The 122,438-nt window shown below is 41.7% G+C and overlaps 3 protein-coding genes and 1 long non-coding RNA gene across 4 annotated transcripts; 1 reads left to right on the top strand and 3 right to left on the bottom strand.

Annotated features, from left to right (window-relative positions):
- Positions 1 to 36,509: 36,509 nt before the first annotated feature.
- On the top strand, positions 36,510 to 42,067 carry UTS2 (urotensin 2). The gene is made up of 4 exons (XM_022598587.3): positions 36,510 to 36,807; positions 39,045 to 39,152; positions 40,240 to 40,281; positions 41,726 to 42,067. Exons 1-4 carry the CDS (start codon positions 36,705 to 36,707, stop codon positions 41,845 to 41,847), a joined length of 375 nt encoding a protein of 124 aa, XP_022454295.1. The 5' UTR covers positions 36,510 to 36,704; the 3' UTR covers positions 41,848 to 42,067.
- Positions 38,143 to 104,709, bottom strand: PER3 (period circadian regulator 3). The gene is given in 21 exon segments (XM_089901864.1): positions 38,143 to 45,470; positions 45,798 to 47,216; positions 47,218 to 47,265; positions 48,470 to 48,620; positions 49,197 to 49,380; positions 61,712 to 61,823; positions 63,490 to 64,160; positions 64,498 to 64,740; positions 75,167 to 75,334; positions 75,567 to 75,691; positions 76,458 to 76,590; positions 87,127 to 87,253; positions 87,690 to 87,818; positions 88,756 to 88,861; positions 92,996 to 93,152; positions 93,420 to 93,526; positions 95,812 to 95,890; positions 97,314 to 97,456; positions 100,241 to 100,292; positions 102,521 to 102,606; positions 104,636 to 104,709. Coding segments are annotated over 15 exon segments (2,484 nt in total). The 5' UTR covers positions 93,442 to 93,526; positions 95,812 to 95,890; positions 97,314 to 97,456; positions 100,241 to 100,292; positions 102,521 to 102,606; positions 104,636 to 104,709; the 3' UTR covers positions 38,143 to 45,470; positions 45,798 to 47,108.
- A 26-nt stretch (positions 104,710 to 104,735) lies between these two features.
- Positions 104,736 to 107,724, bottom strand: LOC149750841 (uncharacterized). Its single transcript, XR_016389620.1, has 4 exons — positions 107,654 to 107,724; positions 106,077 to 106,192; positions 105,673 to 105,721; positions 104,736 to 104,837 (listed from the first exon to the last, which is right to left on the bottom strand). It is a non-coding gene; the product is annotated as an uncharacterized LOC149750841 (long non-coding RNA).
- A 4,620-nt stretch (positions 107,725 to 112,344) lies between these two features.
- On the bottom strand, positions 112,345 to 121,232 carry VAMP3 (vesicle associated membrane protein 3). Its single transcript, XM_022598585.3, has 5 exons — positions 121,125 to 121,232; positions 119,249 to 119,330; positions 115,814 to 115,972; positions 114,974 to 115,025; positions 112,345 to 114,150 (listed from the first exon to the last, which is right to left on the bottom strand). Coding segments are annotated over exons 1-5 (315 nt in total). The 5' UTR covers positions 121,127 to 121,232; the 3' UTR covers positions 112,345 to 114,130.
- Between the last annotated feature and the right edge of the window lie 1,206 nt (positions 121,233 to 122,438).

Raw genomic sequence — 122,438 nt, forward strand, 5'->3', positions numbered from 1 at the left:
CAATGTGAAGGATAGCAGGATGGTCATGTTTTCGTGGGTTGTAAGTTAATATAAAAACTTCAATAAAATATACTTCTATCATGGAAGCAACCTAAGTGTTCATTGGCAGATGAGTGGATAAAGAAGATGTGGTACTTATATACAATGGAATATTACTCAACCATAAAAAATGAAATATTGCCATTTGCAGCAATATGGATGGATCTGGAGATTATCATACTAAGTAAAGTAAGTCGAAAGAAAAAGACAAATATTATATGATATCATCACATATATGGAATCTAAAAAATAATACAAATGAATCTATTTATAAAACAGAAACAGACTCACTGCCATAGAAAACAAACTTATGACTACCAAAGGGGAAAGGGATGAGGTGGGGGGATAAATTAGGAGTATGGGATTAACAGATACACACTACTATAAAATAGATAAACAAGGACCTACTGTATAGCACAGGGAACGATATTCAATATCTTGTAATAACTTATAATGGAAAATAATCTGAAAAAATATGTATGTATAACTGAATCAGTTTGCTGTACACCTGAAAATAACACAATACTGTGAATTAACTATACTTCAATAAAAATATATATACTTTTTTTAATTAAAAATTTTTTTTAAGTTTTTAAATTGAAGTGTAGCTGATTTACAATATTGTGTTAATTACTATCATACAGAAAAGTGATTCATATATACACATATATGTAACTGAATATATATATATATGTGTGTGTGTGTGTGTGTATATATATATATATATATATATATATACATTTATACATTATTTAAAAAATATTCTTTTCCATTAAGGTTTATCATAGAATATTGAATATTGTTCTCTGTGCTAGGACCTTACTGTTTATCCATTCTATATATAAAAATTTACATCTAATAACCCCAACTTCCCACTCGATGCCTCCCCCAACCCCCCTCCCTTGGCAACCACCAGTCTGTTCTCTATGTCTGTGATTCTGTTTCATAGATAGGTTTATTTGTGTCATATTTTAGATTCCACATATAAGTGACATCATATGGTATTTGTCTTTCTCTTTCTGACTTACTTCACTTAGTATGATAATCTCTAGTTGCATCCATGTTGCTGAAAATGGCATTACTTCATTCTTTTTTAAGGCTGAGTAATATTCCATTGTATATGTACCACATCTTCATCCATTCATCTGTCAATGATCATTTAGGTTGTTTCCATGTTTTGGCTATTGTGAATAGTGCTGCTATGAACATAGTGGTGCATGCATCTTTTTGAATTATAGTTTTGTCTGGATATATGCCCAGGACTGGGATTGCTGGATCATATGGTAATTCTATTTTTAGTTTTCTGATGAACCTCGGTACTGTTTTCTGCAGTGGCTGCACTTACATTTGGTGCATGGCTGAACTTACATTCCCATCAACAGTGTAGGAGGGTTCTCTTTTCTCCACATCCTCTTCAGCATTTGTTATTTGTAGACTTTTTACTGATGGTCATTCTGACTGGTATGAGGTGGTGCCTCATTATAGTTTTGATTTGCATTTCTCTAATAATTAGCGATGTTGAGCATCTTTTCATGTGGCTATTGCCATCTGTATGTCTTCTTTGGAGAAATGTTTATTTAGGTCTTCTGTCCATTTTTGGCTAAGGTTGTTTGATTTTTTTATTGTTGAGTTTTATAAGCTGTTTGTATATTTTGGAAATTAATCCCTTGTCAGCCGCATCATTTACAAATATTTTCTCCCAGTTTGTAAGTTGTCTTTTCGTTTTGTTTATGATTCCCCTTGCTGTACAAAAGCTTGTAAATTTGATTAGATCTCATTGTTTATTTTTGTTTTTATTTCTATTGCGTTGGGAAACTGACCTAAGAAAACATTGGTATGATTTATGTCAGAGAATGTTTTGCCTATGCTCTCTTCTAGGAGTTTTATGGTGTCACATCTTATGTCTTTAAGCCACTTTGAGTTTATTTTTGTGTATAGTGTGAGGGAGTGTTCTAACTTCATTGATTTACACACGGCTGTCCAGCTTTCCCAACACCACTTGCTGAAGAGACTGTCTTTTCTCCATTGTGTATTCTTGCCTCCTTTGTTGAAGATTAATTGGCCACAGGTCTGTGGGTTTATTTCTGGGCTCTCTATTCTGTTCCAGTGATCCATATGTCTGTTTTTGTGCCAGTACCATGCTGTTTTAATTAGTGTATCTCTCTAGTATTGTCTGAAGTCTAGGAGAGTTATGTCTCCTGCTTTGTTCTTTTTCTTCAGGACTGCTTTGGTGATTCTGGTCTTTTATGGTTTCATATGAATTTCAGGATTATTTGTTCTAGTTCTGTGAAAAATGTCATGGGTAATTTGATAGAGATCATATTAAATCTGTGGATTGCTTTGGGTAGTATGTACTTTTTTTTTTTTTTTTTTGGTCTGGCTTCTTTCACTCAGCAAAATGCTTTGGAGATTCATCTGTGTTGTAGCATGTGTCCATAGACCATTCGTTTTTTTAATGGCCAAATAATATTCTGTTGTGTGGATATACCACTATTTGCCCACTCACCTGTTGATGTACATTTGGGTTTTTCTCCAGCTTTTGGGTTTCACAAATAAACTAACATGAACATTTGCATGCAGATCTTTGTGTGGATATATGCTTTCTCTTTTTAAAATTTTTATTGGAGTGTAGTTGCTTTACAATGTCATGTTAGTTTCTACTGTACAGCAAAGTGAATCAACTGTACATATACATATGTCCCCTCTTTTTTGGATTTCCTTCCCATTTAGGTCACCACAGAGCACTGAGTAGAGTTCCCTGCGCTATGTAGTAGGTTCTCATTAGTTATCTGTTTTATACATAGTATCAATAGTGTATAGATACATGTTTTCTCTTGAATAACTATCTACATGTAGAATGGTCTGATCACATAGTAGGTCTATTGTAACTTTTTGAGGTATACATAATATGATTTTTAAAAAATATATATACATATATATATTATTGAAGTATAGTTGATCTACAATGTTGTGTTAGTTTACGGTGTACAGCAAAAATATTTCAAAAACAGTCTTTACTCAACGATAGGCTGTATCTTTCTATGTCAATATCTAATATACTTCACCATGTGAATGTTGCTAGAAACATCTTTGCAAATACATTGTTGCATACCTTCTGATCATCTCTTTGGGATGTATTCCTTGAAGTGGAATTGTTGCATCATATATGATCTACTTTTTATTTTTTTAAATTAATTAACTTATTTTTTGGCCTCACCACGTAGCATGTGGGATCTTAGTTCCCTGACCAGGGATCGAACCCATGCCCCCTGCAGTGGAAGCGAGGAGTCCTAACCACTGGACTTCCAGGGAAGTCCCTCTGGAGCCTCTTTATAATCAAAAAACCCATTGCCACCACCATCATTATCACACCTAACACTTGTTAAGCACACTTCTGTATTAACACCTTTAATCCCCACGCCAGCCCTAGAGGTGAGCACGGTTCTCATCCCCAATCTGCCAATGAAGGAACAGAGAAGCAGAAGGAAGTAACATGGCCAGAGACAGGGCAGGATTCCCGCCCTGATAGTCTGCCCTGAGCCGCATGGATGAAGCCTCAAAATGTTAGCAAATGGCCCCTCTGTCCCTTCAACCTTCCCACAGCTGTCAACTCAATTATTCCTCAATCCAAGAGGTGGTTTCCAGACACCCAGCCATCATCTGGACCCAGTTCGGTCGGTCAGAAGTTACGCCTAAATCCTACACTTTACACGTGGTCTGATGAGGCAGAAGCCCAGCCCTTTCTCCTCCATCATCTTGCACACCGTGTCTTGAATGAGATGCCAGGGCATTTGCAGTAGCCGGGTCCTCCTTTTGGCTCTGGCAGCAGATGGAAACCTTGGAATAGAGACAGCACTGAAAATGGAGAAGAGTAGAGACTTTTTTTGGGGAAGAGTTACCTCCACCTTGTTATTGAAAGAACAGAAGAGCAGTGACTCACAGATGATGCAGCAAAGATCAAGGCTGGTCGCTGTGGGTGGGGTTGGGGACAGGGAGACAGAGCCTGCCAAAGGGTGCGGAGGAGACAGCAGACGCTGCTGGGTGCTCTCCTGGAATTGCTGTGTTTCAGGGGAAAGCGTCATTTATGTGAAAAAGAACTGTGTGCTAGAAACACATTTTAGGTGAAAAAAGGGATTAAAGAGAAAGCTATGGATCATACGCATAGACGTACGAGCTAAAGATAAACTTTAAGGATAGCCTGACAAAGCAATGAACAAATCCAGGAGTTGGGGCTGTTCTGGTCTATTCATTGGATGGAGAGAAGCAACTGTTTAACATTTGAAGCCCTTAAATGTGCTCATTTCCTCACTGATCCCCTAAATTCCTAAGCCACTTTGCTTAAGCAAGAATTCTTAGCATCTTCTACACACTTTAGGCTGCTTCTGTGGAAGGTCATTTCTGCCTTTGAGCCTACCTGAACGTCAAGCTTACAGAACATCAATCTAAGTGACTTCATTTTTAAAAAAATGATCACCAATGAATACCCCGAGTTCACTTCTAATCTGTCTTAAATTTCAGGTATTTTTAAAATAATGCATTTATTGCTGCAGATAGACTTAATGTTTCAACTTGTTGCTGTGTGTGATCACATTTATTATTAGGAAGAAGAATTTCATCCTTCTGCTTCCTTAATCTCTGCTTTAGCAACCAGATTGTAAGTATGTCCTCAAGCCCAAATGTAATGTAGTAGTCCCTCTGGACACTGACACCCTGCTATGTGACACCCTATGCTATGGAGTGAGACACACTATGGGGTGTTGTTGGCATGTAAGGCCACTGCAGGGCACCCCAAATGGAAAAGGCCACTCCAGCAAATTAATTCCATAATGGAATCTCGTAAGAACTGGAAAAAAACCAGACTGATGATTTTTGTGATACTGTCACGGTCATGGTGACGGAATCCTACCACCTGCTTTTTGGCAGTCAAGAACAGGGACAGCACAGACAGAAAGAAATACAGGTTGACAGCCTGCAAGAGTGGCCAGATTTGAACTTTAAAGCCACAGAAGAGTTACTGTATAATATAATGGCTGTATTGATGTATTGAACTGAAGCCCAAAGTGAGAGAAGGGCAAGAAAAAATATGCTCTAAGGTTAATGCCAAAGTGTTGAAGATGTAATTCAGTCTTTGGTAGCTGAGTAGCTCCTTTGTGAGATGTCCGTTCTTCTGCCACCTGGCAGCACCTGCTCCTAAGTCCATCGTGAAGCCCTGCCTTTTAATGGAAACCTGAAACTCTACAACGACTGCTGATTTCTCCAGATCTTTTTTTTTTTTTTCTATACGCGGGCCTCTCACTGTTGTGGCCTCTCCCGTTGCGGAGCACAGGTTCCGGATGCGCAGGCTCAGCGGTATGGCTCACGGGCCCAGCCGCTCCGCGGCATGTGGGGTCTTCCCGGACCCGGGCACGAACCCGTGTCCCCTGCATCGGCAGGCGGACTCCCAACCACTGCGCCACCAGGGAAGCCCCTCTCCAGATCTTTAAGAAAGTAAATGCTACTGCTTTTCTTTTTTCAAAGGTAGGATGTTCAGTAACTGCTTCTGTACTGTGTTCATGGTGGGACCAGCCCACCATGGCTGCAAGGTGGTTTCCTCAGGGTTCTCACACGTGTGATAATTCTATATGGGCTTTGGGACCCCTGGCGGTGGTTTGTGGGTTTGTTAAAAAATAGGAGAATGAAAAGAAAGTTAAACTGTTCTGGTTAAAAAACATTTCTTTAAACTACTTTTGAATTTAATAAAACTTGAGTATGTCAGCAATATCCATTCCAAGCCTGTTGTGTGAAGGACGCCAACCTAGGTTTTGTGAGATTTCCTCTCTATGGAGTGTAGAAGATAGAGCAGCCACTATGTTAGATGTAGTTATTCTGTAAATATTCAAAGGGACAAAGGAAAGTGCTAAAGGAGCAGATAAAGAGCTGGAGAAAATCCACGGAAAAAGCAACCTCTGGGCAATCACTGGAGGCTGAGTCTGTATGGAATGAAAACTGATCTGTTCTGGTTACTAATGCTGTGTAACAAACAGCCCCAAAATGTAATGGCATAAGATAATCGTTTTAATAAATTCATGATTATGTGGGTGAGGAATTCAGACACAGATGACTTGTCTCTACTCTACAAAGCCTTGACTTTTAGCTGGAGAGATTCCATGGCTGGACGTGACACAACAGCTGGGGCTGGGCTTATCCAGAATCATCTTCACTCACGTGCCTGGCAGTTGATGCTCGTTGTCTGTGGAAACCCAGCTGGGGCTGTCAGTCAGAACACCTACGCATGGCTCTCCATGTGGCCTGGATTCCTTATAACATGGTGGCTTCAGGGTGGTAGCTTCTTACATAGTGACTCAAGTCTCCAAAGTTGAGTGTCCCAGTGAACAATGAAGAAGCTGCATCACCTTATATGATCCAGCCTCAGAAATCACACAGGGTCCCTTCCCCACATTATGTTTGTTGCAAGTCACAGGGTGTAGTGGTTTTAAATTATGCCCACACATTTTTTGATATGCCTCCTTTCCAAGGGTGGAGTCTAGTTCTCCTCCTGTTCAGAATGGCTATACCTGGTGACTCACTTATCATGAATAAAATATTGTTGATGTGATGGTATGTGACCTCCAAGACCAGGCAATATAAAGGCAGTTCTCTCTTTCTCATCACTGAGTCCAGCTGCCATGTCATGAAGACACTCAAACAGCCTACAGAGAGTTCCTCATGGTGAGGAATGGAGGCCTCCTGCCAATAGCCCTGTGACCCAGCCATCTTGGAAATGGGTTACCATAGTCTCTTTGGCCTGCTATAACAAAAATACCATAGACCGGGTGGCTTAAACAACAATATTTATTTCACACTGTTCTAAAGGCTGGGAAGTCCAAGATCAAGGTGCTGGCAGATTTGATGTCTAGTGAGTCCTGTTTCCTTTCCTGGTTCATAAATGGTCATCTCACTGTGTCCTCATATGGAAGAAGGGGGTGAGGGAGATTGCTGGAGTCCTTTTTATAAAGGCACTAATCCTATTCATGATGGCTTCACTCTCACAACCTAATCACCTCCTAAAGGGCCCCACTTCCTAATACCACCACACTGGGGATTAGGTTTCAACATAGGAATTTGGGGCGGGGGAATAGAAACGTTCAGTCTATAGCATGGATGAAGACTTAGGTGGCTACAGCCCCAGCGGACATCCTGAGCAACATGAGATCCTAAGCCAGTTAAGACATTCTCAAATTCCTGATGCCCAGAAACTGAGATAATAAATGTCTGTTGTTTTAAGCTTCTAAATGTTAGGGTAACCTGTTACACAGCCATAGAAGACTGATACAAAGGGTCAGCCCAGATTTAGGAGAAGACAACACACACCCCATCTATTAGTGGGAAAAGTGTAAAAGAATTTGTGGACATGTTTGAAAACTGTCCTAATTCACAAGGAAACAATAAAGACTTATTTGCCCTCCCCCCATCAAAAAAAAGGAACCACTCTCTGGAAGCTTTCTAGCAAAGCCTGTCTCATTATTTGTTCTTCTTAATGTCATACCGGCAACATGTGTTAAGAACCTTGGATCTTGACCTGGTCAAAGAAAAGAGAGTTCCTGAAATTGGCCTTCCACCATTTACTTTATTGAAAATAAGATTCCTTTCTCCAGAAGCTCCTTGCACATATTGTGCTTGCACTGACCGTTGACGATGCTGGTCCTTACCCTCTCTTCCAATTCCCCTTAGTATGGAACTAACTCCTATTCATCCTTTATATCCCAGGCTAGGAATCCACCCTATCAAGGAATACAATCACCAAAAAAAGGCTGGGTGCCCACTGCTGCCTGTAACTTCCAGGCACTCCTGTCTCTTATGGCATTCACTACCCTGCCCTGTTCATGTGTCTGTCTTCCCCATCAGGATGTGCTACAGGGATTGTGTCTTACTCTGCACGTTGGTACCAGAGCACTGCCTGTCCCTAGACAGTGATGATGGTGATTATGTGCACATCTGGAGGACAACACTAAGAGCTGACATTTGCCTGGTGCTCACTACATGGCATACATCATGCTAAGCACTTTTCTACATCATCTCTTTTAATCCTCACAATGACAAGGACGACCACAATGAGAAAACTGTGGAACAGAGAAATTAAGAAATTGTCCACGTTACCCAGTTGGTGAGACTGTTACCGAACTCAGGGCTGGCTGCTTGCTGCTCAAAAATCAATATTTGAGAGGCAAGTGTTGGTAGAAATGGAAAACGTTGGTTTTAATCAGAAAGATGGCAATCTGGAGAAAAAGCAGACTCATGTCCCCAAACCAGCTTCAAAGATTCTGCTCAGCCATAGAAGTTTTTAAGGGAAAAGGGGAAGTAACCTCAGTTAATCTTTGAAATAGGGGATCAGACTGGTTGCCATCTCCCACTGCATGTAGGCTTGCTGTCCAGTTTTCCAAGCACCAATTATTCAGGAGACTGTCTTTTCTCCATTGTATATCCTTGCCTCCTTTGTCCTAGTTTAGTTGACCATAGGTGCGTGGGTTTATCTCTGGGCTTTCTATACTGTTCCATTGATCTATGTTTCTGTTTTTGTGCCAGTACCATACTGTCTTGATTACGGTAGCTTTGTAGTATAGTCCAAAGTCAGGGAGCCTGATTCTCCAGGTCTGTTTTTCTTTCTCAAGATTGCTTTGACTATTCAGGGTCTTTTGTGTTTTCATACACATTGTGAATTTTTTTGTTCTAGTTCTGTGAAAAATGCCATTGGTAGTTTGATAAAGATTGCACTGAATCTGTAGATTGCTTTGGGTAGTATAGTCATTTTCACAATGTTGATTCTTCCAATCCAAGAACATGGTATATCTCTCCATCTGTTTGTATCATCTTTAATTTCTTTCATCAGTGCCTTATAGTTTTCTGCGTACAGGTCTTTTGTCTCCTTAAGTAGGTTTACTCCTAGGTATTTTATTCTTTTTGTTGCAATGGTACACAGGAGTGTTTCCTTAATTTCTCTTTCAGATTTTTCATCTTAGTGTATAGGTATGCAAGAAATTTCTGTGCATTAATTTTGTATCCTGCAACTTTGCCAAATTCATTGATTAGCTCTAGTAGTTTTCTGGTGGCATTTTTAGGATTCTCTATGTATAGTATCATGTCATCTGCAAACAGTGACAGTTTTACTTCTTCTTTTCCAATCTGTATTCCTTTTATTTCTTTTCCTTCTCTGATTGCTGTGGCTAGGACTTCCAAAACTATGTTGAATAATAGTGGTGAGAGTGGACATCCTTGTCTTGTTCCTGATCTTAGAGGAAATGCTTTCAGATTTTCACCATTGAGAATGATGTTTGCTGTGGGTTTGTCATATATGGCCTTTATTATGTTGAGGTAAGTTCCCTCTATGCCCACTTTCTGTAGGGTTTTTATGATAAATACATGTTGAATTTTGTCAAAAGCTTTCTCTGCATCTATTGAGATGATCGTATGGTTTTTATTCTTCCATTTGTAATATGGTGTATCACATTGATTGATTTGCATATATTGAAGGATCCTTGAATCTCTGGGATAAATCCCACTTGATCATGGTGTATGATCCTTTTAATGTGTTGTTGGATTCTGTTTGCTAGTGTTTTGTTGAGGATTTTTGCATACATATTCATCAGTGATATTGGTCTGTAATTTTCTTTTTTTGTAGTATCTTTGTCTGGTTTTGGTATCAGGGTGATGGTGGCCTCATAGAATGAGTTTGGGAGTGTTCCTTCCTCTGCAATTTTTTGGAAGAGTTTGAGAAGGATGGGTGTTAGCTCTTCTCTAAATGTTGGATAGAATTCATCTGTGAAGCCACCTGGTCCTGGACTTTTGTTTGTTGGAAGATTTTTAATCACAGTTTCAAGTTCATTCCTTGTGATTGGTCTGTTCATATTTTCTATTTCTCCCTGGTTCAGTCTTGGAAGGTTATATCTTTCTAAGAATTTGTCCATTTCTTCCAGGTTGTCCATTTTATTGGCATAGAGTTGCTTGTAGTAGTCTCTTAGGATGCTTTGTATTTCTGTGGTGTCTCTTGTAACTTCTCCTTTTTCATTTCTAATTTTATTGATTTGAGTCCTCTCCCTCTTTTTCTTGATGAGTCTGGCTAATGGTTTATCAATTTTGTTTATTTTCTCAAAGAACCAGCTTTTAGTTTTATTGATCTTTGCTATTGTTTTCTGTGTTTCTATTTCATTTATTTCTGCTCTGCTCTTTATGATTTCTTTCCTTCTGCCAACTTTGGGTTTTGTTTGTTCTTCTTTCTCTAGTTCCTTTAGGTGTAAGGTTAGATTGTTTATTTGAGAGTTTTCTTGTTTCTTGAGGTAGGCTTATATAGCTATAAACTTCCCTCTTAGAACTGCTTTTGCTGCATCCCATAGGTTTTGGATCGTCGTGTTTTTGTTGTCATTTGTCTCTAGGTATTTTTTGATTTCCTCTTTGATTTCTTCAGTGATCTCTTGGTTATTTAATGATGTATTGTTTAGCCTCCATGGGTTTGTGTTTTTTACGTTTTTTTCCCTGTAATTGATTCCTAATCTCATAGCGTTGTGATCAGAAAGATGCTTGATATGATTTCAATTTTCTTAAGTTTACGGAGGCTTGATTTGTGACCCAAGATGTGATCTATCCTGGAGAATGTTCCATGCACACTTGAGAAGAAAGTGTAATCTGCTGTTTTTGAATGGAATGTCCTATAAATATTAATTAAATCTATCTGTTCTATTGTGTCATTTAAAGCTTCTGTTTCCTTATTTATTTTCATTTTGGATGATCTGTCCATTGGTGTAAGTGAGATGTTAAAGTCCCCCACTATTATTGTGTTACTGTCGATTTCCTCTTTTATAGCTGTTAGCAGTTGCCTTATGTATTGAGGTGCTCCTATGTTGGGTGTATATATATGTATAATTGATATATCCTCTCCTTGGATTGATCCCTTGATCATTATGTAGTGTCCTTCCTTGTCTCTTGTAAGATTCTTTATTTTTTTTTATTTCTTTATTTTTTTCCGGTACGCGGGCCTCTCACTTCTGTGGCCTCTCCCATTGCTGAGCACAGGCTCCGGACATGCAGGCTCAGTGGCCATGGCTCACAGACCCAGCCGCTCTGCAGCATGTGGGATCTTCCCAGACTGGGGCATGAACCCGTGTCCCCTGCATCAGCCCGTGCATCAGGCAGACTCTCAACCACTGCACCACCAGGGAAGCCCAGATTCTTTATTTTAAAGTCTATTTTATCTGATATAAGTATTGCTATTCCAGCTTTCTTTTGATATCCATTTGCATGGAATATCTTTTTCCGTCCCCTCACTTTCAGTTTGTATGTGTCCCTAGGTCTGAAGTGGGTCTCTTGTAGACAGCATATATATAGGTCTTGTTTTTGTATCCATTCAACGAGCCTGTGTCTTTTGGTTGGAGCATTTAATCCATTCACATTTAAGGTAATTATCTATACATATGTTACTGTGACCATTTTCTTAATTGTTTTGGGTTTGTTTTTGTAGGTCCTTTTCTTCTCCTGTGTTTCCCACTTAGAGAAGTTCCTTTAGCATTTGTTGTAGAGCTGGTTTGGTGGTGCTGAATTCTCTTAGCTTTTGGTTATCTGTAAAGCTTTTGATTTCTCCATCAAATCTGAATGAGATGCTTGCTGTGTAGAGAAACCTTGGTTGTAGGTTCTTCCCTTTCATCACTTTAAGTATATAATGTCACTCCCTTCTGGCTTGTAGAGTTTCTGCTGAGAAATCAGCTGTTAGCCTTATGGGAGTGCCCTTGTATATTATTATTTGTTGTTTTTCCCTTGCTGCTTTCAATAATTTTTCTTTGTCTTTAATTTTTGCCAATTTGATTACTATGTGTGTCAGCTTGTTCCCCCTTGGGTTTATCCTATATGGGACTTGCTGTCCTTCCTGGACTTAGGTGGCTATTTCCTTTCCCATGTTAGGGAAGTTTTCGACTATAATTTTTTGAAATATTTTCTTGGGTCCTTTTTCTCTCTTCTCCTTCTGGGACTCCTATAATGTGAATGTTGTTGAGTTTAATGTTGTCCCAGAGGTCTCTTAGTCTGTCTTCATTTCCTTTCATTCTTTTTTCTTTATTCTGTTCCGCAGCAGTGAATTCCACCATTCTGTCTTCCAGGTCACCATTCTTCTGCCTCAGTTATTTTGCTATTGATTCCTTCTAGTGTAGCTTTCATTTCAGTTATTGTATTGTTCATCTCTGTTTGTTCTTTAATTCTTCTGGGTCTTTGTTAAACATTTCTTGCATCTTCTCGATCTTTGCCTCCATTCTTTTTCCGAGGTCCTGGATCATCTTCACTATCATTATTCTGAATTCTTTTTATGGAAGGTTGCCTATCTCCACTTCATTTAGCTGTTTTTCTGGGGTTTTATCTTGTTCCTTCATCTGGTACATAGCCCTCTGCCTTTTCATCCTGTCTATCTTTCTGTGAATGTGGTTTTTGTCCCACAGGCTGCAGGATTGCAGTTCTTCTTGCTTCTGCTGTCTGCCCTCTGGTGGATGAGGCTATCTAAGAGGCATGTAAGTTTCCTGATGGGAGGGACCAGTGGTGGGTAGAGCTGGCTGTTGCTCTGGTGGGCAGAGCTCAGTAAAACTTTAATCCACTTGACTGCTGATGAGTGGGGCTGGGTTCCCTCCCTGTTGGTTGTTTGGCCTGAGGCAACCCAACACTGGAGCCTACCTGGGCTCTTTGGTGGGGCTAATGGCAGACTCTGGGAGGGCTCACACCAAGGAGTACTTCCCAGAACTTCTGATGCCACTTGCCTTGTCCCCACAGTGAACTACAGCCACTCCCTGCCTCTGCAGGAGACCTTCCAACACTAGCAGGTAGGTCTGGCTTAGTCTCCCCTGAGATCACTGCTCCTTCCCCTGGGTCCCAATGCGCACACAACTTTGTGTGTGCCCTCCAGGATTGGAGTCTCTGTTTCCCCCAGTCCTATCGAAGTCCTGCAATCAAATCTCACCAGGCTTCAAGGTCTGATTTTCTAGGATTTCCTCCTCCTGTTGCCACACCCCCAGGTTTGGAACCCTGATGTGGGGCTCAGAACCTTCACTCCAGTGGGTGGACTTCTGTGGTATAAGTGTTCTCCAGTCTGTGAGTCACCCACTCATCAGTTATGGGATTTGATTTTACTGTGATTGCACCCATCCTACCATCTCATTGTGGCTTCTCCTTTGTCTTTGGATGTGGGGTACCTTTTTTGATGAGTTCCAGTGTCTTCCTGTCGATGATTGTCCGGCAGCTACTTGTGCTTCTGGTGTTCTCACAAGAGGGAGTGAGAGCACGTCCTTCTACTCTGCCATCTTGTTTCCTCCACCTAGGCCTGATTTATTAAAAACTGTTCATGTAAGGAAAGTGTTTCCTTGAGTGCCCCTACTCAGAGGGGCTGAAGCTGGTCTCCAAATTGGACAAAAGAGGTTGAGGTTGTGTGTCGTGTACTCATTTGTGTTTTGAATGCAGATGTTACTCTTTGAGGATTGGCACAAAATGTGACATTGAGACATCTTTGAAAAAAAAAGGGAGGAAAAGCACAATTTTTAGCCTAACAGTGTTCTTATTTAGATAGAGTCTCAACTCCAGTTACTCTTAAGTCCTCTTTAATAAGCAGCCCATCTTGAAGGGAAGAAATCAAAGTACGAGGAGCAACTATTTGAGACCTCTGAAAAGTAAATGATAGGAGATGGACTGGTAGGGAAATCAAACTTGAAGGAGGGGCAGGTGAGTTTCTGGTTGTTTTTCCCCATTTCTTTCCTGGCTTTGTCCTGAGGGAAACCCCAGTCATAGAATAGTGCAGCTCCTTTTTTTTTTGGAGCCAAAGAACCAAGAAAAGGGACCTATACAAACCAGAGTGTGGAAGAATCCCTGATTTGTTTTTCCTTTCTTTTTTAAAAAATTTTTTGGTTGTGGAGCACAGGCTTCTCAGGGTGGTGGCTTCTCTTGTTGTGGAACATGGGCCCTAGGCACATGGGTTTCAGTAGTTGTGGTGCGTGGGCTCAGTAGTTGTGGCTCGAAGGATCTAGAGTGCAGGCTCAGTAGTTGTGGTGTATGGGCTTAGTTGCTCTGTGACATGTGGGATCCTCCCAGACCAGGGTTCGAACCTGTGTCCCCTGCATTGGCAGAGGATTCTTAACCACTGTGCCACCAGGGAAGCCCCTGTTTTTCCTTTCTATATCTCTCTTTTTTTTCTCTCCAGGCCCTGTTCTGAGAGCACCCCCAGTTGCAGACCTACAAGGTGGCAAGGAAACCAACTACAATTTGGAGAGAAATTCTGGATTTCTGGCCAGAGGACTGGGAAGGGGGTCCATGGGAATCATCACATAAAGGAGAGAGCTGGAGAACTGATCTCTTAAGTCTATGTATGAATGGGTGCAAGTCCTCAGCTTGGTCTTTAGCTGTACATGGGCAGGACAAACCCAGAGCAACATAGCAAAGGTTCTGAGAACCACTGCCCACATCCCAGGCTACGCTCTGGATGGTACATGCATGGGACAGACAAAAAAGAACACGGAAAAGATTTTAAAAACTGAAGTAACATTGGAGCCATCACTCACAGAAGGAAAAACAGAACTTGTGGTATGAACTTAACCAGGTGGTTGCCTGCTAAACAACAACAACAATAACAATAGCAACAACAAATCAACATTCTCTAGAGGATTTTAACAGGACACAGAGTCTCACAAGAACATCACTAAAATGTCAAAAATTGTTCAGCCTACAAAGAACCAGGAAAACATGAACAATTCTCAGGGAAAAAGAAAATCAATAGATACTAACCCTGCATTCACCTAGATATTGGCTTTAACAAAGGCTTTAATTTGGCTATTATAACTATGCTCCATGGGGTAAAAGTAATACACTTCAAATGAATGGAAAGAAAAAAGTTCTCAGCAGAAAAAAAGATACTATAAAAAAGAAATGAGAACCAAATGGAAACTTCAGAACTGCAAAATACAACACCTGAAACAAAATAGTAGCATGGACATGACAGAGGAATGAGTCAGTGAACTTGAAGATAAATCAAAGGAAATTATTTAATTTGAAGAACAGAGTGAAATATGATTAAAAAACAATTGAACAGAGCCTCAGGGACTTCTGGAGCAACATCAAAATGTCTAACATTTATGCCATTGGAGTCCCAGGAAGACAAGAGAAAGATTGGTGCAGAAAAATATTTGAAGAAATAGTGACCATAAACTTCCCCAATTTGGTGAAAGATATAAACCCACAGATTTGAGAAATGCAGTGAACCATCAAACAAATAAACTCAAAGAAAATCAGGCCCAGATACACCATAGTAAATGGGTGCAAACCAAAGAAAAAGGAAAGATCTTGAAAAGTGACCCATTGTATATAGAGGAATAATTGGAATGACTGTGAATTTCTCATCAGAAATCATGGAGGACAAAAGACAGTGAAACAACATTCTATATTGTGTTGTCATTGTCACAATAAAGACATTTTCAGATGAAGGAAAGCTAAGAGAATTTGTTGCCAGCACATTTGCTCAAAAAGAAATACTAAATGAAGCTCTGTAGGCTGAAGATAAGTGATACCAGAGAGAAACTTGGTATTTCAGGAATAAAGGAAGAGCAGTAGAAAAGGTATATATCTGACTAAAGATAATAGACTATTTTCTTTAAGTTCTTTAAAGCATATTTACTGCTGAAAGAAAAAATTATAGCATTGTCTGGAGGCACTTTCAGTGAATATAGGTATAATACATAGGATCACAATAATATTATAAAGGAGAGGGTAAAAGAACTTACATGCTTATAAGATTTGTATATTTTACTTGAATTGGTAAAACATTAAACTTAAGTAGACTGTGAAAAGTGAGGTATGTAAATTATAATCTCTAGAGCAACTACTATAAAATAATACTAAGATATGGGCAAAAAAATGGATAGATAAATTAAAATGAAGTACTAAAAACATTCAAGTAACCTAAAAGAGTACGGGAAAGGGGGAACAGAGGATCAAACAATGGTAGGAACAAACAAAAAAAAACAAATTATAAAATGGGAGGCCTACGCATAGCACAGGGAGATCATCTCGGTGCTTTGTGACCGCCTGGAGGGGTGCGATAGGGAGGGTGGGAGGGAGGGAGACGCAAGCGGGAAGAGATATGGGAACATATGTATATGTATAACTGATTCATTTTGTTGTGAAGCTGAAACTAACATACCACTGTAAAGCAATTATACTCCAATAAAGAGGTTAAAATGAAAAAAAAAATGGGAGGCCTAAATCCAACCATATCAATAACTACATTAAATGTAAATGGACTAAACACACAAATTAGAGGGGGAGGGATAAATTAAGAGTTTGGGATTAACATATACACACTCCTGTATATAAAATAGATAAACAAGAAGGTCCTACTGTACAGCACAGGGAACTACACTCAATATTTTGTAATAACTTATAGGGGAAAATAATCTGAAAAAGAATATATATATATTAGAATATATATACATATATATCTGAATCACTTTGCTGTATACTTGAAACTAACACAACATTGTGAATCAACTATACTTCATTTAAAAGTAAATAAATAAATAAATGAATAAATAAACACACAAATTAAAAGAGATTGTCAGATTCGATTAAAAACACAAGCCCCAGGGAACTCCCTAGCTGTCCAGTGGTTAGGACTCAATGCTTTCACTACCATGGCCTGGGTTTGATCCCTGGTCGGGGAACTGAGATCCTGCAAGCTGCATGGCATGGCCAAGAAAACAAAACAAAACAAAAACACAAGACCCAAGTATACATTATATTTAAAGAAACCCACTTTAAATATAATGACAGAGATAGGTTAAAAGCAGAAGGATGAAAATATTAGTTAAAAGAAAATGGAGTGGCATGGAAATATATACAGTACCAAACATAAAATAGATAACTAGTGGGAAGCAGCCGCATGGCACAGGGAGATCAGCTCGGTGCTTTGTGACCACCTAGAGGGGTGGGATAGGGAGGGTGGGAGGGAGAGAGACGCAAGAGGGAAGAGATATGGGAACATATGTGTATGTATAACTGATTCACTTTGTTATAAAGCAGAAACTAACACACCATTGTAAAGCAATTATACTCCAATAAAGATGTTAAAAAAAAAAAGAAAGAAAAGAAAATGGAGTAGTTATATTAACATAGAATAGACTTCAGGACAAGAAATGTAACCAGGGATGAAAAAGGACATTACATAATGATAAAAGCGTCAAATTATCAAGAAGACACACCATTTCTAAGTGAGCATGCATAGCAAAAGAGCTTCAAACTACATGAAGCAAAACATGATAGATGATGAATTGGGAGATTGGGATTGACATATATACACTAATGTGTATAAAATAGATAACTAATGAGAACCTGCTGTATAAAAATTAAATAAAATTCAAAAAACAACATGATAGAATTAAAAAGGCAAATTCATAATTATTCCTGGAGATTGCAACAATTGAAAAATGCAGAAAATCAGCAAAATCTACTTGGCTTGAACACTATAAATCAACTTGGTCTAACTGAGATTTACAAAACATTCCACCCACGAAATAGAATACACATTCTTTTCAAGTGCACATGGAACATTCATCAAAATAGAGCATATTTTGGGTTATTAAACAAACATTAACAAGCTTAAAAGAAAACTATGTGAAGTACATTTTCTGATCATAATGAAATTAAACTAGTAATCAATTCCAGAAAGATATCTGGAAAACATTAAAATATTTTGAAATAAAAATACACTTCTAAAGGCAAATATCATATGATATCACTTATATGTGGAATCTAAAAAAATGATACAAATGAACTTATTTACAAAACAGAAATAGATTCACAGACATAGAAACAAACTTACAATTACCAAAGGGGATAACGGGGCGGAGTGGGGGTAGATAAATTAGGAGTTGGGATTAATTTATACACGCTACCATATATAAAACAGGTAAACAACAAAAACCTGTATAGCACAGGGAGCTTTACTCAATATCTTGTAATAACCTATAATGGAAAAGAATATGAGAAAGAATATATATATATATATTATATATATTATATATATATAGCTGAATCACTTTGCTATACACTTGAAACTAACATAACATTGTACATTAACTATACTTCAATTAAAAAAAAAACACGTATCTACCTGGGGTGGAGGGGGAATACACTTCTAAACCTAAAAGCCAAGAAGTCACAAGGGAAATCAGAAAATATTTTGAACTGAATGAAAAAATATATAACATATCAAAGTTTGTGGATTCTAGCTAAAGCAGTACTTAGAAGGAATCTACAAGATAATTCTAGAACTAATAAGTAAATTTAGCCAGGTCACAGGACATGAAGTAGTATACAAAAATCAAATGTATTTTTATACACTAGCAGTGAACAATTAGAAATAGAAATTACAAGGGAAGGGAAAAATTAGGAATTTGGGATTAACAGATACACACTACTATCTATAAAATAGATAAACAAGGACCCACTGTATAGCAGTGGGAACTGTAGTCAGTGTCTTGTGGTGACCTATGGTGGAAAAGAGACTGAAGAAGAATATATATATATATATATATATATATATACCCACCCACACACACACATATACACACATACACACACATAGCTGAGTCACTTTGCTATACACCTGGAACCAGTACAGCATTGTAAATCAGCTATACTTCAATAAAAAAAAAAAACCCAAAAAACAAGCAAACAAAATAAATAGAAATCACATAGACAGAGCCATTAATAGCACCAAAAATATAATCGTTCTCCCAAGTGAAAAAAAGTTTAGATCGACACAAAATTTGTATGTTGGCATTTATAGCAGTGTTATTCAAAATTGCCAGAGACTGCCCTTCAAATGGTGAATGAATAAACAAAGTGTGCAACACAAGTAAGTGGAATACTACAAAGTAATAAAAAGAGCTGAAATATTGATTCCGATGAATCTCAAATGCTTTACGCTGGATGAAAGAAGCCAGACTCAAAACGTTGTGTACTACGTGATTCCATCTAGATGATATTCACCCAAAGGCAAACTTTAGGGATGGGGAAAGGGATTTCAAGGATATGGGTGGGAGGAAGCATTGACCACAGGGGGTCAGCATGAAGGAATTCTGGAGTGTGGATGGAACTATTCTGTATCTTGATTGTGATGGTGGTTACGCAACTATGAACTTGTCAAAACTCATAGAACTGTTTAGCAAAGAGTGTACACTTCACTGCATGGTAATTTAAAATTAGATAAGTGAGAAACTAACACACCATTGTAAAGCAATTATACCCCAACAAAGATGTTTAAAACAACAACAACAAAAATTAAATTAGATAAGTGAAAATTTTTTAAATAAAGAAATCCACATTCATCTGAGTCCAATCTGAGCTATCAGTCCAGTTTCAGAAGATGGTGGGATTGCAAAGGAAAAGTTCTTAATCAACAAGGACACGAGAGGAAATTCACGTTCGTTGTTGTTTTATTCTGATAAAATAGAATAAAGAAGGGAAATAAATGTGCTGTATCATGTTATTAAAATAACAACATAGCCAACAACTGTCAGTGAATTTTTTTAAATAGGAGGATATTTCCCTTCAGAAGAAACATATTGATGAGGTCCATAAAGTGACATCAGGCTTCCTTATATGACATTTGCATAATCAATTTCTTCCTCCAGAATTTTCTCACCTTTGGATTATTCTCCCTATTTTTTGTTTCTTCCAGGAGGGCTACTGAAATCCCTACCTTCATTCCTTGTGCCTGAAATAAAAATATAAAAAGTAAAATGTAGGTCAAATGCAGAAATAAGATTTCCATATTGTCAGACAACTCCATCTTCAGCAGGCTATGACAGTCACGTCAAAGCATATTTCACTTTTTTTCTTTGAATGCCACGCTGTTGTTAGATTATCATTTGTTTTGGAAACAAATTCGATGTGAATTTGTTCAGAGGAGCGTCATGTACCTAAGGCTTCCCAGCAGGGATGACCATTAATTGGTCTGCAGCTGTGTCCAATTTTGCGTGAAAAAATAAGTCCATCAAATGGCACAGAACATTAAGAACAAATATTTCTCAGGACTTTGTAAATGAAAATACTTGCAAATACTGTTTTTTTTGTTGTTGTTGTTGTTGTTTTTTTGCGGTACGCGGGCCTCTCACTGTTGTGGCCTCTCCCGTTGCGGAGCACAGGCTCCGGACGCGCAGGCTCAGCGGCCATGGCTCACGGGCCCAGCCGCTCCGCGGCATGTGGGATCTTCCCGGACCAGGGCACGAACCCGTGTCCCCTGCATCGGCAGGCGGACTCTCAACCACTGCGCCACCAGGGAAGCCCAATACTGTATATTTTTAAAATTATGTTATAACAGTGCCTTTTACCAAAAAGCAAAACCATAAAATTTTCTTTAGCAATTTCTCAAAAAGAATTTTTATTCCCATGTTGTGACTCAAAAATGTTACTTAGGTGCAAAAATACAACTAAATATCAAGTATAAAAATTCTTTAATAAGGCAAAAATACATCCTTCTGTAATTCTGACTGTGAAATTAATCCATTTTTATTTACCTTCAATTATAGGAGCCATAGAGTACAATTATGACCATACTTAACTTCTATTATAAAATCCAGAAATGGGCTTCAGAATTAACTTTCTAAATAATATTGGTTTAATTCCTTTAAAAACGTTTATTTACGATAAAACTACGGTGTTGGTTAAAATCTGATATAAGGAAGCCCTATTAGAACACATTTCTTTTATTTTGTATATTCCGGTATATGACACGTCATTTCACAGCCCTAAATCTGATCTAGTATTGACTGATCCAGCATGGGTTTGCATCCTATGAATTAACATAGAATGAAAATAATTTTTGTTACATTTATTTAAAATTAACACTAGCTTGAAACCATGTTGAGCATCCCCGTCTGAGTTGGATAGGGCTACCTAGAAATGGTAAAATCTTTCTTTGTTCCAGTTTGATAAATATTAGTCATTTGCGTCACTTGGGGCCAATTGCCATCTGTTTCCTCAGCCTGGGCAGAGATGCGTTTGGAGCGAGCGATCTGGACGGCAGGAAAGGGCAGAGGCCTGAAAGCCTCTGAGGTCCCAGAGACCCGACGTGGGCAAGGAGCACTTCGTGTCAGACCTGCGCGGGGAGAGCGCAGGCCCACAGGGACAGAGACTTACATCTGTGCATCCGGGATACCTTATACCTCGGAACAGGTGCCGTGCCGGTGACTCCTGATGGGCTCGAGAGACTAGATCCCTTGATCTCAGGGTTGGAGCAAGAAACTGGGGCCCATCTAGCCCCACCAGTCAGCGGCTGAGATTCCACCACACCTCCCGGGGCTCTGGCCCCCTGAGCTCCTATCCCAGGTGTCTGGCTCTGCCCACACAGTCCTGGGAGGCCTTGTCCAGCCTTGACTTGGTGCACCTAGCTCCGCCCCACCCACCAAGGCCTTGACCCTAGCCACGCCCCTTTCCCCCGTCCCTGCATTGGCCCGCCTCTTCCACCCGGGCCACGCCCCGATCCTGCAGAGTCTTGGCTCCGCTTCTTCTCTTCCATCTCCTCCCGACCACTCCCGACGCCGCCTGGACTTGGCCGCGCCTCGCCGGGCTCCGACACGCCCACACACATCGACACACCCCCCGGACACGCCCACCCCAGGCCGTGCCCCACCCTGGCCTAAGAGAACCCGCGTCGGGGGCGTGTGATGGATTGGCGGGCGGTGTAGGAGGTGGCGCCCCCTTGCGGACCCCGAGTCTACCCTCCCAGCCCTGCCCCCGAGGTCGCCCTATGCCGGGTCTTCTCCTGCACTTCCAGGGCAGCAGGACCTCGTACTTAACGAGGCCGGAGTGAAGCCCGGTCTCAGACCACCAGGGTCCGCTTCCCAAACCCAACGGCCCAGCCCAGGTGTTAGCCAAGCACCTGACAAAGCAGCACTATGGACACACAGGGACTGCCCAGGACGAGGACACACGGACAAGGAAGAAACAAGAAAGGAGAACTTACCTTTGGGAAACTTTCCAAAGATGTTCACTTTCTGAGTAAGAATGATGTACAAACCCCTAAAAGCTATAAGTAGATGGATGGATGGGTGTGTCAATCTTAAATTAAAAAATATATATTAATAATATTTTATTAATATAAAATTATAAAAGCAGAGTCGAATTTAATTGGGAATAGTGGAGGAATTACAATTCGGGACAAAAAAGCTGTTGGAAAGCCATAGGCCAGTCCGGAGAGGCAAAGGGAAGGTTAGCTTTTATTAGGTTTTAGGAGGGAATAGTGGAGGGTTGCTTTGAACAAAAGTTCACTGGAGAAGAACAAGAGTTGTGACGGTTTCTCATTGGCTGCAATTGGGCAGGGAGGGATCTCCCTTCCTTCTCTTTAACAGGAGATGAAATTCCTATGTGAAACATGTCCTTCCTGGTCAAAATAACTTATCTTCTGTCTTCCTTTTGGTTATGTAGTTTTCCATGAGTGTACTTGCATGAGAGCTCCCCATTCAGGGCTTCCTGACTCCATTTTAAATGAGGTTTCTTTTATTTTCACAGATGGGAGGGGTGCAGATGGATGAATGGATGGTTGACCGTTGGGTGAGTGGATGGATGGGTGCATAGATAGATGGGGGGATGAATGGATGGTGGATGAAGAGAGGGTGGATGGATGGGTGGGTGGAAGATGGATGAAGAATGGATGGGTGAGGGGATGGATGGGTAGCTGGGTGGGTGGATAGATGGATAGGTGGTGGGTGGGTGGATTGATGGATGGGTGGGTAGGTGGGTGGATGGATGGCAGATGGATAGGTGAAGTGTTGGTAAATGGTTGGATGTTTCAATGAGTGGATGGATGATGGATGGTTGGTGGGTGGGCAGATGGAACTACTCGTAACTGTCTTTTGAAGAGTGGCCCCAGGGATCAGGACTTTGGAACATTCCACTAGAAAAAATAAACAGGTGTGTTTGGCCAGGCATGTATTTATCATACAGATATGTTCTTTAACTACTGGGCAACAAGTATTTATCGACCACTTGCTGTGTTCCAGGCAGTGAGGATACAGGAAGGAACAAAATAGACAGCCCTGCCCTTATGGAGCTTACAGACCCCAAATAAACCAGAGGTAAATATCCCCACAGCATGTTGGAGGGCTGTGGAGAAAAGCCATTGCAGGGTGAGGGGCATGGGAGGTGAGGGAGCATTTGATGAAATGAGTTCCTGCTTGTAAATCACAGAGAGAGGAAACGTATTCCATATTTGAGGAAACTAGTACCTGGATGAATGGCAGGAGGAAATGGACAGTGGGGTGGCCTGGGCCTTAGTGTCCTTCTGCTGAACATCTATGATTTCACGGAACACCATCAGACAGGGCATCCTGCGTCCATGCTGGACCAAGACAAAAACAGGAGCACCCCGAGGTCACCTCTGCTCAGACAAAAGCAAGAACATTGTGAGAACCACAAAGGTGATCCAACACCCTGTATCCTGGCTAATATGATAGACGGCTGCTTCTTTTCCAATTACGGGTTTAGCCTCCTGACCTTCCAGATAAGAATTAGTAGGATATCCAAGCATAGACTCATCCCTGCTTCCTGACAGTATCCAATCCAGAGCAAAGCCTTGCTTCCTTGGACACCCACCCGCCCCCCCACCCCCCGTCACCCAACTCAAATCCTTAAAGCCCTTTCCAATCTCTTGTGGTTCTCATGGTGTAGGGTTCTATGAAACGAATCAAAAAATGCAACGTTTTCTGGCTGCAGGTTTAATTTTGGTGGTTGTTAGCAAGAAGATGTTTACAATAAAGAAGTAATCAAATGAAATTATTTGAACTGAAACAATAATTTGATATTCTGTGGTTTTTGAAACTTGAGGAGAGATCTTCTCCCCCTTTCTTTACCCAGGAGGACTCGTGTAAACTAAATTCTGATCTCAGAAAAGGCTAAAGGAGAACTTTGGAAATCAAAGCTTAGTTACTGTTCTGGGGGACAAGAGGGTTTTCTTGCCTGAAAAACCCAGTACTTCTGTGAATCGGGGACTCTGAGGCATGTGCAGAATTTGGTTTTGATGATTAGATTTGAAATGCAATGGAAGGGACTTCCCTGGTGGTCCAGTGGGTAAGACTCTGTGCTCCCAATGCAGGGGTCCCGGGTTCGATCCCCGGTTGGGGAACTAGATCCCGCATGCATGCAGCAACTAAGAGCCCACATGCCGCAGCAAAGATCCCGAGTACCACAGCTAAGACCTGGCACAGCCAAAATAAATAAATAATAAATAAATAATTAATTTTTAAAAATGAAATGCATTGGAAGTATCAAGGGTATAGCCTGCCTTCCATTACATATGAGTTAACGATGGAAAGTAGAAATAATAATCATTAAATGAAGTCACCCAGTTGGTTCAGTTCATCTCAGCACCGATTCTCCTCATCGACCTATCCCCTGTGGATCTTTTCATTTCCACTTAACTTCACACTGAGCTCTCAGTCGCGATTAATATCCTCTAGCTGAAAGTCTCCTCTAATATCAGAAATATGACAAAAATGCTGGCTGAAGACCTTTGGGCATCATTCAGGAGACACTTGAGTCATTCTCTTGAACCTCTCCTAAACAAGCTTCCTGTGTAATTGGATGAATCAAATCAATAAATAGAGTGTATATTTATCCATCACCCTTCCTCTTCCGCCATCACTCGTGGGCCATGACGCATGCCCTAGTGTGTTAAATCCAGACCCAGAGCGTCATTACTTTGGCAGCTCATCCTTCTTTGAGAAGTGGTTTTCTAGGTCACAAGGATGGAGATGGACGTCTTTGCTAGAAAAATGATGCCTGAAAGAGAAGCATCAGCCCATCTGTTGCTGCCCACAAGGTCCCATAGAAATGTGTCATTTTTAAGGCAAACGTATGGACTTGTTTCTCAAAGTGCTTTATAAAAAATCTAGGCCCACTGAATTGTGCTCTGATCTTTGGGAATGTAGCCATTTTCTCATGTGGTCAACCCCATTTCAGGGCAGGAGTGGGCAAGCCACACTGGTCCAATTCCACAAAACCTGTCCCCCTGGCATCCTGCAGTGGAGGGACCCCTGAGTACCCAGGCCTCTCCTCGAAAGGGATTGGCTACATACCCCCCACTTCCAACAATGTCAGGGGTGAGACATTCCAGGGATGTCAAATACAGCAAGATAGCCCAGCCAGATCTGGGTCCCCCTGGCAGTCTCAGTGTTGACCAGCTATGGGAACTTGGGCAGCCTCACTTCCATCATCTGAAAAGCAGGGATGCCACTGTGGCTCTGTACCTCCCTCCCGGACACTTGGGCATGTGCTGTCCACAATGCACAGAGCCTGGGACACCTGCATAAATCTTGCCATCATCATTATTATTTTTCCATTTAGAGAGAAAGTGCCAAGCCTCCCTAGGCTGTCTTCAGAGATGTGAGCTTGTCGACTCTCACTGGGGCAGACAGGTCTGTGGACTTTGCTGGGCTGGATGGGCCCTGGCTGCCACCAGAGCAATGTCCAAACTGCCAGATGTGATGGGGCTGGGCACTCACATGCTTGTCTCAACAGATGTTGGTGGAAGAACTGTAAAATTGCCAACTCTGAGTCTGAAGGGAAATTAGATCTAAAAAGTTCAAGATAATCCTTCTGCAACTGGATGGGGCTTCATCCCTGGGCTTGACAAAACGTGTGCCTTCGAGGGAGAGCCAGCTTCCCATTTGCAGTAAATTAGTTGGGGTGTTAACATAATGACTCTGCTGTTAAAGTAGAGATGGGTACACGTTAGGAGGTGCTTATTCTGGAAGACCCCTTCATTAATAGACCTGCTGGAATGCAGAAGAGCACAAGGAAAACTTTTCCTAGGAGACTTGCTGGAGTTTGTTTCCAGATTGTGGAAGCTATTGTGCTGGGAAGAAGAAAAATTTTGAACAGTTGGGTTATTTTGTGTTAATTTCTCTTCTAAATTTTTTTTCTGGGTCTGATCTAATACATCTTTCCTGTAATCAACAAACATCTACTTGTGTTGAGTTCTTCATATTTTGAGGGTCTCCCCTTTTTTTCTCACAGCAGGAATTGATAATGCATTTTGAACTTCAGCTGATCATTGTTAACAGAGCCCCTGCTCTGTGCCTACCACCGTGGTCAGCCCTGGGAGATGAAGGTGATTTGTGGGATTTGATGGGATGACACATGAACACTCTGGTATGGTGCCTGGCACGGTGCCTGGCATGGTTGGCCAACACCTTCCATACATGTCTAGAATGCCCTGGAGTGGGTTGTTTAAATAACCTACACTTAGTTCTCACAGTTCTGGTGGCTGGAAGTTTAAGATCAGGGTGCCAGCATGGCTGGGTTCTGGTGAGGGCTCTCTTCCTTGTTTGCAGGCAGCCACCTTCTTGCTGTGTCCTTACTTGGTGGAGAGAGATCATCTCTCTCATGTTTCTTTCTTTTTTTTGTTGTTGAATTTTTGAATTTTATTTTATTTATTTTTTTATACAGCAGGTTCTTATTAGTTACCCATTTTATACATATTAGTGTATATATGTCAATCCCAATCTCTCAATTCATCACACCACCAACACCACCCCCTGCCACTTTCCCCCCTTGGTGTACATACATTTGTTCTCTACATCTGTGTCTCAATTTCTGCCCTGCAAACCGGTTCACCTGTACCATTTTTCTAGGTTCCACATATATGCGTTAATATATGATATTTGTTTTTCTCTTTCTGACTTACTTCACTGTGTATGGCAGTCTCTAGATCCACCCACATCTCTACAAATGAGCCAATTTTATTCCTTTTTACGGCTAATATTCCACTGTATATATGTACCACATCTTCTTTATCCATTCATCTGTTGATGGGCATTTAGGTTGCTTCCGTAACCTGGCTATTGTAAATAGTGCTGCAATGAACATTGGGGTGCATCTCATGTTTCTTTTCATAAGGGTGCTAATCACATTCATAAGGGCTCCACCCTCATGACCTAATCACCCCCCTCCCCAAAGACCCCACCTCCCAACACCATCACCTTGAGGGTTGGGGCTTCACCATACGAATTTGGGAGGCACAAACACTCAGTCCATAGCAACGGAGGAGAGAGGTGGGTGCACCACTTGATAAGTCTTCTTCCCATGGGCTCCCCTAGGAGGGGGCAAGCACAGGGTGCCTTCAGGCTAGGTCTTAAGGATGAGGTTGATTTCTACAAGGCAAACAGCATCATGAGCAAAGAAGGAACTGTAGAGTCAGGAGACAGGTATCCAGCCAGAGGCAGTCCTGAGAGCTGGGCCAAAACCAGAGTAGGACAGGGCTGGAGACTCCTTTGGAAGGGAGGGCATGGACTTTCTCCTGAGGGCCCTGCCTCATGAGAATTTGGCTTTCTGATTTTGTTTCGTCGCCCTCTGCCCTCCACGCTGACCTGAAGTCCCTGCAGGGGTGTTGAACAGAAGCACTTCCAAACCAGCCCCAGGTCTGACTTCCTGTCCACTCTGAGCTGAGAAGAGGCTCTGGAAGCAGACGTCTTCTATGTTGTGCAAGTGGACAGTGGCCAGCTTGCTAAGTGGGTAGATTGCAATAGTTCCTCCACCAAGAAATGGGGTTTCTCTCCCCCCTTGTTACGGGCTGAATTGTGTCACCCCCAGATTCATATGTTGAAGTCCTAAACCCGGTACCTTAGCGTGTGACTGTATTTGGAGTCAGGGCCTTTAAAAAGATGGTTAAGGTTAAATGAGCTCAAATGGGTGGGCTCTAATCCAATGGGACTTGTGTCCTTACAAGAAGAGGAGATTAGGACACAGACCCACACAAAGGAAAGACCATGTGAGGACACAGGGAGAAGGTGGCCATCTACATGCCAAGGAGGGAGACCTCAGAAGTAACCAACTCTGCCAACAACTTGCTCTTGAACTTCCAGCCTCCAGGACTGTGAGACAATAATTCTGTTGTTTAAGTACCCCAGAAAACTAATACAGCACCCCTTGAATGTAGGCTGGCATGAGGACTTGCTTTGATGAATGGAATGCAGTAGAAGTGACCTTGAGGGTTTCTGAGCCGGGGTCTCAAGAGCCCTGCAGCTTCCATGCTTGCCCTTGTGCTGCCCTGAGATGCCATGTGAAGGCTCCAGGACCAGTCTCCTGGGGGATGAGTGACCAGGTGGAGAGGGAGGTCTGGCTGCCAGCCAGCAGCAGCCTCCAGCCAGGCAAGTGAGGTCCTCTTAGAAGCCAGGGCCATGTGAATGACCCAAACAACAGCAGCAGACTCTTTACCTCCTATGAACAACCCAGTCCAAATTTCTGACCCACAGAATCAGGAGCCAATAAAATTGTTGTTGTCTTAAGCCACTAGATTTTGGGGTAGTTTCTTACACAGCACTAAATGACTGAGACAATAAGCTTCAGCTGGAAAAAAAATAAACACAGAACTCATGCACCAGGCTAAAAGGATTTCCAAAAATTCATTCATCCAACAAATAGTGTTTGAGACCCACCATGTGCCAGCCACTCTTCAAGGCACTTGGGATACATCAGTGAGCAAAACAGAGTCCCTGCCCTCATAATAACCCCAATAAACATATTAAGTAAATAAAACATGTTAAATGAAAACATTTAAAATAGGCTGCGTAAGGGGGTGGGAAATACAAGGGGGAGGAATGGGCAGCATGTGATTTTTAAATAAGCGTTGGCAGGCAGAGACTCAAAGTTGATGAACAAGTTGGCCATGTAGATATTTGGGGTTAGCATTCCAGGCAGAAGGGGCAACCAGTACAAAGGCCCTGAGGTGGAAGCATGCCTGGAGGGGAGTGAGCAAGGTGGAGAACCGTAAGAGATGAGGTGTGGCCCACTAAGCCATTATAAAGACTTTTCTCAGAATGAAGAGCTTTTTTATAATAAAGCAGTATTTGGTCAATTGGCACCCAGGGGAATCCTGAAGTTCAGAACCTGGTTACCACCAAAAAGATCTGTGAACAGCTGTGCTTGCTGTTGCACGTTCTTCACAATCACAAACCTGCTGGGAGCTGTGCACAACCATGTCCTTGGGTCCACTTGCTTCTACCCCGGCCCCCGGGAAGTGGGCTCCGTGCAGCCAGTGGAGGTGGGACAGGGGAGTGGTTCAGGCACCAGGCACTCAGCTTGGCCACATAGGTCACCACGTGAGGGCGCCACGTGCAAAAGGCAGATGTGGTCGTGCCTACAGCCAGAAGACCACCTGTGACATGGCCCTTCTCTAACCGCCTCTGTCCTGACGCCGGGTCCACAGCTGCCGCTCCCATTTCTCTGCACCCCTTCACAACAAGACTCCCTAAAAGAGTTTTCTGTTCACGGTCTCTACGTCCTTTCTCCCCATTCCCTCTCTTTAAAAAAAAAAAAAAAGTATTTATTTATTTTGGCAACGCCGCGTCTTAGTTGCGGCATGTGGTATCTTTAGTCGTGGCATGAGGGCTTCTTTAGTTGAAGCATGCGGCATGTGAACTCCTAGTTGCGGCATGCATGTGGGATCTAATTCCTTGACCAGGGATCGAACCCGGGCCCCCTGCATTGGGAGCGCGGAGTCTTACCCACTGGGTCACCAGGGAAGTCCCCATTCTGTCTCGAACCCACTCCAATCAGCCTTTCAACTCTCTATGCCACCAGAACTGCTCTGGTCGAAGTTGCGAGACCCTTTGTGTTGCTACCTGGATCCCCCCCCCCCAGTTATTCCTCGTCTGCAACCTTTGACGTGGACCCTCCCTCCCTCCTTCTAGAAACACTGTCTTCATCGGGCCTCTTCCTCGGTTCTTGTCTCCCTCACTGGCCCCCCCGGTGGCTCCTTTGCTGGCTCCTCCATGTCTCTTCATGGGGCTCTTGGGCCCGCACCCTCCTCTCTTCTCTCCACCTTCGCTTCCTTGGTGATTCATGCACCGATGCCTTTAGATACTGTCTGATGATTCCCAAGTTTTGTCTGCAGCCCAGGTCTTCCTCCTGGACCCTGCATGCATCCAGTGGCCCTCTTGACCTCTCCCCTGGGTGTCTAACAGGCACCCCCATACTAACGTGTCCAAACCACTCTGGACATCCCTTGCAGACCTGCTCCTGCACTTTAGTCGCAGGTGACGCTACCCTTCCAGGTTCTCAGGCCAATAACTTTGGGGTCATCCTCGATGTATCTTTCACCTTCAATTCACCAGCAAATTCCGCTGGCTGTTCCTTCAAAATAGTTGCAGAATCTGTCTCTTCTCACCACCTCTAGTTCTCATCTCCAGAGGGTGGTCCCCCTGCTTTTGCCCTGTCCCCCTTGAAGTATCCTCCCCACACAGTGGCCAGAGTGAGCTTTTTAAAACATAATTCACACAGTCATACTAATGCTCCAAATGGGCTTCCTATCCTACTCATTTTAAAGCTGTTTTAAGTCCTTAAAAACCTAGATCTGTCCTTCTACCATCTTTCTGTTCTCAACTTCCAAGTTTTCCCCCTTGATCATTCTGCTTGAGCCACGCTGACCTCCTGGGTGTTGCTCAAACAGGCATAGCCCAATCCTACCCCAGGGCCTTTGCACTTGCTATTCCCACTGCCTGGAATGCTCTTGTTCTCAGATGGCCGTATGGCACCCTCCGCATTTCCTTCTATGCTGATCCCCTATATAGAATAGCCCCTCCATCTTCACCCTCCTAAGCCTACTTAGTTCTTCATGGCACTTGTCACCACCTGCTGCATTGGGAGTAAACTCTGAGGCTTTGTTTATTTTTGTATCCTTAGTATCTCGAACGGTACCTGGCACATGCTAGGTGCTCAATAAATATTGTTGAATGATCAAGTGAATGACATGACTCCCTTGTTGAAAACCCCTCATTGTCTCCTCACGGCTATTAAAGGACGGTCCAAATTTCTTGACTTGGTGATGTGATCGGTCCTGCCAACCCCTCTGGTCTTTGTTAGCTGTGTCCAGCCTTTTGCAAACTTGTGGGACACGCCCTCTAGGCCTTGGTTTAGGCTGTTCCCTCACCTGTCCCTTGCCTGCCTCTCCCGCAAAGCCCTCCTGATTCTGCTGAGAAGCCTTCAAGTCCCACAGTTCATTGCTGTCACGCAACCGACAAGGCAGGCATTCAGTAACCGTTTATACAAAATGGTTACCTGAGATATAATTTAATACAAATTAAGGCTGTAACTAATATAGATGAGGGCAAATTTAGAATTTTAATTAATATACATTAAATCTATATCTGCGAGCCTATAACCTCTGATTTTTACACGAACAGAAATAAGAGTGGACCCCATGCCATCTGAAACAAACTCAACATCAGCTGAACATCTGATTCTGAACTTCCACAGTCCAGGGTCGGCCTAAAAGAATGGCTACTGAAATGCTATTGCAATATTTGAAGGGCACAAGCCCGTTCCTGACGGTTCATCCTGAATTCGGAGAGTTACTCATCACCAAGAATGTACTGAACAGGCTTCAAACACTTGCCAAAGTCACTTCCCATCAATTTCTCCTCAAGGAGCCCTCACAAGCGGGGACAATCAATGTAAATACTATATTCAAAAGTTCTGCCCATGTTATGAAGGGGTAAATATGGCAGCAGAGCAGGTGAACTTAGATTAATTTCAACACAAGGACTAAAAAGAAGTTTGTGACTTTTGTACTTATTATCCAGTAGGTACTGTTGCTCCATGGGCACAAGTCACCCAAAACATGTCCTATTAATGGTTTGCTTCTATGCGACACAAAAAACACCCCTCTGGTTGACAAAGGTAATTTGCGACTAGTGAAAGGAATCCCACCTCTTAAAAAGGTGGTCGCTGTTCATACAGGTTCATGAATGTGAAGTCGTATTGCTCTGCTGGAGGACTGTTAGGATTGAGTGACGTGCTCAGGACATTTCTGGGACAAGGTGACATTGTCCTTGACGGTCTGTTGAAAGAAAGAAGCTAATTTTCTTTTAAGCTGAAGCTTGAGTCGTAACTTAATTAGGCCATGCTGTAAAATCACCACTAATAACTTTCAGGAGTACCCCTGAGTCACCAGAGAATGACAAAGCTTGGCCGACTGCCCCTTCCACAGGGGAGGGAGCAGTCTGGCGTTCGCCCCGCCTCTCTGAACTTCCTCGAGGGGCACCAACAAACTCCCAGTCTCAGCCTGCCTGCTTCCCCACCTCTTGGCAGGACTTTACTTCATGAGTGCTTACACATACACACACATGCATGCATGCATGCACACACACGTAATACATATATGTTATATATGCTACATATACTTTTACATATATATTTTATATGTATGTGCAAAATAGCATTTTAAGAAAAGAAAAAAATCCTTTACCCTCACAGAACTATTTTCAATTTTACATTACATATTATTATATTACATAACAGTTCTTGTCCATAGTCCCCTTTTTCACATAGTGTCAATCATCTTATGTTCTAATTCGTTAACATTATTCTATTGCCCAAGTTCCTATAATCTTTTAGCTACTATGTTAATGATTACTAAAATTACACGTTGATAACCTCTATACTAACTCAATCAATTATGTTGGGCATTTGGGCCAGAATTGGGTGCATGTAGGTTGAGTTATGCTGTGTGGATGTGTTTGCTTTGAAACACATAGTGCTAGCTAAGACTTTCTTGTAGCTGTTGTTTTTTAAAATTTTTAATTAGCTGCCAAGGAAATCATGGATAACCCTTAGATTCAGATTTATAAACTTCAAGCTTGGCAGCTGCAATCCATCCACCTTTGGAGAGAGCATATTTTCTCCACTTTGCTACAGACCCCACTACTCCCTATTGTCATTCTCCAAGCCTGCCTCCCTCATTTACATTATCACCTCTTGATTTCTATATGCACTTGAGTTTGCAACCTTTGATTTAATGTCTTCTCCACTCTAGATAAGGCTTCAGATGATGCCTTCAGGTAATTTTTTGCTTCTGTGGTATTATTAGCTTAAGGTATATTTCTGAAAGCAAGCTTCCTGGGTATAAATATATTTTAGCTCTTGCCATAATGTGTTCCATTTGGGATGTCTGTTGAGGCCACAATCCTCTCCTTTGCAAATAGCTGTCCTAGGTATTCTGCTGCGAGGGGGTTTATCAAAAGCCCAGCTTTTTTTTTTTTTTTTCCAATAGAGCCCCAGTGGGACTCTGGGTACTGCTACTGCACAGTTCTTCAGATCCTGGAAGATATCCCGTGACTTTCCAATACATTTTGTTTTCTTGAGCTGGATCTAAGTGGTTTCTGGTGGCCCCATTCCTCCTATCAGGTTCTTGAGGGCCATCTCTGTCCTCTTGGGACACAACTGTGTCCCCCCCCAACCCGGCAGTGCTGGCACGTGGTAGGTGCTGAGATGTCGGCTGAATGAGGAGATAAGCCTGAAATAAGACTACCACCTTCCACCTCACCAGACAGGTTGTGTGAAATTGCCCTGTTGAAACACCAGTGACCCCCATGCAGCCCGTATCAGGGTCCCGAGCTGGACAGTGTCCCAGCCTGTCAGCAGCATGGCCCCCACTCCCCCACTAGCACTGAGACTCTTCTTTTATTTTTATTTATTTATTTATTTATAAAATTTATTTATTTTTGGGTGTGTTGGGTCTTCGTTTCTGTATGAGGGCTTTCTCAAGTTGCGGCGAGCAGGGGCCACTCTTCATCGCGGTGCGCGGGCCTCTCACTGTCGCGGCCTCTCTTGTTGCGGAGCACAGGCTCCAGACGCGCAGGCTCAGTAGTTGTGGCTCGCGGGCCTAGTTGCTCCGAGGCATGTGGGATCCTCCCAGACCAGGGCTCGAACCTGTATCCCCTGCATTGGCAGGCAGACTCTCAACCACTGCGCCACCAGGGAAGCCTGGGACTCTTCTTTTAGTGCTCCTCCTGCTTCCCTGATCACCCCTCCTCGATTTCCTATGCGGGAGCCTCCGAACTTATCACTCCCGCACTTCATTTGGGCGTCTGTCCCTTCCCAGGGGCCTCCTGGATGCCCCGTATAAAACAACATCTTCCCCGACCACCTGCCCTACAGCTGCATCTCTGTACTAGGTTTTATGCCTCTTCATGGTAATAAAAAATAATCATGGTATCTATCTGTTGTGTTGTCTGTCTCCTCCGGTTAGGAAGGTCATAAGAGTAGAAACTTCTTTTCCTCTTGTTCACTGCTCTTTACCCTCAACAAGGCCTGACCTGTGGTTGGCACCCCATTCACGGATTCGACAAATATGTATTGAGTGCCTACTTTGTATAGTAACTATATAAATATATAATGTGCTGGAGGGGGCTTAGTGCCTTGGAAAAAACAGAGCAAGGCAAGAGTGATGAGGAATGCTGGGGGTGGGTTCATTGCAACTTTTAAATAGCAGGGTTGGGGGATTCCTCACGTAGGAGGTGATGTTCTAGCAAACACTTGAAGGAGGTGAGGAAGAGAGCCGGGCACCACATCTGGGGAAAGAGCAATCCAGGGGAGGGAGAAGCAGCAGTTGCAAATGCCCTGAGGCAGGGGCACGTTCAGGGAGTAGTAAGGAGGAAGCATGGCTGGAGTGGAGTTGTCAGGGGAGGGCGGTATTGGAAGAAGTGAAACTGAAGTCAGGAGACCGTGGTTTTAAATCTTTAAAACCAATCAGCCTTACGTAGGTATCACTTACATACGATAAAACGTGCCCATTTTAAGTATACAGTTTGATGACTTTTTAATTTTATTTTTGGTTGCGTTGGGTCTTCGTTGCTGCACGTGGGCTTTCTCTAGTTGCGGCAAGCGGGGACTACTCTTCGTTGCGGTGCGTGGTTTTCTCATTGCGGTGGCTTCTCTTGTTGCGGAGCACAGGCTGTAGGCACGTGGGCATCAGTAGTTGCAGCACGCAGGCTCTAGGGTGCACGGGCTTCAGTAGTTGTGGCTCGCGGGCTCTGTAGTTGTGGCGCACGGGCTTAGTTGCTCCGCGGCATGTGGTTTCTTCCCGGACCAGGGCTCGAACCCGTGTCCCCTGCATTGGCAGGCGGATTCTTAACCACTGTGCCACCAGGGAAGTCCCAGTTTGATGAGTTTTGACCAAGGAAACCACTGCCTTGATAAGGTTAGAACATTTTCATTACCCCCAAAAGTTCTTTGTCTCCCCACCGTCAACCCTCCATCTCTCACTGAACTGTTTTTTGATGCCACGGATTCATTTTGCCTGTTCTAGAACTTCATTTAAATGGACTCATGCAATATGTACTCTTCTGGGTCTGGCTCATTTCACTCAGCATAAAGTTTTTGAGATTTGTCCATGTTGCGTTTATCAGTAGTTCCTTTGCATTGCTGGGTGGAATTCCACTGTGTGATGTAGCAGAGCTTGTTTATCCAGTCCCCTGCTGATGGACACCTGGGTCCTTTAGTTATTTACAGCTATGAACATTTGTGTACAGGTGTTTGTTGGATGTATGTTTTCATGTCAAACCTTTTGCTCATTCTTTTAATTGGGTTGCTGACTTACTGAGTTGGGATTCTTTATACATATACCGGAGAAGTCTTTAGTCTGGCATTGGTTTTGTGAATATTTTCTCACAGCTGTGGTTGGCATTTTCATTTTCTTAACAGTATCTTTCAAGGAGCAGATGTTTCTAATCTTGATGAAGTCCAGTTTATCCATTCTTTTCTTATATGGTTGGTGTCATGTCTAAGAAATATTTGCCTACCCTCAGGTTGTGAAGGTGTTCATTTATTTATTTATTTTCCTAGAAATTCTTTAGTTTTAACTTTTATGTTCGGGTCCAGTACAGGGTTTTGAGCAAAGAGCCGACATGACCTAACTTAACGTGCTAATAGCATCACTGTGCTGTTTTGAGATGCGACTGGTGGGCAGAGTGCAGCCTTGAGGGCGTTTGCAAGGAGGCTACTGCAACGATCCAGGCTGGGAGCCGCTGGGCAGAGTGGAAGCGGAAGAGCAGTGAAATTTTGGAAATACTTACCGGTCAGGTTTTCAGGCTTGTTTTTCATCCTCCTTAATGAGTAATGTCCAACTTTCAGGAAAGTTATTTCCCTTCTCTGAAGACCCTTATACTCGTAGTTTTACCTGAGGCCTAGTGTATGTACACAACTTGCCTCGAGCCTGAATGTTCGCTATGCATTTAACTTATCTTCACTTTTTAAAAACAAATAACTGGTTTTGAGTTTTATTCCACACATTGTCATTCTTCAAGCATGGCAGCCCCAAAAACAATATGACAATTCATCTATTCATTCACAAAAGATTTAAAAAAAGGAAAGCAACACATTTCTTGCCATGCTCCACAGTACTTCTGCTGGGTAGGACTCATAAATCCATGTCTCTGCCTTGGCCACTCCAACTCATGTCTTATCCTTTCTTTAACTCATGATTTATTGCTCTCAGTTACTCCTTTTGCCAGATTTATAAACGTAACTGTTCTTTATTTAATACCTATTTTGTACACTAGGCAACAAGACAGTAAATTTATTGTCTATGAGTTGCTACTTTGAAAAATTACATCAATGCAAAGTGATTGTCTTTCCACCTTCATAGCCAATAAATTTATTTATTTTTTTTTGTAGGGGATGATATGAGGTCATAGGATAATATATATAATCGCTGATCACAGAATGAGAAGGAACAAGTTGCAGGCAAATGCTCTACCACTGAGCTATATCCCCGAGAAGAAGCAAGTTGAGAGTTCTGACAAACAGAAGCCGAGAAAGAAGACTTCGGTCTCCTGCCAATCATGTATAAGCTGGTCTCCTGCTGTTTGCTTTTCATAGGATGCTTAAATCCTCTCTGGTCTCTTCCTGTCCTTGACTCCAGGGAAGAGCCCCTGCAGCTCTCAGGTAAAATGATTTCTTTCCCTTATGTCAGTCTTGAAAGAGTCTTCAAGGGTCTTAAATGCAATGTTAGAGATAAGAATGAATATTTCTTTCTTAAAGGAGTCTTGTGAAATTAATAGTCCCAGCTATGAAAAGAATTCTGAGGGTCCTTACAACACATCTCAGAGTCAGTAATGGATACGGTTTTTTTTTTCCTTCCTAAAATGTAAAAGTAGAAGGGTAACATTGCTTATTTAATGTCACTTCTATATTTCTAAGTTATTTTGATCAGCTGTTTCTTTTTTTTTTTTCAATTTTGAAAATGGCACTAAATTTAAAACATCATTGCTTTTCGTTTCTATTTTAAATGAACTGGATGAATGCAGAATTGGTTGTTCCAATTATAGGGTAAAATATTTTTATTGTATCTTATTTTAAGCTAAAAAGTAATCATCTGACACGTGTTATATGAAACAAAAATGTTTATTAAAAAATAAGGAAGTGACTAGCTGGGGCTAGGGATGACACAGATTTCCAAGTACATTTACGTTTTCCTTTTGATTCGTGTTTCATTCAGTTCAATTCTAAGTTGAATTCTCTTAAAGTGTATCAGTCAAGCAGATACCGTGCTGTCAGCTCTTAATTTAGTTTAAGAAACGAAAAGGTTGGTGCTTGGGTATTAGGTTCATAAGCATTTTAACTTGTCTTTAATTGTGGTACTTTAGACATTTTTTTTTAATAAAGGAAAACATCTCTTCTAAGCCATTGATTTTATAATTTCTACTCTCTCTAAAGTTTCTCTCAAGCAGCTTTCTGATAATTGTCAAGCTCTAATTCATGCACTATCAGTCAACGTCCACAGTCACTGAACTCATAAGTGCCAGTCATCTTAATGGCTAAATCGGGCATTAACTTTATTGAATCTCTGCTATTTAAAATAAAGAACAGTGAAAAGCATAAGACGAAACCAAGAATGAACATTCAGATATTACTGTCACCTCAAAAAATTACATATCATGATTATGATTTTTCCAAACTTAGATGAGTATAGTATCTCACTTAAATTTTTTTTTTTGCGGTACGCGGGCCTCTCACTGCTGCGGCCTCTCCCGTTGCGGAGCACAGGCTCCGGACGCGCAGGCTCAGCGGCCATGGCTCACGGGCCCAGCCACTCAGCGGCATGTGGGATCTTCCCGGACCGGGGCACGAACCCGTGTCCCCTGCATCGGCAGGCGGACTCTCAACCACTGCGCCACCAGGGAAGCCCCTCACTTAAATTCTTAACAAGTGGCAGCTTACATTAGAGTTTTTACCTGAAATTTTTTCCCACTTATTTGTTTCTCCATAAATGATCCTTCATCACATAAACATTGATGTGTGGCCAAATTTTATAGATTTCTCATTAATATTCTTCAGAAGTACTGTGAATGTGCCCAGAAGCCTTCACAACGGCTTGCTCTTTGTTTTCCAATCAAGGTTGTAGCTGAGGATTTGGAAGGCTTAGTGAAGCAAGTGGATAGTACAGGACTCCCCAGAAGCTCCGATCTCCCCACTGCAGCACCTGGCCAAGATTGCTCTGCCAGGGTCCAGAGTCTGCTCACCAGACCTCACACTCACTTCCCACACACCTTGCACACACTTACCATGCATCTTCTATGCCACTAAGCTGACCAAATTTCACCCTGAAATTGTTGCTATCAACTTCTTTAAAGAGTATTTTAAAGCTGACTCTTTCCTGACAATTGTGCCTAAATCTTGGAGGCCAGGCAGATAAGAGGTGATGCCATCCTATTTGCTTTACAGGAAGAACCTTAACAATCCTGTCTTTTAGAAAACCACTCCTTCATTTTTCCTTTCACTCCAATTTCACCACCCATATGTCTAAAAGCAAAAGGCAAAAGGCAGCAGTAGGTAAATAGAAATGAGGAAGAATCACTTTGTAAGTGGAAGTGCTTTTTCACTGACCCTGTGGCTCAGCCCTACCCTCTTATTCAAGGCAGTGAGCGGCCTGGCAAGGCCACACAGGCAGGAGGAATCAGAATGAGAGTCACACGCCTGATTTCCTGTTCTGCTGGCTTGTGAACTGGACTGTAGCATTTCTACTTCTTGGTTAAAATACTACTGGCGACAAACCCGGAATTTAGTATTTGAAGTTTTTCTAGTGTTATCTCCTTGTCCCTGGTACCCCCGAAAAGGCAATAAGGAGCAGAAGTGATTGAAGAAGCAGCTGAGTTGCTAATATCTATTTCTACTCTGTGTAGCACCTGAAGATGCCGAATCAACTTTGGATGAGCTGGAAAGAGCTTCCCTTCTGCAGATGCCGCCAGAGATGTCAGGTGCAGAGACAGGAGATGGTCTTAGGAAAGCAGGTAAAATGATTCTTGTGTCTACAGCCTGATTTTATTTGATTTTTTTGCGGTACGCGGGCCTCTCACTGCTGTGGCCTCGCCCGTTGCGGAGCGCAGGCTCAGCGGCCATGGCTCACGGGCCCAGCCGCTCCGCAGCATGTGGGATCTTCCCGGACCGGGGCACGAATCCGTGTCCCCTGCATCGGCAGGTGGACTCTCAACCGCTGCGCCACCGGGGAAGCCCCCAGCCTGTCTGATTTTTTTTGCCACTGAATTTACTCCCTGTGCTCATGAATCAGATGAGGTAAAATCCTATTTTGGAATATAAAGATCAGCTATATAAAATGAGTTAGTTACCCAACGCTCTCCCCTCCGGGCATAAAGACTTCCTCTGACATCTTCTGTTTTCTTTTTCTCAGCAACTCCTTCCAAGCATCCTGCTCTGTTTGGCCCCTCAGTATATCTGTTCTCTGTATGGACTTTTATTTTGGGGGGAAGGAGGGCATTATCCCAGTTTTCAATAAGTGAAATTTACAATCCTGGTTTCCCACTTACACAAGTCTTAGGCCAATCACTTAATCTACCTGTACCTCAGTTTCTTAAACCAGTAAACGGAATGATAACAATGCCCATCTCATGGGGTTATTGTGAAGTTCAGTCAATGAGAAAATGCAAGTAAAATGTCCAGCACAGTGGCACACAAAGTGGCACACAAAGTAATCCATGACATGGCAGCTTTCACCACTTTCTCTGTCACTGTATTCCTCCCAGCACTGATAGAAATGCTCAGGACGTTCTGGAAACAAAATGGGGTCTTTTAATAGACCTTGTTTAGTAGAAAGAATTTCACTTGTTATAAAATATTTTTGATAAACTACTGAACTGCTGACTCAGGAAAATGCAGTGCCCTTTGTGAATTCCGGAAGCGAGAAAGAACCAGGTGCCTGACTATCTTCCTTCAGGTAAATATCACTGTGGTGTGAAAAAAAGGAAAATCAGAAACTAGACGTGATTTAGGAATATTCTATTTTGTGCGTTTTAAATAAGACAAGTGTAAAATGGAAATAATAGATCTGATGACGAATGGTTTCAAAATACTGTTTTCCAGATCTCGGTACCAACATTTTTTACCCAAGACGAAGTGTGAGAAAGGTAAGTAGCTCCATCATGAGAATTACGTTACAAAAGTGAGCATGCTATGCTGTGACTTTGGAGGAGCCTCAATTCATGAACCAGTCAAGCATTTTCGGTAGAAATCACACCTTAGAATAACTGGTCAGTCAGTATTACTTCAAAGCATGTTCCAAAGTTTGATCCATGTAAATGTGGATGCAACAAGAACTTATCCAGTGTCCATTTTGGATAACTTATTGTAATGAGTTTAAGATGCCCTCAAGCTTGTCATCCACTTGTGCTGTGTCATTGATCATCTTCACGTGGTCCGAGGGCCAGCAGTATTGGTATCATGTGGAAGCTTGTGAGAAATGCAGACTCTCAGCCCCCGCCCCCCAGCACCTACTGAATCAAAAGCTGCATCTTACCAAGATTCCCCAGGTGATTCTTATGCACATTAAATAAAGTATGACAAGCACTGCCATATGATGTCTAAATAGAAGAAAGACACGGTCAAAACCCTGAGATGTCATATGTGTGATAGAGCAGAATATGAAGGAAATCGTTTTGGGTGCAGAAGACAGACTGTGATTGGGATTGATGAATGATAATATTAAATGGTTAGAAATGGTGCACAGTTAATGGAGGACCTTAAACACTAAAAGAAAAATCTGTATTTCATCATTATCAACCCCTCAAACTCTAAATTAGTGTCTCCTAAAGGGCTTTCCAGGTATACCAGTCCCACGAGCCAGCCTACAGTGATGCCCTGGGTTCTGGCCCCCTCCCGTCCTGGTAATATCTTTATGTACATTATTAGCATGTTAAAGCCTCCAGGAAATGAGATAAGCGTATTTAATTTTAACCAAGCATTTCCCAAATATTTTGACTGGAGACACCTTTTTTTGGTGTAGCACCCATTACCATCCTTATAAAAATATACTCTGGAATCCCTCAATTCTGAAGATACATACATCACCTGAGGCCCCAGGGCAGGTAAACCATCCAGAAGGGGATGGGGATGGCTTCTACATTAAACGTTATCATTCAGATGTTTATATTGTTCCGAATAGAAGGGTTATGATGAAAGACTCTAAAATCATAAAGGTGATTAGCATGTGCTCATGAAATCCCAGAAAAAAAAAAAAGTAAGGGTCCATGCTTAAAGAAGTTAATTTCAAGGCAAATAAAAGGCCTCCTTTACAGAGAAGACAGTAAATGGACAGAACATGTTACTGACAGATTTAAATAGAAATAGGCCAGTGAGGGTTTAGGAAAATTCACGGCCATCACAGGGCTAAACAGACTGGATGGACCACAGGTAGGGCACAAGGAGACCTTCCAGAACCTACACGCTGGGCGATCACCACAATCCTATCCAATAAAACAGCAAGAAAACACTTTTTAAAGGAACTAAGGCTCCTATTAGTGTGTGTAGGACTCAGTTCATTGATAACCTGTTTTTTTATTTGGATTGTTTTAATTTCAGGCTTTCTCAGGACAAGATCCTAACATTTTACTGAGTCACCTTTTAGCCAGAATCAGGAAGCCATACAAGAAACGTGGAACTCCCTCTGAATGCTTCTGGAAATACTGTGTCTGAAGTGACATGAGCACCTACTAGGCAACTCAAAACCAACCATCTTAGAAAAAGTAAATTAAAAACGCTTGATTTGAAAGCAGTATAGATGAAAAACTAGGCAAGCTATACCCTGTTCATTATTATTTGGAAAATAAATCCTCTATGTTTTACAAATATCATGAGTGGTTCTTTTACTTATAAACATATCCTGAAAATCTATCCATCAATTTATCTTTAAAGAATTATCTAAAAGTTTAAAAGTAAACAAATAAATGAAAAGCAAATACTAAGAAGAAAAAATCATAAAAGTAAATTTTAGTTAAAACAGTAAAACTACAAATCATTTAACCTACATTATCTTAGTGATGATGTCCTCTCAACCCTTAAAAATAACGTGAGTTATTACTTAAAAAAAAAAAATCAGTATCTTAGCTTGGAAAAGCGTCCAAAGTGAAGGATGCCTAAAGATGAGGGCTGGGAACAGTCTGAATTCTCCTTTGTTTTTGAAGGAGGGCGTCCACACACTCCGATCCCCTCTCCCTTAGTTAACCTAAGTACTGAACACTTGAAAACTTTAATCTCTTAACACTGAAGCTTGTTTGATGTCAGTTTCTGTGAGCTCAAGGAGCACAGTACTAGAAAAATACCTTCATAATCTGTTTCTTAGAGAAGAAACTTGAGGTGGGATTTAAGATTGTGGAATGGAAATATAGCCTGGTTTGTTAATTTTTAAAAAGCATGTGTGTGTGTGCACATACTAACTTATCCTCTTAATACATCTATACCATCGTAGCTTATCTATGTATAGAGAGTATGGAGCTGAGACCCGCGAGCTCCACGCAGCTCCCAGTACGGCCCATGCCCGCGGGAGAGCACTTCTCATGGGAAACCCAGGCTCCCCTTCTCGGCTCTGTAGCCAATCGCACCCCCAACTCAGGAGGAATGAAGGGTCAGGTCTGCACCAAACAGCCACATAATCGGTATTGATCTTGTCAACAACGATCCAAAATCTCTTTAGAGCGCAGGTCTGATAAATCTTCCGTTTCCTTGTCTAAGACATCAAGAACAAATCTGTAGGCAAGTTGTTTCTAGCTTGAAGGATGGATGCGTCATCTCAGGAACATGCTGACGTGTGGCCGTGAGGATGCTGTGGCATCGCTCGCTGCTGAAATTCAACTGAATCCAGTTCCCTAACACAGGACTCTGGCCGCACGAGTGCCGGTACGTTTATGACACCAGCAAGAGCTTAGGGTGGATTCCATCGCCGTAGAATCCCAAATCCCCCCCGTTTTGTAAGACTAGGCAGCTGCTCTTACAGCCGGGGCTCTGGCGTCAAGTCATTGCTCCCACCCAGCTGTGAGCCCCCAGCCAGGCCATCCAGCTCTCTCCACCCCCGTGTCCTTCTCTGTAAAATGAGGGCAGCGACGCTGCTTATTTCGTGGTTGTATTAAATGAGATCATTCATGGGAAGCACCGGAACGGTCCCTGTGGGAGGAGTACACGTCCCGTCTACACTGAGCTCTCTTCCCTTGGGTTGCTGTTGTTTTAAACGACAGGAGGTGCAGGTGGTTTGAAAGGTGTAACATTTGGCAAGTCCTGTTGGCTTCAGGATCCTGATTCATATTTTAATTCCAAGATTCTGTTGCTGCCAGTTCCACAGTCAGACTTTGTGAAACACAGGTTCACTCTACAGAATCTGAAAGAGTAATCTTGATAACTAAATTTTGTAAATGAGGCATTAAAATTAGTATTAAAGGGACTTCCCTTGTGGCGCAGTGGTTAAGAATCCACCTGCCAACGCAGGGGACATGGGTTCGAGCCCTGGTCCGGGAAGATCCCACATGCCGCGGAGCAACTAAGCCCATGCGCCACAACTACTGAGCCTGCGCTCTAGAGCCCGCAAGCCACAACTACCGAGCCTGTGCTCTAGAGCCCGCGAGCCACAACTACTGAAGCTGCATGCCCAGAGCCCACACTCCGCTACAAGAGAAGCCACTGCAATGAGAAGCCTGTGCACCGCAACGAAGAGTAGCCCCCACTCACCGCAACTAGAGAAACAAAGACTCAACACAGCCAAAAATAAAAAAATTGGTAGTAAAAAACATGTACATTTGCTCAGAACCCAATAAGCTCCTCCCAGTGCTTAAGTGAGGACTAAATGCTGTGTTGTCACCGAGCAGGACCTTGGACGCAGAGATGACAGAGACGCAGACACAGAGTGACCCTAACCGTGAGCACCCTGCAGTGTCTCTCAATGTCAGTAGATGTTCCTCAATGATATAAAATACACATTCAGGGCAAACGTCTGTTGATGTACTGCAAGAAATTTCTCAAGTTTTACATGTATACCGTTTATTGTTTTTGCTTAACAAAGATACCCGATTAAAATATTAATAACCATTAAAAACAAGTAAATTCACAGTTAATTATAAACTCAGTTAAAAGAAAATTTCTATTTGGATTAAATTTACCTTGTGAGTTATGATGAAGTTGCACTTAATTGTAAAACGATTCCGTTCCCACAGCATTCTGCTGTTCATAAATCCTGACCTCTCAGCCAAGAAACTACAGCTTTTTGGTAACATTTCTGTAAACACTGAAGCCTATAGTATACATTTTTATTACCAATTTCTATAGTTATCGAGACAAAAAGTTAATAAACTTGAACTGTTTAAACTTGGGGGGAGCCCCCCTGGGGGGCGGCAGCCGCACTGCTGAACCTCGTCTGCGCATCCTCAGTAGAAGCATCATGGTCCAAACTCCAAACATGATAATTCGGCGACTTATCAAAGTATCAAAACTACAAATGGTTTTATAGATCTGCTTACAACAAGCACCAATTTTAAATTGCCCCTAAACGTGTAGTAAGGCAAAGAAATAAGCAAATGTCGATAAAACAAACGTCCAGAAAGAATCGAAAAGAGGGCTTATATTAGAGAAGGTCAGGTTTAAAAAACATGTTCACAAACGCAGAACAGTCCTCTGATTGCTCCATGTCATTTTTGATTTCAACAAATTAAAAAGGTTATCACTACAGAAGGTCACAGCGATTCTACTGATGGACAATATCCAGGCTGGTTCATTTTTTAAAATTTGATTTTTCACCAAGGGCAAAAACACCACACAACTGGACCAACACAGCAAGGGCTTCAGAGATCATTTAACAATCGAGATGGAGCACAATAGGAGAGTTCTCTATTCACGAGACAGGAATATGGGCACGGAACAGCTTAAAGTGAGAAAATTCCAGGAAGTGTCATGGGCATCATTTGAAAATGGTTCTGACACCTGAAGAAAGATTTACCTTCTAGGAAGCTAGAGTTGGCCCCCCGTATTCCTGGTGGGGAGAATCGGGGAGGGGTGTAGAATCCTGGGTGTGGATCCGTGGGTACAGAGGGCTGACTGTACCACCGTGTTATAGAAGTGGCTTGAGCATCCATGGAGTTTAGCATCTGCGAGGGGGTCCTGGAACCAATCCCCTGCAGATTCGAGAGCTGTCTGTTCCACTTTAGAAAGTAAATCTAAGCTACGAGGCTTGAAAATCAGAGTCCAGCAGCATTGCAGATAGAAAGGGTGATTCTCATAATTGTGATCAGGATGCATTTTATAAAAAACTATAAAACTTGAAAGGAAGAAGTGTTTTCCTAAAACAAAAAAAACACAACAACAAAAGAAAAGTAAGTTAGTTTGTTGCATGTTATATAAAAGAGAAAAGGTTATTCCAGCCTTCATTTTCTTCTATTCCTGTTTCTGATCTACATGGGTGTGAACTGCACATCATTCCAAGTTTGAGAAGGAAACATCACTTCTCTAAGAAGAGGGGGCTCCCTTATCATGTAAACAACTCACTCACTTCTTAAAAGACACAACTTCAGCAGGCCCAGGAAGCCCTCATTTGTGGCAGATTCTGCAACCCTCTTGGCTAGGGACCTCCCATAGGCCCCTTACCCCTATTTAAGGTCAACACTTACCCCTATTTAAGGACAAAAAGAAGGCAGTGCCAATCAGACCTCTGGCAGGGATTGAGAGACATTCTTTTGCGTAAATTGGTTGGAAAGAAAGAGTTAACTGTTAGTTTTGATAAGACAACATTTAAACACATATGCATAGAAGAACAACATTAACTCTTACATGACTTTAAAAACTTTTTGCAACCATTATTTAAAAATTTCAAAGAGTCAGAAGCTGGTTGAGCTAGAAGCTCTTTTGTTTTAACATTACACATGCAAAAGCTAATTTAAACCCTGCAAAGAATAAGCTCATTGTTAAGCTGATCCATTTTTAACTAAGACTTTGAGAATTTCAGTGGAAGGTAGAAAATCAAAAGGAAAAGCGCCTACAAAAATGAAGGTCAAAATTCAACTCTAAAAGCTAGGAATTTCCGGTACACCAATGGACAATACACTTTCATACTGGTCAATGCTGAAGTGATCTGTGTTGCGTTGTGAGAAAACTGGAATGTCAGACCCTAACTGTGGAGGGATGTGTCACCGTGCAAAGACCAGGTGAGGGCACTGTATTTATGGACACTGTTAGGAAAGGTACATGGCCCATAGCGGGGATTTCTTGAAGTCTCTAACAGGGGGAAATGATTCATGTAACAACAGAACAAAATCAATGAGGCTAAGGTTTGGGGCTCTTTCTAGCTATACTTTGGTTTTTTTAAATAAATTTAATTTATTTTATTTTTGGCTGCACTGGGTCTTCTTGCTGCATGTGGGCTTTCTCTAGTTGTGGCGAGCAGGGGCTACTCTTCGTTGTGGTGCGTGGGCTTCTCATTGTGGTGGCTTCTCTTGTTGCAGAGCACGGGCTCTAGGTGCGTGGGCTTCAATAGTTGTGGTGCATGGGCTCAGTAGTTGTGGCTCACGGGCTCTAGAGCGCAGGCTCAGTAGTTGTGGCGCACGGGCTTAGTTGCTCCGCGGCATGTGGGATCTTCCCAGACCAGGGATCGAACCCGTGTCCCCTGCATTGGCAGGCAGATTCTTAACCACTGCACCACCAGGGAAGTCCTCTAGCTATACTTCTAATTGTAATTTATTTGGGGTGACATCTGAAATTAAGTTTGACTATACACATACCTCTTTAGAGGTCATCCAATCTCATTAGAGAACAGCTAAACTAGAAAAAGAGTCTATTTGACAGTTTAAATACATTGGGGAAAAAGACAAGGAAAAGAGTCTATATACAATGTCTGCTTCAGGAAAATGATGTCTGTTAAAAACTCAGGAAGGAAAAAGCTTAATATTCAATGATAACTTCATGGTCATTTAAGACCCAGGGGTTTATAGAGAATCACAAGGAGGTCTAGCTGTCCCACAGGCCTGGAGAGGGAGCACAGGTGCATCTTCAGAGTCACTCAACTGCTGCTTCTGCTGGATCCGGACCACAGGATTCTGCAGCATCACCAGCTGAGTCTCTGTTTTCACAAGTGACACAGCCCTCCAAAAAGGAACAAGAGCAGGCAGGTTATTTGATGTGAAGTCACCTGAAAAGTGTTTAAATCAGTAAAATGCCGGCCAAGCAACCTGTGTCTCATTCTCCCACTTATTCACATCTAAGACTATCCATTATAGTTCATCCCTTATTATTAGAAGGGAAATGACAGCAATTGTTTAAATACTTTTGCTTAAATTGTTTTGGGGCTCATTCTTCATATACTCTTCCCACAGAAATGCCTGCTCGGCATGAATCCTAAATCCTAAATCCTAAATCCTCTGGTGTGAATCTTACATCTTGAGATTCAACTCTTTTCAAACATGCACGCATATTTGACATGCAAATCTTATACTCTCCTCCCCAGTCAATCACATATGAAAGCAGGTGTCTTTACTCCTAACTGCCCCGTAACATTCCAACTGGTGGAAGAAAAGAACACTTGGAGCCAGAAAGACCTGTATTCAAAATCTGAAGAACTGAGCCCTTACACAGTTGTCCTTCGGTTTGTGCAGAGGGCTTGGTTCCTGAACCCCGAGGATACAAAAATCTATGGATGCTCAAGTCCTTATATAAATGACTTGGTACAGTCAGCCCTCTGCACTCGAGGGTTCCGCATCCTTGGATTCAACCAACTACAGATTGAAATTTGAACCGTGGATATAGAGGGCTGAGTGTACAAATTATTGAGTATCTGTATACATCACTTTGTTGTTATTGGTAAAGCAGGGATAATAACACCTACCACAGAAGCAATTGTGAAGATTAAGATTTTCAGCGGGATCATGCAATGCACAGTTGGCCCTCTCTGTTGGTTCCACATCCACAGACTCAACCAACCATAGATCGAAAATATTTGGGGAAAAAAATTCCAGAAAGTTCCAAAAAGCAAAACTTAAATTTGCAGCGCACCAGCAACTATTTACATAGAATGTACGTTGAATTTACAACTGTTTAAATAGCATTTACATTATATTAGGTATTATAAGTAATCTGGAGATGATTTAAGGTATACGGGAGGCCATGCATAGGCTACATGCAAATACTACACCATTTTACATGAGGGACTTGAGCATACGCAGATTTTGGTACCCTAGGGGTCCTGGAACTAGTCCCCTGCAGAAAACGAGGGATGACTGTACACTAAGCGCCCAGAACACTACCTGGCACAGAAACAGCAACACATGACAGCTGTTATTACTGGGCTTACCTGGACGTCTATTTCCTGAGGGATCATCTGGCTCTGAATCCAGGAACGCACATTGGCCAGCTCCTCCCTTTGTCCGTGAGAAAACTGCGGCTGCCGCCGCCTCATGCTTTCCAGGTGTTCTAGGTCTTCTTTCAGTACAATTTCTTTAACCCTGAAAACAAACGAACAAACAAACAAACAAAACCTTCACAGTCCTAAATAAGGCACAGGGTCTTTACCTTGTGATCTAAGAACAGCACTTCTTTTTACTTTGTAATATACTTTATATTTCTTGTTAGTATGTGACGTACACATCAAAAATATAACAACTGACTCATTTCTTTGTCAGATTGGTAAAGCTAGGACTCTTTCTCTTGATGGAAAATACCTGTATAGTGTTTTAATGAGTCATATGGAAGAAACAGATTTCCTTTAGGTCTTCTCTTCTTTTAGAATGAGAGAAAAAAGTCCAGGCTCTAAAAAACGTTCTCGTACCTGTGGGCTGTCTTGGAAAGCACTGCCTCTCTGTTTTCTTGTCTCAGGACACATAACATATTTATATTGTCACTACCACTACAACCATTGTTTTAAGAAATCATTTGTCTTTTGACTTCAAATGAATGAATTTGAAAATACATTTCTCTAAGGATATGTATAAAAACATTAAAAATCACTTTGTATTAAAAAACACACTTAAGAAACCATAAAACACTTATATAAAGGTGGGTCTTCTAACATGCTTTCTTACCTCTCAGGCACCTGATACGTCATCAGAATGCACTCAGGTGTTTGTTCTATCATTCTCCAGATGGACCCTTCAGCTAAGTTGGGAAATGTTTCTTTTTTCTGTACATCCTGAGATTGCTGCCCATTTTGAAAGATTTCAGAAGAATAATCACTAGTAGCAAAGTTTATACTGCTGCCACTGCTTCCTATCAAAAACCAACAACAAAAAAATTTGAAAATACCTGTCAGGGGCTGATTTGCCAAACTGGCCCTCATTCTTCAAAGACTTTGGCAACTAGCTGGTAGGGTCCTTCACCACCCAGCGCAGCCATCATCCCAGGTCACCTCAGCCTTCCAGTTCCTCGATCTTCCCAAGATCTCCTTCTCAGTCTTCCTGAACTAGCCTCCTCCCAAGGCCATTCCTTGTTTGTTCTCATCACCCACAACTGCTCCATCTCCAGCTCCGTCTCCAAAATCACCAACCTCTCAGCTTCAATTTCTTGTTTGCTTGTTCTACCGTTCCAACTACAAATTTGGAACAGTGCCTTAGCCATTCTGCTTAGAGCCCAAAGCCCATCATTCATTCAGTAGCACTCTGCAATACCTGAGACTTCTTTTTCCCTTTAATTTTCCACAACTATCAAAATGTAACTCTGATAAAGCCACTTATCAATTCTGTTCTTATCTAAGCCCAAGTCGCCAAAGGCATAGAGAAAGTCACGTATAACAGGGTGCATTGGTTCTACAGTAAATTCATCACCACCAGAGGATCATCACAAAGCCCGTAATCCTGGTACAGTTCTGTGGTCAGCACACTAGTCTATCCCCAGCAGGATTATCTTCTACTCCTCTATTTCCTCCCTCATTCTCACCTATTTTTTAAGAAAAAAAAAGGAAGCCACTAGAAAGGAAATTCATCATCCTGATACCAAACATAAACTTACTCGTATCTACATTCTCTCCTCACCGCCCTCCTGTTACAATAGAGAAGCCATCCATCCATCCCAAGGCCCATCGCTTCATGGCTGTTATGGAGCCTCATGGATCATTCCTTTCCTATCTTGCATGTGACCCTTCAAGGTCCTTCTCATTGACTTTGGAACAATTAAAACAAAACAAAACAAAGTACCTCTCTAATTTTTTAAAAAAGGGTATGGGTAAACATAAAAGACATTTTTCCTCATTAGAAAAATCTCATTAAAAGGTAATTGTTTAAGGCAAAAACAGTAACACTTCTATTGTGGGGTTTATAATACATGCTGAAGTAAAGTGTATGACAGAAATGGCACAAAAGAGGGAAAATGGAAGTACTCTGTTTTAAGGTTCTTAGACATAAAGTGATAGACTAGGTATAATATGTGAAGGTAAACTGGGATAAGTAAAAGATGCATGTATAAATCCTAGAGCAATGACTAAAAAAAAAAAGGAAAAAAGGAAAAAAGGAAAAAAAAATAAAAGAATAGCTGGGAGGCCAATAATGGAGAGAAAACGGAATCATTAAAAATACACAATTAACCCAAAAGGAGGAAGGGAAGAGAAAAAAGGAAGAAAGAGCAAATGAGACAAACATAAAACAAGTAGCAAGATGGAAGATTTAATTTAAACCTGATCATATCAATAATCATATTAAATGTAAATGGTCTAAGTACTCCAATTAAAAGTCAGAGACTGTCACATAGATAAAGAAGCAATACCCAACCATACACTGGTTACCAGAAATCAACTTTAAATATAAAGACACAGATAAAAGTAAAAAGATGGAAAAAAATATTCCATGTAAACACTATCAAAATAAAGCTGGAGGAGCTACACTGATATCAGACAAAGTGGACATCAAGAAAGGTACATTTCATAATAGAGAAACCAATTCATCAAAAGCACATAATCTTAAATGTGTATGCAACTAATAAAAGATTTTCAAAATACATGAAGCAAAATCTGATTGAACAGCAAGAAAAAAATAGACAAATTCACAATTATAGGTGGACATGTTAACAGCCCTATCTTAATAACTGAGAAAACAAGTAGATAGAAAATCAGTTAGGATGTAGAAGGCTGAATCAACATTATCAGCCAACTTGACCAAATTTACATTTACAGAAGATGCTACTCAACAACTGCACAACACACATTCTTTCCAAGTGCATATGAAACATTTATCAAGACAGACCAAATTCTGGACTATTAAACAAGCCTCAGTAAATTAAAAAAAAATACAAAGAATGTTGTCTGACTGCAATTAAGTTAGAAATCAATAAAATACCTGGAAAATCCCCAAATATTAGGAAATAAATACATGTCTAATAACCCATGGTCAAAGAAGAAAACATAAGGGAAATTATAAAATATTTTGGACTGAATGAAAATGAAAACACTCATACAAAAATTTGAGGGATGCAGCTAAAGCTGTGCTTACAGGGATATATAAAACCTTAAATGTTTTTATTAGGAGGGGAAAAAAGGGTCTCAAATCAATGCTCTAAGCTTCCACCTTAAGAAATGAGAAAAAGAGTGAATAAAATCCAAAGTAAACACATGAAATAATAAAGATTAGAGCAGAAATCAATAAAATACAAGACAAAAAAATAGCAAATAAACCCAATGAGATCAAAAGTTGCTTCCTTGAAAAGTTAATAAAAGTGGTAAACATAGAGCCAGAATGATAAGGAAAAAGTAATAATATCAGCAAATAGAGAGGAGACATTAGTATAAATTCTAAAGACATTAAAAGGATAGGGACTATTATAAATAACTTTATGCCAATAAATTCAACAACTTAGATGAAATGGACAATGGATTTGTATCATCTTGAATGATACAAATTACCAAAGATCATTCTTTGGAATAGATAACCTGAGTCTATTAACCATGTCTATTAAAAAAAATCAAATTTGTTTTTAAAAACCCTTTCATAAAGAAAACTTCAGGCCCAGATAGCTTCACTGGTGAATTCTACCAACCATACTAAGGAAGATATAATATCAATTCAATACAAACTCTTCCAGAAAACAGAAGAGGAGGGAACAGTGCCCAATTCATTTCTTTTGTTAGGCCAGTATTATCCTGATACCAAAACCAGATAAAGACATCATAAGAAAAGAAGACAATGGACCAATATTTCTCATAATAGGTGCAAGAATCCTTAAAGTATTAGGATATAGGAATCTGGTAATATATAAAAAGGATAAAATAGCATGATCAAATACAAGGTTAATTTAATATTTGAAAATTAGTTAATGTAATTCACCATATTAACAGAACAAGGGAGAAAAAACATATGGTTAATCTCAGTAGAGGCAGAAGGGCTTCCCTGGTGGCAGGGGTTAAGAATCCACCTGCCAAGGCAGGGGACACAGGTTCGAGCCCTGATCTGGGAAGATCCCACATGCTGCAGAGCAACTAAGCCCATGTGCCACAACTACTGAGCCTGAGCTCTAAAGCCCGCGAGTCACAACTACTGAGCCCGCATGCCACAACTACTGAAGCCCTCATGCCTAGAGCCCATGCTCCACAACAAGAGAAGCCACCACAATGAGAAGCCTGTGCACTGCAACGAAGAGTAGCCCCTGCTCGCCACAACTAAAGAGAGCCACGTGCAGCAACGAAGACCCAATGCAGCCAAAAATAAATAAATAAATATATTTATTTTAAAAAATAGATGCAGAAAAAGCATCTCTGTAAATCTGCAGCAGAAAGGAACTTCCTCAATCTTACTGAAGGCCATTTAAGGAAAACCTACATTTAACATCATACTTACTGAAACTGTGACAGATTTCCCCCTAAGACGATGAACAAGGCAAGAATGTCTGTCTAACCACTTCTATTCAATACAGTAAGTCCCTACATACAAACAAGTTCCGTTCTGAAAGCACGTTCCTAAGTCCAATTTGTTTGTAAGTCCAACAAAGTTAGCAAGGTACCCAACTAACAAAATCGGCTATATAGTACTGTGCTGTAATAGGTTTATAATACTTTTCACACAAATAATGCATAAAAAACAAACACAAAAAATAAAGAAAACATTTTTAATCTTACAGTACAGTCCCTTGAAAAGTATAGTAGTCCAGTACAACAGCTGGCATCCAGGGGCTGGCATCGAGTGAACAGGCAAGAAGAGCTACTGACTGAAGGAGGGAGAGGAGGTGGGAGATGGCAGAGCTGAAGGGCCGTCAGCAGTAGGAGACGGAGGGCAAGCTACAGTGTCACTTACGCCTGATGCTGACGGAACGCACGTTCCCACCTTTGAAAATTTGCAACTTGAAGGTTCATATGTAGGGGACTTACTGTACTATATTGGGGGTCCTAGCCAGTCCAAAAAGGAAAGACAAATAAATTAAGGTATACAGATCAGAAAAGAAAAAGTAAAACTATGGCAAGTTTTGAGAATACAAGTGCGAAACACAAAATTTGATTGGCTTTCTATATGCTAACAACAAGCAATTGGGAATTGAAATTTTAAAATGCCATTTACAATAGCATCAAAATTACGAAATCCTTAGTGATAAATTTAGCAAAGTAAGTGTAACCTGTACACTGAAAACTACAAAATATTGCTGAGAAAAATTAAAGACCTACATAAATAAAGAAACAGATCACACTCGTGGATCAGAGGACTCAATACTGTTAGGATAATAATTCCTCCCACATTGGTCAGTAGATTCAACATGATGTCAATCAAAATCTCAGCAGGCTTTTGTGTAGGAATTAAGAAACTGATTCTACAACTTATTTATTTTTAAATCTTTTTTTTTTATCGAGGTAGCATTGGTTTATGACATTTATAAGTTTCATGTGTACATTGTTATTTCTACTTCTGTATACACTACAGCGTGCTCATCACCAAAAATGTAGATTCCATTACCATACATTTGACCCCCTTTACCCACTTAGCACCCCCCTTTCCCTCTGGTAACCACTATTCTGTTCTCTGTACCTACAGAGTATTTGTTTTTGTGTTTTTCTTCATTTTTTCGGTCTGTTTGTTTTTTATATTCTACACATGAGTGAAATCATACAGTATTTGTCTTTCTCCTCTGCTTTATTTCACCTAGCATAATACCCTCGAAGTCTATCCATCTTGTTGCAAATGGCAAGGTTTCCTCTTTTTTATGGCTTAATAGTACTCCATTGTGTGTACTGTATATAGATGTATTTTAAAATTAAAAAAATGTTTAATACACATCACTTCTTTATTCATTCATCCATTGATGGGCACTTACATTGTTTCCATATCTTGACTACTGTAACTAATGCTGTGATGAACAGAGGGATGCATATATCTTTTTGAATTAGTGTTTTCATTTTCTTTGGCTAAATACCCAGAAGTGGAATAGCTGGATCATATTGCAGTTCTATTAATTTTTTGAGGAGTCTCTATATGTTTTCCATAGCAGCAACACCAATTTACGTTCCCACCCACAGTGTATGAAGGTTTTCTTTTCTTCACGTCCTTACCAATACTTGTTATTTCTTGCCTTTTTGATAACAGCCATTCTAATGGATATGAGGTGATAATCTCTTTGTGGTTTTGAACTGCAGTTCCTAATAATTAGTGATGTTAAACATCCTTTCATGTGCTTGTTGGCCAACTACATGTCTTCTTTGGAAAAATGTCTATTCAGCTCCTCTGCCCGTTTTTTAATCGGGTTGTGTTTTTTTGTTGTTGAGTTGTATGAGTTCTTTATATATTTTGGATAATAACCCCTTATGACTTGCAAATATCTTCTCACATACAGTAGGTTTCTTTTCATTTTGTTAATGGTTTTCTTTGCTGTGCAGAAGCTTTTGTTTCCACTGAGGAGATATATTCTATATATAGATATATTCTATATATATATATATATATTTCCTATATATATATATATTTCCACAGAAAGATATTGCTAAGACTGATGTCAAAGAGTGTACTGCCTGTTTTCATCTAGGAGTTGTATGGTTTTGGGTCTTACATTCAAGTCTTTAATTCATTTTGAGTTAATTTTTGTGCATGCTGTGAGACAGGGGTCTAGTTTCCATTTTTTGTATGTGGCTGTCCAGTTTTCCCAATGGCATTTACTTAAGAGATTATCCTTTCTCCATTGTATGTTCTTTGCTCCTATGTCATAAATTAATTGTCCATATATGTGTGGGTTTATTTCTGGGCTCTCAATTCTGTTCCACTGAGCTATGTATCTGTTTTTCTGCCAATACCATGCTGTTTTGATTACTATAGTTTTGTGATATAGCTTGAACTCAGGGAGTATGATACCTTGAACTCAGGCAGTTCTTTCTTCTCAGGATTACTTTGGCTATTTGAGGTCTTTTGTGGTTCCATATACATTTTATAATTTTTTGCTCTATTTCTGTGAAAAATGCCCTTGGGATTTTGATAGGGATTGTACTGAATCTGTAGATTGCTTTAGGTAGTATGTACATTTTAACAATGTTAGCTCTTCTAATCCTTGAGCATGGAACATCTTTTCATTTATTTCCGTCTTCTTCAATTTCTTATATTTTTCAGTATGCAGGTCTTTCACCTCTTTTTGTTAAATTCATTCCTAGATATTTTATTCTTTTTGTTGTGACTGTGGGATTTTCTTAATTTCTCTTTCTGCTCATTTTTAGTGTATAGAAACACAACAGGTTTTTGTATGTTGATTTTGTACCCTGCAATTTTATTACATTCATTTATTATTTTTAGTAGTTTTTTGTGTGTGTGGAGTCTTTAGGGTTTTCTATATATAAAATCATATCATCCGCAAATCGTGTTCGTTTTCCTTCTTTTACAATTTGGATGCCTTCTGTTTCTTTTTCTTGCCTAATTGCTCTGCCTAGGACTTCCAATACTATGTTGAGTAAGAGTGGTGAAAGTTGGCATCCTTGTCTTCTTCCAGATCTTAGAAGGATAGCTTTCAGCTTTTCACCACTGAGTATGATGTTAGTTGTGGGTCTGTCATACATGGTCTTTACTATGTTGAGGTATGTTCCTACTATACCCATTTTATAGAGAGTTTTTAAAAATTATAAATAGATATTGAATCTTGTCAAATGTTTTTTCCGCATCTCTTGAGATGACCATCTGATTTTTATCCTTCTTTCTGTTAATCACAGTGTTTCACATTGACTGATCTGTGGATGCTGAGCCATCCTTGCATCCCTGGAATAAATCCCACTTGATCATGATGTATGATCCTTTAAATGTATTTGCTAACCTTTTTTCAGGATTTTTACATTTAGGTTCCTCAGAGATATTGGCCTGTAATTTTCTTTTTTTGTGTGCTGTCCTTGTCCGGTTTTGGCATCAGGCAATGATGGCCCTGTAAAATGAGTTGGAAAGTGTTTCCCCCTCTTCAGTTTTTTGGAAGAGTTTTGAAAAGCATAGGTATTAAACTTTCTTTGAATGTTTGGGAGAATTCACCTGTGAAGTTGTCTGGTCCTTGACTTCTGTTTTTTTGGGACGTCTTTGATTACTGTTTCACTCTCTTTACTAGTAATCAATCTATCAAGATTTTCCATTTCTTCATGATTCACTCTTATAAAGCTGTATGATTCTAAGAATTTGCCCATTTCTTCTAGGTTGTCCAGGTAGTTGGCATGTAGCTGTTCACAATATACTCTTCTAATCCTCTGTATTTCTATGGTATCGTATTTCTCCTCTTTCACTTCTGGTTTTCTTTATCAGAGCTTTATCCCTTTGTTTCTTAGTGAGTCTAGCTAAAGGTCTGTCAATTTTGTGTCTATTTCATTTCTTCTGACTCTGATCTTTATGTCCTTCCTTCTACTGACTTTGGGCTTCGTTTGTTCTTCTTTTTCTAGTTCCTTTGGGTGTAAAGTTAGACTGTTTGATATTTTTCTTGTTTCTTGAGGTAGGCCTGGATTGCTATAAACTTTCTTCTTAGTATTGTTTTTGCTGCATCCCGTAGGCTTTGTCATGTTGTATTGTCATTTGTCTTCAGGTAGTTTTTGATTTCTTCACTGACTCAATAGTTGTTCAGTAGCATGTTGTTCAGTCTCTACATATCTGTGAGTTTTCCAGCTTTCTTCTCATAGCTGATTTGTAGTTTCACACCACTGTGATTAGAAAAAATGCATGATATGATTTCCATCTTCTTAAATGCACTGAGACTTGTTTTGTGTGCCAACAGATGATCTATCCCTGAGAAAGTTCTATGTGGACTTGAGAAGAATGTGTATTCTGCTGCATTTGAATTGACTATACAAATCCATGAATCCATCTGGTCTAATGTTTCATTTAAGACCACTGTTTCCTTGTTCACAGGACATCTATTCATTGATGTAAGAGGAGTTTTAAAGTCCCCTACTGTTATTGTGTTGCTGCAAATTTCTCTTTTTAGGTCTGTTAATGATTGCTTTGTATATTTTAATGCGCCTATGCTAGGTGCATAAATATTAATAACTGTTATATCTTCCTGATGACTTGTCCCCTTCATCATTATATCATGTCCATCTTGTCTCGTTACCTTTTTTGGCTTGAAGTCTATTTTGTCTGATATATGTATGGCTATACCACTTTCTTTTGGCTGCCATCTGCTTGGAGTATCATCTTCCATCCCTTCTTTTGTGTCTATGTTTGTCTGTTGAGCTGAGATGGGTCTCCTGGAGGCAGTGTATAGTTGGGTCTTGTTTTGTAATCCATCCAGCCACTCTGTGACTTTTGACTGATGAATTCAATTCATTTACACTTATGGTGATTATTGGCAAATGAGGACTTAGTACTACTGCCTTTTAATCTTTTGTTTTCTGGTTGCTCTATTTCCCCATTGTTTCTTTTCCTTGTGTTTCTGTCTGCCACTTTGGTTTGGTGGTTTTGTATGATGTTTTTCTCAGTTTTTTTTTTTTATGTTTCGTGTCTCTGCTCTAGATTTATGTTTTGTGGTTACCATGAGGTTTGCATAAAATATCTCATAGATAAAATAGTCCTTTTTATGCTGAGAGCACCTTATCTTCACTTACCTATACAGGTCTGTCCTTCTCATCTTCCCCTTTTATGTTCTAGTTGTCATAAATTATCCCTTTTTAAGTTGTGAGTTTGTTACCAAATTGAAGTAGCTATAGTTATTTTTACTGCTTTCCTTCTTTTTGACTTTTATGCTGTAATAATGTGCTTAAAAACCTATTCTGACTGAGTTGTGATTTTTCTGATTCTATTTTACCTAACTCAAGGTTTTGTGTACTCTTGTCGTTTCATTTCAGGCAGAAGAGCTCCTTTGAACATTTCTTGTAAGGCAGGTCTAGTGGTGATGAACTTCCTCAGCTTTTGTTTGTCTGGGAAAGCCTTTATTTCTCTTTCATATCTGAAGGGTAACTTTGCTGGATAGAGTATTCTTAGCTGACAGATTTTATATTTCAGTATTTTGAGAATGTCATTCCACTCTCTCTTGGCCTAGAGTGTTTCTGTTGAGAAAACTGCTGATAGCCTAATGGGGTTTCCTTTGCAGGTTATCATCCTTTTTCCCCTGGCTGCCTTTAAAATTCTTTCTTTGCCATTGACTTTTGACAGTTTTAATATGATGTGTCTTGGAGAAGAAGGTCTTTTTGTGTTGAGGTAATTAGGTGTTCTCTTAGCTTCATGGACTTGTATATCCAGTTCCTTCCCCATGCTCGGGAAGTTCCCACTTATTATTTCTTTATAGTCTCTATTTATCCTTAATTTTTGCCATCTTAATTGCAATGTGCCTTCGTGTGGTCCTCTTCGGGATTACCTGTTCTTCTTGGACTTGGATATGTTTCCTTTCCCAGGTTAGGGATATATTCAGCTATTATATCTTCAAATATGTTCTCTGCCCCTTTCTCTCTCTCTTCTCTTTCTGGAACCTCAAAAATGTGAACGTTAGTATGCCTGGTGTTGTGCCAGATGTCTCAAACTGTCCTCACATCTTTTTATTCTTTTTCCTGTTCATCTTCAGTGATTTCCACTACTCTGTCTTCCACCTCACTGGTCCATTCCTCTGTACCATTTTGTCTACTGTTGGTTCCTTCTAGTGTATTTTTCATTTCAATGATTGTATTCTTCACCTCTGTTTGGTTGTTCTTTATATTTTCTAACTGCTAAAAACTTCTAATTTCTCTCTCTGTTCATCCATTCTTCTTTGGAGTTCTCTAATCATCTTTACAATCATTACCTTGAACTCTTTCTTGGGTAGATGGACTATCTCCACTTCACTTAGCTCTTCTGGGGTTTAAATCTTATTCCTTTGCTTGGAACATGTTCCTCTGTTGCCTCATTCTGCCTAACTTGCTGTTTTTATTTCTGTGTATCTGGTAGGTTGGTTGCTGGTGTGTGGGCTAGGTCCACAGGCTACGGGGCTGTGGTTGTCCTGGGGTTGGTGCTCGCCCACTGTTGGGTGAGGCTGGTTCCAAGGCTAGAACCGGCTCATTGGTGGCTGGGATAGGGGATTCTGGGTCTGGTGCGTGCCCTCTGGTAGGTGGAGCTAGGTCCCAGGGTCTCTGCATGCAGGGCCCTGGGTGTCCCAGATCTAGTGCCTGCCCAGTGGTGTGTAGAGCCTGGTCCTTGGCCCTCTGGTGGGCAGGGCTGTGTCCCGGGGAAGGTGTGGGCTCAGGGGGACTTAAGGCTGACTGTCTGCTGTTGGGTGGGGCTGTGTCCCTGCCCAGTTAGTTGCTTGGCCTGAGGCTTCCCAGTCCTGGTGCCTTAGGGCTGGGGGGTGGGGTGGGGCTGGGTCCTGTGGCTAATAAGCTACAAGGATTCCCAAATGGCGCTTGCCAGCAACAGAGTCCATGTGGCAGAACGAGCTCCCAGAAATGGCTGCCACCATGCCTATGTCCCCAGGGGTGAGCTCCAATTAATTGCTTCCTGCCTCTTGGGGAGACTCTCCAAGATCAGCATGTGCGTCTGACCCAGGCCCCTTTCAGATTACTGCTTCTGCCCTGGGTCCTGGAGCAGGTGAGATTCTCTGTGAGCCTTTTAAGAGTGGAGTCTCTATTTTCCACAGCCCTCTGGCTCTCCCAAAAGTAAGCACCGCTGGGCTTCAAAGCCAAAAGTTCTTGGGGCTCATCTTCCTGGAGTAGAACCCCCAGGCTGGGGGGCCCAATGTGGGACTCAGACTTTTTGCTCCTTGGGGAGAACCTTGCAATTGTAATTATTCTTCCATATGTGGGTCACCCACCCAGCGTATGGGTCTTGCCTATACTGCGACTCCCCACCACCTACCCATCTCGTGGTTCCTTCTTTAAATCTTTAGTTGTAGAAGATCTTTTGCAGTAGGTTCTGGTCTTTTTCATCGACAAATGTTCCGTAAATAGTGGCAATTCTGGTGTGCCTATGAGAGGAGGTGAGCTCACACCATATATAAAAAGTAACTAAAAACGGATCACAGACTTAGCTATATAGAAGCTTAATCTCTAAAATTTCCCAGAGAAAACAGGAGACTATCTTAGTGACTTCTAGTTAGGCAAGGACTTCTTTAAAAAGGACATAAAAGGCACAACTTACAAAAGAAAAAACTGATAAACTGAACTTCATCAAAATTTAAAAACATTTGCTCTTCAAAACGAAGATAAAAATAAAAGATCAAAAAAAAGGGCAAGGCACACAACAGGGAAGAAATTTTTGCAAAACAAGTATTTGATAACAGACTTATATCCAGAATGTATACAGAACTCTTACTACTCAATAAGAAAACTAACAAACCACCCCCACAAAACAAGCAACAGATGTGAACACATATGAATGGCAAATAAGTACACAAGAAGACAGCCATCACCATTAATCAACAGTCAATAAAACCACAATGAGGTATCACTGTGTATACACTGGAATGGCTAAAATTTAAATGATGGACAATACCCAGTGTTGGCCAGGATGCACTGCAATTGGAGCTCTCATATGTGGCTGATAGGAATGCAAACGGTACAGCCACTTTGGAAAACAGCTGGCAGTCCCTTATAAAGTTAACCGTATACTTACCATGTGACCTAGCAATTTCACTCTGAGGTATTTACCCAAGAAAAATGAAAACATATGTCCACAAAAAGACTCATACACTAATGTTCACAGCAGCATTATTCATAATAGCCCCAAACTGGGAACAACCGAATAACCATCAACTGATGAATTGCTATCCATACAATGTAATTCCACTGGGCCATAAAAAGGAACAAATTACTGATATACACAATAAGGATGAATCTCAACAGCACTATGCTGACACAAAAGACTGCAAACTGGATGAGTCGATCTATATGAAGTTACAGAAAGAGCAGCATTAAAGTGACAGAAAGCAGACCAGTGCTTGCCAGGAGGTGGAGGATCAGGGCGGCAGACAGACCGCGAACGGTCATAGTCTGGAAACGGTCTATATGGTGACGGTGGCGGCGGTTACACGAATGTAGACAATCTGTGAGAATTCTTGATTTGTACCCCTAAATTTGGTGAATTTATTGTATGTAAATATACCCCAATAAAGCTTACAAAAAGAAAAGAAATACTTTACTTTCACGCCAGGACCAAAACCAGACAGCCTGTTACCTAGTCACCTCCTGACCACAGAGGGTGAAGGAGGTGTCACTTTGATCCACTACCTGCTGCTGCAGAACCAGCTCCCGGCGGAGAAGCCTCATGCAGGGGCACTGTAGACAGTCCACTGGGAGGAAGACGATCGTCCTTATTCTCACTGTTGAGACTGACAGGCTGCTAGAAAGTAAGGACACAAGAAAAGATTTGAACACCTCAAGCACCCTGTTACAAAATAACTGGCAGATCTTCAACTTCACATGTTAAACAGAAAAAAAGGTATATACATAACCGAGAAGTAAAACATTTTCAGCCTGCCCCCAGGAATGTGGTCAAAGTTCCTTTATTTATAATAATTTATATTTATAAATTATATATATATATAATTATATTTATAATTTATATATTATATATATAATATATATATAATATTATATATATTATATATATAATATTGTATATATATAATATATAGGTATTATATATATATAAAATATATAGGTATAATATATAGGTATATATATATATATATACCTATATATATATAGGTATATATACCCTATATTATATAATATATATAATATATATATAATTATATTTATAATTTATATATATATCATATATATTTTATATTTATAATTTATATTTATTAAAGATACTACTGCTTTTTGAGCACCTATTACATTCCAGGAACCATACAGGTATGTGCTTTATTATTATTTTTTGTCATTCAGAACACATATATTGAACACTTTATATGTTCTAAGAATTGTTCAAAACGCTAGTAATATAATAGTGAACAAAACCATGTTCCAGCTGTCCTGAGCTTATACTGCATGGGGAGAAGGGCCATATAAATATTACTTAATTTAGTCCTCAGAAAAAGCCATGAAGTCTTAATCTTTCCATTTTTCAAATAAGAAAACAAAGGCATGGAAAGGTTAAATATCTTGTGTAAGCTAAGCCACCTAACCTGTGGCAGAGCCGGGATTGGAAGCCAGGTCTGATTCCGTAGCCCAGGCTTTGCCTTAGGTTTCTAGCAAGTGTACTAATATCAGGCTTTCAAAATCGAGCATACTTTCTTGATTTGGATCATCAGATTCTGAACATTTGTTTAAAATCATTATTATGCCTTGAAGGGAAGACTGAAGAAAAACTTTGCGTAAATGTTCACGTTGTCTTGGATCCTATACCTAAGTATAGGAAAGTCTTATCCCAAAGTGTAACCTGACAAGTAAATCTGAGAATGCCATTTTAGGTAAAGAGATGAAAAGTTAAAGGAAAGTGACCAAAAATTTTTCGTTTTAAAAAATGACATGTGTAAGTATAAAACTATATAAACTGACTACATTACTGATAATTAATGACAAAAATGAGCTCCTACCCACTCCATACAGACCTGGTGTCCTACAACTGTGTCTGAAAAAGTAAAATTGCTAAATTCATGTCTTATCAGTATGGCTTGTTCCTGTCTAGCCCATAACCCCAGTTGTAAGTAAGAAAACACATTTTATAGGCAATGCACACTTAAGTTTAATACCTGGATATCAAATTTTAAAGCAGAGGGGAAATCCAGTTCACAAAGAAAATCTGAAAGATAGCACTTTGGGGAAATCCTCGCAAAGTATGTAAGAACTCAGGACACAGCAGATTCTTTCACTGCAGCTTTTTAAATGGAGTCTGAAGGATATACTGCATGTTTCTGCAGAACAAAGTCTCAACCTCAGCTGTAATACAGTTACCCATCTAGGCCATTAGTCTTGAGCCTCAGTGCAAAAACCTTAATTTTAATAAGAGGACGCACATTTATTTTCTCTCTTGTGTGTTGAAAGTTAGTGTCACTTACATACTCAGCTTCTGGGGATGCACACGATCTGGGCCTGTCCTCCTGCAGCAGGTCGAGCTGGAGCGGGGAGCTGCTCTTTGAGTTAATGAGGGGGTGCCCTTCATTCTGGGTCCCCCACTTTCCCTCACCGCTCCTTTGGCTGATGGCTGAAGATGGTGGGCCTGGATTTGGAGGCACTGCTGATACCGAGGCGGGTATTTCAGAAGAGCCTGCTGCTCCCAAGAATGGATATGGGGAGAATGGTGGTAACAAGAGAGGACAGATAGCGGGGTCATGCAGGAAGATGTTCATAAAAGTATCTAAGCAAGCAGAGGGCAGAGCTGGGAAAGACTGCAAGCCATTGGGGAAAGGCGGCTCAGGCAGACTCTGCAACACAGTTTCTGAGGCTGCACGTTCTCTCCCCAGGGAGGTCATGGTTGGGAGGGGAAGGGCTTGGACTAGGCAAGGTGCCTGGCTGGGAACCACCACTGCAGCCTGGAGCAATGGGCCAGAGGCATAAGGAGAGGAGGTGGAGGAAGGGCACCAGGGCTGTCCATCCTGGGCCTCTCCTACGAGGTGGGGACAGAAGTCATCCTTAGTGCCCTTGCTGTCTGACCACATGAGCAGCTTCTTACGCTTGTGCTTCCCCTTCCTGCAACCAGCGGATCGGGTAGGCTTGGAAGCAGAATCTCCTGAAGGGTAAAGAGGAAGGCGTGTTACAGAAAACTAAGCCAGAACAGAAGAGAAGGACAATGTTGATAGATAATTCTAAGTAGATTTTACAAGGAATAAACATTGGCCGATAGTAACTATGTCCACTGCAGGGATGACAGAAAATAGCTCTGAAAAGATGAACAAGATCCTGGGTAAAAGCTGTTGCTATAAAATAAACTTATTTCAGTATCTCTCAATCAGTTTCTTACAAGCAAAACTCCTATACTCCACTCCGTATCTCCCAGTACTCACGTATGATTTATAAATTTGACAACTATGTTGATAAAGGGAATATATTTTTAAAAATTTAACTACCTTGAACATCTGAATATGTAGCTTTGCTTCTGCTTTCTTGCTGAAGATAGGAGCCGTAGGGCGATGACAGAATCCTGTCCCGGAACTGATCCCCATAACTCTGTTCTTCCTTCTGCGTGTGGGCTGACAGCACAGCTTTTGTGAGCCCTATGTGTTTAAACTGTTGTGAGGCCAGTGGAGCTGGGTGTGTGCTGAGGGTCCAGGGCTCACAGGGCAGGGTGCCAAGCTCTGCTGGACTCAATTCTGATGAAGTGGAGGAAGACATTTAATTTTAACTCCTACCAGTTATTTTGCATTTATTTACTTTCACTAATTTAGTTATCTTTCAAGAAATGTTTACAATCATTACAACAGCTGGAACATAAAACCTTCATCAATCTAGCAGATAAATTTTTAATTTTTCTGCCTTTCTTTATACTCTTTGTACACTTGTATATATGTTTTAGAGTTGTAATACTCAATGTACATACTTATTTAAATCTTGCTTTCATTGTAAATATTCTTCTATCTCCCTGAATTCTCCAAGAAATTGTTATGTTTGGATTTATTTTTCTTAATATGTAATATATCCACGTGGTTCAAAAATCAGCATGTATTAGAAAGACATTTACTAGCTTCTCCCTATCCCTGTACACAATCTGCCTAGTTCTCATTTATTCTCCCCACAGAAAACCATTTCTTTTATTTCCTTATGTATCTGTCTACTTTCTTTACACATCTATAAGTAAGCATGAATACAGATTCTTATTCTTCACCTCCATGTTTACCCAAACGGCATATAATCTTGTACACTAGCCTGCAATGTGTTTTTTCATTTAACAATATCCCTTTTATCAGTGCATCACATATGATGTATTTATGACTTTTTACTAAAGTAAGCATCTGTAGATGGATGCTGAGTTGCTTCTAAACATTACTTCTTCCAGGTACAAAAGACTATATGGTGGACACTGGTGGGTTCTCCCAGTGTCCATTCCACCTCTCCCCTGCTGTGTGGTACTGAGGTGTGGGTGGGCATGCCCCCATTCCGCTTCCAGAAACAGGCACTGACTAGTGTAAGTCAACACAGCGGAAGGACTTGGGATTGTGGCCAAGATGGAGGAACAGGGACTAGACTGACCTTCCCACCTGAAACAACCAGGAAGGGACTAAATATATGAAACAATAAGTTCCAAGACACTGAACATCAGGTAACAAAGGAGAGTGACTCTTAAGGGATGGAAAACAAGGTGAGCCCCATATCTGCCCGGCTTACTGCCTTGAGAGTTTCTGAGGAGCAAGGTGGGGAAACCAGGTGAGCCTTGTGGGATCCCTGAGAGCAGAGGCAGAGCTGAGAGTCTGGGGAGGCCACGGTGGCTGGAGTTTTCAGGAAGAGAAGTGTAGAGGACAGCTGCACAGAGAGGACTCCAGACAGCTGCAGGGACCCCAGAGTCCTCACCAGTGCACAGATGGGAGGAAAAAAATCACCTGAAAGGATCAGACCGAAGCTCACACCACCTGGAGAACAGGGCTCACTCCCAACAGCCAGACTAGAAAAATCTCATAATCCATGGGCATTGGGTAGAATGCTCTGAAGGGTCTTGCCTCAGTAGCAGAGAAGAATTAGGCCTACCCTACACTGCTCTGGTCCAGCCTAACCAATTTTAAAAGCAAAGCCTGAAAAGACCAATCTGTTTCCACATTGCTTAACTGGGTCCCAGGATAAAGCTCAACGGTGCTCACAGCAATACAGAAATATTCAGCACCCAATCACAGTACCTGGCATCCAATCAAGGACTAGGCATGCAAAGAAGCAGGGAAATACAACCCACAATAAGGAGAAAATTTAATCAAGCAAAACCAACCCTGGGCTGGCAGAGATGTTAGAATCGGCAGATAGAACGTTAATAGTTATTATACTGTATTCCATACAGCCACAGGGAAGATTAAATATGTTATATAAAGACGTGGAAGATATATTAAAAACATCCAAACAGAACTCCTGCAATGAAAACTAAAATATGTGAGTTGGAAAATATACTGAATGGAAATAACAACAGATTAGATATTGTAATAGAAAATACTAGTGAACCTGAAGACATAGCAACAGAGACTGTCCCAAAATGAAACAAAGACCTAAAAAATTGAAAAAGGCTTAAATGAACAGAGCATCAGTGGACTGTGAGGCAACTTCAAGCAGCCTATATACCTGTAACTTGAGTCCCAGAAAAAGGGGAAACAGAAAAAATATTTTAAAAATAATGGAAAACATTTTTTTCTATTTGATGGAAACTCTAAACCTACAAATCCAAGAAGCTCAATGAACTCCAAGCACAAAAAACATGAAGAACACTACATCATGGACATCACAATCAAATTCTTTTTTAAAAAATTAATTAATTAATTAATTTTTGGCTGTGTTGGGTCTTCGTTGCTGTGCGTGGGCTTTCTCTAGCTGTGGTGAGCGGGGGGCTACTCTTCACCGCAGTGCGCGGGCTTCTCATTGAGGTGGCTTCTCTTGTTGCGGAGCACGGGCTCTAGGTGCGCGGGCTTCAGCAGCTGTGGCACGTGGGCTTCAGCAGTCGTGGCACGCGGGCTCAGTAGTTGTGGCTCATGGGCTCTAGAGCGCAGGTTCAGTAGTTGTGGCGCACAGGCTTAGCTGCTCCATGGCACGTGGGATCTTCCTGGACCAGGGATCAAACCCATGTCCCCTGCCTTGGCAGGCAGATTCTTAACCACTGCACCATGAGGGAAGTCCCTCAAATTCTTGAAATTAATGATGAGGAGAAAATCTTACAAGTAGCCAGAAAAAAGACATGCAAACAGTACATATGACAGCAGACTTCCTGCAAATGAGAAGACAGTGGAGCAGCATCTTTAAGGTACTGAAAGATAAACACTGTCAACCTAGAATTCTACACTCTGATAAAATGTCTTTAAAACAAGAAGGTGAAATAAAGACATTTTCAGACATACAAAAATGGGAAGAATTCATCATCAGTAGGCCTGTACTACAAGAGGAAGAGAAGGAACACCCTCAGGCAGAAGGAGAGTGACATCAGACGAATCTACGTAAAGGAATGAAAAGCACTGGAAGAGGTAACTACAGGGGTAAACATTTAAACCTCTTTCAAAGATAATAACTATGTAAGTAAGCATAATAACAATGTAGTGTGGGATTTCTAACATATGTAGAAATATATGCCAATAGACAAAGGCCAAAGGGGGGAACTGGAAGTATAGTACTTTAAGGTCCTTATACTATGCATTAAGTGGTATAATATCTCTAGAAGGTAGACTGGCAAAAATTAAATATATACATCATAAACTCTAAGCAACCACTAAAATAAAGCCCACGTTAAATACCAAGATATACATAGGTTAAAAGTAAAGGGTGGAAAAAGATATAACATGTTAACACTAATCAAAAGAAAAAAAAAGAACGCTGGAGTGAATATAGTAACATAAGACAAAGTATATTTTAGAGCAAAGAATAGACAAGGGATAAGAAGGTCATTTCACAATGATAAAAGGATAAATTCATCAAAAGGACACAGCAATTCTAAACATGTATGCACAAAGTAAGAAAGCTTCAAAATGCATGAAGCAAAAACTGATAAAATGGCAAGGAGAAATAGACAAGCCCACAATTACAGCCAGAGACTTCAACACTCCTCCTGAGGTACAGCAAGGATTCAGAAAACTGGGGGATAGAGAAGACTTGAACAAGACTATCAACCAACCTGACCTAGTTCATACAGTGGGCAGAATAAACATCCTTTCCAAGTGCATACAGAACATTTACCAAGATAGACCATATACAGACCATAAAACAAGCCTCAATAAATTTAAATGAATTCAAATTTTGTATTTTCTCTGGCCAAAATGGGATTAAATTAGAAATCAACATAAAGAGGTCTGGAAAATCTCTAAATATGCTTTCTAAATAATATATGATGATATATATATATATATATGACATTTGTGATAATGTAAATGATTTCAAAGAAGATATAAAAAGGGATATTAGGCAGCACTTGAACATGATGAAAATGAAATGAAATACATCAAAATGTGTGAAATGCAGCTGAGAGTAAAAGGAAAATTTACACTAAAATCCACTAGGGAAGAAATATCTGAAATCAATGACTTCAGCTTCCATCTTAAGAAACTGGAAAAACAAGAGCAAGGTAAAACAAAAGTAAGCAGAAGAAAGGAAATAAGAAAGATCAGAGTAAAAATCTGTTAAGTATTGTAGAAAACAGAAAAATAATAAAGAGAGAAAATCAGTACAATTTTAAGCTGGCTCTTTGCAGAGAGCAGTAAAATTGATTAAACTCTAGCAAGACTGATGAGGAAAAAAAGAGCAGATATAAGTTACCAATTTCAGAAATGATAGAGGAAACATCACTAGAGACCCTACTATCACTAGACATCAAAAGAATAATAAGGGAACATTATAAACAACTTTTTCCAATAAACTTGACAACTTAGACAAAATCGACCAGTTCTTTGGGACATACACACTAACAAAGATCACTCAACAAGAGGTAGAAAACCTGAATAGCCCCAAATCTACTTAAAAAATTGAATTTGTAGTTAAAAACTTCTCCACCAAGAAAACTTCAAGCCCAGATGGCTTTACTGGTGAGTTTGAGCAAACATTTAAGGAAGAAAAAATACCAATTCTACATAAAGTCTTCTAGAAAACTGAAGAGAACAAAACACTTCCCAGCTCATGCTATGAGGCCAGGAGTATCCTGATACCAAAACCAAAGTCATTAAAACAAAAGCAAACAAAATGACAGACCAATAGCTCTCATAAACATAGATCTCGAAATTCTTATGAAAATTTTAGCAAAATGAATCCAATATATAAAAAAGGAAATACATCATGACCAAGTGGGGTTTAACCCAGGAATGCAAAGATATTTTAACATTTAAAATTGGAGAAGACACAAATACATGGAAGGATATTTCGTGCACATGGACTGGAAGAATCAATATTGTTAAAATGTCCATGCTACCCAAAGCAATATACAAATTCAAGGCAATCTCTATCAAAATTCCAATAGCATTTTTCAGAGAAACAGAACAAACAGTCGAAAAATTTGCATGGAAACATCGAAGACCCTGAACAGCCAAAGCAATCTTGAGAAAGAAGAACAAAACTTTTGCCCAGCAAAGGAAATGATCAACAAAATGAAAAGGCAACCAACTGAATGGGAGAAAATATTTGCAAATCATATACCTGGTAAGTGGCTAATATCCAAAATATATAAAGAACTCATACAATTCAACAGCCAAAACAACAAAAAAATAAGCAATCTGATTTAAAAATGGGCAGAAAACCTAAAAAGACATTTCTCCAAAAAACACATACATATGGCCAAGAAGCACATGAAAAGATGCTCAACGTCACTGATTATTAGAGAAATGAAAATCAGAGCTACAGTGAGATGTCACCTCACACTGGTGAGAATGGCCATCATCAAAAGGTCTACAAATAATAAATGCTGGAGAGGGTGTGGAGAAAAGGGAACCCTCCTACACTGTTGGTGGGAATGTAAATTGATACAGCCACTGTGGAGGACAGTATGGGGGTTCTTTAAAAACTAGAGTTGCCATATGATCCTGCAATCCCACTCCTGGGCACATCTCCAGAAAAGACAAAAACTGCAAAAAGATACATGCACAGCAGTGTTCACAGCAGCACCGTTCACCACAGCCAAGACATGGAAGCGACCTAAATGTCCATCAACAGAGGAATGGACAGAGAAGATGTGGTACATGCACACAATGGAATACTACTCAGCCATAAGAAAGAATGAAATAATGCCATTTGCAGCAACACGGATGGACCTAGACATGGTCATACTAACTGAAGTAAGTCAGACAGAGAAAGACAAATATCTTATGATGTCCCTTACATGTGGACTCTAAAAAAATGATAAAATGAACTTATTTACAAAACAGAAACAGACTCACAGACTTAGAACACAAGCTTATGGTTACCAAATGGGAAAGGTGGGGGAGGAGGAGGGATAAATTAGGAGGTTGGGATTAACATATACAAACTACTATATATAAAATAGATAATCAACAAGGACCTATGCATGGCACAGGGAACTCTACTCAATACTCTGTAATAACTTATATGGAAAAAGCATCTGAAAAAGAATAGATATATGCATATGTACAATTGAATCACTTTGCTGTAGTATACCTGAAACTAACACAACATTGTAAATCAACTACACTCCAATATAAAATTAAAAAATAAGATAAAAGAAGATTGGTCAAAAGCCAAAGTAATAATAATAATGTGTTTGTAAGGATGTGGAGAAAAGGGAACCCTTGTGCACTGTTGGTGGGAATGTAAACTGCTGCAGCCACTTTATAAAACCGTTCGGAGGGTCCTCAAAAAATGAGAACTATCATATGAACCAGCAATTTCACTACTGGGTATTTATCTGAAGAAAACAAAAACACTAATTTGAAAAGATAAATGCACCTCCACGTTCACTGGAGCACTATTTACAACAGCCAACACATGGAAACCACCTAAATATCCATCAATGGATATGTACAGAGAACCTCTGGTCTACACACACACGCACACATACATACAGGAATATTATCCGGCTATAAAAAAGGATGAAATCTTGCCATTTAAACAACATAGATGGACCTTGATGGCATTATGCTAAGTAAAATAAGTCAGACAGCGAAAGACAAATATCATATGATCTCTCTTATATGTGGAATCTAAAAATAAATTGCTTAAAAAAGTCAAGCTCACAGATACAGATAACAGACTGGTAGTTGCCAGAGGTGGGGGGTGGGTGAAATGGGTGAACTGGTTTTTTTTTTCAGTTTAAATAAACTGAATGAAATAAAAATAGTTAATTCATCATATTAACAAACTGAAAAAGAAACTAAAAAAGAAAAATCTTATGATCATCTCAACAGATGGAGAGATTTGACAAAATCCAACATCCATTTCTGATAAAAAAAATTCTGAGGATATTAGGAATAGAAGGGAACGTCCTCAATTTGATAAAGTACATTTATGAAAAATCTAGGACTAACATAATTAATGTTTTTTCTCCAAGATCAGGAAAAACATAAGAATAGTTGCTCTTGCAACTTTTATTCAATATTTATTAGAGGTTCTAGCCAGTTCAAGAAGGCAAAAAACAAACAAACAAAAGATTAAAAAGAAGATTGGAAAAGAAGTAAAACTGACTTTCATAGACATGATCATACATGTAGAAAATCCTATGGAATCGACAAAAAGTTTCTAGAACTAATAAGTGAGTTTAGCAAGCCTGTAGAATAAAAGATTAATATACAAAAATCAATTATATTTCTAAATACTAGCAACAAACAACTGGAAACTGACATTAAAAATAATCCTATTTATAATATGAAATACTTGAGGTTAAAACTGACAAAAGATATGCAAGATCTGTACACTGAAAACTGTAAGCTATTACTGTGAGGAATTTAAGAATACCTAAATAAATGAATAGATATACCAGGTTCATGGATTAGAGGACTCTACATTTTTAAGATATCAATTCTCCCCAAGTTGATACATAGATTCAATATATCAAATCAAATCCCTGCAGGGAGTATTTTTTTAATTAAAAAAATTTTATTTACTTTATTTATTTTTGGCTGCGTTGGGTCTTCGTTGCTGCGTGTGGGCTTTCTCTAGTTGCGGTGAGCGGAGGCTACTCTTCGTTTTGGTGTGCGGGCTTCTCATTGTTGTGGCTTCTCTTGTTGTGGAGCACAGACTCTAGGCACGCAGGCTTCAGTAGCTGTGGCTCGTGGGCTCAGTAGTTGTGGCTCGTGGGCTCTAGAGCGCAGGCTCAGTAGCTGTGGCACTCGGGCTTAGCTGCTCCATGGTATGTGGGATCTTCCCGGACCAGGGATTGAACCCGTGTCCCCTGTGTTGGCAGGCGGATTCTTAACCGCTGCACCACGAGGGAAGCCCCGCTGCAGGACTTTTTGAATTAGAATATTCAAAGCAATCTTGGAAATGAACAAAGTTGGAGGATTTACACTACCTGATTTCAAGACTTACTATAAAACTATAGGAATCAAAACTGTGTGGTACTTGGCATAAAGGGTTTATCAATTTTTGTTCATTTTCAGAGAAGCAACTTTGAGCTTTAATTTTCTGTACTGTCTGTTTTTTACTTTGTTGATTTCTGCTTTTATCTCTATTACTTCCCTCCTTCTACCTGGGTTTATTGTGTTTTGGGTTTTGGTTTGATTTATTTTTGGCTAGCTTCTTAAAGTGGAACTTTAGATCCCTGATTTGAGACTTTTCTTCTCCAACACTGGCATTTCAAGTTATTAATCTCTTTATAAATATCTTACTTTTACTGACTTCTAATTGAATTAACTCTAGCCAAAGAGTGTAGTTTGTAAAACATCAATTATTTCAAATTTGAGACTTGTATTACACCCCAACCTATTTTATATCTCAGTGAACATATCATGTGCACTTGAAAAGAACATGTATAACGCAGTTATTGTGTGTTGTGCTCTCTAGATATCAATTAGGTCAAGTGGCTGACCACACTGTTCAGATCATCTATTTTGTTAAGATGTTTTAACATTTGCAGAAAAGGGGTGTTAAGTTCTTCCACTGTGATTCTGGAAAGACTTTCTCTGACTCATTCAATTTTTGCTTCCTATCTTTAAAGGTCTGTTATGAGTGAAAACACTTCCGTGTTTGTTACGTCTTCTTGACGAACTGGCTGCTTTGTCACAATGGAACGTCTCTGGCAAGACTCCCTCCTGAAGTCTGCCATTAATACAGGCACTCAGCCTTCTTGGGCGTGTTGTTTGGATTGTGCATCTTCCCCATCCAATTGTTCTCAGCCCATTTGTGGATTTATATTGTACTCTGCAGACAGCACATACTTGGGTCTTGACTTACTTTTATCTGTTCTGACAATTTCTGCCATTTTATGTAATTATAGACTTAGTTGGATTTAGAGCTATTATTTTCTTGGTTTGATAGGTTCCCTGGTTTTATTGTTGTTGTTGTTGCCCTAATCGTCCTTTCCTGTCCTTCTTTTGGATTATTTGTTTTTAAAAATTACATTTTAGTTTATCTCTTGGCTTTTTAGCTAATTTTTGTATCTCATACTCCATCAACCCTGCTATAGATTTAAAAATATCTGTAATGGCAATGGTTTCTGGAGACTAACTGTCAGTGTTTGATTCTCTACTCTGCCACTCGTTTGCTGTGTGACTTTGGGCAAGCTGTTACTTAACCTGTTCGTGCCTTAATTGTTCCATATATAAAACAGAAGTAATAACTTGCAGAGAAATGCATTTGGGGTCATGGTCCTCAGACCCAACTCGTTATTAGCATAAGGTATAAACTCCAGGAGTATGGGCTTTCCAGAAAGCAAAAGACAGATGCAGTTCAAGAACATCTGGGCTCTGATTCTGCTTTCTCTCCTTAGAATAAAGATGAGCACCTGTAGATGCTGAGACTGGTTTAAGGTCAGGAGAAATGATTATCAGTAAATATCCCTTATTCTTTAAATGAAAGCATGTAGATTGTAGTATGGATTCTTTCAAAACAGTAATATAAAACCAGAGTATACAAACTATAGTGGCACAGTCAAAAACAGAGCTTTCCATGTTGGGTGAGGCCCTACCTTGCATGGACTGTGTCGCTGACAGCTACACGCCCACATAGGAATCCAAAGTATTTAAGAACAGGTACACTAAAAACACGCATCTGCTCCTCTCCTGAGGGACTAGCTCAACTCCAAAACAACTCTATCTGTGGCTAATTAGAAATAATAGAAATAATAGAATAAGATATACGGAAATCATCTAATAGTATAATATCAATAATATAATAGAAAAACAAACAGAAATAATCTAATCTCACAACAGCTGTCGATCTGGCCTTTTCCCACCAGTCCACAATCCACCTAGTAACATAACGTTCTCCACCTCAAAGGGTGGTTGTGAGGATTAAATGAATTAATTTATATGAAGAACTAGGGGAAGGGAATGGTACACAGTCACAGCTCAGCATATGGTAACTTATATACCACTGAAGACCAGCAAAGGTGTTAGACATAATCCGAAAACCTGATTGAACACGTTTGTCACCATTTCTTCATCCACCAAATCCTTATGAATAATGCAAAAGTGAAAAAGGATAGGAGACAGTAAAAAGGAATAAAAAGAAGACATCAGAATAGTTCACCAAATCATTATGTTAAAGGAAGAGCATTTCAAACATACTGTCCTCATTGTTACCAAACAAAATTTGAATGTATATATGACCCATCTAGTCACAACTACAGTCCAAGTTTGAATTGGACACTTTCTTTCAAGGTCAGCAACAAAGTGACCCAAGGCAGTCCCATCAACAATTGAGGGCTTATTATTATGTATCAGGTACTATTCTAGGTGCCTTACGTGTGTCAAGAGTTGACCGGCAAAGGACATAACTAAGAAATACAGTCCTAAGTAGGTAACCAACATAAACGTGATGATATTTCCAAAAATACTGTAACTGAATTAAAGAAAAAAGTATTTATAATTTAGATGTCATTGCTAAGTAAATGGCATTAATGACTTGTTTTCTCACGACGGTGTATTTAACGTTGAGTGGATTTTAAAATAGAAGGTACCGTGGTACCTGACTCCAGTGGTGGCATGTGAACAACGGTGCTGCTGTAGCTGCACTGCCTCACGTCCAGGCTCAGAGCCTCCTCGGTCAGGGCCTGTGGAGTTCCTCCTTCAGCATCTGTGGACCGTCCATTAGCTGGCATTTCTGATGTAGGTACGGCTGGGATCTGAGAAACAGCTGGTGATGTAAGAGCAACTGACAATGAAAAGAAAAATTCCCAACTAGAAATTCATTATTAAAGACCCAAACAATTTACACCCACTTATAACTGACAAGTTAAAACCTACTGGCCATAAAGAGGCAATGTGGATTCTTTGTGATTACAATGAAATAATTAAAGTCGAGAAAACAGAGAGGGGTGGCTTTGTAATAACTCTCCTGATCTAACTATGAAAGGCATTCCTGTCACCTTGCAGTGCTTGGCCATCATCTGCTCTGTGGCTCTGTCCGTCTTCTTCCAAGGATGAGGAAGTCGTATTTGTACAGGAGATACGCTTTCTCTTCAAAGCTGGAATGGTGTAGCTCTTCAGGTACCTGCAACAAGGTAATTCGGTTGCGTATTCCTACCTGCTCCCAACTTGGCCATCCTCCACCTTTCTGCTTTTCTCACACCACCTCTGTTTGGGGTATTTCACATTCTTTTTTTTTTTGGCCGCGCTGCGCGCCATGTGGGATCTTAGTTTCCCGAACAGGGATCGAACCCTGTGCCCCTGCAGTGGGAGCGCAGTCTTTACCACTGGACCACCAGGGAAGTCCCTCACTTTCTTCCTGGGTGAAGGCTTCCCTGACCATCCTGGCCTACATCACGGGGTTGTTACATTTCCCTGACTATGGTCTTGAACTGATCGTCAAATCTTAATTTTTATGAGTGTAGGTCTTGTCTTCTCAACTATATTCAAAGAAGGGATGCATCTTCTAATTTTTTGCATCCCCCAAAATGTTCAATTTATTATGAGTTGTTAGTAGTAGATATCCATTGATTTATAGCGAAAAATAAGCAGCTGATATAGGGGCTTCCCTGGTGGCGCAGTGGTTGAGAGTCTGCCTGCTGATGCAGGGGACACGGGTTCGTGCCCCAGTCCGGGAAGAGCTCACATGCCGCGGAGCAGCTGGGCCCGTGAGCCATGGCCGCTGAGCCTGCGCGTCTGGAGCCTGTGCTCCGCAACGGGAGAGGCCACAACAGTGAGAGGCTCGTGTACCGCAAAAAAAAAAAAAAAAAAAAAAAATGATATAAAGGCCCCATAGTGACAACATATGCTTCTGGAAAAACTAACATGTTATCAAAACTTGTGTCTCATACCTGATAACGCTATCAATACAGTTTAATTGCTGATAGGATGGGCTATGCTGATACCTTCTCAAATCCTTACAAGACTCGGTGTACATGCTATTATTTTTTAATGTCTGGAAGGAAGAAAAGGCCTTCTGCTCATCTGAAAGAGAATGAAAGGATACACAATTTAAAATATCACATGCAAAAAACAAACAACCCAATCCAAAAATGGGCAGAACTAAATAGACATTTCTCCAAAGAAGATATACAGACTGCCAACAAACACATGAAAGAATGCTCAACATCATTAATCATTAGAGAAATGCAAATCAAAACTACAATGAGATATCATCTCACACCAGTCAGAATGGCCATCATCAAAAAGTCTAGAAACAATAAATGCTGGAGAGGGTGTGGAGAAAAGGGAACACTCTTGCACTGCTGGTGGGAATGTGAATTGGTTCAGCCACTATGGAGAACAGTATGGAGGTTCCTTAAAAAACTAAAAATAGAGCTACCATACGACCCAGCAATCCCACTCCTGGGCATATACCCAGAGAAAACCATAATTCAAAAAGAGTCATGTACCAAAATGTTCATTGCAGCTCTATTTACAATAGCCCGGAGATGGAAACAACCTAAGTGCCCATCATCGGACGAATGGATAAAGAAGATGTGGCACATATATACAATGGAATATTACTCAGCCATAAAAAGAAACGAAATTGAGCTATTTGTAATGAGGTGGATAGACCTAGAGTCTGTCATACAGTGTGAAGTAAGTCAGAAAGAAAAAGACAAATACCGTATGCTAACACATATATATGGAATTTAAGAAAAAAAATGTCATGAAGAACCTAGGGGTAAGACAGGAATAAAGACACAGACCTACTGGAGAACGGACTTGAGGATATGGGGAGGGGGAAGGGTGAGCTGTGACAGGGCGAGAGAGAGGCATGGACAGATATACACTAACAAACGTAAGGTAGATAGCTAGTGGGAAGCAGCCGCATGGCACAGGGATATCGGCTCGGTGCTTTGTGACCGCCTGGAGGGGTGGGATAGGGAGGGTGGGAGGGAGGGAGGCGCAAGAGGGAAGAGATATGGGAACATATGTATATGTATAACTGATTCACTTTGTTATAAAGCAGAAACTAACACACCATTGTAAAGCAATTATACCCCAATAAAGATGTTTAAAAAATAAATAAAATAACACATGCTTGAGAATATGTACTTATTCAGCAAAATTAAATAGTACTTTGGGATCTACATGATACTTTAGGACATATACAATCAATATTATGTAGTTATTAAAAATGAGCTCAGATTTAAATGCACTGATATAGAAAGATATCACCTAGAACAATTACATGAATAATTTCATATGTATCTTTTTAAAAAAGGAGTAAAACAACTGCTTCAGGCAAAGATTACCAAGGAATAAAACCAAAGGTGAAAAGTTGACGGGGACCTTCACAATGTTACTACCCGTACAACTGACTGATCTTGGCCTCACTAAGGGGGATGACAGACATAGTGCATTGCTTATGTGTTGCAACGGAGAGTACACAGCACTGCCTGTGTTGAACTGGTGTCCGACAGAACGTTCTACAATGACAGAATTGTCCTTTATCTGTGCTGTCCAACCTGGTAGCCACTAACACCAGACCCAGCGACTAGCATTTGAAGTGTGGCTACAGCAACTGAGGAACTAAATTTCACATTTTATTTCTTTGTAATTAATTTGAATTTATATTGCAAAATGTGGTTAGTGGCTACCATACCAGATAGCAGAGGTATAGAGAGAGGAAAAAAGACCTCAGTCTGGAGCGCTGAACTTGAACTTTCAGTAGAGAATAAGCCAGAAGGAGACTTATCCAGGAAGAGACAGATCCTGCAAGGTCTGGTGTCATGGAAACCAAGAGGGGAAACTATTTCAAGGAAGAAGAGTAAAGAATTATGCAAATGCTGTTGAGAGACTAAGAAATATTAGCTACTGTTGATACTACTAATAAAGGTTAGTTTAGCTGCTTGGAAGAGGCTTCTCTATTTTCAGAGGGAATTATGGAAAACTGCTTCACTTTCACTCATTAATTTTACTTTTTTTTTTTTCCTTTGCGGCACGCGGGCCTCTCACTGTTGTGGCCTCTCCCGTTGCGGACCACAGGCTCCGGACGCGCAGGCTCAGTGGCCATGGCTCACGGGCCCAGCCGCTCCGCGGCATGTGGGATCTTCCCGGACCCGGGCACGAACCCGTGTCCCCTGCATCGGCAGGCGGACTCTCAACCACTGCGCCACCAGGGAAGCCCTAATTTTACTTTTAATTTTTTAATAATTTTCAACTTGAAGGTTTCAAAGGGTTACAAAAATGGTAGAGAGTTCCCATATACCATTCACCCAGCTTCCACTAATGTCACACCTCACATAACCATAGGAAAATGAATGATACTAGGAAATTAACAGTGGCATACTGAGCTACAGTCCATTTGGATTTCACCTGTTTTCCCACTAAGCGTCGCTTTTCTGGTCCAGAAGTCCAACCAGGGTGTCACAAATGAATTTAGTTGTCAAATGCCTCCTTAGTCTTTCCTTGTCTTTCATGATCCTGACACTTCTGAAGAGTACGGGGCAGGAACTGTTTAGAAATGCCCCTCCATTTGTGTTTCTCTGGTGTTTTCTTATGATTAGGTTGAGGTCATGCATCTTGGGGGAAAATTGCCACAGAAGTGCAGTTCATGGTGGTGATGTTTTATTACTGACACATTAACCTTGATCATTGGTTAAGGTGATGCCTGCCAGGTTTCTCTTATGTAAAGTTACTATTTTACAAGGTAATAAAAGATGTAAGCAATAAATGTTCTGGAGGAATACTTTGAAGCCATGCAAATATCCTGTTTCTTTTATACTTTCACCTATTGTTTGCACAACACTGTGAATATACTTAATGCCACCAAACTGTACATTTAAAAGTAGGAAATTACATACCTAAAACCACAATTTTAAAAAACCTTTCATCTAATTTTAGCACTCACTGGAGGATATGCCCTGCAACAGTTACTACTGTTGAATTCTTTCTTTATTCTCTAAGTCTTATTGGAATATAATTGACATACCGTAGTGAGTTTAAGGCGTACAGCATAATGACTACTGTGGCATTCTAATAGCAATTCCTATTTTTTTTACTCCTACATTAATCAAGCTTTTTCTATTAGGAAGAGTTTCCCTTCTCCCCTTTCCCTTTTATTTATTCATCCAATCATTTATCAGCAGGGACTCCTGGACACTCATTTGCTGTGTTATAATCCAATACTATCATTATTTATTTTGTTGCTCAAATTGTTCCAGTTTTGGCATTACGTGCTCTTTCAAGTTGTCTCCTGTGTCCCTCAGACATGCCATTTTCTCCCTTTTTTCTTGAGCACTTCCTTACTTCTCTGGTTTCTTTTACGGGAAAAACACATAGGAAATAAGACCTGGGTACTGGGTGTGCTCATTGGTAAATGTGTCCCTCCTTGTAGGTCCCCTCAATGGACAAAACAAATATATATCTGTATGTATATCAACCCTTGTCTGTCCATCCGTCCATCCATCCATTAAGCAAAAAGGCATGAGTCCATGCTGATACCTTTAACTCCAATCCAGCACCAGAGTTCACGCTAGCATTCCCTCTGCTCATTTGCTATGTCCCTCTCCAGTGGCGAGGAATCTCATTATCCGCAATGTGTTTGCCTACTTGCTCAGTTCTACTCTGCATGTAAAGTAGCTTCAGAATCGCTAGCCTGCACTATGGTGAGAAATCAGTTTCCTGAATACTGTGTTTGTGTACATTTATGTTTTGGATTTAGTGCTGGGGTGTCCAGCGAAGACACGGATTTGCAAAGCTACTCAGCAACTTTCTTCCCCACCTCCTTCAGGATGTTTATGCCATTAGTTCGTAACTTGGTTAGGGTCACTTGTCACAGCCTATACCTCATCTTGGGTTCCCTCTACATTCTGGGGTGGGGTGAGGCACAACAGATCTATGAGTTTTAACAAATGCACAGCCAGTTGTGATTCCACCACGAGAGTAACAAAAAGAACGTTTCTCTCACTCAAACATTTCCCTCCAGCTGCCTCTTTGCAGTCAACACATCCCGCAAACTTAGCAAATACTGATCTGTTTTCCGGACCTACTGTGTTCCAGAAGTAATGCCTTCCCAGAACAGAACCACACAACATGCAACCTTTTAGCTCTGGCTTCTTTAACTTGGCAAAATGCATTTAAGATCCATCTGCATTGCTGCGTGAATCAAGTTCATTTTTTTTTTTCTTTTCTCTCTCTCTTTTTTTTTTTTTGCGGTACACGGTCCTCTCACTGTTGTGGCCTCTCCCGTTGCGGAGCACAGGCTCCGGACGCACAGGCTCAACGGCCATGGCTCATGGGCCCAGCTGCTCCTCGGCATGTGGGATCTTCCCGGACCGGAGCACGAACCTGTGTCCCCTGCATCAGCAGGCGGACTCTCAACCACTGAGCCACCAGGGAAGCCCAAGTTCATTTTTCTTCATCGCTGAGTGGTATTCCATTGGGTGGATGTATCACAGTTTATCTACTCACCTGCTGAATGACATGGAAGTTGTTTCCAATTTTGGGTGAGTGTGAATAAAGTGTCATAAACATTTTCAGACAGGATTTTGTGTGAACTTGCTTCTTTTTTTCACTTGGGTAAATAACTAAGAATGGAATTGCTGAGTAATATGGTAAGATTATAAGATATTTAACTTTATAATAAATTACCGCATTTTCCAAAGTGGCTGCACAATTTTACATTACCCTCAGCAACGTGTGACAGCTCCAGTTACTCTGCATTCTTGCCAGAACTTAGTATTGTCAGTTTTCGTTCTTTTAATTTTAGCCATTTTAACGGGTGTGTGATGTGTTTTTAACTTCCTAATGACCAATGAGATTGAGTGTTGTTTCATATGCTATTTGCCATCTATACATCTTCACTGGAAAAGTGTTTAGATCTCTTGACCATTTTAAAATTGGGATGTTTAACTTCTTATTGTTAAATTTTGAGAGTTCTTTATGTATTCTGGATACAGCTCTTTATATATAATTTGCAAATATTTTGTCTTTTCATTGTCTTACCAATGTCTTACCAACGTCTTTCAAAGAAACAGTTTTAATTTCAATAAAGTCTAATTTATCAATTTCTTTCTTTTATGGATCATGCTTTTGATGTCATATCTAAAACCTCTTTCCAAACCCAATATTACAAAGATTTTCTCCTATGTTTTCTTCTAGAAATTTATATTTTAAAAATTGAAGTATAATCGACAGGCAACATTCTATCAGCCTCAAGTGTACAACATAATGCGTCAACATTTGTATACACTGCAAAATGATCACAATAATCTAGTTACCATTTGTCACCATATAAAGTTAAAGAATGTTTTTCTTGTGATAAGAGCAACTTTCAAATCTGCAGTACAATATCACTGACTATAGCCCCCAAGCTGCACGTTACATCCCTATGATTTATTTGTTTTATAGATGGAAATTTGTACCTTCTGATCCCCTTCACCCATTTTGCCCACCTCCCAACCCCCTTCCCCTCTGGCAACCACCAATTTATTCTCTGTATCTAGGAGTTCTGGTTTGTATTTTTAGATTCCACATACAAGTGAAATCATATGCTACTTGTCCTTCTCTGACTTACTTCATGTAGCATAATACTCCTGAGGTCCATCCATGTTGCCACAGGGAAGACGTCATTCTTTTTTTGTAGCCAAATAGTATTCCATTCTCTCTCTATACCAGTTTCTTTATCCAATCATCCACGGATACACACTTAGGTTGTTTCCATATCTTGGTTATTGTAAATAATTCTGCAGTGAACATAGTGGCGCACGTATTTTTTCACATTAGTGTGTTCGTTTTCTTCAGATAAATACTCATAAATGGGACTGCTGGATCATATGGTAGTTCTATTTTTAATTTTTTGAGGAAGCCCCATACTGTTTTCCATAGAGGCTGCACCAATTTACATTCCCACCAACAGTGTAAATGGGCTCCCTTTGCTCCTCGTTCTCACCAACACTTGCTATTTCTTGCCCTTTTGACGACGGCCATTCTGACAGGTGTGAGCTGATATCTCATCGTGGTTTTGATTTGCTGCAGTCCCCGACTATCACTGTGGATTTGTTTATTTCTCCTTGAAGTTTTTATCAGTTTTTGCTTCGTGTATTTTGAAGCTCTGATGTTAGGTGCCTAAACAGGATTGTTTTATATTCTCAGAGAATCACCCCCCTTGTCTTTATGCAATATCTCTCTGAAGCCCTTGTTCTAAAGTCTACTGTGTCTGACCTTAATATAGCTTTCCAGTTTTCCTTTGACTCCTGTTAGCATGGTATATCTTTTCTAACCTTTTACTTTTAACCTATGTTTTTAATTTTCATAATGGGTTTTTGTAGATAATAGGTAGCTGCATCTTGTTTTTTCATCCAATTTCACAATTTCCAAGTCTTTTCACTGATATACTGAGATCACTCACATTTAATGTGATTGATGTAGCTGGATTAAAATGTACCTCTTGCTGTTTTCCATTTGTTCCATCTGGGTTTTTTGTTTCTTTTTCCCTCCTTTTCTACCTCATTTTGGGTTAAGTGTTTTAAATTACATTTTAACGCCTCTACTGACATTATTTACACTTCTTTAAAAACTTTTACTAATAATTGTCCTAAAGTTTACAATATACATCTTTAAGGACTCAGTTTCTATCTCCAAATAGCATACTCCAAATACTATAATATGGGAAGAATTTACACAGTATATTCCTAATACCTCACTCCCATCCTTTGCAGTATTTTTACATATGTTATACGTGCAGAATACTATTGTTGCTTTAGTTAGTTATGTTTTACGGTAATTAAAAATGAGTAAAAAATAAAATTTATTTTATCTTCATTTATTCCACTTCCAGTGCTCTTCATTTCTTTGTGCAGATCCAAGTGTTATGTCTGACATCATGTTCCTTCTACCTTTACAAATTCCTTTAGGATTCTTATAGAACAGATCTGCTGGCAATACATTCCCATAGTTTTTGTCTGAGAAAAATCTTTGTATCTCCTTCATTTCTGAAAGACACTTCCCACTGTGTGTACCATTCTACGCTGATGGTTTCTTTCCTTTGAAGATGTTACTCTATCGTGTTCTAACGTTCACAGTCTCTGAAGAAATGTCTCCTGTAATTCTTACTCTTATCTTTGTTTTTCTGTAATCTATCATTTTCCTCTGGTTGCCTTCAAGATATTCTCTTTGGTTTTATTTTAGTTTGAATGTGATATGCCCGAGTGTGTGGTGTTTTTCTTTTTTTCTTTTTTTTTTGTATTTACGCTACTTGATGTTCTTTGAGTCTGGAAAATCAGCCATCATTTCGAGTATTTTTCCCGGGATTCCAATTACTCATATGTTGTATCATTTAATCTTGTCCCCAAATTCTTAAAAGGCTCTATCTTGTATGTTCCTTTCTCTTTGTGTTTCAGCTGTGTAATTTCTATTTATCTATCTTCAAGTTTACTGATTCTTTTCTTGGTTGAGTGCCCACCAAAGGCATGTATTCATCTCCAGCACTTCTAACACTTCCATCTGATCCTCTCTTTCGTGTTCCATCTCGATGCTATGATTACTTCGGCGGTTTCTGCATGTTACCTACTTTGTCCATTAGAGCCTTTAATGTATTTATTGTTCAGAGTTATTTCCAACATCTGTGTCCTACCGGACTCTTGTTCTTGTTCGGATGACTGCTTTGTCTCTTAGGAGGTTTTTTTCCTTGCTTTGCATATGCTTCATAATTTGCTGAAAAGTGAACATGTATAAGACAGTAGGGGCTGAGCATGGCTTTCCTTCCACTAGGTCTGTGTTCCGGTTAATCTAATTAAACTTTAGGCCAGGTCTGAGGTTTGTTGTTGCTATGGTTTCACTCACTGTATGACAGCTTTCAGATCCCTCTAGTGACACCGTGCTTCAGGTGGAGGCTGGTTTCCTGAGAGCTCTTTTTTCCAACATCTGCTCCACTTCCAGGCTTTGGTCTTCCCTGCACTGTGCCTCAGAGAAGGTCTGTCTCTTGTAGGTGACTTGAATCAGTCAGTCACAGGATCCAGCACTTACCTCACTTCTCCTTGCAAGTGTGTGCCTCTTCTCAGATTTCAGGCCTGCTGGCTGCCCTGTAACCTCAGCACTCTGACGGGTTCAAGAAAGAACACGAACTTGCTGCCCGTCTGGCTTTTTTCCTCGTAAGTTTGGAATGATGCTCTTTCCAGCTCTCCCCGAGCAGAAACCAAAGCACTCTCACTCTTGAGTTAGTTCAGTGTATGAATCATCTTTCACTTGGGCTCTGCATCACCCTCGCAGTAGAACGTTCAGTTTTCCCCAATTTCCCCAATTACTTCTCTGGCAGCTGGCGTTGGTCTGTATGGCTGAGGAAGGGACTTTACATCTCTTTGTTGTTCCTTGCCCTTCCGTAATAAGTTTAAAAGTTTCCCTTCTTTTTTTTAAAAAAAATGTATTTATTTTATTTGTTTATTTTTGGCTGCATTGGGTCTTCGTTGCTGCACGTGGGCTTTCTCTAGTTGCGGCGAGCAGGGGCTACTCTTCGTTGCGGCGCACGGGCTTCTCATTGCGGTGGCCTCTCTTGCTGCGGAGCATGAACTCCAGGTGTATGGGCTTCAGTAGCTGCGGCACGCAGGCTCAGTAGCTGTGGTTCATGGACTCTAGAGTGCAGGCTCAGTAGTTGTACCTCACGGGCTTAGTTGCTCCGTGGCATGTGGGATCCTCCCGGACCAGAGATCGAACCCGTGTCCCCTGCACTGGCAGGCGGACTCTTAACCACTGCGCCACCAGGGAAACCCAAAAGTTTCCCTTCTTCCTCTATTCTAAAGCATAACCTGCCTTTATAAGAAAGGTAAACATACATACTTAAAACCTTATGTTCTTGTGTGCTCCAGCACCCTGTATATAATAAAATATATATACAATGACCATTTAGTATTTTCCTTTTCATTGGTGTATATCTCTACTCAATTTCTAATATTCGAATTACAACGTTTTCTATCTTTAAGTCACCTTCTTGTTTCTCTTCAGTAAAGAGTAATAAAGATTTTTTTACTAGCTCTTTAAACTTGTAGGTCTTAAGCTGTTAATAAAAACAAGACGCCCAAATAACATTAGTTCTCCAAAGTTATTCCAAATGGCATAACTTCCCCACAAAGTGGCATCCTATGTGTATTAGTCAAATATAGCACATAGCTAAGCAGTAAGAAAATTTCAGTTTCTAAAATAGCAGCCTAAGTACACAGGGTTAGGTAAAGCTTAAATTTTATAAAATGTTGAATGATTGAACATGGATGATGCTTAAATATATAGCCTTCAAAACAACAGTACTGATGGTATTACTAGACCAATGCAATGACAGGTGATAAGAAACGGAATAAAGCAGGAGGTTAGAAAGGATTTCTACCCTGAGAAGAAATTCCAGAGGTCAGGATGTAAGATTGTGGCACTAACATGAGGTCGTAGGCCAAGGCAGCAGCAAGTAGCACTGAGTGGATCAGACAATGAAGAAAACATCTAGAAATTTTAGATTAAAATCTCCTCAAAGAATTTTCTCTGGCAGGATATGGAATAATGATACACAACAAGAAAGATATTTAAGATAAATTCTTTTGTGGGGGAGATCTGATGGTTTCACGGGACCAAAAAAGGTTGTCATTTCTTCCTTGTGCCCTTACGTCTACAGCAAAAGAAACAAACAGAACTTGAAACCTCCTGCCAAGATGAATAAGAACCCAAAAAACAAAAGGACGGGACTTGCTGTGTCTGGAGGGTGTCCTACGGGCTCCCAGTGATATCACCTGTAGGAGCAGCAGTTTGATATTTTTCTTGTGGCAATCATATCAAGTCCTGAAAAGTACAGCTACTATTATTATTATTGACTGAAGGGAAGAATTTTCACCCTACTGTGTAGAACACCCACATTTGACGGTGGTAGGGACCATCAAGGACATTTAGGTGGCCAAAATCTATAACGACTTCCCAAATTATATTGACATTAACATTCAAGGAGAAAAATTAAGAGAAAGTTATCTAAGTTAAGTAGTTAGCATAATTTGATCTCTATATTATAAAACTTTATATATACAGAACTATATAATTCTGTATACAGAAGCACGCAGGTTAGCTTCTCAAAATAACGTCAACCATCACGACTGATCCATTTCCTCTGGGGTACTCCCTACCTCACATTTGAGAAAAGTAAACATGTAATCAAGAAAAAGGCCAAGTTTTTCATTCAATTTAGGTCACAAACATTCTCCATTTGTTTGAAATGAAAGGGAGGGATTATCATTTTAATATACTTATTATCTGAAATGTATTCTAAAATTACCTCTTTTGGTTTACAGATAGCTCATATGGAGGGAATCTACGAATTGGGTGGAGTTAGCAGAAAAGTCAATTCTTTAGTAGAAGTATACTGTGAATACATTCTAATACCATTTAGCTTTCGGGACAGTATTTGCTGCTGCCATTGTTATTATTAGTAGTAGTACTGTTACTTTTGTTATCTGGGCACGTAAACCTGAACAGCAGCAGCCCAGAGTCGTGGCTTCGTGAGGGCCGCTCTGGGAGGGGGGCGGGGCGACCCTGCTGACTCACCACCACGCTGTCCCGGGCCGGTCTCCACCACTTGCTTCTTTGGTGATTTGGCCCTTGACTCGATGTACAGCTGCTGGCCTAGATTCTTGATTTTGTTTACACTGGCATAGACCTGCTGCAAAGTCAACTTAGGGAAAAGAATGATAACCAATGTTTCAAAGATTACAAAAATGTGCATTAAAAGATACATAAACGAAACACATTTGACTTTTGGTTCTCTGTAGACAGAATGACTGAAAGCACAGTAATAGCATATTAATTCAGTCTCCCGCTGCACCACAGCGCAAGAGGAGCAGTGAAGCTTTACAGCAATCTGTCCACAACACGCTCATTTTTAGGAAGCACACAATTGACCCAAATATCACCTTCTAAAGGTGATATTTTCTTTTTAGAGACATTTTCCCAAACCGGAATGCATCAGAATGTCTATTACCAGATGAGATCTTCCAGACGAGAACTAAGAAGCCACATGTGTCGAGGTACAGAACCAGCACCGACATGTTACGGTTAACAACACAGGAAGAAAAGGACACGTGCTCAGAAGCACACGTGTGCTCGCTCACCGGTGCCTTCTGCACCTCCTCCATGCAGCGCTCGCTGGACTCACTGGAGGATGCGATGCTGAGGTGATGCTCCTGAGACCCGCTGCTCCCCAGGCTCCCATAGCCACTGGATGCGCTCCCGTGAACGGGCTGCAAGAGAGAGGGGCCCGTCGCAGCCCCGGGTGATGTGGCCGTCGGAGGAGAGACACAGCATTACCTACCTCTGAGCTTACCTACAGTCATCACAAAATTAAGATTAAAATTTCTGAAATCCTAAATGAGGTGTGTGAAGGATAATGCTGACATGAAAGACATTCCTCTCTCATCTTGGTAATTCTCAAGGGCAGAACCTACTTTTCTAGTCTAGGTGGGTATTTCTAGAACAAACGTTTTAAAAGCCACAGTAAATAAATTTAACAAAACATGAAAATAAACTCTAACTCTTTATGCTGAGTTTGGAATAGACAGAACAAATTAAATATATACTGTACTTTTCCCCAAGAACCTCAGAGATACTTTATGAACTCTAGAGACTGTATGAAAGACATTTTGAACACTACTGGGTAACAGTTTTAGTGACACCAATAGTAAATGCTTGACAAGTTTACTGATTGACTCTCTAGTAGAAAGCATTTTGGTATTTGTTTTCAACAAGCAGTTTTTCCTACTTTGGCTCATAATGACTAGAGATACAGAGACCTGCCACCCCTCTCCCCACCTTTAAAACTGTAATTATTAAAAAAAAAACAGTGAAGCCAAAACACGGGCAGCGTCTGGAATACAAGAATGATTCTCTCATTTAAAAATAACTTCTCTATCTCATTGCTTCCTATGACTCTGTTTGTCGTCTTAAATTGGATTCTTACAAAAAGTCCTGTGTATTTAACACAGAAAAAGGGAAAACAAAATTAATGAAATTTAATTTGAAAACAAAAAGAGGAAGATAAAAATTTCTGAAATGTACAGGGTAAGGATTTCTCTCTCCTCACGGTTTATTTCTGTGAAGTGACTTTACTAAGACTGAACGTTAAAATTAAAGACAATTATGGGAATATTATGTTTGTTTTTTAAAAATCTCTCACTTTACCTGTAAGAGAAGTCTGTGAATTTGTTCTTGTAATTCTGTTATGTCTTTGTCATTACTGTTCATCTTTTTTATTCCGGTGGCAAAAACATTCTCATTTAGTGGACTCCTACAAAATGCCAAGTGAAAGATTGAGTCAGACAATTTCAAGTTCATTTACAACGAAGGCTAAAGTGATTCTTAATAGAAAATTCAAACAATAAACCTATGCTTTTACAAAGCAGCTCTTCAAGTCCAAATATAGAAAATATGAAGCTCAAACTCTATTCATAGAGGTAGAGAGAATCCTAGGAAACAAATGAGGTATTAACCGTCTTCTTTAGTTTCTCTGCAGCTGTAGTCATTCTACCGCATCTGTATAAATTAAAATCAGTGGTGGGTATACCCCTAGCTACTAAAATACCTTTAACAGCTACTGGTCTCAGAATTTAACATGAACTGAGTAACCTACTGGCTATGAGAAATTTTAGGACCTTAAGCTTGGCAAACACACTGAACGCTTAATGCACTTAATCACTCAAGCTACCTAGTAAAGACGATTCTGCAGCCCACCCGCGTGGTGAACATGTGGTTGCCACAAAATCTTCAGTCTCATTTATACCCCAGTTCTAGAGCATCTGAAATCTACCACCGGAATACAGTGAGAGGCAGACACGTCAGCAGAAAGAGCAGCAAAGACAAGCGACTGACATTCACTTAGGCCCCTCTATGCGACAGGAAGTGCTGTTTTATAACACACATCGAGAATAAGTGAGTTTCTACACCCTTACGACGTGCCGGGCGCTGTGCCAGCCGCCCCACCAGGCACCCCCTTCCTCGCTTCCCTGAGCCAGACCCCGGCTCAGGTCCCCCGCTGTCAGGTCTGCCAGGTGCTCTCGGGGCCCAGAGTCCCGGCTCCAGACCGCACGCTCTCGGCCACCACACCGTCCGGCCTCTCGGCACCTCGGTCGCACTAGTGCTGCTAATACCGGACGTGCCGCGGGCCAGGCACGTCACCTCCTGAGTCCTCGCGACCCTGGGAGGTAGGAATCAACCCGGCAGAGGTGAAGAAAATTGCCAAGTTGCCGTGGCCAGGCGGCCGGGGCGCGTCTGAAGCCACACGCCCGACCCCCGAGCCGGCTCTCCCTCCTTTTCCTGTTACGCGTCCTGCACGCTGCCTCTCACACCTCAGACACTCGGCAACACTTCCCCAAAGACAGAAACTCCTAGCAGGAACGGCGGGACGCCAGCGGGGTCACGGGAGGCGTCAGGAAGAGGCCGCGTCCCCGGCACAGGCCCCCCGCCCCCGCCCAGACCCTGGGAGGCACCAGGCCCTGTCCGGGGGCACCGGCTCTGCGATGCGGGACGCGGAGGGCCAGCTGCACCTGGACGACAGCCTGACACTGGCACGTCTCAGGTCTCAGGTGCCCCTCCTCTCCTCCTCCCCCTGCCCCCGCCCTGCCCCACCCGCCGCTGGGCGCCAGGCTCCTCCCACGCTCCGTTAGCTCCTCTGGCGCCTCCCACGTCCCGGCATGTAAAAGCGTGGCTGCGTCAAAGAAGGGTCCCTGGGGGCTAAAGTGCATCCCCGTGTGCTGTGAGCCTGGATATCTTCCAGAGGCGTCTGGGCTGCTGTTCAAGTGCAATGCTGAGTGGAAACAGAACGTTCTGCTTTGTGCTATGAGGTGTGGATGTTCCCAGGGGTGACCCTTCCGACAAAACCAAGTTGGGCTTTTAATCACCAATTACAGAACTCAAAGGATTCGCCGCCTTCATCAAATGGTGTCAAGCTCGGCATGAAGCGTTGGCTGCGGCGGTGGCTGCGGCGGTGGCGGCGGCGGCGGACGTCAGGAAACGGGTCTAGGAGTAAAGAAGGAAATCTGGGTCCGTCTCCACTTTGCAACCTCCTGCCTCAATGATCGCCGGGAAAGTGACTCTGTTTCACAGAATGCGGGTTTGTTTGTTTTGTAAAATCAGAGGTAACTGCAACTAGCCTCCCTTCCCACAGAGCCGCTGGGAAGGACCTGGAGAAGAGCCCATAGCCCCCTCCCTACTTCAACTGTCACACTTTCCAAAACTCTGCTCAGCGCATCACAGTGCCATTGCTGTTTTCCGTTCTCCCATACGCGGTGGGCAGCAAAGGGAACGTCTGTTCTGTTTATAACCTCAGCCTCAGCCTAGCACAACGCCTGACTCAGCAGGTGGCCGTAAACACTTACTGAAGGAATAAATGCATTAAAATAATTTTATAAGCGTAATAGATAATTACTGTTCGATGAGAGAAATTAATACCTACTAGCCTCTAAACTCTTTCCCTCACATAATCCTGGATCTTGAGATGCAATTATTGGTGTAATTTTAAAAAACACTGAAAACATTGGGAGTACTAATATGTCGGTTTATTCCATATATTTTTAATCAAAGAACTGAAAGGATGGCTTGGAGAATGAATCTAGGATGCACCTCTAGCACTGACAGGGAGGTTCTCAGACTGGTCCACAGACACCCAGATGGACGTCTTGTCAGAGGAACTGTACTTGCTTTGGGGTTTCCTATATTCATCCTAAGCAACCATCTGATTTTTAAAAAATATTTATTTATTTGGCCGTGCCGGGTCTTAATTGTGGCACGCGGGACCTTTTTTGAGTTGCGGCATGCGGTATCTAGTTCCCGGACCAGGGATCGAACCTGGGCCCCCTGCATTAGGAGGGCGGAGTCTAAGCCACTGGACCACCAGGGAAGTCCCCAACCATCTGATTTTATTTTCATTTCCCAAGAGGTCTCCCTACTGGGAAAAAAAAAGTCCTTTCTGAGCAGCACGAATAGCACTTCCTTGGCAGTCATGTTCGTTACCTCAATTATCCAGTTAGTTTTCTACCACAAATCAGCCTCACGAGTCAGGGCGGCAAGGAGCCCGATTCTTCCATTAAAGTGGCAGAACTGCTCTGCTGAGAGGCCAAACCCTGGAGCACAACAAGGTCAGAGCAACCTGAGGCCTATCTCACCGTGGCCAAAACATCACTCTATCACGATATAACACGTGATAAAATACTCTTACTGGGAGATGTACTGTTCTGTACACAGAAGTTTTATTCTTCTGTGTACAAAGTTGTATAACAAAATACAAAAGACAGAGTTGCTCAATTTCAGCATGACACTGAAGAGTTAAGTATAATTTCCACTCTTAAAAGAAACAGACATCAAAAGGAAACTTATGGGATGGGCCAGTTAAGAAACCTATAGGTCAACTTTAAATGGACCACAAAGTCCAGGAACTACAGGAGTATCTCAGATTACAAGAACCGTGGTCCAGGTTGCTCTGGATCCATTTTGCAAGGTTGTTGTATGGGCAGGTAACAACAATCAAGCAGGCTTGGGTCAGCCATGCTGGCAGGAGAATAAATATGAAAGAATTTAAATATTAAAAATAAAGATTTAGGGACTTCACTGGTGGTCCAGTGGTTAAAGACTTTGCCTTCCAAGGGGGTGCAGGTTCAACCCCTGGTGGGGGAGCTAAGATCCCACATGCCTCGAGGCCAAGAAAAACAAAACATAAAACAGAAGCAACACTGTAACAAATTCAATGAAGACTTTAAAAATGGTCCACGTCAAAAAAAAAAAAAAGATTTAATAAAATCGACACAAATAAGTGGAATTTGACAGCAGAAGGCTGATATAAAAACTTTTACATCCTCACTGAAGAGAACCTTAAAATTCAGAAAAGGAAAAAAAACAAAACTTCACCCAAAGTCCCACTATCCACACATAACCAAAATGTATTTTCTTTCCTTCTAATCTTCTTTTTCCTATTTCACAGTGTTCGTGTTTTAAACATAATTATAATCATACTGTATAAAAACTTTCTGTATGCCGCTTTTTACATCATCTAATATATCAATTTCCCACACTCGCTGTAAAAATTTTTATTGACCAATATAATAACATGTCATGCAGATATTTCAGAATCTACTTAACGATAGACATTTACGCTATTACAATTAAAAATGCTGCAAAATCTGTCTTTTCTTTATAAGGCTTTCTGTATTTCGGCTTCTTTGGAATATTCCAATAAGGGAATCGTTAGGCCAAGGAGGTAGAAATCTTATAAAGCCCTTGATACTTATTGCCAAACTGTCTTCCAGAAGCACTGAAGAAAACCTGTCCTTCGTTTAGTTCACGTGTTAGTTGATTCAAAGGGGAATCAACGGGCCAAAGAACATTATTTGGAAAAAGATTTTTTAGAAAATACGCAAACTGACTGACTTACGTTCGCACTTTATGCCGACCGGTGATGAAAGAAACCTTCCGGCTCCATGGGTTCACAAAGCTGGACCAACTGGAATCCAATACAAGGTAATCCCCATTTTGAGAACAAAATCTAATGGGTGAATGTTCAAAGGGAAGATGGCCTGCATACTTCAAGACTATACAAAATAGTAAGACAAAATTAGAATTTATTTAACACGGATATTGATTACAAATGTCTTTTGTTAAGGCATTTATTTGTAAGTGTTTTAGAATGTCAAAATAGAAAAAAACATTGTTTCAGCAGTTCCAATACATTGCTTACCTGGTTAAAGGTTAAGCTCTAATGATTAGAGCTTGTGAGACCCTCTAGTGAGAAATGAAATGACAAACTTAAAAAGATCAATGAAAAAAAAATGTCCTCCTATAAAGAAGTAGGTCCTTACCTTTTTGGTGTATGGCGACCATCAGAGAACGATCTTCCGGGTGCAGGTATGTCAGGATGGATGTTCCAATGAGATCCTGAGGTAGGTAACCCAGCAAAGGCACTGCTCTGAGCACAGACACAGCACAGGCAGCATGTCACATGCACCAAGTAACTCATACCTTATATACTTTCAACCGTACTTTTCAGCTAAACTCTAAATATGACAAAGGGTATGCAAAAGATGTTCATTACAGCATTTATAAATGCTACAAACAACCCAAGTGCCTACATTGTGGGGAAGTAGATACACAATCTAAGAAGTGTTGGTCATTTGACATATTGCATCACCTGTGAAACTTCTAAAAAACAGATTTGCAGGCTCACCACAAGCTTACTAAATCAGAATTTCTGTGGTAAGACTAGGAGTCTATATTGTTAACAAGTTCCTCAGAGGTCTCTGATGCCCTCCATTTCGCTGCCTTTTAAAAAGTCTACAAAGATCACATTATAACATAGAAAAATGCTTATGATGTTACATGAATAAAGCAGGCTACAAATTTATACAGAATAATTAAAATTATACAAAAACAATGTCTCCCAAAAGGTGATATCAAATAGACAACCAGTCACAAGGCCATTTGTAGGATAAAGGTTCACGGGAAAATTCTGATGTACAGACACTCAAGATGACTTAGACAAAACTGACTCCAGAAACATTTTCTATGTGTACAAATTCACAAATACTTTCTATTGCAATAAACTTAAGCTGTTTTCAGAATAACTTCAGCTAAAATTTTCTTACCTTCTACAGATTATATTATACAAAGTATCTCACTAATTACTCTTTAGTTTCAGGGTAACTAAACGGTAATAAATAGGTAATAAACCCATTTCCAGATGTTAAAAAAAATTTTTTTAAAGCTTTTTTTTTTTGGCCGCATCACTCGGCTTGTGGGATCTTAGTTCCCCGACAAGGGATTGAACCTGGGCCCTCGGCAGTGAAAGCATGGCATCCTAACCACTGGACCGCCAGGCAATTCCCTGTATGTTAAAATTTTTTAAAATCCAAAATTAAGGGCTTCCCTGGTGGCGCAGTGGTTGAGAGTCCGCTTGCCGATGCAGGGGACACGGGTTCGTGCCCCAGTCCGGGAAGGTCCCACATGCCGCGGAGCGGCTAGGCCCGTGAGCCATGGCCGCTGCACCTGCGCGTCCGGAGGCTGGGCTCCGCAACGGGAGAGGCCACAACAGTGAGAGGCCCGCGTACTGCCAAAAAAAAACCAAAACAAAAAAACAAACCAAAATTAATAACTGTCATAACTGTGCCAGGTTTTTTGACATTTTTGCTTATGCTTATCTGTGGTACGGTACATTGGTTCTCAGATTTTCAGATTTCACAAATAAGTAAAATTTTTAAGTAAATGCGGGTGGAAATGGAGGGTACGAACAGGGGATAACAATGTTTTGTTTTTCCAAATAAAGGTATCAAAAAAACAACAATAAGCAACAACTATTATGTACTGTCACTAACTCTTTAAATAAGAAAGGCTATTTTAATAACCAAAAAAAAGGCAGGAAGGACGCTAAGTTCAAAATAAGTAACAGTTCTTCACACACAAAAAAAATCTGCCTTATTTTTCTCTTTTCCCCCACTTCAGACTAATAAAAATTCATTATAAACTGTTTGGGAAACACCTGCCTAGTGGAAATAACACTGGAATAGGACTTGGAGGCCAGAGTCGTGGTCTCATTTGGACCACAGTCATCTAATACCATGTGGCCCACGTTCATTGTCCTCTTGTGCAAACTGGAAAAATAATTTCTGACTTTCCTAAAGCTTTGAAATAAATATGATAATGTGTAAATCTTAGCACTATAACATGCAAGATATTTACATTAAAAATTTACACAACACGGGACTTCCCTGGTGGTCCAGTGGTAAAGAATCCACCTTCCAATGCAGGGGACACAGGTTTGAGCCCTGGTCCGGGAACTAAGATCCTACACGCCGCGGGGCAACTAAGCCCGCGCGCCACAACTACTGAGCTCGTGCATCTCAGTGAGACAGCTTGCATGCCACGAACTACAAAGCCCACGCGCTCTGGAACCCGCGCGCCGCAACTAGAGAGAAGACCGCGCGCCGCAACGAAGAGATCCTGCGTGCCTCAACAAAGACCCCGTGTGCTGCAACTAAGACCCGACGCAGTCAAAAAAATATATATATATAAGGAAAATAAATAAATATTTAAAAAAATTTACACAACACAAATTTCAAACTACCAAAACTCAAATGCGCAAATGAATAGATTCAGCTCTATCATGTTACGTTTAACATGTTAAACGTTATGTAAACTTTTAAATATTTTTATTTATTTTCAGAAACAAATTTCTCTTAGGCTTAAAGAAGTACTTACCTTTCATCTATTTCAAGAAAAACACACCCGGGGGTGTGTGTTGTGGTAAAAATTCTTTTATCCACTGGGATTCCAGGAGCTATGGAAACCAGAAAGACTGGTTTAAAGGCAAATACCTAATTAACTATCCACTTAACATATTAAAGAGGGAACAAACTCTATAGGCCATGGCAGAAATCTCACCTAGGGACCTGGCCTTTGAGCAGCCAAAGCTAATAACTTTCATTATTAACCACATTTTAATTAGGTCAAAACGTGATGCCTACTAAAGTTAATTTTAAACGGACAGAAAGTCTGTGTACATCGAATAGCTTACCCATCACAATCTAACAGTCAAAGATGGGGTCATTTAGAGTTCAGGATAAAAATGTTTCATCATATTTAGTGGTTGAATACAACTAAGCAAATAGGATGTGAAACGTCAGTACAATAGGGACGTATTTAATCTGTAATAAAATTGGCACGGTCAGTGCTGCTACAGTCTGCTTTGACAAGGTAGTGATCAGCACATTAGGGAACAATTTGAGCATGACACTAACTCCGCATTTGCTTGCGCACGATTTCATTTGCAAGAAGCACGGGGTGAATGCAGAAAAGAGCAGCTAGTTGAATGGAGTCACTTAGGAACGTGAAGAAACATGCACACACCTGAAACATCCACCTGCAGCCTCTGTTCACCAGGTGTGCTCTGAGCCACACCCGTCCAACCTGGTGATGGAACTTTCCCTCTGATTTCAGTCCGCCTTCCCCTCACCCCTCACAGTAATGCACAAGCTGCAGCCCTTCCAACACCCACGTCCACAGCAAACCGCAGGGCTTTTCTGCTGTGGCGAGCCGCATTTATTGTATCACTTGTGCATTTCTTCATCACTGAATGTGTAACACCGTGTTACCATTTTATGAGATTCCCGTCTTATTTTTAATGTATGGTTACTTGAGTGTTGTGCCCCTAAACTCATTTTTCCCATAAGCCCTGTGGTTTGTGTGAATTTTTTTGCACAGGATGGTAAGTTTTAGGAAAGCATATGTCACATTACAGCAGAACCAACTGTAATTTCAAATGATAAACGGAAGCTGCTTCTGTTTTGATATATGAACTTAGCAATGCTGTTCTGCCACTGGAAGACATAAATTATACTTTTTACGCAGGGGGCTTTCAAAACACTTAAAAATATAAATTCATTCTTGTAACCTCTGTATGCAACAATTTCAATGCTCTTCTGTCACGCAAGACAGAAGCAAAAGGCCACAGGATGGTCACCAGTAGAGAAAGGATTAGAAGACTGCGCATCTGTGGCCAAGTCTATGCTCAGACCTCTGGGCCATGCTGTCCTTAAAGGAGATGTGCAAACAGGAAGTCAAGGTCAGCAAACAGAGACGTCAGGGAAAATCAGCTCAGGGCCAAGCTGAAGACAGTGGCTGCAGTAAACAGGCTTTCACGTGCTTCTTTCTGATGTGCTGACACGTCACATCTGACCTAAACGCAGACGCTCCTGACCTACCTTCGTAACCAGAATGAATCTTCTCCACCAGCGTGAGACAGCAGGGCTCAGGCTCTGGGCGGGCCGAGCTGTGCACATGAATCAAATAGGGGATAATCCGGAACGGGCAGTGAGGCTGCCCCAGCTCCCGGGCTTCACCTCCACTGAAGAGAAGAAAAATGGTTTAGTACCAGTCCTGACCTGTTCACTTAGTCCAACGTGAAACAAGGCTGGGGAAAATGTTTTGTTGGTAATTTCCAAGAGAGACGTGTCTGAATCTAAAATGTTTAGACATATTTATTTATTTGTTTTGGCTGTGTTGGGTCTTCGTTGCTGCATGTGGGCTTTCTCTAGTTGCGCTGAGCGGGGGCTACTCTTCGTTGCGGCGCGCGGGCTTCTCATTGCAGTGGCTTCTCTTGTGGAGCACGGGCTCTAGGTGCGCGGGCTTCAGTAGCTGTGGCTCATGGGCTCAGTAGTTGTGGCTCGTGGGCTCAGCAGTTGTGGCTCATGGGCTTAGTTGCTCCGCAGCACGTGGGATCTTCCCGGACCAGGGCTCAAGCCCGTGTCCCCTGCATTGGCAGGAGGATTCTTAACCACTGCGCCACCAGGGAAGTCCAAAACATATTTATTTTTAAAAGGAGGGACACGTTAGTTTAAATTTTCAATAGCCACGGGCAATGATACTCGTTTGTTATTGGATGAGTAGGAGGCTTTCTGGAGAGGCGGCTCACCAAGGTGAGTGTGAACCGCTCACTAATTTCAGTGTGACTTTCTGTTCCTGCTGGGAAGAGGGGCAGGCACAGCCACCTGTCTTGCCTCGTGTATCTAAACCAAGTACCACATGGTGGAAAACAAGGCCCCCTGGGATCACGCCCCTAAGCCGGCCCTCCGTCAGCCCTTCCTACGCCCTCGTTCAAATGACCGATTCAGTCCCACCGCTTCAGCCGCTCCGCTGCCCGGCGCAGACCTGGTGTGTGGCTCAGCATCACCCACCGTGCCTAGCTACAGGGAGATGGTGGGGCTGGACCCTCTCGGCCAACTGGCGCGGAGGCTGCTCGCTCCCTCTCAGGAGGCTCCCGGGGGCGAGGGGTCTGCAACGAGCACACAGATGTCCATCCTGTTTCATCAGCCTGGCTGCCTGGAAGACGTTTCCACTTGGATCTGCCCGAACGTCCCAACCTGTATTTCACGCTCCCCCGTTTCTGCCCATCGCACCTCTCCTTGCCAACCATCACGAGCGCGGATGTTCGGGGGTCTCTGGCCGCCCTCCCGCTCTCTTTTCTCCTCTAACTCCAGCATCTCCTGTCACTTCTCCACTCTCAGCTGTGACCCTGCTTCCTAGGTCACCGCTCAGAAGAGCACCTTCTCCTGGCACTCACCTGCGAGCATCTGTACTTGTGCTAGTGGCTCCCCTCCCATTTCTGTGCGAGCTTTCTCCAGGCTCATCCCGTCCTGAGCTTCTCAGTGCCATCTATACGCCGATGACCTGCACATCTGTCTCTAGGCCGGCCTCCTCCCCTGAACCCCGGGCTCCTGGACCAACGCCTCATCAACATCACGAGGCAGATTTCTACTCGACACTGCACACTCACCTAAAACTAAGGCACACGCTCTCCCCTCTGCTCTCCACACAGCTGCTTGTCCTACAGTTTCCTCCTCCCCAAATACATGGCACCTTGAGCCAAGACTCCCACGTCATCTGACTACTCTTTCTATCTCGCACCCGAAACTAACCCACCAGTATATGCTGCTAGGTCTCCCCTGGCTCAGGAAAGGCACCTGAAAACATTTACCAACATAAGAAACACACAGAGCGCTTACTACGCGGCAGGCACTGCTCTCAGATCTTCATAACCAACAACTCACCTGCGAGTGACAGAAAGAACCGACATGGTCCTCCCCACACACGCACACCTTTCCAGGTTATCCCTCCCCAAGCATTCGAATACTCTTAGCGCGAGTCCCCCTCAGTTCCATGGAGTGTCTGAATGATCCATTACAAGGATTTCTCTTCCCCGCATATCAAGAGCATTTAGTAACCTCAATACTACTGTTGGTGATCATGACGTCATTTAAAACCATTTTTTCTTTTTACTTTGAAAGTAACATTAACATATCAAAGTAAATTTGGAAGAGAAAAAAAAATCACTAATAAATCCTACCAGAAATCAACTACTATTAAAATTTTGATCTCTTTTCTTCTAGTTCACTGTCACTGGACCTTTTAAGTCCTCATAAATATACCTATCTTGCTTTCTTTCAGGTTGTTCAAACTTTCAAAAATTAAGTTTCAATGAGACTGAAAAACAAAAACAAAAGAGCTCCAAAAAACTGTCATCTGAAAGTATATTTCATGTCCAGTAGCTCTCACGTGCCCCTGGGTTAAGAATGATCTTTCTGGTCTCTTCCCCTATTGCATCATTATCTACTTTTCTCATAAGTACATGTATCTTCTCCTCAATCAAAGCACAAACTTCTTGCAGCAAGAACCAAGTCTTGTCTTTTGTATCCACAACAGACCTGGCTGAATAGGGCATCAAAGTAAGTGCCAAATAAAATCAGAGGGATGAGTTTGGGATTTGGGATTGACAGATAAGGACTACTATATATAAAACACATAAACAAAGACCTACTTTATAGGTCCTTATAGCATATATAAATATAGTTCCCTGTCCTTATAGCACAGGGAACTATATTTAATATCTTGTAATAACCAATAATGGGAAAGAACCTGAAAAAGAATATATATATGTATGTATATATGTGTATATAATTATATATATATACACACACACACACACACATATGTATAACTGAACCACTTTGCTGTACAGCTGAAACATTGTAAATCAACTATACAGTCAGTTAAAAAAAATAAATGAATAAAAAATAAAGTAAACCCAGAGCCCACCCCACCGCTCCTGGCCTCCAGGAGCTCCCACACTCACCGGATCCTGCAGAAAAAGGATTTCACCGGAGCGAATTCATAGCATGAGGCTGCTGGAAACAAACACACGTGTCAGTGTCCCGCCCGCACGCAGCTCCTCCCCAAACTGTCACTGCACAAAGGGGAGACTCTTATCAGGGACAGAGCTGCTCTTGATTAAAATAGGACTCTCCTCCCTCTCTAAGATCTAGTTTGATCCAGAATTTTCCCAGGGCTTTTTCGTGTTGAACAGTAACCCTCAGGTGAGACCCCGAGAGCACCTGACGGAGGCCTCTCCCTGTCACCCCCTGTAGTCCTGTCTGCATCTCTGCTCCTGCCTGGACTCACTGCTTCAAATGTCAACGTCATCACCCTGCGACACAGTTATTTCGCTGGTAATACTCTATTCCCCTGTAATGGTTCAGACACGTCTCAAAAACTGGGAATTCCGATTACTTAGAGCTTTCAGGTAGAGGATACATACACTTCTCTCCTTGGACAAATTCCCCAGAGCTGTGTTCCTAGATTAGATGATATCCTTTCATGACTCTCATCATATATTGGCAAACTTAGCTCCAGCAGATGGTACCAATTCAGGGTCATTAATAACACTTTCTCACACCCCTCATGCCAAAGGTTTTGCTTCAGTTTTACTGACTTCGCATTTATTTTATTGATGTGTGAGGTGGTAATTCAGAAACATTTAAATTTGCCCATCTTAGGAAACTGAACTTATTTCCAAATGTCTGTTGATTACTTTATTTCGTCTGGTAGAACTCCCTGAATATACATCTTTTGGGCATTTATTCACTGGAGTGAAAAGTTTTCAGTTATAGAAACCAAGGAAATGTTTACAACCAAGGAGACGTTTTTAAAAAAATATACACTGAAGGAGCACCTACAATGAGGATTCTGAAGAACCAAAATACTGAACATGGTCCAGGTGTTTGTACTCCTAAGGAAAGGATCATAGGAAGAATAAGAAAATGGGCTTTTGAGTGATCAAGAAAAATGTTCACAATTAAAGAAAAGCCCTCCAGTTTAAAAGTAAAGGGACCAGTGACCAAAATCCTGTAATTCGTGAAACTATGAAAGTTACAGACCCAGAATTCTGAAGCCAGAAGTTCTTACAGAATGTCTGGGAGAAATAACAGAAAGAACTTGACAAAGTAAGCTAAAGAAATTAATTACTCTAAGATGTGCTATCATCTTAACACAGAAACTGTTTCTGGAGTTTCTGTGGAGGAATTAAGGCAAGATAAAGCTTTTTCAAAACTATCCTTGATTTTCTGAGCTGATTCTCGTGGGGGGGAACCGTCCCTCGGTGACACTTTCAAACGCTCGCCTTTGGCTGAGGACAGTTCTCCCGCTTTAAGGCGCAGTCCCAGCAGCCGTGGGGTCAGACGGGCTCTGGATGCACGCTGCCAAGGTGAAGGCCGGCTCCATACTTGCAGGCAGTGTGGCCTTGGCATCTCTGCGACCATGGCAGCTAAGAAAGGGCACAGTTGCTGGCTCTGAGGGACCCGACTGTTGCCTGAGCCCCGCTTCCCGCGGGCTGCCCCCGGCCCGTGCCCGTACACGGAGCAGGCAACGAGGCAGGACCATTCCATGGAGACGCTGGGCTCCTCCAGCGGATGGACCCCCTCTGGCTGCGCGGCCCAGAAGCTCTCTGGACTGCACTGCAGCCCGAGGCTCCTGCTGCCCAGCCCCCCCCCCCCGCCTCGCTCCTTCCAGCGATGCCAGCGATGCGGGCTGAGGGCTCCTCTCACCACCTTCCACCCGCTCCCCCAGTCAGCGTCCCGCTTCTGGGCAAACCCGAACTAATACAGTTACTGTGTCCATCTACCACGGAGAATGACAGTACCTACACCTCACAAGGTCTTTGTGAAGATTAACTCAGTTGATCCACGAAAGCAAAGAGAAGGGTCCCTGGCAAACAGTAACCGTTCAACAGATGACAGCAGTTGAGATGAGCCTTTATGCTGCGGACGCTCCAAATATCTCCAAGCCTTCCCCAACCTACAGCTTGCTGGGCTCTCACAGAAAGCCTGTGTTAACAGGCACGTCAGAAACTATGATTCTCATTTTACAACGAGAAGCCAAGTGGCCTCCAAGGTTCACGAAGGGACAGAATGCAATTTGAAACTCAGACCTTCAGATTCTGAGCTTAACATTCTTTGCACATAAAAAAATACTGCAACTCTGTTGTAAGGTGAACTTACTTACACTACTTATACATGGCAGCAGGCACCTGAATTCAACTGCCCCCCCCGGAGTCCTGTAACACAGAGAGCCAGCCTACCGGATCTCAAAGACAGTAGACGGGGGCCCGCTGTCACTTCCACACCTGGGCTGGAACGTGCGAATTCTTGTTTCTGGAAGTGTGTTCTAAAGATACAGCGGTCAGGTCCTTCTGAGAGGTCTGTACGACAAGCCTAAGTGGAAATGTGCTCTAACACAGGGCCAAAGCTGACAACGGCTGAGTTTAGAGCTTCCGGGGTCCTCTTAATGTCCTATGAGTTCAAAGGAAGGGACAGAAAGAGGTAACATGAGCACAGCCCAGAAATGGTGTGGAGCTAAACAACGGCCCTCAAGGAGGGTGTGGATCCTTGGGGTTCCTAAAGCGAAAGTATAGTGTGAGAAGTAAACTAAATGGCCATCATCTTTATGGAGCAAGTAAATGTTTAGGTCCAAGAGACAACACTTTCAGGGACTATTATGTTTTTACAAGTAGGGGAAATACCATTAAGTAATTAGCAAAGATAAGAAAGTGAAAAGATCAGGGAATTCCCTAGTGGTCCAGTGGTTGGGACTCCGCACTTCCACTGCAGGCACATAGGTTTGATCCCTGGTCGGGGAACTAAGATCCCGCAAGCCTTGCAGCACAGCCAAAAAAAGACAAGTGAAAAGATCAGACAGAGACTATAGGGCAATACCGAAGGGAAAATGGGAAAGACCTGGTGAACAGTAGTACCACATGTCAGTTCTGTTCACTGTTGTACCTTAGCACCTAGAACAGCTCCTGGCCCACAGACACTGCTATATAATGTCTACGGAATGAATAAACGATGAACAAAAGCAGAGAAACAAACGTGGACAATTAAAGGTTGAAAACGCATGTTTCGGAAAGAGGAAGAAAAATGAAGTCAGTGTTTTTGAATGAAGGCAAAAGGAGAGAGGGAGCTGGAAGAAAGCAAGGGTGACAGGTGTCTTTTCTGAAGCTTATACGAAACGTGCACAGAGAATGGGGCAAGGGTCTGGGATTGAAAAAAGAAGGCTGTAACACTGTTCTTCACTGGACTGAGAACTGGATTAAAAACCAGAATGAGTACAGAGCTCTAGATTTGCAGGATGAAGTTCTGAGGACCTGTTTCACAACACTGTGAATGTACTTAATGCTGCTGAACTGTACACTTGAAAATGGTTACGATGGTAAATTTGTGAATGTGTTTTTTACCACAATAAAAATAATCAAAATTTTTTTAAAATGAGAGAAAAGGGTTTGGGATCAAAAAGGAAGCTGATCTTTACTAAGTTCTTTAAGAGACATTTCACAAAAAATATGAGATAGGGAATAAAGGGTGACTTAAGAAAGAATGAATGGGACTTCCCTGGTGGTGGAGTGGTGAAGATCCTGCCCTCCCAACGCAGGGGACCCAGGTTCGATCCCTGGTCAGGGAACTAGATCCCACATGCATGCCGCAACTAAGAGCTCGCATGCCTCAACTAAGGAGGCCGTGAGCCACAAGTAAGGAGCCCTCAAGCCACAACTAAAGAGCCCACGTGCTGCATCTAAGGAGCTGGAGAGCTGCAACTAAGGAGCTCGCCTGCCGCAACAAAGACCCGGCACAACCAAATAAATAAATAAATATTTTTTTTTAAAAAAAGAATGAATCAAAGATTACATGGGATTGAATAACACAAAGAAAACTGTGAGTGGGAACCCACTCCCCACCCCCAGTTCAGGAAAAGCAGGCTTTCAGAAGGAAAACAAAATGATGAGATTCATAACTTTTGGGGAGAAGAAAAGCTAGAAAGGGATCTAACTTTGAGAAGCTTACCTCCAGAGCAAAGCAGAGAAATATGAAGTCAGTATAAGAGGAAAAACATTTAGTTTTATTAACAACAGACACTTTGTAGCAATTAACCTGCTATACATGATGCTGTAACACACCATATCTATGGCATATAGTCTGTGAAACTAACTTGATTAAATGAAAACAAATTTATTGGATCTTTATGTTATTAGCAGCATTTAAAATGCTATTTTCATCACATTCTGACTTTTAAAATGAAGAAATAAGAAAAACTATGTATTTGCATGTTCTGAATAAGGCATTCATTTGTGTACTATTTCTGGAAGAATGAAACTGATCTTTACCAGGCAAGATAAACATCTGAATATTGGTCCCATTACCTCTTTGGGTCCAGTTGTTCCAGAAAGGAAGCTGAGCGTGGGCAGTGTGTGTGTAGAACGCCCTCACGTCTTGAGGGGCGAGCAGTTCAACAAAATGAGAGGACTCTAAGAACTCTTTCTTACAGTGCAGGATCGAAGGAGCCTGTTCAGAAACGTGCACTAACCTTCCAGACAGAAATGAAAAAACTGCCACGAAGGTATCCTACGAAAAATATTTAAAATAAATGCAAAATATTGAGATACATACTGGCAATATTCCCTGAATAAATTTCGTCTAGACGTCTACCATGAACAATAGCTTAATACCATGATCAGTAGCTTAAAACACACACACACACACACACACACACACACACACACACACACCCCTGCAAAGGCAATAAATCACTGTAAAACCTGCATTGTTCCCTCTGAAGGTTTAAGTTCTGCCAAACAATGCACCAGCTCATTCTACACGGACTAAACACAGTGTATACACTGTGTACACTTCTGATTCCTTCTCCTTTGCAAACTGTACCTGGAAGGACTGCCTTCTCTTCACCCATATGCATATTCCAGGCTTCAAGACCAAGCTCAAGATTCACTTGCTCCAAGACGTTGTCTTTGACAAGCCTCACTACATAAGAATCATTTCTCTAATATGTTCCATTAGACATAAACATAGCTTATTTATAATCGGCCACTGTTTGTACCTGCTAGCAAGTGGCGTATGTTTTCCTCTCTAGATTTACTTTGAATATCTTAAAGGGAAAATGTTTTCCTTAAACTTTTTTTCCCTTAAATCTCCATAGCACCTACTACAGTATTATAAACACATCAGTTAGTAATATAAGCACTGTAACATTAGGGATAGTTCATGCTCCAATATTGTAAAATCTTTAAGTTACAATTATGTTGAGGTCTACACGTAAATTAAGTAATCTCTATCATATCAGCAAAACATGAGGCTCAATTATTCTGTCAACATAAAGATTCAAAAAAGATATACTAAATATCTCTTCCAAAATTTTACAAAAAATGACAGCATCTCAACTCACCTGTTCTATAAAATCCAGTTGTTACAACTTGAAGTAGTAGGTATTGGAACTAAGAATGATATAAATAGAAATTAACAATTCGGAGATAGAATAAGATGCAGGAAATCACTCTGCAGTGTTATTTTTTTCTTCATTTGAGAGAACTCAGGGATGCTAAGGAGAGAGAGACACCTCATGACGGAAGCAAAGCCAACTACTACTTATGTGTTGCTTCCTGTTTTTAGATGTTTTCTCTGGCAAGGGCAGGAGAAACTCCACAAGGCCTCTTTAGCAGTTTTCTCCTATGCTTGACCTCAAATTGTAGTTACTGAAATGCTCAGTTATTATTTAAAAAAATCTACATCTAGATAACATCATTAGGAAAAATCACCCAGGTTGATATGGCAAAATTTGTGAATTCTTACTGTGTTTTTGGAAGTGTGCTCTGAAGCAATAGTGGCCAGCTCCTCAAGACTGTACGTGGTCATGTCTGCTTGAGGCGCTCCATTCTGATTGAGAATCTGGAAAAACTCACTGTTTGCTAAGAAACACAGGAAAATAAACAGGTAGTCCAGTGACATTTTTTTATTTGTTCATTTTTTATTTATAAATATAAAAAATATTTATTCATTTTTTATCAGTATAAAAGCAGGCTTGTTTTTTAGGATGAGGACACCTCAGCATGTTTTCCTTGAAACCAGATCATTTTCTTCTTTCAACTAAAATACTGACAGCTGTACAAACTTAAGATTTTGAATTTTATGAATTCTGCATGTTCCAGATCACAAGGAATGAGACACACTGAAGGTACCAAAAGAAGGTACTGAAACCCAAAATTCCAAATACACACACAGGAAATCTGTATGGCAGAAACATTATTCCAGGATTCAGGAACTATATACCATCTATGAAGCCACAGAGGTTTGTGCTACAGACTGTGTATTTTTAAAATCCCTTGAGAAGAAGTCTGAAAAGCCATAAAAAGAAAAAAATGTTTACAACCATTCGTTTTTAATTTGGTAAATTCCTGATACATCATGACTGTATTTTAAAAGTATGTCTATGGCAGGGAAATGTAAATGTATTTAATCAAGCGTATTTTTCCCCTAATAGTCACAGAAGACAATATTCTTTTAAAAAGTGAATCTTCAAAATGTGCTTATACCGAGCTCTACTCTCCTGAAACAAATCAGCAAAATACCGCACAGTTACTAAGCTATGACACAAATTAGGTTCTCCGAGTGCTCATGTGAAAAACTAAGATGCTAATGCCATCAGTGCAGATTTGCACATCTCACATAAAGCACCATAAAAAGCTCAAAACATTTCTGTGCCTAAAACCAGGCAGACAACTGCTCTGGCCCGGCTGCTGTTTACGAGCAGTGGTGTCCGTGCACGACTGTATTCCCTCTCCAGCCCGTTTACCTTGCACGCTGTGTACGCAGCGAAGGGCATAGTTGAGAGCATCCAGGGTGCTTGGTTTACTCTGTCTCTCTGACCGAAAGTATTTTTTCATTTCTTGGACAACCGTTATAAGGTCTTTGGAAACTCTGTTTTGATCTTGTGGTTCACTGTAAGGTAAAAAGATTCTAAATTCACACTTTCGATTATAATAAGTCAACTTTTACTGAACAGCGTATTTCATGCCAGGCCCGCTTTCTAAGCCCTTAACATGGATCAGCTCATTTAGTTCACAGATTTATTATCCACCACTTTTTTTTTTTTTTTTTTTACAGGTGGAGAATCCCAGGCAAAGAAATTGGTAAACATCAAGCATTTTCCACTCTCTTATTCCCACTTCAGCCTACAGTCAGCTAAATTCCTCAACCGCTTTTTACCTTTTGGTTAATTTCGTTCAGTTTCTCCAGGGTATTTCATTCTAAGTTGTCTGAGTCTCTTTAAACTTTTTCCTAGGCTTACAAACAAAATATAGAAAGATGTAAGCCCGCCTTTCCCCTCTACTACCCCAGCAGAGAACAACAAACACATCAGGTTATTTCACCTGTTGCTGGTCTGCACGTATTTGCTCCGCAGCTGGTATTTCCGGCTCCACATCTCAGCAGAGTCCTTCCCCAGCGCCTCAGGACCGCTGGCCTGTGGTCCTTCAAGTTCATGAGGCTGCCTCCGCCTAGAGTCCTGAGATTTACCACCGGACACTTCCAGATCTTCACAGGGATCCATCGCTCGCCCGGCAGTCCTCAGCCTGTCGCCTACTACTTTGCTACTTTGCGATCGGCGACGGAAACGTACTTCTCATTTTGGTCCAGGCCATCGTCTCAGAGAAAATGTCAGTCATCACAAGCCAGCAAGTAGAGGTACTCTTTCTGTTCCTCCGGGGGCACTTTTCTCCCCAGTATTTCCCTGCAGTCTTGGACGTCTCCGCTCACGGGAGGTCCACCGTGGAGGGGGACGGTGGAAACAAAGGTGACAAGTGTCAAGAGAAACACAATCTGATGCTGGAAGCTCGGCTGTGGCTCGCGGGCTGGGCAGCCCCAGGGGGATCCCGGCTCCGGCCGCCCCGAGAGTCGGCGTGCACCCAGGACCCGCACCCGGCAAGGGGCAACTTGAAGCACAAAGTTCCCTCAGCGCAGGACAGGCTCGGGGCGACCGCGCCCGGCGGGCCCCGAGGCCTCCCCGCCCGGGCCGAGCCCTCACCCGCCGCCGCCGCCTCCCGCGGACCCGCGCGCCGCCGCTAGCCCAGCTGACCCGGGCCCATACAGTCTCGAGGCCACCAGCGTGCCGGACGGTCGCTGGCGCCGCACCCCCAGCGCACCACGTGACGCGGTCCCGCCCCTGGGTCGCGCGATTCGCTGCCGCTGCCGGCTCTGCGGGACCCAGTTGGCCTGGGGGCGGGACCCGCGCAGGGGCGCCCCGGTTACATAAGCGGAGGCGTGTGAGCGGGGCAAAGGTCCCGGAGCTCTTTACGTAACGCCGGGGGTCGGCCCGAGGACGGCGCTCGGCCAATCCCGGCCGGCTGGCACGTAAGGAGGGGGCGGAGGGGCCCTGAGGAGGCTCCAGTCCCCGCCCCGCTCCCGGCCCCGGGGGATGGGCCCCGGGGGCCGCTGGAGCGAGCGCGGCAGTGGTTAGGGCGCTGGAGCCGCCAGTCATGAGGGGGCGGGCCCCGGGCGGCGGGGTGGGCGGGGCCTGCGCGGCCTCCACGTGAGCGGCCGCGGCTCCCCCAGCTCCAGAGTTGGGGAGAGCGGCGCAGCGCGGAGGGCGGATCGGGACCACGCTTGGCAGACGTCCCAGCGCTTTTCCTGCGTCTTCTCGGGTTCCCGTCGTTTCCATTTTTCTTAACGACCTTCTTGCTCTCGCTCCTGCGGACTCTTAAGTGAGGGGCTGTGAGGACCCGGCAGTGTAGCAGCCCTGGAAAGATCAAACCCGGTTTTCAGAAGCGGAGTTCTGACAGCGAAACTTAAAACATTTCCCTGGTCTTCCCAAAGTTAAAGATTCACTTAGCAACTGGAGGAAGACAAGTGTCTGTAAAAGACATTATTTTGGGAAAGGAAGGTGTAGAGAAGGTCTTTAAGAAACACCGTCGGAAGACTCTTTTTATTTGTGTCTCGACTCCTCCGAAATGGAAGGTGCCTTGTAGAACTCCGCCCCTCTCCGGTGCCTGGTACATCAGAAATCTTAAGTATTGGTTGGATGAATGAAAGGAATTGTAAATAAGAGGAGGGGAAAGTGAAGTGTGGTAACTGTTCATATTAGGTGTTGGATAAACCACCTTATTTCTCCAAATGATGCTTACTCTCTTCTGAATCTCTATTTTGTTAAACTGCATTCATTCAGCAAATATTTACTGAGTGCAGGTCTGGGGATGGCAGGTTTTGATGAAGGGAGAACAGAGAACTGTTTTCCACATGCCATGTTTGAGATGTGCACTAAACATCCAAGTGGAGTGAGTGGTCAGGTAGGCAATTGGATCTCCCAGCTGGGAACTTAGGGGAGAAGCCGGGGGTGGAGATACAGCTTACATTTGGCAGTCGTCAGAGTCTCTATGGAGTTTACAGTGATGGGTGAAATGGTGTCAGTGAGAGAGTGCCGATAGAGAGAAAAGGGCCAAAGACCAAGATTTGGGGCACACAGAGATTCAGAGGTCAGGCAGAGAACCAAGCAAAGAATAAGGAGCCATAGATGAGGCTGAAAGAAAACCAGAAGAGTGTGGGGTCCTGGAAGCTTGATAACGAAGCATTTCAAGGAGAGAGCTGGCAACTTTACCAAATGCTGGTGATAAGCAGAGTGAGACAAAGGCTGAGAATTTCCTGTTGGGCTTCAGCAAGATGGTGACCTTGGTTAAAGACGTCTCAGTGGTGTGGATTGAAGAAAAGTAGGATGTGAGGCAATGACTACAGGAAGACATAGGGAGGAATTTTGCTGTGACGAGCTATAGACAAGTATTTGTTGGCTGGAGGGAGGGATGTGGGCATCACTATTAAGTGATGGGGTGATCCAATAAGAAGGGAGAAGTGAATGACGCAGGAGGGAAGGGCTGCAGACAAGAGGCAGTTGCCAGAGAGAAGTCCTTCATGAGGCTGGGGATCCAGAGCCTTGGCCAGAGGCAGGCACTTCTCCCAACAGGGGATTGTCCGTCTTGGCGGTATAAAGCCAAGTAGAAGATTTCTAAATGCTCTTAGCTTGCTATTTAAAGGATGAGAAAAAAAAATTATTTTCTAATAATTATGCCATAATTGGTTTATTTAGTAAATTCTACTTTTACAGATTGAATTTTCTGCTACTATGAAAAGCAGCTCAGTTGGAAATAAGTTTGCTTATTTTTAAATGCACTAAGCAGTCTGGTCAATTTTATTTTATCTTATTTTTAAGGTATTATTTATTTATTTATTTATTTTTGGCTGCATTGGGTCTTTGTTGCTGTGTGCCGGCTTTCTCTAGTTGAGGCGAGCGGGGGCTACTCTTCGTTGCGGTGTGCAGGCTCCTCATTGCTTCTCTTGTTGCGGAGCACAGGCTCTAGGCGCACGGGCTTCAGTAGTTGTGGCATGCAGGCTCAGCAGTTGTGGCTCACGAGCTCTAGAGCACAGGCTCAGTAGTTGTGGCGCACGGGCTTAGTTGCTCCGCGGCATGTGGGATCTTCCCGGACCAGGGCTGGAACCCGTGTCCCCTGCACGGGCAGGCGGATTCTTAACCACTGCGCCACCAGCGAAGCCCGAGTCTGGTCAATTTTAAAGCAAATAATGAATCATCATTCAGAACCAATAAAAAAGTTACCATACTTTAAGAAACATTTTATTGGTGATGCAAATCTAGAATTATCGTGTAAGAGACACAAGTCATTAGAAAATACAAGACACGGGGAATTTGCCCCCATTCTTTGACTGAAGTTGTTGACACAAAGGAAGATGTTCACAAACATTCCATTTCTCCTCTGGGTGACAGACAGGACTCCCTCCCACCTCTGAGGTGAGCCATGGTCACCTGACCTGCTTTGGCCAATGAAACGTGAGCAGAGCTGCCGGCTCCACTTCCAGGCGCAGGCGATGAGAGCCAGTGCACAATTCCTGCCGGTCCCTTCCTTTCCTTCCGCAGTGATAACCGGAAACGAATGTTTACAGGAAGTCCCCTCACCCCACCCCCCAGGGACTGACGAGAGAGCCTTCCTCCTGACTGGCGTGGGACACAGAGCACGAGCAAGGAAAAAACTTTGAGCCGTGGCGATTTGGGAGGTGTCTGGTACATAGCACGCCTCCAGCGTATCCTGAGTGATGTAGATGGTGACCAAAAAGAGCAGCAGGTCCAGTGGATTTGGCTAGTGTGGTCACTGGGTAGGTGATGGTGCCATTTCTGGAGCAGACACTGTGAATGATCGGAGGAGCGGCACGGGGCAGGGGATGTTTCCTCCTGTCTGGTGAACGCTGCGTTTGAGAGGCTTACGTCCAATAGGCCAGGCCTCATCCGCAGATGAATGAATAGCGGGATCATGAAAGCAGGTAAGATTGCGTGGGGAGGGTAAGTAGAATGGAAACAGAAGCCCCTAAGGAACCCTGACATTTAAGGGAGAAGCAGAGAAAGAGGAACCGCTTTAGGGTAGATTCTCCTTTGAAAATGGCACCGAAAGTTCATACGCATTTCATTACATCATGCTCCCGAACAAAAGGCACGATTCCACACTTAGTACTTTCCCAGGGACACAATCGCACGCCAGACAAGAAAAGCAGTGACTGTCTATCCGAGGCAATGGAAAAACGTCAACCTGCTTATCGCAGGATTCTACTGAAAACTGGCATTTTATTGTGAACATACGCAAGTCTCCTTCCACCCATAGTATATTGTTCCCTAGGGCTCGCAGAGTAAGAGTGGAAGTACATTCAAGGGGAAAGATATGCAGAATGAAAACAAGAGGCGTCCCTCTCCCACCCAAGTCATCTTCCCACGCCCCACGTGGGCAGCGACCTGGTCCAGCACACACCGGCCGGCTCTATACTAGTCACTTCTGAAAGACCATATATTTAAGAAACTCAAAAGCCAACTTCTGAACGTTTTAGGAATCATAAGAAAGCCAGTTTCCCACTCATCTCCTCTACTGAAAAGCACTTTCCACATGGGGAGTGGTATGCAAGGAACTCAGAGTCCTCAGGGAGGGGACTGGTGAGAGAGCAAGAGAGGAAGGGGACTTGGGGTCTGTAAGGGCGACGGGGGTTGAGCAGCAACCCTACAAGCAACACAAGCACTGAGTTATGTTTATAAACACTTTATTCAGTTTGTGATAGTGGGCGACTTCCCAGCTAAATGCACAGATATAGGCGAAGTATTCCTGGGTTAACGCAGCAGCCAGTGGGTTACGTGGGACTGAGCATCGAGGCCAAGGAGAGAGCACCGAGGATTCAGAGTCGACCCGGCCGGAGACCTGAGCCGAGGGTGGGCCAACGTCCCAACACTGACAGCTGCTCCCTTCTTCCCAGGTGGGCACACTGCAAGGCATATTTTCAACTTCACACCATTTCACTGATATCAGGGGAACAGATATTACAGAAATGGAACCTGGGTCCTGGTGCACCTTAACTGTTGCTTTGTAAGTCACAGACTAGTGTGTGAACAAGAATTTTAGAATATTCCGCTAACGGTGAGCCACAGGGTGGTAAGACTCCTTTCCCCCTCAGTGCCTCGTCTGTTTTCATTCCTACCTGAATTCCTGTCCTTAAGCCACACACCCTGATGTCCAAAGTCTCACGTACACAACAAAAGCCTCTCAGATGACAACAGCTATTCCCAAAGCAGCATCTTATGCAGACAGTCTGTGACATCAAAGAAAGAAAGTGTCTCTGGTTAGCTATCCTCTGTAAAAACTCGTTCCCGCTGACCAACGCCTAATCGAGAGCATAATTTAGAAGGCAGATTTAGGAAGTGGACTATGGATCAAAATAGGAAACAAACCCCAAAAAGCTATCGTCCGTGGGAACTGGACCAGAAAATGACCAGTTCACAGATGGTCTCACTTGAAGACTACAGAACTGTTGGCCACATATTTATTAGAAACATATTGGAGTCTACAGCCGGTAATCTGCAAATGGCTGGGTAAAACTCTGTCTACAGGAATGAGATGGTCAGTCGAGCTCAAACCTTCTCTAACCCCCAGGAAAAATGCTGGGTCGGAAGGAGAGTCGCAAGACCTACAGCCTTTCAAGGGCAAGAAAGGCCTGCCAGGATGTCAGAGGTTCACACACAATATTACAATTTTAATTCTGAAGGGCACCTTGAGTCCCACTGGTCACTTTTCTGAACTTATCTACCAGGAACAGGCCTGACATCTGACTGGGATTTAACTTTTTGGCAAAACAGAAACTTTGGTCACAGCCACAGTTCTATAAAAATGTTTTAACGAGGTTATTATTTCTGATTAAAACAATATTTTTAGCAAGCGATACATAACAGTAACAAGAAAGTAAACATCTTCATATCTAACGGAGCAAAAGCTCTTTACCAGCATCTTGTTTTAAATACAGCCAAAGAGTCAGCAGTGTTTATAAACAGTAGAGAGTTCTCTTAAAGGGAATCAGAAAAATAGCAAAATAAGGCACAGTCTGTATTTGTGTTAGGCAGTAGTGTTCTTTCTGGAAGGCACAAATTGGAATCTGACTACCCAAAGGTTTAAAATGAGGGTAATGTCATATGACTAGGACAGCTAACTTGGAACAAATTTCCTTAACTGGAATCACTGGCAGTTAATCAGACAACATTACTGCTAGGTTATTACACTCTGCAACTTAAGAAGTCCTCTTCATCAGCCCATGTGTAAATTTGAAAAGGCACTGTGCAAAATGGGGGCTGGGCTGACTACACCTCTAGTTTGGAGTGCATATTACAAAACAAAGGCACATTTCCTAGAAAACAAACTTTACAGTCACTAACAGAAAATAATCATTTTAGATATAACAGTAGGTAAGCTTGATAATATAGCAGGTTCTAAATCAAAACTCTTGAAGAGGTTTCTTGAACAGCAGGCTGGAGTTTCACTGGTTCTTCAGGAAGAAACACTCCACACTAATAAGCAGGGGAGATGCAAAAAAGTGGAAAAACAACAGTTTAGTCGTTCAGTGCAAATACAGAATAAACATCAAACACTGCAGTCTAAGTGTGAACAGAAATTCAATTTCTGTCCAATTTCCTATTAGTGGCTTTTCTACACTTTTTGGAGGGCTAGAGGAGGCTGTCTAAAAAAGGATCCAAGATATATTTCTTTAAATAGTTCTCACGTACTGGGCTATGAATGACAATGGGCTGTTCCAATATTGTACACAGTAGCAGTAGTAATGATCATAATAATAATAATGATAGTTGCGTGTATATATATTTCTTTATATAACTATTATTATTATATGCCAGGCACCATCCTAAGCACCTTTTACATATTAACAGCTTTGTCCTCATAACAAACATATGAGGTAGGTACTATTATTATCCCCATTTTATAAATGAGGAAACTGAGGTTCAGAGATATTAAATTACTTGCCCAAGGCCACAAAACTGGATGGTGGAGCTAGGGTGGATCACAGGTAGTCCATGCTTTTAATCGCTAGACTATTTCTCATAAAAGGAAACCTCTGATGAAAATATATTCAGAGAGAAAACTTACTCCCACTCATTCAGTGGAAATGAGTAAATTTTCTCTAACTTCAAAGGATTACTGTTTATATCGGAAAATCTCAGACTCAGCACCCAAGTACTTAAAACACTTAATAATGAAAACAAAAACCTTTGGGACAAACTAACATCTCCGAGGGAACTTTTATTTGGAGTTCTTGTATATGCAGTCAATTGTGAGCAGAGAAGACTTCTGCAAGGAGCTTGGAGCAGGAGAACTCACCAATGATGATGACGATGATGACGATGACCACGCTGATCCCTATTGCCCACATCTGTAATGACACACACGTCCATTTCATATTCAAAACTAGAGATTAACGTGCTTACTGAAGAGTATCATATAATATCGTTCTAGTCACAGAAGGAGAAATAAAGGTGCACCACCATCTGAAATATTCATAATTTTTAAAGCCTAAACTTAATGTTCTCAATTAGGGCCTGGAAGTTACTTATCTGCTTTTTATAACATGTTCAAATGATCTGTGGTCCCTAGATAGGCCTTTGTGTATACCCGTCTTCCACCTAAAGAAGGGCTACTAAGCCTGTCCCGTATGTCAGAAAGTGTCACTTCCAACCCAGGAAGGGATCTGATCGCAGCACATTTCTTTCGCAGCTGTGTAACCTCTGCTTTGGGCCATGCTCCTTGCGCGGCTGCTTCCTGCTCTTCTGTGGAGCACACTGCGGCTTTCGAGTGGCTCTTCCCTTTGACACTGGAGCCATTCACAGCCACGTGGAAACTGACCACCTGTCCAGCCCTCTCCTGTCAACCTGTGTGCAGGGCTCTGCTGGGGTGGAGGGCTGGAAGGGGCTTAGGTCTACGATTGATTTGGGATGCTCCTGTTCTACATGCTTCTGAAGGTCGGCCCCAGAACATGGAGAATTCCCAGTTGTGGGGACAGGAAGAGGATATGCAGTCAGTGTTTTAGATTCAGAGTCAATCCACACTTCCACGCGAGGGAAGGCAAACTCGAGATTCATGAAAGTCCAATATGTGTAGCCTCTGTCTACCCTGAGACTACAGAGGGTGACTTAATGTAAAGACCAGTTAAAAGCGAACTACCTTGCAATTCTTCCACCAGTATTTTCTCTTCAGCTTGGCAGCACTCGTTTCAAATTGGGAGGCTCCTGCCTGCAGTGCGTCTGCACGGTCATCCAACTCAGAGAGCTTCTGATCTCTTTCCAACACCTTATCCACGTTGACCCTCATGATGTCCACCACCTGACGAATATGATCACGCTCAGTTACACGTAAAGGAATGAAGAACAAAACTCCTCAGTGAAATTTACCGGCATTTTTTTTTCAGGTCAGCACTTTACTACTTTGAGCCAAACTTCCATTCAAAAAAAAGAAAAAAGGGCTCACCCTTTCAAGTTAAAAACACGCAGCAAACTAGGAATAGAAGGGAACTTCCTTAACATAGTAAAGGGCATCTATGGAAAAACCCACAACTAACATCCATGCTCAATGGTGAAAGACAAGGAGGCCCACCTTCACCACTGTTGTTCAACATTGTACTGGAAGTTCTGGCCAGAGAAATTAGGTAAGAAAAAGAAATAAAAGGCATCCAAATTAGAAAAGAAGTAAAGTGATCTCTATTTGCAGATGTTTCCATGTACAGAAAATACCAAAGTATCTACCAAAAAACCCTACTAAAGTTAGTAAACAAACAGTAAAGTTTTAGGGTACAAGATCAATAGCCATAAATGAGCGTGCTTCCATACACTAGCAATGAAAGGGAGATTAAGAAAACAATTCCATACAATAACACCCAAAAGAATAAAATACCTAGCGATAAATTAAACCAAGGAGGCCAAAGACTTGCACACTGAAAACTGTGAAACACTGCTGAAAGGAATTAGACCTAATGAAATGGGAAAACATCCCATGTTCATAGATTGAAAGACTTAATATTTTTAAGAGGGTAGTACTCCCCCAAGTGATGTACATATGTATAGATTCAACACAGTCTCTATCAAAATTCCAATGGCTTGTTTTTTTATTTTTCCAGAAAGGGAAAAACCAATCCTCAAATTCATATGGAATTCCAAGGGGCCCTGAATACCCAAAACAGTATTGAAAAAGAAAAACAAAATTGGAGGAGTCACACTTTCCAATTTCAAAACTTGGTGCTGGGACCACTGGACAGCCACTTCATGAAGCTGGACCCTTACCTTACCCCAAATGCAAAAATTAACTGAAAATGGATCAATGATCTGAGTATACAGCTAAAACTATAAACCTCTTAGAAGAAAACGTAAGAGTAAATCCTTACAACTTTGAATTTGGCCATGGATTTGACACCAAAAGCAAGAGCAACAAGAGAAAAAATAGATAAACTGGACTTCATAAAAATTAAAACCTTTTGTGCATCAAAAGACATTGTTGTCATGGCTGTGAAAAGACAATCCACAAGATGTAAGAAAATATTTGCAAATCATGTATCTGACAAAGATTTAATATCCAGAATATATAAAGAATTCTTATCAACCAACACCAGAAACAGACTACCCAATTAAAGAATTGGCAATGGACTTGAACAGACATTTCTACAAAGAATATATACAAATGGCCAACAAGCACATGAAAATATATTCAACATCATTGGTCATTAGGAAATGCAAATCAAAACCATGATGAGTTACTAACTCATACTCATTAGGATGGCTATAACCAAAAAAATGGAAAATAACAAGTGTTGGTGATGATGTGGAAGAACAGGAACTCTTGGACATGGCTAGTGGGAGTGTAAAACAGTACATCACTGTGGAAAAGTTTGGCAGTTCCTCAAAAAGTTAAACATAGTAGGGCTTCCCTGGTGGCGCAGTGGTTGAGAGTCCGCCTGCCGATGCAGGGGACATGGGTTTGTGCCCCGGTCTAGGAATATCCCACATGCCGCGAAGCGGCTGGGCCTGTGAGCCATGGCCGTTAGGGCTGCGCGTCCGGAGCCTGTGCTCCGCAATGGGAGGGGCCACAGCAGTGAGAGGCCCGCGTACCGCAAAAGAAAAAAAAAAAAAAAGAAAAAGTTAAACATAGTATTACTATACGATCCAGCAATTCTACTCCTAGACCCATAACCAAGAGAAATGAGAACAGGTGTACACATATAAACTTATATGCAAACGTTTATAGCAACACTATTCATAACAGCCAAAAGGTGGAAACTCAAAAATCCACCAACAGATGAATGGATAAACAAATTGAGGTATCCATGTGCAATGGAATACTACTCAGCCATAAAAACGATGTACTGATAAACGCTACAACTTTGTAGAACACGTGATGCTAAGTGAAAGAAGCCAGACACAAAAGGCCACGTATTGTATCCCTTTTATATGATATATCCAGAATAGGCACAACCATAGCAACAGAAAGCCAATTAGAGGCTACCATTTGGGAGGAAGGGGGAATGGGGAGTGATTACTAAATGCATACAGGGTGTTCTTCAGGGATAGAGAAAAAAACTGAAACTAGACAGAGGGAATGGTTGTATAACACTGTGAATATACCAAATACCCCTGAATTGTACTCTTTAAAATGGTTAATTGTATGTTATGTAAATTTTACCTCAATCTAAAACAAAACAAAGCAACTCTCTTTAGTAAAGAAAAAGGACCCAATTTGATTTCATAAGTTAACAGAAGTTTCATGTAGGATGGAATTAGAATGGGTTTCTCAGCATGAAAATGTAAAAATTTCACAATTAAGGTCATAAACAAAACCTTCAGACCAAAATATTACCATATGATTTAACAACAGAATCTAACATTAGTTTAACTCTGCTTTTTAAGGCAGCTAAATGCAGAAAGACCAAGATATCCTTGTTCAGCAGTGATGGCTTTTAGGACTATGGAGATATTAATACTAGCTTGAATTTCTCAAACAATTTTCCATTGTAGGTCTGCATATATAGGGCAGAACAAAAGATGCTCTGAGGGTCTTCTAACTCAAGAATTCCACAGATACAGATCTGTTGGGCTAGAGAAGTTTCCCAGCACCTGCCTTCTGCATGTCGACAGGCAACAATCTACAGAGACTTGCTGGGCTGGGTAACTAGTACGTCACACTACTGGAGAAAGAATTTTGATGAAAAATCTGGTCAGAAGGATTGGTCCTGGCTTGTGCAATCTATAGGCCTAACCCTTAAAATTCTATTATTTTATAAAGTGGTTCTTTTTTCTTCTCTAATTTTTTATTTATTGTGGCAAAATATACATTACAAAGTGATTCCTGAAGGAATGTTCTCAGAGAGGAGAGCCTGTACTTTAGGTATGTGATTCAGTCACAGGAAAACAAGCTTGAAACCAGTAGGACATGACTTCTCAGAAGCTTAGGTAAGGGCTTGCAAAACAGTAGGGGACAAAATTTTTTTACGTTTATGACAGTCAAAATTTACTTTACATTCACACTTTTACGATCCTTTTTCTAAACAGAGCTATTCCCAGAGTGTTCCCATGTTGGCTTATGATTCATGTTTTCAGCACTTCTGGGCAATACCTCATCCACTTGATTTTGTGTCTGCTGAAGTCTTCTACTACCGCCAGAGGCAGCGCTTGACCCTGCAGGCGCGCTTGTAGTCCTGAAACATGTAAAGACACAAGCATGAGTAAATTAGGATTCCGAACACACTTCTGTAAGTATGAAGATGTAGTGGAGAAGCCTCAGTGTTAGGAATCTCAGAACTAAAGCAGAAAAAGAAAATCCTTCCTGCATCAATGAACAGAGGTTCAAATGACACCTCTTCTAATTCCTCTATAACTTTAAAGATTCACCCACATGTTCAAAGGGACCAAGGTCTGAAGTGAAGGTTTAACAGGATCTCCTTTGTGTCACTGAAGGACCTGATCCTAAGATAGGTAAACTCTGCTTTCCCATTTTTTATTACTTGTTTTAAGACCTACACCTACTTAAAGGCACTCAGTACTCTTCTGAGCTTTTCACTGTGGCAAGAATGGTCTTCATAGTTATGAACAATTATAGAATGCCCTTTATCCAGTATGGAGAAATAGATTCAGTTAGAGAAACAGAGTCAGAAACACCAGGATGTGGGGTTGAGGGGGCGTCAGGGGGAAAGGTAAGATGAAGCAATGCTCCCTCTCTTAAGAGGTACTTCTTTCAAAATCCTCATCAAATTCTTTATTTTTCCCCCGGACAGATCTTTTTTGACCACTCTGGCTTTGAAGTCCTAATTGCGTCCATGACTTGGCAATGCTTTGGTTTTTCAGATATAGAAATATATAGCCTTGCCTTCTCTAATAGATCACAGACTCCTGTGTCTTAGAGGTCTCTTCCCCGTGTCTTGCACACAACGGCCACTGATTCACTGATTCAACCGACAGTTATTTTATACCTACCACGCGTCAAAGACCAGGGATGCAGCAGATCCCACCCCTACCCTCAGAGAGTTTATTGTCTGATCAATAATAGCGAAGGGCCATGTACTGGTGCATTTTCTCCAAGCATTTTCTCATTTAATCCTCAAACTCTTTGAGGGGGACACTACTATTAACCTCATTTCAAAGATGAGTAAAGTAAGGTTTAGAAAGTCCACACCGCTGGCTGCAGTGGAGCCTGTGTTTAGACCAGGTTCTGTATAATTCTACGGATCTCAGTTCTAACCACCGCGATCTACTGGAACAGCAGCCTCAAGCAGGAACACTCCAGAGGGGTGGCCCTAGTTCCTGGAAGGAACCCTGCGAAAGCACCCATTCCTTCCTCCTCTGTAGGTGAGGAATGAGCAGGTTGGAGAGGGGACACAGGGTCCTGGTGAATCTTGACACTTAGCGTTCTGGGAATGTTACCACGGGAAACTCCACGTTTTCAAGTACAAGAATGCTTCTGCTTAAAAAGAGAGCGGAGGCGCACAGCTCTGCGCCAGACTCCACTGTGACCGCAGGTGCCTTCACACAGGGCCCAGGTCTTTTCCCTTGCAACTTCCGGAGCCCAGCCCAGGCACCAGGCAGCGAGCAGGCTCTGCAGGACGAGGGCAATGGTCACAGCTCCCCTTATGGAACTTGGTTGCGGGGAGGGGGGGGTAGGAGGAGAAAAGGGGAAGCGGAGGGGCGGGGGCGGCTCTCCCTACCTCCGGAAAACCCCGGCCGCCCCGCCCTCACCCCTTCCGCGTCCGCCCGCCGGCCGCGGCGCCCTCCGGGGCGGCCGGCGGCGCCGCGGGACCGACCTGGCCCGTCTGCAGTCCGCACCCCCGGGGCCTCCACCCGCCCCCAGGCCTCGGGAGACCCCCGCGAAGGCCCGCGCGGCCTGCGCCAGCGTCCGAGAGGCGGCGGACGGGAACCGGGCCGGGCGGGGGGGGTCCCAGCAGCGGGCCGCCGCCCTCCGGGGCCGAGGCCGCTCCGCGTCGCGCCGTGTCACTCACATTATGCAGCTGCGGCAGCGGGCGAGGATCGGCGGACCGGCGCAGCGGGACAGGAGACCTGAGACCTCAGACCTGGGCGGGGCGGCGCGGGGGCGGTGACGTCACCGGGATGGGCCGATGGGTGGGCGGGGCGCGCGCGGCCGCGAGGGGGCGCGCCGGAAGGGGCGGGGCGTTTCGGGCGGGGCCACCCCATATCGCTGAGGCAGGTCTCTGGGCTGCAGGTTCATGTCCTTGCCGCCGCCGGTACGGATGCTGAGGCACGTGGTGCATTAGGCTCTGAAAAGGGACTGTGCAGATAAATGAAGGTGGGGACGTTTTACGTTATTCTGGGCCCGTGGGTCATTTCTCTGGCCCTGACAGTACTGGAGACAGCCCATGGGCTTCCGCTGAACGTGCCGCATTAACCCGGTGGTCCTGGAGACCGCCGTATTTTCCCAAGAAACTTGTCAAAATGAGGGGGGATGTTCATTCAGGGTATTTGTCACAGGCTTTGATTGGATTAGGTTCCCTCTCTTCGTGTGTTCATTTGTGACACATGTATTTTTCACTGCACACATCTTATTATAATCTGTTTATGGGAGCCTTGACACGAGGGACTGTGCTTTCTACGTTTCTGTATTTCCGGACCCCCAAGCACAGAGTAGGTCCTCAACTTTTGATTTCGGGTTGAGGCTGAGGCAAAAATCTGAGTGCAGTGAGTTACCGTGCAAGGTCTTGAAGTTGTTACTGAAAGTATTCCTATCAACATCGGCAACTCCTACATTAAACAAACAAAACACCACACAACACCAGTAAGTCAACTGGCAGATCAGATGAGAAATGAAAATAAACACCAAACTGTCTTTTCCAACTCTAAATGGCATAATTTGAAAAGGGAAATATTAGTGTATATTAGAATAAACAAGAGAGTGTCACAGAGGAGGTGAGATTTGAGTTGGGTTAAGTAGCTAAACAGAGAACTTTCCAGGCATGGAAGAAACAAACATCATGAACGAAGAAACAGTGGACATGGACATGGTTTGAACAGACCAACCAGGGTGTGCAGGTTGGGGCATAGGTGAAAATAAGGCCGAATAAAGATTGAAGATAAGCAAGAAAGGCAAATGCCTTTTCAGTGCAGTGGGTTGTAGAAACCATCAAGGCCTCGCGGATCTGGGAGATCTATCACGCAAAACCTCTCTGGCAGCAGCAGTGGGATGGATTAGATGGAAGAGGGACCACCAGGGAGACAAAAGATGAGGCTCTGCAGTGAAAGGGAATGAGACTGATGACGGATCTCTTGGAAAGGAAGGCTGGTATTAGTAGTCAGATGAA

Source organism: Delphinapterus leucas, chromosome 1, assembly GCF_059928025.1.
Source record: "Delphinapterus leucas isolate spDelLeu-1000000601 "Yukka" chromosome 1, BTC_Dleu_Yukka2, whole genome shotgun sequence".
NCBI classification, from domain to species: Eukaryota; Metazoa; Chordata; class Mammalia; order Artiodactyla; family Monodontidae; genus Delphinapterus; species Delphinapterus leucas.

What these genes read in the sequence shown, in the direction of transcription:
- UTS2 (XM_022598587.3), top strand. Translation starts at nt 36,705, where the DNA reads ATGTATAAGCTGGTCTCCTGCTGTTTGCTTTTCATAGGATGCTTAAAT. An exon ending in AGAGCCCCTGCAGCTCTCAG is followed by an intron (nt 36,808 to 39,044) that starts GTAAAATGATTT and finishes TACTCTGTGTAG; the next exon opens with CACCTGAAGATGCCGAATCA. An exon ending in AGATGGTCTTAGGAAAGCAG is followed by an intron (nt 39,153 to 40,239) that starts GTAAAATGATTC and finishes ACTGTTTTCCAG; the next exon opens with ATCTCGGTACCAACATTTTT.
- VAMP3 (XM_022598585.3), bottom strand. An exon ending in CACAAAATCAAGTGGATGAG is followed by an intron (nt 115,973 to 119,248) that starts GTATTGCCCAGA and finishes CATATTCGTCAG; the next exon opens with GTGGTGGACATCATGAGGGT. An exon ending in ACTGGTGGAAGAATTGCAAG is followed by an intron (nt 115,026 to 115,813) that starts GTAGTTCGCTTT and finishes GTGTCATTACAG; the next exon opens with ATGTGGGCAATAGGGATCAG.